Source organism: Rhipicephalus microplus, chromosome X (assembly GCF_043290135.1).
Source record: "Rhipicephalus microplus isolate Deutch F79 chromosome X, USDA_Rmic, whole genome shotgun sequence".
NCBI lineage: Eukaryota > Metazoa > Arthropoda > Arachnida > Ixodida > Ixodidae > Rhipicephalus > Rhipicephalus microplus.
In genome coordinates, this window is record NC_134710.1 from 395,874,461 (window position 1) to 396,018,639 (window position 144,179).

Here is a 144,179-nt window from a genome sequence, read left to right on the forward strand (position 1 = left end):
GGCGTCGTTCTTCCTGTGAGACGGTCTTCTCCAAAGGAAATACTTCTCACCGCTCCGAGCCAAGTGCCTTCTTGTGGTGCCTTCAGCTGTGTGGCCTGAACTCCTGCAGACCCTGCACCACGATCCCTCGGCAGGGCACCTCGGTGTTTCCCGCACGCTCGCGAGGATACAAGAAAGGTACTACTGGCCACGTCTTACTACCGATGTCACTCGTTATGTGAGGACATGCCGGGACTTTGAGCGACGCAAGACACCAGCGAAAACGCCAGCAGGACTTCTACAGCCAATTGAACCACCTCGCCGACCATTCCAGCAGGTTGGTATGGACCTACTGAGGCCGTTCCCGACGTTGGCTTTCGGAAACAAGTGGATCGTGGTAGCTACCGACTACCTCGCCCGCTAGGCCGAGACAAAAGCCCTGCCCAAAGGCAGTGCATCTGAGGTAGCTAAGTTCTTCGTCGAAAATATCGTCCTACGTCACGGCGCCCCGGAGGTCCTTCTCACCGACAGCAGAACGGCATTTAGTGCTGACCTCACTCAAGCAATCTTGGCATACAGCCAGACAAACCACTGTTGGATGACAGGGTACCACCCACAGACCAACGGCCTTACAAACCGCTAAACAAGACGATCGCAGACATGCTGTCAATGTACGTCGATGTCGAACACAAGACGTGGGACGCCATTCTTCCGTACGTGACCTTCGCATACAACATGGCAGTGCAGGAGACGACGCAGGTATCTCCATACAAATCGGTCTACGGAAGGAGCCCGGCAACGATGCTCGATGGCATGTTACCCAACGTCACCGACGAAGAAAACCTCGATGTGAGTGAGTACCTTCAACGCGCCGAAGAAGCCCGACAACTCGTGCGTTTTTGCATCAAGGATCAACAGAAGAACGACAGCCGCCGTTACAATCTTTGACGACACTTCGTGGAATACCAGCCTGGTGAACGTGTTTTGGTGTGGACGCCAATACGCCGACGTAGACTCAGTGCAAAGCTTCTGCGACGGTACTTCGGACCGTAAAGGGTGGTTCGACGTCTCAACCAATTTTATTACGAGGTTTTCCCCGACGGCATCACGAACTCTCAACGACGCCGATCGTGTCCTGAAGTCGTCCATGTCGGGTGCTTCAAGCCGTTTCATGCTCGTTATCAACTGAAACAGTGTTTTTTGTATTATTACTGTATCGTAATTTATTCATTTCACTTTCTTGCATAATTGTTGTACCTTCATCTTTAGTTAAAGCATCGGGACGATGTTTTTTTCTGTGGGGGGCAATGCCACGTGCCATCCTCAAGCTTTGTTATCGTCCCAATACACTACACGTATCTATCGCAAACCGCGCCTGCAGTTTTCGAGAAGCTTCGGAACTGTAGTAGATCATTTCGATAAGATCTTGCCCACTTCGCGAACTCTATAGATTATTCTGGAACACTCGCCACCGCCAGCGATAACGCTAGAACATTCGATGGCAAGAGTGTAATTGCCGACGCACTTCGCCGCTTGTCAGTAGTTGATCAACGGCCGACGCTCCGTTCACTACTATTTGTGCGAGACTGCTACTGTAATTGGACTTACCGTTTGCCAGGCATAGGTTCGCCCAAATAAACAGTTAAATCCCAACATAAAGTCTTCTGTCTCTTCGTCCACGTCACGACCCCGTGACAATATATATATATATATATATATATTGTCACAGGTAATGGGTATGAGCCATCAACTGTAGGTGAATCCTTGGAAAGTGAAGAAAGAAGAGGGCTTTTGCGTCGTGGTCTGAGGGCAAGCAAGACGTCGTTTCGTCGCTGTCTGTAATTACGTTCGTGGCACTGGTGGAGGTGCTGGGTAAATGCGCCTCGGCTGCAGATTTTCAGCCGACACACCGAGCTACTTGGAGACAGCTACAGCTCCCACGGCAAGAAGCAGTCGCCGCCTGCGAGAACTATCTCCCGAGTACGGTCCCCTCTCTCAAGACGAGATGGCACCTTCAACTAACAACCAGGCGAGTCAAACCAACGACGCCTATTCTTTTCTCCCGCATGTTTTTCATGCGCCACAAACACCACGCTCATTCCATGGAGACATTTATGAAGATGTTGACGACTGGCTTGACCACTTCAATCGAGTTGCCAACATCAACGAATGGGATGAAGCTCGCAAGCTGCGGAGAGTTAACTTTGCGTTAGAAGACTCGGCCAAAACGTGGTACGAGAATCACGAGGGTTCCTTTGCGACGTGGCATGAGTTCAGCCAACAGTTTCGTGATGCGTACCGCAGCACTGAAAGGAAAGAGAGAGCGGAGCAGGCAATCTCGTCTCGGAACCAACGACCCAACGAGAAAGTGTCGATGTTTGTCGAGGACATGGTTCGACTCTTCAAGCGTGCTGACCCTGCAATGTCTGAGGAAAAGAAGGTGCGGCATTTAATGCGTGGGGTAAAAGAGCAGCTCTTCGCTGGACTCGTGCGCAATCCACCGACGACTGTGGCAGAGTTCATAAATGAGGCAACCACAATGGAACGTACTCTCCAGTATAGGTCGTCACAGTATGGACGCCACGACGTGACCCCTGCTGCATGCTTTATCGGGGCTGACAGCGAGAGGCATGCCCTCGCTGAGTTCATAAGAAGCGTCGTGCGGGACGAGCTGCGCCAACTTCAAGCAGCGGGACCCCAACCACCCGTAAGTGATCTCACAGACTTAATCCGAAATGAGATCCGACAGGTGGTCACCCCACTCGCGCCAAAAAGGCCTGAGGCCCCTGTGCTGACTTATGCGGCGGCTCTGCGATCTCCTGCACCACATGGCCCTGATCTCACCATGGGGAGAATGGATCAGGCTAGCCATCGATTCCAGGGCACCTATTCGACTCCGCCACCCGCCTCAAGGTTTCCGAGTGCACCAACTTATCGTCCGTCTGGATCGCGGCAGAACGCCACGAAGGCCAGCGTGTGGCATACGTCCGATAACCGTCCACTCTGCTACCACTGTGGCGAAGCGGGTCACGTCTACCGTAACTGCCAGTACCGCCAACTTGGTCTCCGTGGCTTTCACCCTGATGCTCGGTGCCCGCGTTACGGTGAGCGTCCTCGCGACATCGAAGCGTACCTTACGGGCCAGCAAGCTCCTCGCCTTGGTCAACGCCTCCAATCACGATCACCATTACCTCGCCGCCCCACGTCACCTAGCATTCCCTCGTCATCTTATGCTCCTTTCAGAGGCCGGTCACCGAGTCCCCACACGGGAAACTAGAAACCGCGGCTCCTGGGGGTGAAGCCGCGTCCCAACGAACTGTCAAAGAGCCTCCTTCGGCGCAAAGACCCGACGAAGACCGTTCTGACTTTCCAGTCGTTTCCGAAAGTCATAAGACTGTTTCCGCCGACATCACCGTACACGTCGATAATCACGTCGTCACTGCCCTCGTCGACACCAGCGCCGATTATTCGGTTATGAGCAGCGCGCTAGCATCCCAACTGAGGAAGGCAACTACCCCTTGGCAAAGACCGCCGTTGCGCACGGCAGGGGGCCACCTCGTCACGCCGACTGGAATGTGCACAGCCCGTGTTCGAGTCCGTGCTTCGACGTTCATAGGGTCTTTCCTCGTGTTACCTGTGTGCTCCCGTCCACTCATTCTGGGGCTGGACTTTCTTCGCGAACATGGTGCAATTTTTGACCTACGAGACTTGCAGGTGTCGTTCGCGGACCCGTTTCATCCTGAACCGGAAAACGCCCGCTCATCGAAGGCTGCCTTACGTGTATCCTCCGAATCTGTTACTCTGCCTCCCCGCAGCAGCCTTTTTATCAACGTTGAATGTGACCAAGACGTCCCCGTTGCTGTCATTGCAGAAGGGAATTTGTCCCTGCTTTTTGCACTACAAATCTGCGTTGCCCGAGGTATTGTTCAGCCCAGTAGAAAGCAGGCTTGCCTATTAGTCACGAATTTTAGCGAGGAGTATCGCCATCCTACCAAACACACTGCGATCGCATACCTTGAGGATATTGCCAACGTCCCTGGTCCCTCAACATTATCTGCTCTTTCGTCGTGCGACGATTCCGCTATGACATTTGCAAGCACTATCGACATAAACCAGGGTCTACCGTCTGCACAACGGGAACGTCTTTTGAAGCTACTCGGATCATTTCGGGACTGCTTCGCTACGACTTCGAAAGTTAACCAAACACCGCTTGCCAAGCATCGTATCATCACCGAGCCTACCGAGAGACCCATTCGACAGCATGCCTACAGAGTCTCGCAAAAAGAACAAGACGTTATATGCCAACAGGTCCAGCAGAAGCTCAAGGACGATGTCATCCAGTCATCGACCAGTCCCTGGGCGTCCCCTGTTGTGTTAGTAAAGAAAAAAGATGGTACTCTGCGATTTTGCGTTGACTACCGAAAGTTGAATAAGATCACGAAGAAAGACGTGTATCCTTTACCACGAATAGACGACTCGCTGGACCGCATTCGCAATGCTCGTTACTTTTCTTCCATGGATCTACGCAGCGGCTATTGGCAAATATCTGTTGATGAGCGCGACCACGAAAAGACCGCCTTCATTACTCCTGACGGACTCTACGAGTTCAAGGTCCTTCCCTTCAGCTTATGCTCGGCACCAGCTACTTTTCAAAGAATGATGGACACGGTTCTTTCTGGGCTAAATTGGCAATCGTGTCTTGTCTACCTTGACGATGTGGTCATTTCTCGGACACGTTTGAGCAGCACGTCCAGCGCTTACAGGCAGTTCTTCAGGCTATTCGAACAGCTGGACTTTCTCTCAAACCTGAGAAATGCCACTTTGCATTCGAGGAACTGAAATTTCTCGGTCACGTCGTCAGCCACGCCGGTATACATCCAGACCCTGAAAAAACGAAAGCTGTTGCCGCATTTCCTGTCCCAACGAACAAGCGCGACCTCCGCCGATTTCTGGGACTCTGCGCACATTACAGACGCTTCGTCAAAGGCTTTTCTAAAATCGCTGAACCGCTAAATGAACTTACGAAAGACGGCGTACCGTTTGTTTGGGGTCATGATCAGCATCACGCCTTTGACAAGCTACGAAACCATCTCCAAGCCCCACCTGTACTCGGTCACATTGACGATAACGCTGCCACAGAGCTACACACGGATGCCAGCAACGTCGGACTTGGAGCTGTACTGGTTCAATGGCAAAATGGCGTAGAGCCCGTGATTGCCTATGCAAGTCGACCACTATCATCTGCAGAGAAAAACTACTCTGCAACAGAAAACGAATTCTTAGCCGTTGTTTAGGCTATAACAAAGTTTCGCCCTTATTTATACGGTCGACCATTCAGGGTAGTTAGCGACCACCATTCTTTATGCTGGCTCGCCAACCTCAAAGACCCTTCCGGTCGTCTAGCACGCTGGAGCCTTCGGCTGCAAGAATTTGACGTTACAGTCGTTCACAAGTCAGGACGCAAACACACTGATGCTGACTGTCTCTCACGTGCACCAATTGGAAGTATGAACGCGGACGTTGAAGAGGACGATACATTCCTTTCCTCTGTGTCAGCAACCGACTTGGCTCAACAACAACGCGACGACATGGAGCTAAGCCCGCTGATTGACTACCTCGAAGGCCGAAAACGCCGCCTTCCTCGAAACTTCGCACGTTCGCTGGCCTCGTTCTGCATCAGGGATGGAGTCCTCTATAAGAAAACTTTCGACCATACCCAGGCTACTTACCTACTGGTTGCGCCGACCTCGCTTCGGGACGATATTGTACATGCTTGTCACGACGAACCATCATCCGGACACCTTGGCTACACGCGCACATTGGAAAGAATTCGCCGCTCATACTACTGGCCCCGCCTCGCGAAGGCAGTCAAGCAGTACGTCCGCACATGCCGCGACTGCTAACGCCGTAAGACTCCACCTGTCCGACCAGCAGGACTACTACAGCCTATCGCCACGCCGAAGACACCATTCCATCAAATTGGCATTGACTTGCTCGGCTCATTTCCCACCTCTTCATCTGGAAACCGGTGGATTGTGGTTACCACCGATTATTTAACGCGTTACAGTGAAACAAAGGCCCTGCCCAAAGCTACCGCAGCCGAAATCGCGCAGTTTTTTGTCACCAGTATCGTACTTCGTCACGGAGCGCCAGCTGTAATAATTACTGATCGTGGTACAGCTTTCACCGCAGAGATGCTTCAAGAAGTGCTGAGACTAAGTGGTACAGAACATCGGAAAACCATGGGTTATCACCCCCAAACAAATGGACTCACTGAACGGTTGAACAAGACCATTGCAGATATGCTATCTATGTATGTGGCCGTTGATCACAAGAACTGGGATGATATACTCCCTTACGTAACTTTTGCTTACAATACAGCAGTCCAAGAGAGTACAGGTTTCACCCCATTTCGCTTAGTTCATGGTCGACAGGTCACTACAATGCTCGACGCAATGCTCCTTCCCAACAACTTGAGCATGTTCAACACGGACGCTGCATTGTTCGCTCAACGCGCCGAGGAGGCTCGTCAACTCGCCCGATGCCGTATTCAAGCTCGCCAAACTGCCGACGCACGCCGCTACAACCTTACACACCGAGAGGTTACCTTCAAACCAGGCGATGAAGTTTGGGTGTGGACTCCCATCCGACAGCGTGGTCACTCTGAGAAGTTGCTTCGGCGCTACTTCGGTCCTTACAAAGTTCTGCGCCGACTCAGTGACGTTACGTATGAAGTTGTCCCTGAGGGCGCCTCAAGACGTTCTCGTCAGTTTCCACAAAGTGGTGTGGTGCACGTGTCAAGACTCAAGCCATATTTCTCGCGTCATACATCGAACGTGGACTAACTTACCATGTAATGACTATTTTTTGTCACTTTGTTTTTTTTCTATTGTCTTGTGTACTTACTCCTTTCTTTATTGAGTACTTCCATGACGCCAGCCCATTTTTTTCCCCTTACGACGGAGTTGTTGGGTTCCATGGTGGCATCTTTTCTTTCTAATTTTTTCCTCAACGCTCATTACCAGCATCGAGCCGATGCTTTTCGAGGAGAGGGAGTAATGTCACAGGTAATGGGTATGAGCCATCAACTGTAGGTGAATCCTTGGGAAGTGAAGAAAGAAGAGGGCTTTTGCGTCGTGGTCTGAGGGCAAGCGAGACGTCGTTTCGTCGTCGCTGTCTGTAATTACGTTCGTGGCAATATATATATATATATATTTATATATGGAAGAAGGGTATACCTAAGGGCTTGTTTTCTATTGTTTTCACACAATATTAATAAGATCTAACAGACAATAATTTCAAGGAATATATAGGGGAAGTTAGTAGAACCAATGTAGTGTAAATAAAAAGAAAAGCAAAGTGCATGAAAAATAAGTTGCTGTAAGCACGAATCGAACCTTCGAACAACGTGTTCGATATATATGTATATATATATATATATATATATATATATATATATATATATATATATATATGACGCTATGATGACTGGGTGACGTGGACCGGCTCATACTCCATGTTTATTCTACTGTGACTTTATCTTCCTCATCTACTTCTCCTAACCATCGCTTCATACGTCACACGATTCCCCCTCCCCCCGAAATAAGGCATGGATTATGAACAAGAAAAAGTACACAAGGAGAGATTGAGAAGTCACAAATGTCAAAATGAACAATTGGTTTCATGGCCCCGTGGTGTTCCGTAACCTCGCAAAGCTTCAGGAAAGAGTGCAGCAGTCCGGTTAACGCAGGAGTTCTGGTGGGCGAGGCTGATGGTTGCGTCCTGGATAACACAAGAATGCTTTGGACGTGGAGATAGCGGAAATCGCAGCTGGAATTCTTGTGAAGAACAAACGAGGTTCGAACGCCTTGCAGAATGGACAGTTCGGATATCGTAGGCATGGAATTCTTCGTCTTGGCACAGGTCGTGCAGGCAGCTTGCGTGCGCGTTGATCGAGGTTGATTGGGTGCTGCCTGTGTTTCTGCCGAGTACAAGGGGTGCTTTTGTGGCTTTTGGAGATTTTCCTATGGCGATGTCGCAGATGGTTTGATGGAAGGCACATTCTTGATCTTTGGTGGAGAATGTATCCACGACGATGGGTCTTTTTGCAATGTTCTTTGAGCCTTAAAAGTGGTTTCGATGAGGTTTCCTTTCGTCATTGACAATGTTGAAGTATACGTTGACGTTGTAGTTTCTTGGTTTCGTCGACTTGCTTCTGGTGTCACATTGATCGTGCTGTGTCAGGATTCTTAGCAAGTTCTTCGCAGGCTTCTACGACGTGAACCAATGCAGATGTTTCCGGCACAAAAGAATGTGTGGGGTTTCGTGCACTTGAATCTTCTGTATTCATAAATCGTTCATTGTTGGTGGTTGCCTGAAGATTACTTGTGTCATCAGAAGTCGCACCTGTGCTTTTGTTTTCATTGTTTGCAGTGAGGTTGCATACTGGATTCACGTCACTTCGATCTTGTAATTGATTAACACTAGACGCTTCTGCAGAAGACTTTCCTTCACAAGATGCTGATTGTGAATGCTTCTGTCTGTGTGACACTGCTGAGCTGAATGCCAAGTCAGTTTGCAAAGTACGCATGCGGCATGAGGTATTAAATGCATCTCGGTCATCAATAGCGGATTCAATTCTTTTATGCAGCAGTGAGTTGAGCATTGGTGATATATCCGCGGATGAGGAACAAGGTGGAAGGTTGGGAACACGACCACGTGGTCTTTCCGTGAGCATGTGGCTAACTTCACCTGACGGGAATTGTACATTCATGCTCTGTACTCGAGTGCGTGAAGGCTGCTTATGACTGCGATGACTGAGTTTGAATGCACTGAGAGTGCGTGGGCTAATCGAATCTTTATTATAGTCTTGAAACCAGATGATCATTGCTTCTTTTATCTTTTGCCAAGACTCGTCGTTGTCGGATATGTGGGTGACGTAAAACTTGAATGCCTCACCTGAGATGTAGTCAGTGAAGTTTATGATCATCTCCCGTTCCAACTATGATGCAGAGGTGGCGTGGACCTCGAATAGGTTGAACCAGTCCTGTACGAGTCCGTCGTCCGCTGATCCGGTGTACTTGGGGATGTCGAGGTCAGCCGATGGTTCTGTCATGGTGCCGGTCGTTGTCCTTCTAGGCGATGATTCGGTAGACAATGTATGGTCAGGGTGTCTTCTGGGGAACTGCGTCGATGATGAGTGACTGATGAAGGGGCAGGCAGGTCTCCATCCTGTCGACACGTGTGACGCTACGATGAACGGGTGACGTGGCCTGGCTCCACAGAAAGCGCCGAGAAAGACGCAGAAGCACTGCTTGCAAACCGCAAGCACTCAGGCACTGCATCACAGTCTGTCGAGAAGCACGCAAGCAAGAAGCATCCGGATTGCACCATTCACGGCGAAAAATACAACCCCGACGACATCCGAGCTGTCGATGCAACAAGGCGTTCCAACCTTGGTCAGCCCGAACAAGAGTTCTAGCAGTACTGTCAGTATCCACGTGTATCCCGCTCTGTCCGGGACGCAACAGTCAGCCTCGCCCCCCAGAGTTGTTATAGAGTTCACCGGACTGCTCCCTCGGGCTTGAAGATTTAAAGCGACTGTGCAACTCTGTCGGAACGTGATACTGCAAATTTGGGCATTGTCTGTTTATTGGCTTCTTCAATTTTTCGTAGGTTATAAACCGTGCCATCTTTCGGGGGGAGGGGGAATCGTGTGACGTATGAAGTGATGGTAGATAGAAGCTGAGAAGGAAGAAGGCAGAACGGAAAAAACATGGCGTATGAGGCAGGCCACGTCACCCGTTCATCGTAGGCGTCATATATATATATATATATATATATATATATTTATATATATATATATATATATATATATATATCCACACACACACACACACACACACACATATATATATATATATATATATATATATATATATATATATATGGTGTAAAGGAAACATTATTCTTCTAACGCGGGGAGGCATTGAGATCGTTAGAGCGAGCGGATGCACATCATGTCGGCTCCGCATTTTTTTGCATGTTTGCGTGGCGAAAATCGCCAAGCGTCATCAAAAAGTCTACATTAGCAGAACGACCTCATCACCAGAACCAGTGGACACGAAGCTCCAGGTGAGCATTTCGATTGTCGCCAAGATACGGCTGTTTTCGTACCAGGAACGCGTAGCAAGAAGGCTGGTCCCACACCCGTTGGCGCGCCACCAGCGTTCCCGCTGATGCTGAGTCGGCAGCCCAGCCTCGCGTGTAGTGAGCAGCGACACACCTTGCTTGCAACTTTGCGGCCGTGACTGGTGTTCCGTGGAGCCAAGATTCTTAGCGTTTGCTGATCATTCACACAATCATGGAAGTCACTGTAGAGCGAAACAGCGTCACAGAGGAAGAATTGGATAAGAGCAAGGGATGGAAAGAGGCCTGGAACACAAGGTCAAGCCGGTAAGACTCCCAACATCACGAAAGCAACTCGGTGGCGACGTGGCCTGTCAAGCGCAACGATACATCCAAGAAAGGAAGACTAGTCCAAATACTCAAAGCAAGCAGAATGCCACGTTCGCCAAGAGGGGATTACAAGATTGTGATCAGACCGACTGGAGGAATAAAAATATCTGAGCACGGTGTGGTTAACCTAACAGTGGCGGTGCAAGATGCGGCGGGCATTTCTCTAGAAAAGCGGGAGGAGTTTATCAACTGCCTCAACAACTATCAAAATATTGTGATTGCCAGTACATGGGATCGGGAGCATACCAACAAATATCAGAATATAAGACGCATCAAAGTTCAAGACAAGTGTTACGATGAAAATTCTTATGAGACAGCGCTGGACATGACGGCCAAAGGGAGTCATCAAAGGAATATCCCACTCGTATAGTGTCCAAGAGACATACAGCAGCTATTGTTACTACTGAAATTGTAATGGCGATAGCAGCGGAGAGACTCAGTAACACTACCGCAGTGATTGTTCTCTTTTACGGACACAAAGATCCCACACTTTTCCGATACAGGGCAGCTCTGATCCGATGCTCAATGTACCCGAAACAAGTAGATTTCTGTCGCAATCGCAACAGAGTTGGACACCGGAGAGACGTGTATCCCAATCCTGACAGCAAGCTTTGTGCCGGTTGTGGAACGCCACATTCAGATGAAGATCGTCGGTGCGAACCCAAATTCCAGCTATGCAGTGCGGGTCATACCACCACAGACAGGACATGCAGGGCCAACTTCGAAAAAACCCTTTATTGTCAAGCAAAGACAATGACAAAGGCTGCAACAGAAGCGACAACAAAAATATGGAGACTATACATCAAGAGAAGAGAAGGCTAATTTTCGCGGAAAACCTGGTCTCCCAGAAGCAAAGGAACGACACTCTAAGCCCAGAAGAAGGTCGAGCACGAGATCAAGATCTCCATCGACCCGTCGATCTTCATCTATTTTTGACTCCGGAAAACCGGGGACACGACGCCTATCCCGATCCAAGTCTAGGTCCAAAACACGGCCACCCACTACATTAGACCCTAAATTCAAGGTGAGCTGGGCAGACGTGGTCGAAGGCACGCGTCCACGTGTTGACGAGGAGACTGCCATTACCAATTAGTTAAGGGAACTAAAGCACGAGAACGCGCAGCTGAGGATAATGCTAGCACGCATGAGTGATGAAATAAAAAGCCTCAAGGAGAAAAAAAATCCCAGTAAGCCAGGTAACTCCCGCTTCATATGCGAGCACAAAAGAAATAACTGAAATCCCTGAGAACAAGATGGAACAACAAAAGACCCTTGAGGAGATTCAAAAATGAAATGGTAAACGGGACGAAATGATGAACCAAATGGCTAAAGCAAGAGCAACGATTATGAATAGATTTAGACGTTCTAAAAACAAAGCAGTCACCAGGAAATTGACTTTCCTTCGACGCAGTAGAAGCGCCACAATTCATATCAATTTTCAATCACAGAATTATTTGAGAGCAGCCTCTCTACAACCTCACACTTCCATTCCGTGGTCACAACTACAATGACGCGACCTAAGAAAGCTTTTCGAATGTGGCAATGGCACTGTAGAAGTTACAAAAGCAAAAAGTCAGTTTTGCAGCAGTACTTAAAAGGAAAAGATAAACCGGACGTCATAACTTTGCGGAAAATACACGGTATTACAAAGCTAGCAGGATACAGATCTTTTGGTAATGCCGAAGGGGAGACCAGGCCATCAACCATGCTGGTAAAAAGAAGCATCACTTGAGTGCAACAGAGATAGTGCACATTGACAATATTTTATTGGAACACCTTCCGCAAAAGGAGACAGGGCGTAGCTTATTTATTCTGAACATTTATAGCAACCCTTCGCAACATAAGCATAAATTTAATAAAACACTTAGTCTGACTGGAGAAAATCTAGTAGTTATAGCAGGAGACTCTATTGCACCACATGCTGCCTGGGGATACCTGTATACAAGACCAGAAGGAAGGGCCTTATGGCATGACTCGCAAGAGTTAGGCCTAACACTCGTTACAGATCACCGCAGTCCAACTAGAATTGGCACGTCGCTAAACAGGGAAGCAACCCCAGGCATAACCTTCACCAAAATTAGTGAAATGACAGCGTGGTACAACAGAAGGAACGAAGAGATTTGGGCAGTGACCAACGTATACCAGAGTAACACTTCACTTATGGCCCAAGTAGCCCCAAAGAAAGAGAAATTAAGTTAATGGACTGGGAATTACTTCGTAGAACGCGAGAGGCGACAGAACAACGACCAATTACAGACATTGAAGAAAGGACTAAGCAGCTCAGGGAAGACGTAAAAACTGCAACTAAAATCGTGCCACCTGAACCTAACTAAACGATATGCGATAGCAAACTTCTCCACATGTGGGAAGCTAAGCAGTCACTTCAACATGAACTGAACGACAAAAATGATAACATGAAGTTGAGAAAGCACACAGCACTTCAAAGAAATAGAACATTGTGGTAAGCAACTCTGTGAACAACAATGGGACGAGATTTGTAATTCTATGGACGGGAATTAAGGCACCGGAAGAACCTGGCACTTCCTTAGGGTCTCGATGCGGAAAATAACAAGAAAAACAACAGCAACGCCATTACTAAGTTATTTCACGGCTATGATCGCACAGAAGAGGAATTACTAAAGGAATTGGAGAAGAAACACGTCACACAGGCATCTCCATGTAACCATTCTAGCTACAACGGTGATGCAAACTCAAAACTAGACGAGGAAATTACAGAGGCTGAAATTCGTGTGGCCCTAAAACATTTAAACACCAAATCAGCCACAGGATCTGACGGTATAAGTAACAAAACACTTGGAAACCTCGATGATGAATCAATCTCCAAACTTACAGAATACATGAATGACTGCAGGATAAAAGGAGAAGTCCCAGCTGAGTGGAAGAAAGTGACAATTACGCTCATTCCAAAGCCTGGTAAGAAGCTTGCCATCGACAACCTCAGACCAATTTTTCTAACATCCTGCGTCGGAAAATTACTAGAACATGTAATTTTAAACAGAGTCCACAACTTCTTAGAACACAACATCTGCACAGATACGATGATAGCGTTTCGCAAAAACCTTTTGACACAAGATGCGATGCTTCAACTTAAGCATCAGATAATCGACTATAAAACCCACTCTACAAGGGCCCTCTTGGGTCTTGATCATAAAAGGGCTTTCGATAATGCTAACCATAGAGCCATATTGAAAAAATTGAACTGATAGGACGGGGGCAGCGTATGTATAATTACGTTAAGAGTTTCCTGTCAGACCGAAAGGCAGTGATCTCCGTCGGAGGACTCAAATCAGCCGGGTTCGACATCGGCGGCGCTGGCAAGCCGCAAGGCTCTGTCCTATCTCCGGTGCTCTTGAATCTCGTCCTAATAGGGCTTCCTGGGAAACTAACTGAAATTAAATCTCTACACCAATTAATCTACGCGGATGAAATTAGTATCTGGGTTTGAGATGGGAGTGAAAGCTCTATAGAACAACGACTGCAGACCGCAATAAACATAGTAGAGCAACACCTGATAGAAACAGGTATCACCTGCTCCACATACAAATCAGAGCTTCTTTTGCAGAGTCCTACGCTTAGGGGTAGGCCTTCCACGGGTTATGACAGAAATGAGGCTTAAGGAGAAAGTGAGATGCACACTGGGAACGACCGAAATATCTCTATAGTCAACCGATTCAAGGTACTGGGCCTTGTAATTGAGGACAAAGGTACAAACGAAGAAACCATTAAAAATTAGAAGCGAAGGTAACAAACGCCTTAAGATTAATAAAACGAATGACTAACAAGCACCAGGGTAAAAAGGAAGCAAGTATCATACGGCTGATACAATATTTTGTAATCGTTCAGATCGCATACATACCAGCCTTCCATAATTATTTTCAAGATGAAAAGACCAAAATTAACAACGTGATAAAACAAGGTGCACAAACTAGCGCTAGGGATTGCCATCAGTACGCGCACCACAGACCTTTTTCATAAACCTATGACTCCACAACACACTGGAGGAACTCCTAGAAGCACAACAAATGTCTCAGGTGGAACGACTAACAAAAACCTCTACTGGACGGAATATACTACGCCAGCTAGGAATGAATTACCACAACCGAAACGAACTAAAGAGGACGATGACGAGAGAAATTCGTGCGAAACTTGTGGCACCTAATATACCCAAGAACATGCATCCATGTTACAACAAGGGTAGGCGCTCGAATAGAGCAGAAAAAATATCCAGAGCTACTGGTCGGATGACAGAGCCGCCTTAGTAGACGCGACATACCCAAACAGAAATAGCTACGTTGCGGTAGTCGTAGATCACAACCAAAAGCTCGTTACCAGCGTGTCAGTTGATACGCAATTTTCCGAGAGAGCATAGGAAGTAGCCATTGCACTAGCACTGGTCTCCACGAATGCTCCGTACAATATTTATTACAGATTCACAGGCGGCCATTTGAAATTACGCGATGGGCCGGATCTCCCCGGACGCATGGCGCATCATGAGTGTAAACGAAGCAAAATTTTCCACAGTAGAACAGAATGACAGACAACTGCTCTGGTTCCCAGCGCATACAGCTCCCCACATTCACACAGTCAACCCCAATGGGCAGCCCACTGCGAACCTCGACGTCTCACTCGCCGAGCTCAGCAAGGTGTGACCTCTACGGGCGAGGGGAACGTGGAGGGGGAGATGTGGAGAGAAAAAGAGTGAGTAACCACATTCAGTTATATAACCAAATACTACCAAATGCAGAGGCGAATTCATCTACCACCTCTCAATAAACTCAACAGAGCAAGTCCGTTGCTTGAAGGTGATTACACACAGAAAGCTGCCTCAATCCCGTGCAATTAAAGACTTTCTACGCTGCCATATACGAGAGCGACACATGCAAGCTATGCAAGTCTGGTAGAGCCACGCTTCAACACATGCAGTGGGGTTGTCGAATATGCCAAGATCAAATGGCGGTGTCTTCGGGAGATCTGCGGGCGCGGTGTTCGGCCACGCTGCAAACTCAAAACTCACGGACCAACTTTGGGTCATCCAGCGAGCCCTGGAGGCAGCGCGGAAGCAACAGCTTCAAGCTGCCATCTAGGTGGCCCCAGGCCCGGGCCTTCCAATCGCCGGATATTCAATAAAGTTATTTCATCATTCTTCTAACGCTATCTAAAAGAGGAGTATTTCTCAGGACCCAATAAAGTTCAGTGTCTGTCAGTCTTCTAACGCTGGCTTCTCATGTGCAAAATGCCGTTATGGACGCTATGCAATGCATTCGCATTTCCTCACTATTCCCTTCGGGGGGGGGGGGCATATATTTTTCAATTATTGTTCTTGTACTTCACTGAACGAAATAAGTGAAATGCAGCTACTTCACTGCTTATACAAAGCGCTAAATAACAACTCCGGAAAAGTTTTACAACTCTCATGATGCCTGACAGCCGGCATCGTCTAGACGAGCGTGCTGCTTTCGTAAAAGGTAGCAGCTTATTCCTTGTCGAATTGAAGCATCAAACGGGTAATAACGGTAAAGATTGTTAACTTTGCGGCAGAAAATGCGCAAAATCACACTGTTTCATTTGTTGTAGGTTAGGATCTAAAGACGGGCCATGGTTGACATGACAAGAATGCGCAAATTAACAATTTTGTTTAGCACACATAACCCACGAAGCATAACGAAAGCGGATTCCCCACTTTGTGCGAAGCAACACAACATTCTTACAGTTTCAGCCACAAACAACCTTTCTGGTATGATTGCGGGCAAACGTGAGTCACACACAAGCGTGCCTCATTCGAGTTGTAACGCGAGGTGAAATTTCACACGATGCAAGTGAGTGAGTGAGAATTTATGAGAAGGCAGAGAGGTCGGCCTGAGCTAGTTCGCTCTAGCCTGCTACTGTACACAGGGGATAAGGGAAAGGGGAAAGAAAGAGAGATGAAGGGTGATGATTGGGACAAGAAGAGGTGGTGCGTATGTACAGTAGCCACTTAGTATAGTACCCTACAGTCTAGTTTCTAGTCCATTGCTTTTTATAAAGTTTAGAACAGCCTTTGTAGCAGTTTTTGACCCTGTTTGGTCGTTAATTGCTGACAATATGTGGCTTTCACTTAATAGTGTTCGTCCAATGCTTGCCAACGTTGCAGTTAGCATTTCTCTTCGTGCCACGCATAATGCACAGTCACAAAATATGTGAGCTATTGTTTCGCGCACTTGGCAGCGTTCACAATTTGGGCTGTCCACACGGCCGATTAGGTGGGTGTAGTGACGAGTGAAGGCGACGCCCAGGCGAATTCGATGCAGTATATTAGCATGTCTTCGGCTGATTTTGTCTGGAAGGCGAAAAGTCATACTGGGGTCTGTTTCCCGCAGGCGCTTGTTCCGGTGATCTGGTAGCGACCAGTAAGTGGCAGCGCATTCGCGCATGAGTGATCTCAACAATGTGTTGACGTCACCTCGCGAGTAGGGTACTTTGACGTACATAGGAGCGTTGTATATTGCCGCTCTTGCTTCGCTATCGGCTGTTTCGTTGCCAACCAGGCCGCAGTGTCCAGGAATCCATTGGAGTGTAATCAAGTGACCACCCCTGTGTGTTAGGTCAAATGCTTGGACGATTCCTAACGTTAACTCGTAAAATTGGCCTCTTCTTGAGCAAGAATGAATAGCTTGAAGCGCTGATTTTGAATCAGACAAAATCGTCCATTTACGCGGTGCTTGGTCGTTCACAAATTTTATGGCTTCTTGTATAGCAACAAGTTCTGCAGCTGTCGAAGATGACCTATGATCTAATTTGTACTGTCGGGAAATACCGAGTTGAGAGATCACGAAGGCTGCAGCTGAGGCGGATGAAGTTACGGATCCATCGGTGTAAATGTGCACAGAGTCGCTGTACCGGTCATCTAAATGTGCCAAGTTGAGTTGCTTGAGGGCAATATAAGAAACATGCGACTTATACGAAATTCCACGTATGTGAAGGCACACCAGCGGATTAGTCAATGTCCATGGAGGCACTGCAGGGATCACGGCAGGTGCAAAGCCTGACGGGATCATGTGCCTATGCGTATCGAGGCATCGCGAATAGGTACAGCCTGGTCGGTCCACTTGTAGCGAAGACAACGGGTGCTGTGCATGTCGGGTCAGCAGACGAAGGTGCACTTGAAGAGGCTCACAGGCCGTGTAAACCTGTATAGTGTAGGTGCGTGACTCCTCTATAGTGCCAGAGGTAGATGTGCACCGTGGCAGTCTAAGGCATATTCTCAGTGCTCGTGCCTGAAGGCTCTATGAAGTACGAAGGCACGTTGCCCACATTCTGGAAAGCACAGGTGAGCTGTACCTTATATAGCCCACAAACAATGCCTTGTATAACTGCAGAAGAATTTTCTCCGAAGGGCTCCATCTCAGTCCTGCTATAACACGAAGAACATACACAAAACTGATTAGTTTGTTTCTCAGCACAGTCACATGCTTTGACCAGGACAGGTTGTGATCAATGACGACCCCTAAATAGCGGTGGTGCTTAACCACGGGAATCACTGCTCCGTGAGCGAAGATTGGGTACCGCGACATTGATTTCTTCGTAAATGACAATGCAGCACATTTTGCTATTGAAAGTTCCAGGCCCTGACGACGTAAGTACTTAGATGTTATTGATGTGCCTTGTTGTAGCCTTGCTCGCAGTTGTGTTCGCGTTGCTCCAGATGCCCATATGCATATGTCGTCCGCATACGCACTGATTCTGACAACGTCGGGAAGCTCAGCTTCAAGGCTAATGAGTGTTATGTTAAAAAGCATGGGGCTCAGGACGGCGCCTTGTGGAACTCCACGGCTTACGAGGTGCCTGGCCGTGTCACCGTCAGATGTCGACATAAAAATGGTACGTCCTCTGAGATAGCTTCCTATCCATGCATGTAGTCGGCCACCTACGCCGATGTCTCCAAGTGCGTCAAGAATGGCCTCATGGTAGACGCTATCGTACGCGCCCTTTATATATAAGAAAATGGCCCCTATCAATCTCCGACGTTGTCTTTCCTTTTCAACAGAAGAAACTAGATCTACAACACCATCTATAGATGATCGACCTCTACGGAAGCCATTTATAAAATTATAAAATCTGGTAGGCCGACATTATTCTCCAGCAGCCATTCCAATCTTGCCAGCACCATGCGTTCCATCACCTTACAGATGCAACTGGCTAGGGCAATGGGTCTATAAGAAGAAAACTCGTGCGAACACTTGCCTGGTTTCAGTAAGGCCACTATGCGGCTGCACTTCCAACTCTCTGGTACTGTCGCTGTTTCCCACGTAGAGTTGTAGAACGACAAGAGAGCCTGCCTTGCTTCCTGGCTGAGGTGATATAGAGCCGAATAAGTAATTCCGTCAGGCCCTGGTGCGGACGACCGTCGGGACGTAGAAATCGCAGTGTCGAGTTCGTGCATTGTGAATGACAAGTCGCGGCGATCGTCGCTGGATGGCGGTGAGGCTAAATACGAAGGTGATATTGATGAGGAGGACATACTTACGAGTAAGTGGCAGTAATCTTCTGCAACCTCTACTTCAGGTCGACCTTGCTTTAGAGCCAAAGATAGAAAAGGGAACAACTGTTGAGTGGGCGTCTGAAGGCTTCGGACAGTTTGCCATATTCGAGACAGGGGTTTTCTGGGATCATGGGAGCTACAAAATACCCTCCACCGTTGCCTATCGAGCTTATCGAGGCGTTGCAATACATGTCGTTGTGCTTGGCGTGCTGTAGATAGGTCAGTTGGTGATTTCGTCCTCCTGTATTTTCCCTCTGCCCGGCGACGAATTGCACGAAGGTATTCATATTGTGCGTCAAGTTGTGATCTTGGTAGCGACACATTCACAAGTTTCGTATGCGTTGTTAAGGCTGATGCAATTAGGCTTTCTATTTCAGATATAGATTGAATGTTCCCGCACTGAGCATTTACAGAAGCTTGGAATCCTGGCCAGTGTACACTTTTCACAGTCCGGGGAGACGAACGATGGAAACCTTTTAGCTGTATATATGTAGGAAGATGGTCACTTGCATGTGTTTCAACGTCTACAAACCAACAGGTGGTAGGCAAGAGACTTCTGCTCACAAAGCATACGTCTAGACAGCTGCTGTACGATGCGCCATGGAGGTAAGTAGGTGAGCCATCGTTAATGGACATAAGGCCTTGATTGAGCACAAAATCGGCAATGTCCCTGCCTCGGGTGTTCATTGAGGCAGAACCCCACATGGGATGATGTGCATTAAAATCCCCAACTAATACATGTGGTCCCTGGCAGGCTTGGAGAACAGACAAGAGATGGGGACAGTCCACGTGGCTTCTAGGAGGAATGTATCCGCCAATGATTGATATTGAACGTCGCTTGTGCTTTATAGATAGGCAAATATAGTCGTTAGAAGCATGAGGAGCCACGGAATGTCTCACGTACGTTAAAGCTTGACGTACGCATATAATTACTTTGCTCGCATTTCGATCATCACGTGACCATAAAGTGACGTATCCGGAAATACGAAACGACGACATCATATTCGGCTCACATATTACAACCAACGGAAATTTGTATTTAAACATCCTTTGTCGAAAGTCAGACAATCGGCTTCGCAAACCCCGTGCGTTCCACTGCATTATGGCAGAGGTGCGCACACGTTCATCGAAGAAATTCGCCATATTGTTTAGGGAAGGGTCAGCAGTAGCGGTTCTAGCACGTTGAGGATCTGCACTGCTGTTTTCGCTCCTGGTGTGTGTAGCTCGTTGAGAATCGCACGAATAGATTTTAATAGATGCTTCAGCATAGTTTGGCTCTTCTCAGTGTCTTCCCTATCATTTTCCGCCCTCTTTGAAGTTACAGCCCATGATGTGGTCTTTTTTACTGCTCCAGTCGGTAGCGAAGGCCACTCAGTATCTGAAGCATCGGCGTGCAACGCGGGCGTTGGTCCACTTTCTGCATCCCTGGGACGTGGTGCACACAACATGGGTGTAGCGGCCTGATAATGCGTACGCGTATGTTCATCTGTCGCTGATGGTGATGCATCACTCCTATGTCCACTATGCTTTCGCTGGTGCCTACGTTTTGGACGACGTCTGTGTCAGCGGATGGACGTGACTGCCTCTCTGTGTGTCGAGTTGTCTCTGACCATCTTCCGCAGGACGCGAATTTTTCTTTGATTTTCGGGCACTCCTTCGACGTTGCTTCATGTGCACCAGAGCAGTTTGGGCATTTCAATGGAACAGCAGTATCGCAGTTTTCCACCTTATGAGACCCGCCGCACCGCTGGCAAGTTGTCTCACTTTTGCACACTGCGCTGACGTGTCCCAACTTGCAGCACTTGTGACACTGCAAAGGCCGTGGCACGTAAGGGCGCACGGTATGTCTCACGTATCCAACCTTCACGCTAGGGGGCAGAGTCTCAGAATCAAATACTAGTTTGATGCAGCGAGACTGCCCGAAGCGGCGTATGGTCACGATTTTGACTGTCGACGTCACATGATTCTGCAGGTCAGCGTCTGTGATGTCAGCGTCGACGTCATTTATCACGCCAGTCGTTGTTACTTTCCCGTGAGCGAGAAACGCGCGAACTGAAATACTTCCGAGCTGTGTGACGGCCTTCAGTTTGTCAAGAATGGTTTTGTTTGTCACATCAACTGACAATATGTTTTTCCTGCTATTTATGCGAATTTCATTCACTTGAGCAGGTGCAACTCGCTCGAAATAATTAGTCAATGACTGCCTGTTTAGTGAGTTCAGGTTGTGTGATGTAGACATGGGTACATACGAGATGGTGAAACATCGCTTGCCTTTGTCTAGCGCTGGTTGTGGCTCCGCCGTTGATGACGTCCTGCGAAGCTTCCTTTTCAACCGGCGGGTATGGAATGTCCTGAAGTCGGCTTCCGATTCCATCTCTCCCACTGATGAGCTCTCGGTAGAATCATCACAAGGAGCAGATGCGCCAACGCGGTCACCCACATTCGGTCCATCCTTATGCAAACGGCTAGGGCCCGCTGTCTCGTTGGATGGATGGTCCCCCATCCCGGGGGGTGACGTCTTCCGTTCCGCTTGTTCAGAGAAAGTAAGGAATTCTGACAGTTTAAGAAAAAACGATAGTTGTTCAAGGCAGAATTATGCCCGAACGCACTTCTTCTTCCTCACACGATGCAAAGTTAAAAGCTGATAAAGTGTAAAGCTGATGCAAAGTGTAAAGCTGATAAACGTGAATGCACGAAGCGTTTTGAAAAAAACAGAAGAACTAGAATCGTTGACACTAATTTATGACCCTGACCTCGTGGCTGTAACAGAAACTTGGATAACAGAGGATGTTGCAGATACGGATGTTTTTCCCATTTCATTTCATGTACTGCGTAATGACAGACTAACCCGGGGCGGAGGCGTTGCTTTACTGATTAAGAAAACTCTTCGGTACGAATTATTGCCGCCCATTAAAGACTGTGAAAACGTGTGGTGCAAATTATTTATGGGAGATATCACGTTACTTATAGGGGTTCTCTATAGGCCCCCCGGAACTTCAGTTGATATTTTTGAGAAATTGGATGACTACTTGCTAACAATGACAAACAAACGAAGCAGAGTAATAATCACAGGCGATTTTAATTTACCAGGTGTTGACTGGAATGCACGAGTTGCTGGGCCGCTTAACAGGCCTCTTGCAGAAAATCTGCTTGACATCATGATCAAGTACGATTTGGTTCAGGTAGTTGACAAGCCCACTCGAGTTCAAGGAGAAACCGAGACATTGTTGGACTTACTATTTTTGTCACAGGAAGTGTTTGATTATGAAATAAGTATCGAGGATGGAATCTCGGATCATAAGGTGGTTGCAGCAACTCTTAAACCAAATAAAAAATTAGAAAAAATAACCAGAGTAAAGGTGTACAATTTTCAGGCCGCAGATGATACCTCAATTCTTGATTACTTAGAAATGGCTTTTGACGCTATCCCGCCTACAGATGAAGTAAATGACCTCTGGAAATACTTTAAGAAGGTAGTAAACGACTGTTTGTCACGTTTTGTTCCCCAAAGAGAAAAGAGAACTGCAAAAGCTAACCCATGGATTACCAGAAGCATCATTCACCTAAAACGACGACTATGTCGCGCCCGTCAGAAAATACCAAGAAACTCGTCTGTTATTGCTCACATTAGTGCTCAGGTACGAAGAGAAGTCAAGCAATCTAAAAGTAATTTTCTAACTAATATATTGTCTGAATACATATCCAACTCTCCCCAGACATTTTGGCGGTACCTGTCGAGTTCGCAGTCTGAAATAACTGGGCTTTCTATAGACGGGACCTCCTATAGCGAACCGATTCAGATTGCCGAAGCATTCAATCATTACTTCAGTACCGTTTTTTCTCCAAGTATTGATCATTCAAAAAAGGCTGCACGTTCGATGATACTAGTTCCAATCTTCTTACCGTATCTAAAGAGGGCGTAATGGCTTTACTGCTTGAATTGGATCATAAAAAATCACCTGGTCCGGATATGATTCCCAACGAATTTTTGAGGCGCTACTCTGATTGGGTTTCTAGTTTCTTAGTTAAAATTTTTAATTTATCTTTGTGTACTGCCGCTGTTCCGATTGATTGGTTATTAGCAAGAGTTGTGCCCATTTTCAAAGCTGGTGACCGCCTTAATGTTTGTAATTACCGTCCAATTTCTATCACATGCACGGCATGCAAAGTAATAGAACATATAATTTCAAAATATATATTTCAATATATAGAAAACAATAATCTGTTTTATAATAAGCAACACGGTTTTAGAAAAGGCCTTTCAACCGTCACTCAGCTTTTTGAATCTGTTCATGCTTTCGCTACAGCGATAAACTCAAAAGAACAAGTCGATGTCATAGCAATTGATTTCTCTAAGGCCTTTGATAGAGTATGTCATCAGAAACTTATTCAAAAAATGTTAATACTTGGTATTGATCCCGCAATTGTAAGATGGGTTGAAGCGTACTTGCGCAATAGGTTGCAGTTTGTTGAAATAAGTGGCGCACGTTCTTCTCTTTTACGCGTATCCTCAGGTGTGCCACAAGGCTCCGTGTTGGGACCTCTACTCTTTTTAATTTATGTGAATGATATTGCAACGGTTGTGCCTCCTTCTGTTGATTTAAGGTTATATGCAGATGATTGTTTCTTGTTTTGTCATGTGAAAAGTGTTTCTGATCAAATTCTCCTCAATGATACTCTTCGATGTATTGACAACTGGTTTGAAAAATGGGACATGAAAATTAATTTTGATTAAACTGTGTGCATGACAATTTCAAATAAAAAAAACCCCCTTAACTATAAATACACAATAAACAATAGAGAAATTAAGAGTTCTAGTGAGCTTAAATACTTAGGTGTTACTATATCCAGCAGTTTAAAGTGGGACAAGCATATTGACAATATTACAGGACTGGCGAAGCGAAAGCTGGGTTTTCTGAGAAGGAAACTCCGTAATGCACCGCCCTCTGTTAAATTGTTGGCGTATAAGACTATTGTTAGACCAACGCTGGAGTACGCAGCTATCATCTGGGATCCGCAAACTAAAACTGAAATTAACAAACTTGAACCAGTACAAAGATTGGCCGCGAGGTTTATTAATTCAAATTACATGAGAACACAGTCTGTATCACTTTTGCTTGCTAGGGCTGACCTTCAATCGTTAGCTACACGTAGAAAAATAGCTCGCTTAAAATTTATTTATGACCTGTATCATAAAAACTACAAGCTGGATCCCAGTGTATACCTGCGCCCCCCAGGACGAGTATCGGCTCGTACCAATCACTCATTTTCTGTCCAAGCTTATGTACCGCGGGTGGATCTATTTAAGTTTTCGTTTCTGGTGCGATCTATTGTTGACTGGAATTCGCTTCCTCCCGAGGTATTTACAGGATGTAGATCCTCACAGGATTTTCAACGACGGCTGGACTTGTTTTTTGCCTAACATTGTTTGTGTATTGTTAACCTGTTCACCTCCGACCCCTGCTACAGCCCGCAAGGGCTAGCAGTATTGTAAATAAATAAATAAATAAATAATTTCCTCAATCTGCGGCATGATCCTAATATTCATTGCACAAATTTTCTGCTGTTGTCACGCGGGGCACAATCGATCGCCATCGATCCACACATGGGTGGAAGTTATAAATGATTGGCTCAGCTTCACAGCCTCTTCAAAGCCGTAAATCGTGATACGAAAATTCGAACCCGACTGGGCTTAATTACGATGGCAAATACACTGCGTGCTTACAAGCCAGATGTGTTATTTCGCACCCTTGAATGAGCATGCTGCTAGGTTTCACGTACTAGGATCTAAACGGCAATTTCAAGTTTCAGTGTCCAGAGTTTTTTACAATTTCACTCATAGGCTGTGCGACACTTCACAGCAGTTAGAAGATGAATCAGTTTTCGAAGATTACCGTGTTTTTGTCTGCAGATGAAAACAACATTGAAAAAAACTGGCAGTGGCTGTGGGCCCATGATCTTGTGAGATGAAGTTGTGGACGGCAGGGGCCATGGGGAGGGGTGCAGGCACAATTCTTTTGTTCGGATGGGACACCACCTTGTCCAGAATTGGGGGCCGGCCGGGCCGGCTGATGTGGTCGGCCGTTATTTTGTGTGCTATATATAATCCATGAGAAAACATTATTTCGAGAGTGAGGGGGCGGGGAGTACAGGCTTGACGTGCGACCTCCTGGCTACGCCACTGGCGGACGGAACTTCGTGTGGTCGGGTATACACATGGGAACGTACACTCACGGAGGAGGGGGCAAGCGCAGACCGCGGTAAAAGTTATTTTGGCTGGCAAGAGAAGTATAAGCTAGTGTGATGCAAGAAAGAAGGTATCGTCGTATGCACTGACCAAATACGCAGGAGCAACTCGCCCGAAATAGGAATATAGTAAAATTAATGACAATTAAGAGAAAAAAAACTTGACTTCCTGGCTTTATTGGGAATGTCTGACAATTCAGACAACGCCGCACATTTTTAAATGATGTGACAGCAACTTCTCAACATGTACGCACGTACGTCGTAATTTAAATACGCAAAGCCTCTCATAATAGGACCCTGCTCATTCATTTTTCGTTGTGCGCGAGGCTCCCACACGGAAACCTAAACGCTCTGCTTTGATGTGAACATGCGTGGTCGGTGCTCATTTCAATTCCATGGGCTAGAAATAACAATCACAAAAACAAAGAATGAAAGAGGTGACAATGGCACTACCAGCGACAGTTACTATGGCACGCACCGGTAACTCTTACTGCGACTTTCCGGAGTGTGTAGTCTCCTGAAATCCGCACACATGAAGTGAGAGCAGGACAACTCTGTTTAAAAGTGAAAACATCACAAAGTCGTGGCTGAAAAGAACACATCCAATCGCCAACTTTCCTTCCCCAGATCGAGGTGAGATCACGTGATCCAACACTGCACGTCACATCGATTGCAGCGTGCGCTCTTCCAGTTGTGAGCTTAACGTGCAATATATACATTTATACAACGTCCTTTTTAGGGCCAGATAACCGGTTCCGAAACCGAAGCCCCGACGCCGCATATGTTAATAAACTGCAATAAATGAACTGTCACGTGCTACGTGGGTGTATAAACTGGACGCCCCTCGCTGTGTTCGGCTCATGGCTTCTTGGTCGCCGATCATTCGGGACAGCGTACCTATGGCGCGCTGATTTCCTCAGCGTGAGCCGGCGCATGCCATGACATGGCTGTCTGCTGCACCCACAGCACCCACAGCACTCCGGTAGTGGTCGCTCGGTAGCTCAGAAGCCACGAGGTAGTTCCAGCGACACACCGGGGTCATTCCAGCCATCTGGAACAGCAATCGAAACAGCGGCCCACGGCAGACCGGAACAGTGGCGCCTTGCCTGAACCCTGGGCCAGTCGCCCAACCTGACTGCAGGCCTTGTCTGTTGGTTGCCCAGCGGTCAGCGACGGCAACTAGATCGCCGGCTGTCAAGAAGTACGCAGCAGCTGGTAGCCAAGCAGGAACTGTTTTTATGTACAGAAGCATACTATTATATACATATGTACAATGCCCTCTAGGGGCCAGCCAACCGGTTCCAAAACCGGAACCGAGACTACGACACCACAAAGAGCACAACGCCTGGTCCCAGGGCCCTTCACCCAGTTGAATTCCGGGAATAGAACAGCGCCCCGATGACGTCAATGAGTTCTCCGGATCAGACGTCCAGCCGGCAACTTCCCCGAAAGCTGCTATGCCTCGAACAATGATGATAGTGATGATCATTTCCGGAACAATGGCACAACCCACCACAGGAGATCGGTCACGAGGTGCGTGGCAGTAAAATTTAGAAAACAAAAATAAATAAGTACTAAAAAGTGAAAAAAAAAGATGACGAAAAGATGGGGGAATCATACAAGAAATGAATAATCTCTAAAGAAACAACAATATCTTTGACAATTTTATTGTGTTTGAAGCAACGCTAATTAAACATATCAACTCAATATTTGATATAGTTTATTAAAGAGAGAAATGAAAAGTAATGTGAAAGAAATCTTTGCCTTAAGTTTTGATATCTTTTACGTTGTGTAAAGAAGGTCTCGATCGTTGCTGCTCCTTTACAACGGTTACATTGGGGGGAAATTACGAGTCCAGGCCTGTGTAAGTAAAAATTCAGTGATGGTAGTCTGAACTGCAATTTCGGTAACGTATTTTCTAATTGCCTTGTGCTGCACCATGAGCTATTCCATGGATACCTAATGTGCTGGAAATTTGTGACGCTTAGTACACAGGATTTAGTGTATTCCTCGGGCAGACAATGGTTTTTGAATCATGCGAACGTGTTATTGCGGGATGATTTTAGAATATTTAGGACAGGCTCATCAATAGATGCTGCCGCTATGGTGTCCGCCGATTCATTTATTTCTAATCGAGGGTGGCCTGGTGCCCAAACATGACGAACGTTGCGCACATTATTAGGCATATACGAGTAAAGTTCTGCGAGAACGCTCGACGAGTGAGATGCTGATAGAGCATCGCACACGGACAAGGGATCTGTTAGCACCACTACTGAAGAAATGTGTGCCGGGCGTTTACAAAATTAAAAAAAATAATTGCAATTTATTCTGCTTGGAATGTCGGTGTGTTGTCGGGCAAGTGAGAAGAAAAGGACCAACTGAGATCGGTTGAATAGGCTCGCACTCCGGCCTTCACGTCAGTTACAGAAGCATCTGTGGCTGCTACTGGATTTATCCACATGCCCTTGAGGTGCTCTTCCAACAACCCTTTTAAATATCTGGTGGGTAATAGCTTAGCGTTCGTTGGATATATATCCTCTAGTTCTACTACCGCTGAGAATTTAAATACGTTTGACTAAATTACATCATGAAGTGGTACTTGTAATGGTTCCAAAAGCTTTTCCGCAAAATTAGTTGAGGCCTATGTAGCCTAGACCACTAACATTGAAAACATCTGCACGGCTCACTAAGGGACATATATTGAGAGCGTCTGCGTGGGGAGGCAAAATATTTATGTTTTAACTGTTAACATTCAAAACCTAATTTGAGAAGATGGCAGGTACATTTCGGATTAAGTATATTGCTTTCTTCAAATTTTGGAAGGACTAGACATAAACATGGTGCCTCACGTTCTAAGGTTAAAAGAAGGCGTGAATTATAAGTGGCTCCCCAAGAGAACGATACACACACAAACTCTAATGTTGGACTGGCATAACATACAATAGATCATTAACAATGTTTACCTACGCATTCCAAACCGACTGCTGCTGATTCGTCTTAATATTCGAACTGCACGTGAACCTTTAGCTGCTATATACTTAATGTAAGAGCTCCAATTAAGCTTAGCTGTATGTATTATGCCTAGAGACTTTTATTATTGTTCCTGAGGAGCAAAGGCCGTGTAGCATGGCTGAGTCACTCTGACGTCACCGGCCATTTTGTTAAAATCACGTGACCTGTTACGTCACCATTCTTGCTTATATCTACTTCGTTTCAACGACAATAAACGTTGTTCATCACCCGACTGCAGGCCCGCTTACATGGTGGCAGCGGTGTCTAGCTGAAACGACCACGCCGCCAGCGATTTTGCTGTCAACAATCTTGCCGCCGCCAAAGCCGCTGAACACATCGGGCAACACCTGGCTTGCATGGAAAACTTGGAAGAGTGAGTTCACGCTATTTTCCACTCCTACCCAGTTGACAAGACAAGTGAAAGAAGTGCAAGCAGCCACATTGCTAGTGGTTATTTGCGAAGAGGCAACGAAGGTATACAGCACCTTCACGTTTGAGGCTGAAGAGGGCAAAAATAACGTAGACGTCTTAAATGCCAAGTTTGAAAAGTTCTACACGCCAGAGACGAACATGACCTATCATGAATTTCTATTTGGGTCCAGAAACCAAAGGGAATCCTATCGGAAAAATTGCCATGGTGGATACTGGAAAACATGGTGGGCGTAGTGGAAATATTAGTGGGCATGGTGGAAATTATGTTGGATATGGTGCGACGTAGTGGAAAATAAGGTGGATATGTCGGGACATACTGGGTGGTATGGTGTACAGATGTTGGGTAAAGTGGAAATGATGGTGGAAAGCAGAGGCTAGATAGTGGGCAATAATAGGACACTCTGCCCACCATTGTGATAATGCTGGAAAGCCCTAAGCATATGGTGGGTGGTGCTTATTATGGTGGGCCACATGGTGTATCAAGCTGAGAAACTCTTCCCACCATTGCGATAATGCTGGGAAGCACTGAGCAGATGATGGGGGCTGCTTGTTATGGTCGGCCACATGATGTACCAAGCTGAGAAGATCTGCCCACCATTGCAATGATGCAGGGAAGCAGTAAGCAGATGATGGGCGGGCTCATAATGGTGGGCAATTTATATAGTGTACCAAGCTGGGATCTGTACACATGTTCTACCACCATCATTTCCACCAAAGGTTAGGCCTACAGACAAAGCTCGGACAATTGTGTTATCCGTGCTTACGGGTTCCAGAATACACAATTTCGACGATTAAGAATGACAATACAGCGCAGCCATGGCATCAATTAAACTAAATGAAGTATTTTTCATTGTGTATGGTGTCCGCTCAAGAAGCAACAAACATCGATGCGACGCGATTCAAGCACTGCCAGAGAACGTACGTCTCTTCTCACCGACAGCAGCCGGTCGCACTCGCCGGCACTTCTATAGCTTTTGTGCGAGAACTCAGACATGGCAATTCGTATGCTTGGGGAACCAATATGATAGTGTAATGATTCCGGCACACTGCATTCGTTTTGGCCAAGCCGTTATGTAGTTGTTACTTTAGCGAAAAAGCTACAGCATTGCGCTGGCACGACCGCCCTCTACAATGCGCGAAAAGCATCTCAATACTCAATCAAATAAATTAAGCGGGCGTATATATAGAATAAGCCTAGAAGCGTCATATAGCGTTAGCAGAGGTCGCTATTTAGAAAGAGCGCGAAACGGATATTAATCTTGGCAGACCCCGCCGGTGAACTGTTGCTGCTCCCCAGTCCACTTGTTTTTTGCTCTTGCAGTTGTAAATTGGAAAAAGATAGCACTGGTGCCATTAACACAGTGGCAATCGGTACAGGCAGCATTTGCTTGTGTTTAATAAATGTGCAATGTTTAGTAGAAGGTGCAGATCTCGTCTATGTCGTGTACGCGACAAACATAACTGACGTGGAACCCTAAGTTTTTATGCCAACTAACCATTTAACACACAACCAACCTCATGTTGGTATGGTGCAGTCAGACGCGGGATGGCTCGCTCCTTGCGAGGTGAACGGACGGCCGACGCTGGCCGGGATGAAGGTTTTTTGTGCCCTCCACCGGGCTACCGCTTTTTACTGCCGACTTTGCCGACTGGTGAAGGAATGGAACTTTGTGTTTTTCTACACGGAGGCCCTTCAAAGAGGCCCTATTGAATCAAAGATTTCCGGGAACCCCTTGAAGAAGCCGGCGTGCTCAAGGCTGTCAGTGGTATAGGTGCGTGCGAGATGAGCCATGTCTGGCTTGTCAAGTTTCGCACGTGACAGGCAAAGAACGCTGTGGTTGGCAAAGGAGGCTTACGTGTGAGAGGTAGATATTGTGCAATTATTGATCCTTGTATGCAAGAAATTACGCTGAAGATTCACTAGGTGCCTTTCCACATCCCAGGAGAGGCTCTGCGAAATGCTCTGAGTGAGTTTGGTGAAGTGAAGGACGTTCGTCTTGACGAGTGGCGTGTTCCTGGATTTGAGTTCGCAGAACCGACAACGCGAGTTGTACGAATGGTCCTCAACGAAGGCGTGTCTGTCAAGGAACTACCACATCTGTTCAATTTCTACAACAGTTCTGTACTTGTCGTTGTGCCTGGACGAGCGCCAGTTTGCCTGAGGTGCCGAAGGCGTGGGCATATCAGACGTATTTGTCAGACGCCACGCTGCACGGGGTGTCGTGCTTTTGGGCACGTCAGGGAGGACTGTGCTAGAACATATGCCAACGTTAGTGGCGCGTCTCCTACTGTAGACGACAGCCACGAAAACAATATGGACGCCGAAGAGGCTGTGACTGCGGCACCAATGGCGGAAGACTGTTCTCCGCAACGCGGACCAAGCGGACAATCTGAGCGCTCTGAAAGTTCACTGACAGAGCCTGAGGTTACCGATGAGGAGATGATTGAAGACGAAAACGCAGTGGAGCAACAGGATTGCGGAGACCGCCGCGGATGTGACCTGTCGAAGGATAGCCCTGCGCCGACAAAGCGCCCGATACCGAACGCTAGCTTGCCAATAGAGAAGACATCCGACTGCAAGCAGCAACGCCACGAGCGTCCGTCGCCCAAGGCCGGTGGTCTAAAAGGCAATACATCTGCAATGTCTCGATCGGCGTCCATGTCGCCTGCGCGCGGCGAACGGCGCAGAAAGTGAGCGTTCTGGCCTTGAGCCTAGACGCGCACTGGTGGTGTTGAGCTAACCGTGTAAGTCTTTTCACACTTGTTGAAAATGATCCGTCTGACTGCACTGATTCGCGTAGGCCCGCTTAACGTGCGTGGATTGTCTGCAAGGCGTAAACAGTGTCAGGTTAGGCGTCTCATTGAAGGCATATTTGCTGTTTGAAGGCATATTTGCTGGCATTGAAGGCATATTTGCTGGCTTGGGCATATTTGCTGTTCAAGAGACAAAGGTCGAAAGCGAGAGTGGAAGCGAACATATGGTTGCTCCTTTCAGCACGCGTTATAAACGTGTGTGTCAGCCATGCAATAGGTACTTCTGAAGGGTGTGCAATATTTCTTAAGAAATGCTTAGGCATTGTAGAAGAAACCGTGGTTACATCTTTGTATGGAAGGTTTGTTTTGTGCAATTTCACCTATGAAGAGGCGAAATTCAGAATAATTTGCTAGTACGCACCAACAGACCACCGTGATCGCTTAGCTTTTTTTTAAGAACTGTGTCATTATTTTAAAACGAATAGGCTACTTGTTGTTCTAGGCAATTTTAACTGTGTGTTCAGTGCAGATGATTGATCTAGTTGCTTAGGTAGAAAAGATGACAGTGCTAATTACCTAAAAGAGAGTATTGACAAGTATTCCTTTCAGGATGTAGCTTTCTTTGCTAATGGTGGATTGAAGCGGCAATATACCCGCCTAAAGGGATCTAGTCACGCAAGATTGGACAGAGCTTACGTGGTATTATAGCTGGCAAACGTTTGTGATGGTTATGGTGTTGAACAATATTAAGTCTCATTCAGCGATCGCTCACTTGTTATGTTTCCTTAGACTAAAAAGAAGCGCATAAACGTGCATATATATGGGACCCCTGGAAGTTAAATGCCAAACTACTTAATGATGATAAGTTTTTCAATTGTATCAAAAAAGAAATACACAAACTAAACACCCTCGCATTTAGTAACTGGCACGAAAATGGGGAATCCTTTAATTCTACTGTGAAAATGTGCGCCGTGGAAAGGGCTGCAGAAATACGGTGTAAGGAACGTGTGGAAAAGAACAGTTTAAAGAAGTTGCTTGTGGAATACAGCAAGGCAGAAATAGAAAACCCTGGATTTTACGACGAAGTTATCAGAGATATTAAAAACAAATTTGAGGCCATCGACGTCGCTAAATTCTAATGTGCGGTTTTGAGGGCCCGAGCAGACAGGTTACTTGCAGATGAAATGCCTAATCAGCGATTTCTCACTACGGAAAAAAGTATGCGCGTGCTAAAGACATCACAGAAATTGAATATAACGGACAGTTAACGACTAAACCCGGAGATATAAAGAATGCATTTACAGAATATTATCGCGAATTATTTTCCAATCGTATACCTAAACAAGCCACTTTTGAAAAAGATTTTCTAAGCCTTTTGCCAACGCTAGATCACCGAGATACAGAAGATTTATCGGTTGATATAACTGCGGGAGAGGTAGAAATAGTTATAGACCAATTGCATAACGGGAAATCTCCTGGCCCAGACGGGATAACGGCAGTATTCTACAAGACTTTCAAGGCAGAGATAGCCAGAGTTTTACAAAAGGTTTTCGCCGAATCCTTTAACAAGGGTGGCCTACCGCCTTCATTTAAGAAAGCACACACTGTTCTGATCCCGAAAAGTAAAGACCCCGTAAAACAGAAATATGTGTCTGGTTATAGGCCGATAACATTGACGAATGTTGACTACAAAATACTAATGAAAGTTCTGGCGATGCGATTACAAACAGTCATAAGTACACTGGTTGGCCCACATCAAACCTGTGGAATAAGAAAAAGATCAATGTTCACGAACATACATGTAACACGAAGCATATTGGAGTGCTGTGACGCTGACTTCAGAAGAGTTGCAATGCTGCAAATCGATCTAGCGAAGGCTTTTGATCTAGTTTGTCATAGGATTTTGGTTAAATTGTCAGAACATGTTGGCGTTGGCTCTGTGATACTTAAGGGTGTTCAGATGGCTTACGACAATTGTTCAACCAAGTTGATTGTGAACCGTGAGTTAACTAGTAGAATTAATGTATGTTCATCTGTACGGCAAGGATGCCAACTTTCACCTTTATTATTTGCTTTGTACCTGGAACCTCTGTGTGTGGCCATTACAAAAAATTCAAATATACAGCGTTTTCATTTAGGAGCGTGTGAGGTGAAGATATTGGCATATGCTGATGATGTTGCAATATTTTGTACTAGTCAGGAGAGCATACCCACCTCCTTGAGCATTGTACGAAGGTATTGTGATGATACTATTAGCATTGTAAACATAGACAAGTGTGTTGGGCTGTGGCATGGAAATTCGGAAGAGTTCCAAGCGGTTTATGAACGGATCAAATGGTCAAGCGAGCCTAACACATACGTCGGTGTTCCGCTTGACCAGTATAAGAACAACGATGATCTGTGGGCCGAGAAAACCAAAGGGCTATCTGTTCTGACACAGAAACGGGGAGGCCGTGATCTGTCCATCTTCGCTCGCGCGAAAATATGCAACGTCTTCTTAGTTTTGCGGCTGCTTTACTTGCTGCAAGTACTGTCGTGTTCCAGGACCAATATCCAAAGGATTCATAGGCTTCTCGCTGTTTTCGTGTGGCAATCCCAGTACGAACGGACAAGCCGCAACAACCTCTTCTTAAGACTGAAGAGAGGTGGTTTAGCCTTGCCACATTTATTTTTGAGGCAGGTTGTATCAAGGTTTCTCTTTCTACGAGATCAACAAGATCCGTTTTTACGTACATTCCTTCAAATCAGGCTAGCATCGGCATTGCCGAACTTTATTGTTACCTCGAATGATGAATTCCGCTATGGTGTCAGCACCTTTCTACGAGAAGTTGTTGCAGCTTTTCGATATCTTAGTGCTAGATTTAGTTTAGAGTACTTATCTATTGTCACTCAGAAGCGTTTGTCGAAAGACTTGATTGAAACTGTTTTTCCTGTTCCTTTGTATCGTTCTAAGTATAGTGGAAGCCAAGGAGAAGACGTTTTGAAAAGAGTTAAAAAGTTGACCGTACCAGCTGGAGTTAAAACGTTCTTTTATAAGCTGCACACGAATACGCTGCTGGTTAAAACGTGGCTACAACAAAGAGGCAATTTTTTACCTTGGGGATATAACTGCTTATTGTGCCGAAAGCCTGAGTCGGTAGAGCATGTTTTTATCGATTGCTGGGACGCATTTTTGTTCTGGTATGTTCTACAGAGAACACTTAAGAAAGATTTGCCTCTTACTTCACATGGTATTCGACCTTCAGCGATAGAACTTGGCCTACTAAAATATGATATGTTCTTTCTCCTTGGTTTACACAGCATATGGCTAAGCCGCATGGCAGTCAGACATTGTGTTTTAGACGCGTGGCCAGTACGTATTCATTTTATTGAACATATGTGCAAGTTACGAGAAGTTTTTGCAAAACTTTGCTACAATGATGAACTGCTAAACGTTATGGGTGAATTATGTCATTTGAAACCATTCTAAGTATGTGTGGCAAATGGCTCATCTGCCTTGAAGCCAAGAAATTGAGCTAGAAGCTCAGTCCGAGTGTGTTTGCTGTTGTTTGAATGTCACATGCTGCAATAAAGAAAAAAAGGTTGGTATGGTGCAGTGGTTAGTGTCTCCGAATGGAAATCCGCAGGTTGCACGTTCGATCCTAAGTGGCACGTTTTTTTTATGGGACGGGTGTTTTTTCGTACCGTTTTTATAGAATTAATTTTTATTTTTTGTGGCAGCTCGTTACGGTGATTCTGACGTCATTTCGCGCTCAAGCATTGCCGGCACTGCAGCACCCACCATACCCCACCATTCGCCATGATGGGCGTTTCCCACCATTCACTCACTACATTAATCCACTATAATGGTGGGTGGTGGTTTACACCATGCCCACTATTCATTTTTTTTCGAAAGGAAAGGAAAACCTTTCAATGAGTGGCTGACGGAGCTACGAATGTTAGCCACAAACTGTTAATTTGAGGTAATGGAAGACCGGATGCTGCTCAGTCGTATTATTCTGGGTATTCGTGACAAGAACCTGCAGCAGAAGCTTATTGCGGAAAACCCTTCGTTCAAGAAGACTATTGATATCTGTCGCACGCAAGAGCAAGGAAAACAGCAGTATCATGAAATCAGTGAAGCCATGGAGCCAGCGCAGGACACGACAGTTAACGCAGTCGCAAAGAAAGAGGATGCCTGCGGCAGCTGCGGCTATCACGCACACCGCGGCCAAAGATGCCCCGCCACCGGTAAATCATGCAATAAGTGCGGAGGATTTAACCACTTTGCCCGAGCATGCAAATTGAGAAAGCCTTCGCGAACCGTTCCTTGCAAGAAGAAAGAACTACGAAAACTATGCGCAGAAGACAGCAATTTTTTTCTGCAAACATTAACGGTGAGCACGGTCAACACAGACCACTGGAGCGCGATGGTGGACATTGAAGGCCAACCAATGACTTGAAATTAGACACGGTGGCTAATTGTTGCGTCATTTTAAGGAGGGACGTTGCAAAGCTACTGCCATGGATCTACCAGAGCAGGCTTGCCGGGTCGCGCTAACAGCATTTTTCGGCCACAAGGCAACCGCCCAAGCAAAAGTGCACCTACGACTTTCAGCCAATGAGAGAGTGACTCAGCAATGCTACAATCGCCGCTGTAGGCACCTGCCACCTCTATCACCTGGCCAGAGGGTGACTACATACGATACCCATGAAAAGACCTGGACACCTGCTGTCGTACTAAGGCCAGCTGAGACGCCGCACTTCGTGGTGGTGTAGACGAAAAAGGGCCAAGAAATTAGACGCACACGCGAGCATCTGTGAGACGCACCTACACATCTCGAAGAGAGACCTCGTGACGAGTCCGAACTACTAGACGACGCGCAGCCGGCTCTTTGAGCTACGGAGAAGCACAAGGCCACGCCGGGAGCCCTGCCGCTACCCACAACCAGAAAGACCAGTGTAATTATTCGCTTCCCTATGAAAAGGGAGGTGTAGCATGGCTGAGTCACTCCGACGTCGCCGGCCATTTCGTCAAAATCACGTGACCTGTTACGTCACCATTCTTGCCTATATATACTTCGTTTCAACGACAATAAACTTTGTTCATCACCCGACTGCAGGCCCGCTTACAGGCCGGTCCATGCGTAAGTGAACTATTCACAGGAAAAGTCAATGGAAAAGCAAGAAAGGCACATTTGTTAGCATTCAGAAACATTTCATACCACTGAGCAATATTTCAATCTCATCCAAGCACGCCTGTAGAATGTTGTACAGCTAATGTATATCGCTGGAAGAAGAAAAAAATCGCATGTGAGGTAGCAAACCAGCTCTAATTGCACCATCAGCGTGGTATGTAAGCCACGCCCTGCATGGCATGCATATCATTATTTTTATGTTAGCATGTAGCATATTTGTTAGCCTAACAATTGACTCATGCAATGAAAATGTTGGTGCTTATCGAGCAAGCGAACTGGTCGCGAACCCTCCATGAGCATTCCATGTAAACTATGCTGTACGCTTATTGCATGCCATAATTTTCACGTACCACTGGTCATTTGTCTTCGTCACACTGCCATATCGCGCAATATCGTGTTCAGTGTATATGAGTCAAGCGAAGTGGCCACGAGTGCACCTTTGGCGTAGCATGCAAGTCATGCTTGTTTGACAGGATTGCAACGATTTTCATATAACCACTTGTCACTGTTCCTCGTAGAGTCATGTCAGCCAATGTGCAATTCGGTACACCTCTAGCAAGAGAAATGGGCGTAAGTCAACCATGAGAGTAACGTGAATGTCATGGTATACATGACATGCATATCACTATTTTCGTATTAGAAACTGTCATATAGGTAATTCATGCAGAAATGTCGCTCGTACCAATTACGGTACATATCTAATGAAATGGCCGCGGGTGCCTCGAAACATGAAATTTAAATCATCTTGTATATGTCAGGCTTCTCGTTATTTGCGCGTTGGGACCTCCCACGTATTATGTGCCTCATGCACTCCAATCATGCCATATAAAGCTTCGCATTTGTCTAGTGAACAAAATGGTCGCAAGAACACCAAGATCATGACACGTAAATCAGGCCACTCATGACGAGGACATCATTATTTTCGTGATATGTCCTGAATCTTTGTCATACTGCAGCCGTGAAAGAACACTGGTTTTGCTGTACATTCTATCAGAAGAGCACGAAGTGGTAGGCGGATGGATAGATAGATAGATTGATAAATAGATAGATAGATAGATAGATAGACAGACAGATAGATAGATAGATAGATAGATAGATAGATAGATAGATAGATAGATAGATAGATAGATAGATAGTGATTATCAATACGGGCAGTGCTGGAGGAACGACGATGAAGACGTTTGTTGTGGCGGAGGCTCGTGCTGCTTCTGCTTTAACCGCTGGCTGCTGTGTTCTTGCTGTTAGGCACATTAAATGGTTGCCTTATCAGGGCGTCTAAAAGTTTTCTCACATTCGATGGAGAGTGCTGGTTGTCTCAAACTGGAACTCCGTTCCTGAACTCTACCTCAACCCCTCGCCTCACTAATGCCTGACGGCATGAACGAGCCACCTGCAGTCCTAATCTCATCATTAAACTGTTGCGGAACACCACGACAGCGAGATCCGGTGATAAGCAAATGAAAATGTGCGATGAGTGCAAAATAACCTTAAAATCCAACAGTAAAAAAACATTTGTTGAGGAGTGATTGTACACTTCTACTCACACGCGTGCGCATGAATAGGTGCAGACAGTAACCTCAAAATGTATTCCACATAAAATGAGATAATAAAGATGTGGGGCACTTCGACGAGCTTTGGCACCCACTTGAAGAAGCCCCCTGCGCACGCTTATGCTTCTACAGAAACGCCGCGAGTACAAATAATTTTCTCTCTACCTCTCTTGCAGGGTTATTGCTCGCGCCAAACAGGAAACCTCGCCCTTTACTGTACGCTGTGTGCACGGTGGCACCCAACACATTTCGTGATTCTTCTACCTGTAGCTAACATTGAGTAAACAATAAATAGTAAATCATCACTACCACTACTCGCAGCACCTTTCCGATTTCGGTAGTTCACTACCGAATTCAGAATAAACGTAGTAAAAATTGCCAGCGACTAAATGTAAAGCGCCAGCGAACCACCAAAGTGAGGCCGACTGAACGCTCGCATGGGCTGCATGCGTGGCCATCCACCAAACGGCAGCTATGGCGGCTGCCGCATGGCGGCGCCACCATCTGTGAAAGTTACGAAAAGCTTCGCTCGACGCGACTTGGACAGCTATGCATGACAGGTGCTAAGATTCAAACCATCACATGCACGTGATATACGACGTGTATTACATGTCACGCTCATCATGTTCTCGCAGCCGTTTCTCTAGCTCGTTATACGGCACAGTGGTACTGGCTGACGTGACTATGAAAAACATAAGTGAGAAGCGGCAAGATGAAAAGCAAGATATGCGTGCCATGTACGACTTGTAATACACGGCACGCTTATGGTGCGCTCACGGCCAGTTCGCTAACCTAATATATACACAAAAATCGGTACTGCGCGACGTGATTGTATCACAAACGCAAATGACGGGCCCTAACAAGCACATCATGGCGTACATGCTATGTACGTCATGATTTGCTTCTTGCTGGCTGCTTCACGTTACATCGATTCCCATGGAGCATGGGAACTGCCGCGTTGTCCCTTCACCAGAGATTTCTCTCTGTACTTCTTCCACTTTATTTTTTTTCTTAAACTCGTTCTCTCGTGAATGGATTTATTGCAGCACGCATGACCAAACTGTCGCACATGTTCTGGCAGCAAAGAAAAAGAGGGCGAAGATAGAAAAGACGGTGAAGAGAGTGCATGCCCCTTCTTGATGACGACAACGCACCGTATACCCCCAGCACAGAGATGCTGCTGTAAAAGTTATTTCAGGATTTGTTCGCCTCGGATGCCTGTATAGACATCGGGTTTACACCAGTGAACATTGCACTATGTTGCGTGAGCGATCTCAACTAAGATTTCATGTCAATTCGTGGGCATGGTCCTTTCACGTCCTCGAGGGCGTTGTACATAGATCCTCTGGCTTCAGCCTCAGGAAGGGCGTCGCCTGAAACTCCAGATATGTCCAGAAATTCATCATATTGTGACTCGGTCACCATTCTTCCGCGTAAGGTTGAATGCTTGAATTGCTGGAGCTGGTATTGCATGTTAGGTTTGGGATGTTATAGAAATGCGAACATACAGTATTATGATGAGAAGTGCGTAAAATAATATGGGAAAATGAAAAATAGGCGTAGACAGGACAAGCGAGTGTACTACTTACGTATCTTTGTCTCCGTTTTAAGAACTGAGCTATTGAGGCTTGGCAAATCCAGGTGTCGCCTCGATAAGAAACTGCACATAGCTATGACTTCACCTCGAGTTGCGTAGAAACCGCCCGGCGAGCAGTACTTTCCTTGCTCAGCTTGGAGACCACCTATATGACCACGTAAAAACTAGTCATGGGCCCAAAAGTCACGTAGCTACCGTCCTGTTGATAAAATCTTGTGACATACCGTAACCACTAGTCATATGACATGTTCCCGCCGTAACCACGCCTTAACTACTCACGTGACATGGTCCCACCAAAACGAAGAATATAGCCGAAATACATGCTCCTCCCCAAAGCTATAACGAACCACGTAACTAGTTAATTGACGTGCTGACATTCTAACCAGGCAAGAACTCTGAGTGCGACATGTTCGCGCCAGAATCACGCGACTATATTCACGTAACATGTTCCCCCAAAATAATGTAACAACTATATAGAGGTGTGACTGCCTAGACATGTGACCAGTCACGTGACCAGCATGCACATCTCTAGCAAAAGCTTAGAATTACTATCAAAAACTTAGAAGCTGGATCAAAGCATTGCTGCTCTCTTAGTTCTCACTTTCTGCTGTTAGTGTAAGCTAATGTTTGTAAGCTAATGTTCAGTGTAAGCTAATGTCCCCATGTTCACGTTGGCGGTGCACCACATGTGTGGCTGATGCGCGCCTGCTGGACCGTGAGTTTAGCGAACCTTTGCCACCACGACGTGGGAATGAGCGAAAAAAGAAAAAAAGAGGCTAATTGAAATGTGCATATTATATATCATGCTCGTCTGGCTGCAAATAAAGCCGTATTCCAGTGCCTACGTAGTATTGGCAGGGGCTGCAACCACCTTGGAAATCTCCGTTCTGCAGTACGTCCGCGTCCATTTCACTGGGTTCCGCGTGGCTGCTTGCGACCGTCTTGTGCGCATCAATCACCTGATGCTGGGTCGTTGCGGTCCCCAGGGGGCCCGTAGTGGAAGGAAAGCCCGAGTTCGCTCCCTACCAGGACATCGGTAAGGTGAGACTACTACGTCTCCTATCCTTGTAAAGAAAAATTAACACATCAGTATACAGATAGATATTGTCACGATGAGTCAGAAGTACTGGGGGATTTATTAAACCACCGGGTAGCTATCTCTAGGACGATGCGTCAGTCATGGCTGGCTCCCGTTTAGAGAAGAAGCGCGCGATCTTCTTTTTCCTCCAGAGTGAGAGCCGCTCTTGCTGTCGACCCACTACGTGCTGGTGGCATTATCCCCCCTTCCGAAAAGAAAAAAAAATCCCAAAAAGAGGAAAGAAAAGTACATAGCAGCACCGCCATGCTACTACATAGGCACGTGAAAAAGAAATAAGTGAAAGTAGAAAGTGATGAGCGTGCCAATATAAGAAACGTCAATAAACGAGAAAGCAAGTTCACAAAAAGAAACAAAAAGCTCAAAGAACGTTGAACGGTAAAGTTACGAGCAACGCGTAATAAATCGTTTCATGCGCAGCACATGAACGACGTCCGGCCGCAATAGGGTCCTGCTCTATGCATGAGGTTTTGAGTGCGGAACCACTTCGTAGTTCACGTCACTGACGCGGCGTAACACTTTATATGGTCCAAAGTACCGGCTCAGTAACTTTTCACTAAGGCCACGGCGACGACACCTAAACTTTATCTCCGGGGTAGTAAAACACTTCTCTGTGGTGGGTGTTATAGCGTCATGCATCTGCCTGCTGTTGCTGGCCGATGTGCAGTCGTGCGAGCTGCCGGGCTTCCTCAGCACGCTCTGCGAATTCTTCGGCGTCAGTTGCCAACTCGTCTTCGTCTTGACACGGTAGCATAGAGTCTAGCATGGTCTGCACTTCGCGACTATGAAGAAGCCGAAATGGCGTGAATCGCGTGGTCTCTTGCACGGCAGTAATTTACGCGGAGGTGACGTAAGGTAAGATCCGGTCATATGTTTTGTGCTGTACGTCGATGTACATTGAGATCATGTATGCGAGGTTCTTATTCAGTCGCTCGGTAAGTCCGTTGGTTTGCGGGTGGTACGCAGTTGTCCTTCGTTGTCTGGTGTTGCTCAGTTTGAAAACTTCGTCCGTAAGCTGCGCCGTGAATGCCGTCCCTCTGTCCGTTATTACACTGGAAGGAGCACCGTATCGTAACACGATGTGGCGCATGTAAAATTGTGCTACCTCAGAAGCCGTGCCTCGTGGGATCGCCTGCGTCTCAGCGTAGCGTGTCTAATAGTCGGTCGCGACGATCACCCATTTATTGCGGTCCGCAGACAGGGGAAATGACCCAAAAATGTCCATGCCGTGCAGGGCGCGCACGGCATGGACATTTCGTTCGGACATGTCCGAACGGCGTGCAGGGTGCTCCGATAGGCTGAAGCAAACCATCTGGCTTAACAGATGGTTGCTTTCGGCGCTGACATTCCCGACAGCTCTTGACGTACTTCTTGACGCTTGCTGAAAGTCCTGGCCAATAGTACCTCTCGCTCACTCTGGCAATTGTCCTTGAGTAGCCCAGATGACCGGATGTGGGTTCGTCATGGGAAGCGAAGAGGACGTCGTCTCGCATGTCTCGAGGAACCACCAGGAGGTAAGCACGGTTGTTCGAACGAGCGTTGTTTTTGTACAGCACACGCTCTCGCAGGCAGAACGACGTCAACGAGCAGGATAAATGACGTGGTATGATAGCGCCCTGGCCCTCTAAATGATCAATGATTGGACGAATCTCTGCGTCATCTCGCTGCCGTTTGCTCAAGTCTGATGCGCTAACGGCGCACAGGAAGCCTTCGTCTTACTCTGCTTCCTGACTGACGACTTGACGGGGTGCGCGTGACAGTGTGTCAGTGTCTTCATGCTTACGGCCGGTGATATCAAATTCTTGCAGCCGCAAGCTCCACTGTGCTAGCCGTCCTGAAGGGTCGCGCAGGCTTGCCAACCAACACAGCGCGTGATGGTCCGTCACTATCTTGAAGGGACGACCATAAAGGTACGGGCGAAACTTGGTGATTGCCCACATGACTGCGAGGCACTCTTTCTCCGTAGTGGAATAATTCGCCTCGGCACGGGATAAAGAGCGGCTGGCGTAGGCTATCACTCTTTCGGTGTCCTCACGACGCTGAACGAGCACTGCACCGAGCCCAATGCTACATGCGTTGGTATGGTCGCTCGTGTCAATATACAACCAAGCACCAAAATTTAACTGTGCCCGCTGTGGTGGTGCAGCGGTTATGGCGCTTGGATGCTGACCCGAAGATTGCGGATTCGCTCCCTGTCATCATGGTCGCATTTCGATCTAGGCGAAATGCAGGAGGCCTGTGTACTATGTGGCGACGGTGCACGGTAAGGAGTGCCAGGTGGTGGAAACTTCCGGATATCTTCACTACAGTATCTTCTATACACATATCTTTGTTGTGGAACGTCAAACTCGAGATATTGTTACTATTTAGAATTACTGCACTATAGCTGTCACACGGGAAGCATTATTTTTAAATTCTGACGGTAAAAAAGCACCGCAGTAGCAATAGGAAGACACACACAAAAAGGGAAGTACGGAGGACAGGTGCTGAACCAAGAACTGTCTGGTTTATTGCAGTCGAGAAAGCAAAGTTACGTTTTCAATGATAGCGCTGAAGCACAATCACTCTTGAGAAACTGGAGAAGACGGGACGGGAGCTCCCCTGTGTTGTGCTTTTCCTCGCGCGAATAATACCTAAATTTAATAATAATGCCAACTTAAGTGTGGGATATCATTAGAAGTCATTGTAATGTAAATGTTAAGAAAGGAAAGTCAATGCACAGATACGATCGTGCGCAGAGACCGTACCAGTAACCTTCTAATAACAAGTTGGCTGCTCTACCAACTAAGGTACCACGGCGGCTTCAAGAAGGTATTCAAGATCCGTAAATTATTACGTTCTGTGAACTCTACTAATAACTCCCCTCGGGAATTTGTAAAGCTGATGCCATATTTTCCCACTGCATGGTCTCCGGCCTTTTTCTTGCCCATCAGAATAAGATATTGTGTCTTTGCTTTATTAATGGCTGACTCTACGTCTTCGTAAAAGCTTGTAGCCAAATGATCGTCACGGCTCAATGAGACGTGTAGGCTTGTACCACCTTCATCTTGTACCTTTTGTTAAGTTTATTTATGATTCTCTACACTCTTTCACAGATGCTATAGTATTCTTCTATGTTGCTAGCGATATTCTTGAGTATAAGAAACGTCACTCCTGGTTCTTTTCTGTCAACTAATCCACGGTAGCATAGGACGTGTCTGTTCTTCAGCACTGTAAAAAGCTTCATTTGTCTTCCTAATTTCGCTGAGCCATACAAGATCCCATGTAACACCATCTTATTCCTCGAATAGCACAGCTATACTAGCCTCACTAGATAGTGTTCTCAACTTGAACGTTGCCAAGTTCAGACTCTAATGGCATCTTGTCAGGCCCAAAAATTATAAGCACCTTCTGCTGCGTTGCAGGTCTGACCGCCACTATCAACAGTTGCTTCGCAACCGGTGGGGACTGAGGGCCAAGCATTGATTGGCACTTTCATACTGGAAGTATGGGACAAATACTGCACCAGGGCGACCAATCCTGCTCTGGTGAGAAAGTGCATTACCGGAAGGTGGTCACCAATGAGGCCGCACTTGAGACCTCTTTATTTATTTTAACGATTGCTTTACCTCCTTTTTCCTCCTTTATTTCATTTACCTAAAGGGACGAATTACTACTCATTATTACTGAAGTGGACATGGAAAGCATAAATGTAGGTCGGAAGACTAATATGCACAAAACTAAAGTAATGTGCAGCAGTCTCGGCAGAAAAAGCACTTTGGAATATGTGCAGACACGCTGGATAAGTTGTAGAAGAATATGTCTACTTATGACAGGTAGCAACCACGGAGGCCAACCACGAGATTGAAGTAACTAGAAGAATAGGAATGCGGTGGAGTACATTCGGCAAGCATTCTCAAGTCATGAATGGTAGATTGCCACTGTCGCTCAAGGGGAAGATATATAACAGCTGCATCTTGCCAGTACTTATCTACGGAGCAGAAACGTGGAGTCTTACAAACAAGGTTCAGCCCTAATTGAAAACGACGCAGTGAGCGACGAAAAGAAAAATGGTAGAAGTAACCTTGAGAGACAAGAAGAGAGCAGAGTGAGTAAGGGAACAAGCTGATGATGCGGATTTCATAGTTGAAATCAAGAAGAAATGGACAAGGGCATAGAATGTAGCATGTAGGCAATATAACAGCTGGTCAATAAGGGTAACTGACTGAATTTCCAGACAAGGCAAGCGCACAAAGGGGAGACAGAAAGTTAGGCGGGACGATGAGATTAGAAAGTTTGCAGGTACTACGTGGCAGTAGAAAACACAAGACCGGGTCGATTGGCGAATCGTGGGACAGGCCTTTGCCCTGCAGTATTGCGTAGTCATAGAGTTCCCTAAACATACGCTAGAGGGAACTCTGGTGCTAGTGTCAGTGTTGCTCTGACGTACTGGACTTGCTCTACGCCATCTTCTGACGCCGACAACAGCACTCGCAAGTGGTGTCCCGTCCTCCTGTGACCCTGACTCCTGTGACCGGACTCCTGTGAACACGGTCACGGACTCCTGTGACCGTGTTTCCATCTTTCCTATCTCTTCTATCCCCTCATATGTCCTCGCTTTCTGGCTTACCACCTGACGCCTCTTTCTCTCTTTCTACAACTTCATTCCTATCCTTATAACTGTAGGCGTCAACAACACTGCTTTTCTCAGTGAAAAGAATGCGTTGAACCTCATAGACATCAACGCGTTTGTTCCGTATACAAAGCTTCACGCTGGTAATTCACGCTGGTGTTGCAACACCGGACCGAGATGCTCACCATTCTGGTGTTGCAGGACGTGATCTTCAGCATCGTTGTACCAGCTTTGCTTTAAAACAGCTGGCCCTGGTGAAAACTAACAGGACTGTCAGGGTTAGGTGCGCTGTCCCTGACAGTAGCTCTAGCGGGCCAACGTGGTTTCGCACAGTTACGGTCTCTCCAAACGTGCGTGCACTACACTTTAAACGAAAATAAGCCAAGATGGGAGTAAATAATTTGTCCTCTAGCGCACGCCCAGATGGGGAGTTTAAAAACACCATCCATAGGGAGTAAAACATTTACTCTCCTGTAGGAGGGTTTTTCAAGGGATTGAGGGGAATTTTTGTTTACATCCATCGGGAAGTTTTTTTGGGCAGCTATGGGAGTATATATTTACATCCATCAAGGAGGTTTCTAAGGCAGCTATGGGAGTAAATGTTTCCTTCCATCGGGAGGTTTTTCAGGCAGCTATGTGAGTTTATATTTACATCCATCAGAGAGGTTTCTCAGGCCGCTGAGAGGTTTCTCAGGCTTATGGACACAGTACTTTCGGGATTGAAGTGCAAGACGTGCCTAGTCTATCTGGACGACGTTATAGTGTTTTCGACCACTTTTGACGAGCATCTCAAAAGGCTGGAAGTTGTTTTACGTGCCATATGATTTGCGAGCCTGACAGTGAAACCAAAAAAGTGTCATTTCTGTTTTCGCGAACTTCAGTTCATCGGTCACGTCGTCAGCAACGCAGGCGTCCGGCGCGATCCTGGAAAAATTGCCGCCGTCGCAGAGTTCCCAGTATCCTTCAATAAGAAGGCTGTCAGACGCTTCCTGGGTCTTTGTGCCTATTATCGCTGGTTTATCGCAGATTTCGCCCGCATTGCGTTCCACTAACTCGTCTCACAAGAGATGATGTTGCCTTTGAGTGGAAAGAAGAACAGTAGGCTGCATTTAATGACCTGCGTCAACGTCTTCAAACGCCCCCAGTGCTTGCCCAATTCGATGAAGAAGCCCCGACGATGCTTCACACAGACGCTAGCAATGTAGGTCTTGGGGCTGTGCTTGTGCAATGGCAAAAGGACACAGAAACACTGATCGCCTACGCAAGCCGAACGCTAACACGTGCAGAGGCTAACTATTCAACAACAGAGAAAAAATGCTTCGCCATAGTATGGGCAGTGATGAAATTTCGCCCGTACTTGTATGGCCGGCACTTCAACGTTATTAGTGACCATGACTCCCTTTGCTGGTTAACTAATCTAAAAGATCCCACCAGCCGATTAGCGCGTTGCAGTCTAAAACTGCAAGAGTTTGACATGACGGCCGTGCACAAGTCAGGCAAGCGACATATGGACGCGGACTGTCTGTCTCGTTCACCCATTGAGTCGGCAACCCTACCGGAGGAGGAGGAAACGGCATTTCTCGGTGTCCTCGACACGACCGCCATTGCGCAGCAACAACGTGACTACACTAAGTTGCTTGGCTTAATTAACTACTTGGAAGGCAGATCTCAGAAGGCGCCAATAGTTTTCTCAAGAGTGTTGTCATCGTTTTGTTTACGGGGCGGAGTACTCTACAAAAGAAACTTTTCGTCGACAGGATCCGCCTATCTGCTCGTCATACCAGCAGCCTTTCGTACCGAAGTACTCAAAGCATGCTTCAACGAGGTGACCTCTGACCCTTTGCGTTACATGAGAACGTTGGCCAGAGTACAGCAAAGGTATTACTGGCCGAGACTAACCAGAGCCGTGAAGCACCACGTTCGTACCTGTCTCGACTGCCAGCGACGCAAGTCACCACGACTAAACCAGCTGGCCTCCTGCAGCCCGTGCAGGTCCCAACAGCTCCATTCTACTAGATAGGAATGGACATTTTGGGCCTATTACCTACTTCTACTGCAGGGAACCGCTGGGTTATCGTCGCGACGGATTATCTGACCCGTTATGCCGAGACAAAGGGTATCCAGAGAGGTACAGCAGCGGAAGTGGCAAGAATTTTCATCGAAAATATTGTACTGAGGCATGGTGCACCAACCATTGTGATCCCAGACAGAGGAACCGCGTTTACGGCAGCTCTTTTGGATCACGTCCTGATGCTGAGTGGAACAACGCATCGTAAGACCACCGCCTACCACCCACAAACAAACGGGCTGACGGAGCGTCTGAACAAAACCATTGAAGACATGCTTTCGATGTACGTAGACATTGAGCACGAAAATTGGGATGAAATCTTTCCATACTTAACGTTTACGTACAACAAGGCCAAGCAAGAAACGACCCGCATGACCCTGTTCAGCCTCGTTCATGGACGAGAAGTACGAACTATGTTAGATGCTATGCTGCCGCACAAAATTGACGACATCGACCCAGACGCCAACACGTTTACGGAACGCGCGGAAGAAGCTAGACAACTGGCACGTTTACGTGATCCGCCATCAGCAAGAGTACGATGCAGACCGCTACAATGCTCACCGCAGAGCAGTTGTCTATCAAACAGGCGACAAAGTATGGATTTGGACAACTGTACGGAAACGAGGACTATCAGAAAAGCTCTTAAGAAAATACTTTGGGCCATACCGAGTGCTGCGACAACTGAGTGACGTCCCCTACGAAGTCGTCCCTGACAATTCGTGTAGTACCAAGCGTAGCCAGCACCATCCTGAACTCGTTCACGTAGTGCGCATGAAGCCTTAAGTCAGCGAGTTATTGCGTGAGACTTTTCTCTAAAAAAACTGCACTGTTGACTTGGCACCGGGTTGATGCTCTTTGAGAGGGTGGCAAATGACCCGTGTGTACATGTGGACAAAAACGATGACGGGGGGATTTGGCGGACACCAGATGATGGGCCTCTGGCTCGACTGGAGAACGAAGAAAAAAATCTTGCGGCTCAGCTGTTGAGAACACGCTGCTTTCGCTGCCTCAAGGAGAACTTGTGCTTTGTTTGCGTTGTACTGCGACAATATACTTCATCGATGCCCTGATTTCGCAGTGTCTGCATGACGCCTGATATTTCTACTGAATCAAACGCCTTCTCGTAATCTATGAAGGCTATGTATAGTGGTTCGTTATATTCATAGAATTTCTCTATTACCTGATTGATAGTATAAGTGTGTTCAATTGTTGAGTAGCCTGTTCGAAATCCTACTTGTTCCTTTGGTTGATTGGATTCTATTGTTTTCGTCACTCTGTTAGCAATTACCTTTGTAAATAGCTTGTACACCACAGAGAGCAAGCTAATCGGCCTGTAATTCTTCATGTCCTTGTCATGTCCTTTCTTATGTATTAATATGATAGCGTTCTTCGAAGACTCTGGTACTCTTCCAGTCAGGAGACACTTCGTAAAAAGTGTGGCTAGTTTTTCTAACGCAACCTGTCCTCCATCTTTCAGCAGATCTGATGTTACCGATCCTCACCAGCAGCTTTGCCTCTTTGCATGCTCTCCAAAGCTTTTCTGACTTCTTCTATCATTACTGGGGGGGGGGGGGGGTGTCATCTGTGTTACTGCTAGTTCTTACAGTATTAAAGTCGTGGTTGTCCCGGCTACTCTACAGATCTCTGTAAAACTCCTCCGCTGTTTTAACTATCCTATCCATATTGGTAGTTATTTAACCTTCTTTTTTCCTTGTTGCATACATCCGATATTTGCCTATCTCAAGTTTCCTCTCCACTGCTTTAACGCTTCCTTCGTCTTTCATAGTGTGTTCAATTCTCTCCATGTTATACCTTCTTACATCGGATACCTTACGCCTAATAATCAACTTCGGAAGCTCTGCTAGTCTTATTTTGTTATTTGTACTTGAGACTTTTATGATTTCACGCTTCCTAATGAGATTCTTTGTTTCCTGGGTAAGCTTGCCAGGGGCCTGTCTAACTATCCTGCCTCTAACTTCCACTGCACACTCCGTAATGATACTCGTCAGATTATCATTCATTGTATCTATGCTACGGATGGTTTCCTCACTAAGAACCGAGTACCTGTTCTGAAGCGAGACTCTGGATTCCTGTACTTTCCCTCTCAGTGCTAGCTCATTGATTGGCTTCTTGCGTATCAGTTTCTGTCGTTCCTTTCTCAACTCTAGGCGAATTCGAGACCTTACCATTCTATGGTCACTGCATCGTACCTTGCCAACCATTTCCACATCCTGCACAATGCCTGAGTGTGCACTCATTATAAAGTTTAGTTCGTTCTTAATTTCGCCATTAGGGCTCCTCCATGTCCACTTGCGGTTTCCTCGTTTTCGGTAGAAGGTATTCAAAATCCGTAAATTATTGCGTTCTGCGAATTCTACTAGTAGCTCTCCTCTGGCGTTTCTAGTACCGATGCCATAATCTTCTACTGCCTGGTCTCCAGCCTGCTTCTTCCCTACCTTTGCAATAACGTCTCCCATCAGTATTGTATACTGTGTTTTTACCTTACTCATTGCCGATTCCACGTCTTCATAGAAGCTTTCAACTGAAGCGTCATCAAGGCTGGATGTAGGCGCGTAAGCCTGTACCACCTTCATATTGTATCTCTTATTCAGTTTAATTACAATACCTACTAGCCTTTCGTTAATGTTATAGTATTCCTCTATGTTGCCAGCTAAGTTTCTGTGAATTAGGAGCCCCACTCCCAGTTCTCTTCTGTCAGCCAAGCACCAATAGAAAAGGACGTGCCCATTCTGTAGCACTGTATAGGCCTCATCTGTCCTCCTAACCTCACTGAGCCTATTATATCCCATATAACACCCTCTAGCTCCTCAAATAGTACCGCTAGACTTCCATCACTAGATAAGGTTCTAGCGTTAAACGTTGCCAAGTTCACGTTCTATTGGCGGCCTCTCCGAATACAGAGATTCTTAGCTCCCTCTGCTGCGTTGCAGACCTGACCGCTGCCGTGGTCAGTTGCTTCGCAGCTGCTGGGAAATGAGGGCCGTGAGTTATTCGGCGTATGCATGTGGGAGGTAGTGGCCAGATACTGCACCAGGATGGAAAATTCTTCTCTGGTGAGGGAGTGCGTTCCCGGTTGTGGTTACCGGTGAGGCCGTACCCCAGGCCTCGTAATACAGTTCCATCACCACGCGCATTTTTTTATCCGGTTGGGAACGGCGTGGCTCCGGGATTTGAACAACGGACCCTATACATGTGAGGCGGATGCTCTAACCACTACGCCATTGCTTCTTTACTCAACGTTCCGTAATCCGGTGGCATGGCGAACACATGGTGACAAGCCGATCTTCTTCTAGTGTCAATGAATCGGGCACGTTTCTCGCCATTGCAGAAATCGCTGGAGTCCTCCTGCACAAGCTTCCTCTCGTCACTTCCATGCACGTTCTGCCTATCACCATGAGACCAGCCGCGACCATTTTGCCTAAGAACATTCTACTGAACACCGCTACTTCCGCTCTCCATCCCCCCCAACGTCTCCAGTCTCGTTCTCCCCGGCCCAACCGACCATCTTCCCCCGCCTTCCCACGAGGTTCTTCGACGGCAAACTAAGTGTTGCAGCCCCCGGAGGTGGCACTACATCGCTCAGGCTGACAGAAAATCCTCTCTTGAATATATGGAGAAAACAGGACCTTATAGACTATAAGTAGACGGCGTACATGTTTTGCTCTTGTCGACACTGGCACAAAACTTTCCGTGATGACGAGTGATTTTCGCCACAAGCTCAAGAAGGTTCTCACACCTGTTACGACTCAGTTAGTCCGTGTCGGATGGCGGAATAGCATCTATCATTAGAATGGGCTCCGCTAGTGTGAGCATTGCAGATTGACACACAGTTGTTCTCTTCACGATCCTTGATGAATGCCCCCACGAAGTAATCTTGGGCTTCGACTTCCTGTCCGCGCATTCTGCCCTCATAGACTGTTTGACTAGTACGCTCCATCTACAATTGCCCGCAACAGAACCACTTGTACAACGGCGGAGTCGCCTCTGCACAACGGGACACGCGCACCTGCCTCCACAGACAGTGACCTACGTAGAGCTCGTCTCAATACCATCAGTTACCGACGGTGACTATGTTCTGACCCCTATTGCCAATGTCCTCATAAACCGCGGCATTAGATTACCGCACACCATTCTGTCCGTCGCAGGAAATTCTACGCGCCTCCCAGTTGTCAAGTTTAGCTTGACACCTCAAGTGCTGCCACAAGGGATCTCTTTGGCGTTGCTCTGCACCTTAGAAGACAATGCGGTAGATGTTTTCACGATGGCCGCTCCTTCTGACCTTCACACTCAACATCAATCTGACACTTGATGCGACAGCGCTATTACGTCTATGATCTCTTCCAACTTAACGCTGCAGCAGACTGACGAGCTTCACCAGGTTCTGCTGTCCTACATCGACGTTTTTGACCTCAATGGCCGTCCGTTGGGGAAAGCTACTGGTACGACTCACCGCATAAACACTGGTATTGAGCACCCTATTCATAGGCGTGAATATCGGGTGTCGGCGGACAAGCGTCACATTATCCAAAGTGAGGTCGACAAAATGCTCGCCAAGGACATCATCGAGCCATCCCGCAGTCCTTGGGCTTCTCCTTTAGTGCTAGTCTGCAAGAAAGACGGCACATGACCTTTCTGCGTCGATTACCGACACCTCAACAAGATTACCAAAAAAGACGTGTACCCTCTGCTATGAATAGATGATGCGCTTGATTGCCTCTATGGGTCCCACTATTTTTTCCCTTAGACCTTCGTTCCTGCTACTGGCAGGTAGAGGTAGAAGAAATGGACCGTGTAAAGATGGCATTCATCACTCCCGATGGCCTATATCAGTTCAAAGTCATGCCTTTTGACCTTTGTAACGCTCCAGCCACCTTCGAACGAATGATGGACTCCCTGCTCAGAGGATTCAAATGGTCCACCTGTTTGTGCTACTTGGACGACGTCATCGTCTTTTCACCAACATTTGAAACTTATGTAGAGCTCCTATCAGCCATCTTAGGCATCTTCCGTCGCACTGGCCTGCAGCTCAACTCGTCGAAATGCCACTTTGGACTTCATCAAATCACAGTACTTGTCCATTTAGTAGACGCCAACGGTGTACAACCAGACCCGGCAAAAATCAGCGCCGTCAAAAACATTCCTTCACCACGATCTGCAAAGGATGTAACCAGCTTAATAGGACTATGTTCCTACTTCGGACGCTTCGTGAAAAATTTTGCGCACATAGCGAGGCCGCTTACGTAGCTCCTCAAAAAAGACGTCCTGTTTTCATGGGGATCCGAAGAGGTTTCTGCGTTTTCGACCCTCATCGCTCTTCTCACTACTCCTCCGATTCTGGCACACTTCAACCCTGCTGCCCCTACGGAAATCCGTACAGGTGCAAGTGGACATGGCATTGGTGCAGTGCTGGCTCTGACACAACATGACCATGATTGTGTTATTGCATATGCCAGCCGCCTCCTATTCGCACCTGAACGTAACTATTAGATCACAGAGCGTGAGTGCTTGGCTCTTGTATGGGCGGTGGCGAAATTCCGACTTTATCTATACGGACGCCCATTTGCGGTAGTTTCCGACCACCACGCGCTCTGCTGGCTCAACTCTCTGAAAGATCCATCAGGCCACCTTGGTCGCTGGGCTTTACGATTGCAAGAGTTTTCCTATTCGGTCGTCTACAAATCTGGTCGTCTACACCATGATCCCGATTGCCTCTCCCGGTATCCTGTAGACGATCCTGAGGACACTGACGAGCCCACGGAGAACTCTATCTTCTCTGTGCGTTGTGAACCACCTTCAGTTCGTTGTGCCTAACTGCAGTGGATCTCAACCTGATGTGACGGCTGTCTTGTAGGAGGACATATGTAATGTCTATAAAATTGGATTGTTATCACTGCATACCCTGTTGATGTTTTATAAACATTACGACCTATATGAAAAGCAGTTGCGAGACCTGGCGTGGCTCTGTGGTAGAATACTGGGTTGCCGCACAGAATATTGGGGCTCAATATCAGCTGGGACCCTTACATTTTTTCTTTACATTCGCTGGGTCACCGCTGCTGATGTCAGCTCTGTCTTAATGCTCACGCATTAAAATTACCGATGTGTGTTCTCGCCATTCCTGGGTAGATATGAAGTGTCCATCACCACTGGCACATACCTGCATAGCAGTGGCACATACCCGCCCAAGAGTATGTGCCATTGTCTGGCAGAAAGTGTTTGACGGAGTACCATGATGAGATGGTGGCATTATTCTTGTCATTACCAGCGAATTGTATTCATCCAACTATCTTGCTTTCCCATACTAATTTTGGTTTACTTCAAGTTATCGATCTGATCACCCGAGCACCCAGGCGTAGGAGGCTAGATAGATAGATAGATACGTAGATAGACGCCAAAAAGTACATGCAGCACTCGAAGAAACGCTTCACAATTATTAACAATTTATGTCAGAGTGAAAGCTCAATGTATGCTCAATGTATGTCCTGTAAGTCTGCTTTAGCGTGAAACTTTCGTCAAGCTGTGGTGAGCGTAGTTGAGGTGCAGTGTGAGCGATGGTGCCGGTTTTCCATGAACATGAGAGACGCCGCAAAGCAAGATTGAAAAATTAAATTAAGACACCAACCATTACTTTTATTTTACATACTATATATATTATTTTGTTTTCCTCTGTCCTCTACCCTATGGCCTTTTTTACCTCCACTCTTCACCTTCCTTGCAGAGCAGCGTGCTAGATAAATAATTGTACACTGGCAAATTTCTGGGTTCACATCGACCAGTGGTCACAAACTGACCTTAGGTAATGGCCTACTGTTACTGGAGCGTGTGACGAATTCCTGTAACCCCGCTCATTCATGCTTGACGTATTCTAAAGTTTGTTGCAGCAGTAGATATGCAAGGCAATAAGCTCTCTTAGAAAGCTACACAATTACTTAGAAAAGTGTTTCAGCACCCCTCTAAAGAAAATTTTTGTAGTTGCGTTGCAGTAGTGACACTTTACTACTGGAGCTGTATACTTTTGGTATGTAAAACAAAATTTAGACGCAGGTTGTCACCTTCATTTTAGTGAAGTGGCTTCTCTTTTAATAACGGTAGTTTAGTCGGAAACTACTGTGTACAGCTTACCGGCTATCCATACTTGGCAAATATCTGCAGGAAGGATATGTTTGGTCACTTGTAGTCGTGATGCTCCTTGTTTGACAAGTTTTTCTTGTACTATATGTGAGTATTGTCTGCCAGCATTATTTAGCAATTGCATCAGTCAGTCCGCCATAGTGCTTTAGCATTGACAGGGCTTGGCTGCTGACCCGAATGTGGTCGATTCGATTCCGGCCATGGTGATCGCACATCCACGTAGGTCCATCTTTTGTGCGATGTCAATGCACGTGACAACAGAGTTATTCGACCGTACGAGTTGCGGAACTTCCCATAGGCTCTGTGTATCGAAATCCAGACACGCCATTAGCCCTGCTGTCGGGAGGGAGCAGAGATACTCTATATGCAACCTTTAGACAACAGAGTTGAGCATACCTTTTCCTTCTGCCGCTCGCACCGCTGTACAGCGAACGCTGTAACGTGGTGCAAATGGATGTCAAATGTTCAGTTTCACGTGGCGAAGCCAACTTTACGTGCACGATAGCGTGACACTCGCGCGTTCTCTGCCCGCACCGAGTTCAATCTCATCGTGACCGTCATTAGGGCCTTTTAGCTTGTAAGTACTATATGATTTGTGTTACCATGTTACCATATAGAATCTGCACGTGCGCGGGTCTTTACAGAACGTAAACCTTTACGTAACGTAATCTACCCGCCGGATAGGCTTAATGTTGTGGCTCTATTCTGTAAACTACCTGCGTTTGTAGAAAGTTGCAAAAGCCACATTGTGGAGACTACAGACATCGTGTCTAAATAAGCTGAAAGGCGAGCGCCAATAGCGATTACATTGTTTCAGCAGAATTACCAAAGCTAATCTAGCTTTGGTAATCGAGGCTTCACACGTCCGAGGCTTCACACGTTCGAGCCCTTGGGAAGACCCAGAATAGGAGCCAGTGGGCCAGTTGGCTGTACATAGTTTAAACAATTAGCGCGCTACAAGGAGGTAAAATCGAATGAGAACTCGCAAGAAAAAGAAATCAGCGAAGACTACGCAGTGCACTGTGCCGGCGCTGTTTCCTGTGTTAGCGCTCTTTCGCTATCCCTAACAGTAGCGGAAGTGTCATTCCTTCATGGCAAAGAACCTACGGTAACAGCTGTCAAGATACATGGGCACCGAATTGAGGATAGTATCTCTCTTGAGGTAATTCTTGCGCATGTGTGAGTGTTTTTTGTTCTGTTTGTTTCCCTGTAACACAAGAGTTTCTTGGAACAGTGGTGTGCAGCCGCACGAAGCACAATGTAATTGCAGGTGTGAACCCATGCCAATCTTAATTTATATTAGCTCGTGTGTTAGGACCAAGCAGGAAAACGTTAGCCCATGAAGTACTTGAGGCATATGAGATAAAAAGAAAGGGGAACGAATGCGTCAGTGTCCCGTCGATCGCGTTGTACAAGAAGAAATACCTGTTTCTAGATAGCACTGTGTGATAGCTTTCTTCTGTTTGTGTTTTTGGGTGTTCAATGTCATAGTCGCTTGTGCTGCATGCCCCTCTCTTTGTGCTCAATCTGGAAGCATATATATTTGGAAGATGTGAGAAAAATAAACAAGTTGAAAGTCTGGTGCCCAATCCTGTCTCGTTCTTTTTTTCTTGCTTGTATCAGTTGCGCCACAAATACTTCATTAAGCTGGTAGAAGCGTACAGGTAAAGGTTTGGTGCTGAGTTGTGTATGCAGGTGCTTTGTAGCCAACGTTTTTGCAAAGGTATGAGAACACATTCTGTCTGTAATAGTTTATATAAATATTAACAAAGCGAATTCGGGTGCACTACTCTGAAAGAAGATCTTCGTAATGGGTATGCTTAAAACAACAGCGTCTTTTTTTAATGACGTTGGCTGTGCAGCTGAAAGGTGAATCTACGCCGAAGCTGTGAGCACTTCTAGCAAACATAGTTTTTCTAATTGAATGATTGCAACAAGTCTTGTGCAGCCAGTGCTAAGCAGCAAATGTTGGCTAATGCTTTTCGGGAATCGCACGTTGCCAGGCACAGATAATTAGCCGTGTTACACCGATTGTTCGTTGATTGTTATGAACGTAGTGTTTCTTTTGCTTTGAATACCATAGTCCTCCTAAACTCAAACTTTTTAGGCATTGGCTTAGTGTTAGTGGCTGCAGGTACAGCATACTCATGACAACAAAACAAAAGTAATTGTGCGGTTGCGAAAAGCTTTCGTGGGTACCACATGAACTCTGATAAGCATTGATCGCGTGCTACATTATGTCCTTTGGCAAGAAGTGCTCTGTGCATTATTCTTGGCCTAATTGTCTTTTGCACTTCTTTGGTTGTGCCCTCTATACAAGGCACTGCTGTGAAGTGGTTAATGTTTACACTCAATGTGACGGCTGGGAAATTGCCAAGTAATAGGAAAAACAGACAGAAAAAAATTATTCCACGAATATTAGAAGCAATATTTTATTGTAGTGACATTCAGCAACCACTATTCGATGGTGCAGCTTCGTGCATTATGGATAGCGGGAGGAAATGCAGGCTCAATTATTGTGAATGCCACAAAGCCAGAATGACTCAGAAAAGCTGTGCAATCTTTTATGCAAGGCTCTTTTTTGTGAAATCTGCGAAGTGCGTGCTTCCTATCCAAGGAGTTTTGTTTGGGGCTCCTTGCAGGATCTCATTCTTCTCAGCCGATGCCAGCTTTGACCGAGTGGTGGCCTTCATCGGGACGCACAGCAATGAGGTGATGGAGTGTCATGCATTCCTCTGTGCTAAGCGAAGAGTTGCCCATGCGGCCGCTCTCACCATCTCGGAAGCCTTTCAGGTGAATGCCCGATCGCAGTCGGAGTGACATCTTTGTACATGTGCGCTCATCTTAAAGCCTCTTGGGGGAGTGAATGAGACGTGCCAATAAGAATGGTAGTTTTGGTCAAAATGTACAATTTATTTTTGACTTTTTCTGCAACCATGAGACCATTTTTTACGTAATGGCAAAATATTAGGTGGAAATTAGTAGAAGTTATGACAAATGCTTTTTTACTGGTGGGCTCTCATCAAAAGCTATGAGGAAATTGGGGAGGGGGGGGAAGACATTTATTTGATGTTCTGCGCAAGAAAATCGATGAATGGTATTCTGGAGGCGCTGCGTTAGATTGCCTCGAGTGTGCAGCGGAGGCGAACGAGTGCATGATGTCACGCCACACGTGAGACATGAGCGCCATTTGGCAGTTTTCTTAGAAAACGAAGCGCGTGGCTCTGAGACAGGTGTGGACGCCCGTCTCAGAGGTGGTAAAGTGTAGAACGCAAGGCGACGGGTAGGTGCCACCACCATCTTGTTTTAGTGAAGCGTTGAAAACAATCACCTTTTTATGCAAGCGTTGCATGGTCAGCGCAGTGTGATAAGCGCAACGGTCCTTAAAACTACTCATGTATGCCTGTTCTAGTAAAATATGAACATGCAGAATATATACGTGTTGTTATGGTGCCCCGGACACGCGCAATAATTGCTTTTTAATTGACAATTGCACAAGTGTGAACGCTGAATTTTGAGCAACATTGGTGGGCGCTGCGAATGGGGTCGGCCGTTTCAAGTACCCGGTGCAGTTAAGAGTGCACAGACAATAGTACAGACAGGCAAATCAAACTTTTTGCGTCAAAAGTCCCCAAGAAAGACTATCGTCTTTAAAAAGCCGTATTCACTAGGCACGCAGCTTGGTCATGATGCGCCGACACGCGCTTATCCCCCACGCGTACTTTGCCCCACGAATGAAAGGGGGGGGGGTCTATAGATGCTTGTGCGTGCGTGCTTATCTTTCGGGAGGGAGAATCGCGGGCCTTCCACTTTTACCGAAACGATTGTGTTTAGGTACCGGGCGCACAAAGATCCCTTTGCTCGCTGGACAGGCGCCGTTTGCGCAAAGAGGGCGCTTTTCAAACACAGCGAAGTAACAACTGGAGCGCTTTTTACTTCTTAATGCGCACTCATATAAAAACCTGTGATTATGCTTAATGCGTAGTTTTTGTTTGAACAGTGCGCTACGTGTCGAGCCATAAACGTTAGTTAGCGCTCGTCCTGTGTGTGTTGTTTTGTGCGTCATGTGTGCATGAACAGCGTGTTGCACGTTTCGATCTGCTAGCCGTCCTCAGCGTTACATTCTAAGTTGTTTCTATCGTATTCATTGCTTCGCTTTTGCGGCAAAACTGCCACTTCTTTGTTGTCGGGTTTCTCATTTTGAACTTAGTTGGGACACCTGCTTCGTGGGGCTCGTTCGGCCGGTACGTAAGCTACACGGCTGGTTACAAACAGCAAGCGCTGGAGCATTCGAAGCGAGCGGCACGACGACACTTCGGCGTTGATCTGTGCGCTTTCGTTACGAGAGGAAACAAAAAGAGCTTCGGGCTACAAAAAAGATTTGTCGCGCATTTCACGGGCCCAAACAAGCAAAGCCGTCACGCGTAATTCTCGCTGTTGTGACACCCGTAGCTTGTTTTCCTCACGTGAAGAACCCTCCCCCCAAATTGGCATGAACTTTTCTGAAAAAAGGTGGGTTCATTACGCCAGTGAGTACTCTATTTTTATGCAAAATAAAGTGCGGTAATTCGCAGTTCACACCTTGTTCTTCATCATACTGTAAGCTAATGGTTATGTTAGCGCTGGTAACAATTTCTGAGGTCTGAAATGCTTCAATTTAGGTCTGCAACGCGCGGACGAGAACCGGCGCCTTCAGCATGGTATGACCGATGGCTGAAACGCGCATATTTTGTGTTTTGAATTATCGATACATCAAACCATAGCATGATCGTCTTCAAGTTTGATATATCTAGGATCTACTGTAGTAGGTCAAACATTTGTAACAAAAAAAACAGCGCGAAGGAGGCGTAACACAAGCGAACAAACATACAGGACAAGCCCTGCCCGCAGCGTTGAACTCTGCGAATGTTAGACAGTGAAGGTGTGATAAATGTTGCACCAGTGCCGTCCTGTGTGTTTCCCAAGCAATGTAACGCACAAGACGAGCACTGCCCACAGTGTTGAACACTGTGAGTGTTACGCAGTTAATTAGTTATATGACAGTGTCAACGTGTACATTCCACAAACGAAGGAATATACAGGACAAGCACTGCCAACAGTGGTGAACACTGAAAATGTTACACAGTGAATTAATTATGAATGTTCCACCAGTGTTGACCTGTGTCTTTCTTTGCGCTGCCCTTTTACAAGTTTGAACTGATTTCCTGTAAGGAATGAAGGAGGTAGCGTGCTGTGCCTTGTTATTTCTTTCTTCCTTGTGTCTCATTAGCTCTCCATCCTTCTTAGTTTATTGGCTGACCCTAATTTTTATCCTATTGCTCTTTGTAGCTTTTGGTGGGCAGTGATGAATGTCTCGCCATTATAATGTTAGTGCAACTGTTTATCAAACTAGCAGGAGTTAGATTGATTGAAAATAGCGGGTATATTATATATCTCAATTGATTCTAAAAAATCCCCCCTAAGAACACATGAAAGGGCCCATTAGCGCTTTTCAAATTCCTATTTATTTTATTTGTGTGTATTGTTGACTCAAGGATCGACAGATAAATACTGCGCTAATAGCACTTCAAAAGATGCTCAGTTCAGTTGAGTGTCTCTTATGCAAGTAAAAGCTGGTGGTTCTAGACATGCTCCCCTTCATTTCATCAACATCTGTAGCCTTTTTGTTAGCACCTTCGTTGCCTTGAATTTAATCAAATTCAAGCTCGTCGAGCATTCTTTTTGAATAAGATTGAATGAGCTCATATCGTATCAAATTAATTTGTGATCTCTTTCTGATTCAATACTCGTGTTCGACTGCATAAACGGGAGGAGAAATGAGCAGGTCGCCAGAACGTTTAAAGATGTGTTCAGGACTACAGTAGGGATCTTGAGAGAGCCCTTGTTGGCAGCAGATGTTTTGTGTGACTGACTCGGTTACTTTGCTTAACAGCTAGGACACTGCCCCTCTATTTTCGCAGGATGCAGATAGTCAGCAGGACAACCAGGTCGAGGCCAATGGCAAAAAGGAGGTCAAAAGGAAGGAGGTAGGTCGTGTGACACCACTCATCGACCTCTCCTCTGACACGGTGGGTATAATGTGTTGCTGTGCCCTTTCTAGCCACCTTTTTCTACGATGGTGTTCTGTGTGATACTTTGACGGCCATCTTTGTCACGTCGAATGAAGACAGCTTTGTAGGAGGTTAAAAGGGGCTGGCTTGCTTTCTTCACCATTGCTTCATCATTTCTTCACCATGGCTAGGACGCTTCCAGTGCTAGAGGTGGCATGCCAGAAGCATGCATACACTGGTGGCCGAATATATGGTGCATCGGGCTGCTGAGTTCGAGGAGAGCGATATTGCAGGTCTGATTTTTGATTGATCAGGGATCATTTGGGGACCTATTGGGCTTTGAAGTAGCGGCAGCCGTGGCAATCATCATGTGCCCTTGTAAAATGTTCTGCTGAACCACATCGAAAAACCTTTGTAGAACTGCTTCGTGTCCATACTGCTTTGTATTTTTTGTAGTTTTGGTAGCTGGTAATCATCCTCGACTTCTGGACAGTTTTGCTCATTGAAACACTTGTTGGCGTGTTGCATGTCTAAAGGCCACACAATGTTTAGCGATGGTGATTGCATACTCTAACGTCAAAGCATGCACGATTTGGCTACATTCATTATTTTAGGTTCAACATTGCAACCTAATTAGGCATGTGCAAATATTCAAGTATTTCAAACATTGAGACGAACGTTATGGTATTTTAAAGTAATTTTGACTAATGTGTAAATTTGTCAAAATTTCTAAGTATTTGAAATGAACTAATGCATATATTAGATCACTTGTTCAACTGAAAGCTCTCTATGCTTAGGATAAATGTAGAAACAACCCTCACCAGTAAATTCAGGCCTAGAAACAATCTAGAAGCAACCAGATTAGTCTTTAGAATTGTCCAGTTTTGCTGTTTCAAGCCTTGCGCGGCTTAGGGCTCTGTTATACCCCGCGGTTCAGAATGTGCGCGTGGTGGCATTCATTTAGTTGAATCATGTTGGCAATACCTTGCTGGGCGCAAATCCACCTGCCCGATATTCCTCTGCATGCCCCGTGATTAGTTGCCTTGACGCATGCACGTTTGAGCAAGCTCGGCGTTCCTTCGTTACGAAGAGACGCAGGCGCAGTGGAGTCTGAGGTTACGTTCCTGGCGCGAATTGTAACATTTTGCGCAGGCTGCCGTCGGGGCGCGCCGACAGACTATGGAGTGTTCATGCTTTGCTAGCATAGTGCTGCTGAGCCAAGTGTGTATGTGCGTCAACGTTACGTCGAACTATATTGGGCCCTTTAGTGCAAGCTGCAGCAATTTTTTTCGTAGAACTTTACAATTCGTTGCTTTCGCATTCATTACTTGGCCCTTTTGGCAAAACTTTGAGGAGAAGAAGGAAATAACTGTATTAGAGAAAAAAAACTGCAAGATGTGGGAGAATGATCTCCTTCCCCTAGGTGGCAGCCATGAGTCCTTGCGCTCTGGCGGCATCCTCACCTTGCCGAAGAACGTCGAGTTGCACTTCTGGGTCTGCGCTTGGCAGTGCGGCCTCCCACTGCTCTCCATTGCTGTATCTTTTATATTGCCCTGTTACTGAGGGGCAAGCCCACAGTATATGATTGAGATCCACCCTTTGATTGCAGAACTTACACAAATCTGAGTATATATCTCTGGGTTCATTTAGTGAAAAGTTACCGGGTTCGGGAAAGTGTTGGTTTTTAAGAGGCGCCATGCTGACGCTTGCTTCTTGTTGAGCGATTTATGTGCCGGAGGGAATTGAACTCTTCCTAGCCTGTAGTGTTTTGTGATCTCTATTTATAACTAATCATGCCATCTCTCTCCCTCACCAGACTTCGCGCTGCGCTGTTTGGAGGCTAGTTCTCGAGCCAGATCATGCATGATTTCGTTCCCGGGGAGAGAGAAGTGAGCAGGTGCTCGTATAATATGAACTCCCGCTCGTTGCAGAGGTTAGCCAGAATTCTTAGCGCTTCCCGTGAGATTCTTCCCTTGGTCTAATTTTTAACAGCGGTTTGGAATCTCTGATCATGATTTCGGCTTTTGTGGAGGCTAATGCTAGTGCTAGTGCTATCGCAGCCTCCTCCGCCACTTTTACCTTATCTGTACGTACACTGCCACTGATGTTGGAATCCCTTTGAATGTTCGTAGGTACAATTGCCATGCTTCGGCCATTCTCGTATTCTGCGGCATCTACATAGACGCCGTCCCGGGCGTTGCTGAACTTTTATGTAAGCTTTTCGCCTTTTATATCCTTCTGGCGTGGTGATGCTCAGGATGCATATTTCTAGGTAATTAAGGCACCGCGATATGCCCCCTTGCCTCCCACGGAACGTATTTTTTACCCCATGTTGCACGTTGTACGTGACGCCGATTGTGTCCAAAATATGCCTGCCCGTAGGGCTCTGGATTAACCTATCATACTGTGCCATCGTGTGGGCCTCTATTATCTCTGCGAGTGTGTTATGTAGCCCTAGAGGTAAGAACTTGTCGTGTGACGTATTTCATGGTAGACCTACTTCTTGTTTATATGCTTTCCTAATGATGCAATCTATTTTGCTCTGTTCGGCTGCGTGCAGTTTAAGATATGGGGTGACGTACACGATGCGGCTGACTACAAAAGCCTGGAATAAACGAACTAAGTTATGTTCCTTCATACCCTAGTTTTTGTTGGCTATTCGTTTGATCAGGCCGCTTGTTTGGTGGACGCTGTTCTCTAATAGCCTAATAGTTTCTCTGTTGTGCCGATTCTCAGATATACGGAGGCCGAGAACTCGTATGTTTGCTACCGTGGGTATTTTACTTCTCCCTGCAAAAATCGTGATGACTGGCCTTTCCTGGAGGCTTTTGCGTCCCCTACTTGTGTGCCTATAAATTAGCAATTCCACTTTTTTTGGGAGAGCATTTTAGCCCCTTACCTTCAACATTTCTTTCTACAGTGTCAGCAGCCTCTTGTAATATGTTTTCAATGTCGCCGTCACTCCCACTCGTCACCCATAGGAAGATGTCGTCTGCATATATGCTATGTCTAAGACCCTCGATCTGGTTGAGTTTTGCGGATAGGTCAATCATCGCCACAATAAATAACAGGGGAGACAGCACCGAACCCTGTGGCGTCCCCCTACTGCCCAATTCAATCCCTTCAGATCTTGCCTCTCCAATCGCAATTCTTACAGTGCGGTTGGATAGGAAGTCTCTCACATACGCGTAGGTGTGCTGTCCTATCTCCAGTCACTGAAGATTCTCTAATATGGCTCTGTGTGTGATGATATCGAGGGCGTTAGTCAGATCAAGGCCAAGGATAGCCTTAGAGTCTAAATATTGGGTCTTCACGTCGAGTATTTGATGCTTATTCTTTAACATGTTGTCCTGCGTTGATAATTTAGGTATGAAACCGATCATGGTATGTGGGAAGAGTCCGTTCTCCTCCATGTAGGTAGTGAGGCGTGCAAGGATGACGTGCTCCATGAGTTTGCCCATACATGAAGTCAGTGAAATTGGTCTAAGGTTATCTAACTGTGCTTTATTTCCAGGCTTTATTCTTCATAATGACCTAAGCAGTCTTCCATTGACATGGAAAGGTCGCTTTCTCCCAACACATATTCATGTACTCAGGGAGGGCCTTCATGTATTCGTTGCGCAAGTTTCTGAGCGTCTTATTAGTTATTTCATCTGGTTCCGGAGCAGACCTAGGGTCTAGTCCAGAGAGCTCAAATCTAATATCGGCCTCCATTATATCAGCATTGTGTATAACGTTGTCCTACCCCTTGTAATCGGGAAGTGGTTCTTTTGTTGCGTCGGCGAAGTACTTTTTCGTAGCTCGTGGAAAAGCTCCTCCTTTGTTCCTGCATAGTTATGTATTACTTGTTGCAGCTTATGCCTCTGTGCAAATTTTGTACTTTGCGGGTCTAGAAGACTTCGGGGAATGTTCCAAGTCTTTGACATCTTCATTTATTTATGAATCAAGTTACACGTGGCTTCCCACTGTTGTTTGGTCAACCGATTCGCATGGAGATTTATCTCGTTTGGTAATGCAGCTACTCTCTTTCCTAAATTACGATTGTATTTTTGTCTTTTCCAGCGCTTTTTGATGCTAGTCCTTGCCTCCCACAGACGCAACAGTTTGCTGTCCATCTCCGCCATTCCCGCTTCTTTGGGAACAATTTTAGTGGATTTCTTCACACTCTGTTGGGAGCTTCTTTACCCATCTTGTATATCTGCTATGGTATCATCCGAATTCTCCTCTCGAATGTTGCGGAAATTGTTCCATTCTACAAGTGCCAGTTTTCTACCTTTTTTTGAGGGCCTGCATGCACTGTTGTTACTACAATATAATGATTGCTGCCAAAATTCTCCTGCGTAATTACCCATCACGAGTCTGCTTTGTCCTTCGTAAAAGTTAAGTCCTGTGTTGTGTCATTGCTAATGCAGTTGCCTATTCTTGTGAGCTCCTCGGGATTCATTATCAGCGTAAGGCCCTCGTGTGAGCGTCTGTCCATAAGTTGCGTCCTTCTATATTCTCAGCAGTGTATCCGCAAGGTGCGTTAAAGTCACCGACTATGACGAGAGCCTATCTCTTTGCTAAGCTCAAGGCTTTGCAGAAAAATGGACCAAACTTGGGCTTCTGTCAGGGTGGGCTTTAAATGTTAAGCATGAAGAGGCTTCCTCTCTCTTACGGGAGGGTATTATTTCTATAAGGACGTGGTCTATGCTGTGCATTCTGGTATCATGCTCTACAGCCTTGAGGTTTCTATGTACCAGAGTTGTGACTGTCGCCTTCTCACCATAAGTACTAGACGACTTGTACCGCGATAACTTTGCCGTCCCCCGTTCTCCTGCAGGGCGATGACATCTGGTGCCTTACTGTTTATCACGAACTGCTGCAGGTTCCCTCGTTTCCTACGATTCCCGCAGCACTGCCGAATAATGTACTGGTTACGTGATGCCGTGTTTAATTATGGGATCCTACCCGCTTACCTTTCTGATTTCTACTGTGGGTGTACTGCTGTACGGTTCTGATTTAACGGTTCTGCACTAGACGACCTAACGTCCTTTGGCGTGCTCACTATCGCTAATACCCTGTGCTCGAGTCCATCAAATCGTTGCTTTATTTTCATGTACATGCATGTAATTTGGTTTTATAGTTTATCAAACATTTCTTTATACAGTCCCTTAACCTCGCTAATCGAAAAATTTCCGGCTTTTTCTGCTTCTTCCTGCGCCCTCCTTTTGAGTGGCGGTGACTCCCCGCTCACTAGCGAGAGAACAGATGTTGGGGCTCGATTAAGCGTTGATATTTTACTAACAGAGGGGCCGTTAGTCATCATACCCACGTTCCCCACCTTTTGAAGCTTCGCATTTTCCACTTTCAGTTGCTTAATCTCTTCTTCAAGCATTAGGTTCTCTCTAGTAATCTGTTTTAACATTTTTTATCTGCATTATTTCCTTTTCCGAGGCGGACCCTATAACATTACTTGAAGAGGCAGTGTCGGGAACCACACTTGCAAAGCTCACCTGTGTGCTGCCGCTTCCTCGAGTGCCTCTTGAGTGGGACCTTGGCCTTGATCTTGATCTGGTTTTGGAGCAGGACCTGTACTGTCTTCTTCTCCTTCCCTCAGTAAGCTTTGGGGAGGGTGCGGAGTGGTCTCGTGCGAGGCCGTTCCCATTGTTTCGCCTGTCAGTGTCCTTGTCCGACTGCTGGCTGTTTGTTGTGTTGGGGTCGTAATGGCATACGCCGACTTCCTTGTACTGGTAGCCGGCTTAAGCGCTCGCTGCCCGTGCTTCCTCCTCGTCTCGCCTCGTCCGTTCCCAGCGATTTCTTCTAACTAGGTACGCTATCTTGTATCTTGCCATACATCTCTTGTCTCCAGTGGGGTGATCTTCGCCACATAACTTGCATTCCACTTGACAACTGTACTCTTGCACTGGATTCTGCTTCCACATCCCCTGCACACCTTGTCGTTGGGGTAGGGACACACGTCTGCTCTATGTCCAAGTCTCCCACAACCGTAGCAGGCATCGAAGTGTTTCCTGTAGAGTGTGCACTTAACAAGCATTGCTTCACACCTCACATATCTCGGTATGCGAAATCCCTCAAACAGCGCAATAATATTGTTACGAGAACGAGACCGACTCGGAGGGGTAGTCACTGATGTATTTACAGCCGGTTAAGCGAGCAGCTCCAGCCACACAGATTAGCTCGCGCCAGTCTATCTGCTTTGTCTTCTTCAACTTCAAACACTGGCACGTAGCATGACCCCCGGTGGCGGAGGCACCGTCCCGGTGCTTTAAAGGTTGTTATCTGATGCATTCTTGTACGGCTTGATCCGCGAGACATGCACAATATTACTGGATTGCATAGCAGATCATGATGTATAGATGGGGCAGATCTCGTAGGTGACAGGTGTTACTTGACGCAGTATACGGTAGGGTCCCGTGTAATGAGACAGAAGTTCTTCTGATAGGCCCAGCTGACGATGGGGAGACCAGAGTAAAACGAGGGTACCGGGAGCAAAATGTACGTCTCTATGTTCCGCATCGTACCGACGGCATTGGTTGGTTTACGACGCCATTAGCCGAGCGCAAGCGAGCTGACGGGCATGATCAGTTCGCGCAATCGCGTTGCGGGCGTACTAATTAGTCGACGAGGTGTGAGCTGAGATGATTGTGTTCAGTGGTAAAGTCGGCTCTCTTCTGTACAATAGGTAGAACGGTGAGAAGCCCACTGCGTCATGAAGGGATGAATTGTATGCGAAAGTTGCGTAGGGTAAGGCAAGGTCCCAGTCTCGGTGGTTGGGCGATACGTACATAGCGAGATATTTGTTAGAGTGCGGGTAAATCGTTCCACGAGGCCATTTGTTTGAGGGTGGTAAGCGGTTGTCAGTGTGTGTTGCGTGGAACAAGAATGCACAATGTCCGCGATGACTTGGGTTAGAAATGTACGGCCATGGTCTGTGAGAAGCTGTCTCGGAGCACTATGAATCAATTCAACGACCCGTAACAAGAAGTCAGCCACGTCGGTTGCACAGCTGGTCGGTAGAGCTCGCGTAATAGCCTAGCGTTTAGCGTAGTATAACGGCTAGCTATTTGTTTCACAATGTTGATGTTGGAAAAGGACCAAGCAAGTCTAACCCAACACGGTAAATTGGTTCCGTGGGTATGTCAATTGGTTGAAGATTGCCAGCGGGTAGCAGCGACAGTGGTTTACGACGTTGGCATAGGTCACACGTGGCGACGTATCGGCGTACCGAGCGAGCAAGGCCTGGCCAGAAGAAATGGCGCCGGACGCGCTCGTACGTGCGGGATACGCCAAGGTGTCTAGCCGTCGGAGCGTCGTGAAGTTTGGTGAGAACACAGCGGTGCAAATGCTTAGGCACAACAATGAGAAGGTCGGGCTCGTCTGGTCGGAAATTGCGACGGTATAGCACACCCTTTTCTGAATGAGAACGTAGCGGACAGAAGCATCATTTGTGGAGGATTCCATACAGCTGATGATGGCAAGCAGCACTGGATCGTGCTTCTGTTCTTCCCCAATATTAAGGAAGTCGCGCACTGAGAAGATAGAGTTCTTCGTGGGCTTGTCAGTGTCCTCAGGATCGTCGACAGGGTACCGGGAGAGGCAATCGGTATCATGGTGTAGGCGGCCAGATTTGTAGGCCACCAAATAGGAAACCTCTTGCAGGCGCAAAGCCCAGCGACCAAGGCAGCCTGATGGATCTTTCAGAGAGTTGAGCCAGCAGAGCGCGTGGTGGTCAGTAACTACCGAAAACGGGCGTCCGTATCTATGAGGTCGAAGTTTTGCCACCACCCACACAAGAGCCAAGCACTCACGCTCTGTGATAGAATAGTTACATTCAGGGGCGGATAGGAGCTGGCTTGCATATGCAATAACGTAATCGTGGCCATGTTGTTTTTGAGCCAGCACTGCACCAATGCCATGTCCACTTGCATCTGTACGGATTTCCGTAGGGGCAGCAGGGCTGAAGTGTGCCAGAATCAGGGGAGTAGAGAGAAGAGCGATGAGCGTCGAGAACGCAGAAGCCCTTTCAGAGCCTCATGAAAACCGGACATCTTTCTTGAGGAGCTGCGTAAGCGGCATCGCTATGTGCCCAAATTTTACACGAAGCGTCGGAAGTATGAACATAGTTCGATAAAGCTGCGTACATTCTTCGCAAATTGTGGTACAGGAAAGTTTTTGAACGCGCTGATTTTTGCCTTGTCTGGTTGTACACCGTTGGTGTCTACTAAATGGCCAAGTACTGTGATTTGATGGCGTACAAATTGACATTAGGATGAGTTGAGTTGCAGGCCAGAACGACGGAAGATTCCTAAGGTGGCTGAGAGGCGCTCTATATGAGTTTCAAATGTTGGTGAAAAGACGATGACGTCGTCAAAGTAGCACAGACAAGTGGACCATTTCAATCCCCCCAGCAGGGAGTCCATCATTCGTTCGAAGGTGGGTATAGCGTTACAAAGGCCGAAGGGCATGGCCTTGAATTAATATAGGCCATCGGGGGTGATGAATGCCGTCCTTTCACGGTCGATTTCATCTACCTCTATCTGCCAGTAGCCGGTACGAAGGTCTATGGAGGAAAAATAGTGGGACCCATAGAGGCAATCAAGCACATCAGCTATTCGTGGCAGAGGGTAAATGTCTTTTTTTGGTAATTTTGTTGAGGTGTCGATAATCAACGCAGAAACGCCAAGCACCGTCTTTCTTGTGGACTAGCACTACAGGAGAAGCCCAAGGACTGCAGAATGGCTCAATGATGTCCTTGGAGAGCATTTTGTCGACCTCACTTTGGATAATGTGACGCTCGGCCGCCGACACCCGATATGAACGCCTATGAATAGGATGCTCATTACCAGTGTTTATGCGGTAGTCATACCAGTAGCTTTCCCCAATGGATGGCCACTGAGGTCAAAAACGTAGATGTAGGACAGCAGAACCCGTTGGAGCTCGTCAGTCTGCTGCGGCGTTAAGTTGAAAGCGATCATCGACGTAATAGCGCTGTCGGAGCACGTGGCAGATTGATGTTGAGTGTGGGGATCATAAGGAGCGGTCATCGTGAAAACATCTACCACATTGTCTTCTAAGATGCAGAGCAACGCCAAAGAGATCCCTTGTGGCAGCACTTGAGGTGTCAAGCTAAAGTTGACAACTGCGAGGCGCGTAGAATTTCCTGCGACGGACAGAATGGTGTGCGTTAATGTAATGCCGCGGTTTATGAGGACATCGGTGATAGGGGTCAAGAAAAAGTCACCGTCGGGAAATGGTGGTATAGACCGCTACCAGGGTACGTCACAGCGTGACGTCACTGGTGCACGTGCAAGGCACCGGTGACGTCATGCACCCTTTCAGTGGTTGGCAAAACATTCCCGCCATTGGTTGAAGGGGGTGCAGTCGCTCGGTTCTTGGCCCAAGTTTTTTTTCTTTTTGAAAGCTGAATCTTCATCTCACAGTGGCCGCACTAGGTGTGGTATGTGTCAGAGAACATCGAGGTATGTGGTAAAGTGCGTGATGAAATAATTGCCACGCTGGCTGGCCTTTTATTACGGAGAAGTGAACACACGTGGCGGTCTGTGCGAGGAACAGCGGCATCATCCTCGAAAATGCGCAGTGTTGACTGTTGCTTGTAGTGTGTGTTTAAAGGCATCGAAAATATTGGTTCACCATTACGGACGGTGAAACTGGAAATATTGTGCGTGCTGTGTGCTGTGTGAATAACGCGGTGCGTCCTGTGTGCGAAAACACTGGTATTCATTGTGGGCCGGTTGCAGTAACTGGTTATCGACGGAACTTTCCGATCTTACATTTTAGTCAAGGTAAATATGCATATGACGCGATTATCTAAGAGTGGGTACATCTCAACGTATGCACGGTGTTCAGAAAATTGAAAGTGCATGATCTCCGGGTGATGTATGTGACTACACATGAGGTAGGTATAAGCATGGGGCAGCATTGCCAAATCTGCATATACGCTTTACCACGGCTGTAATTGGTAATATTGGATACCTAGTACGTGCTAATAGAAACAGCGGAGATTTTCAGTTCTTATCTACTTTGTACTTTTACTGCTCGATCTTTAATAAGTGACAATAAGCATTAGAAGTTCGTGTGTCAGGCCTAAACAAGCAATATAGACACGACAAGACGTTATACGTGTCAAATGCAGCAAGGTAACTGTGCCAGATAATATTGTTGGAAATGTTGTATATTATTAAGTTGTCGGGTTTTACATTACATAGATAGTTTTCACTGGGTTATCGAGAAACGCAGCGGCAAAATTTCACTTTAAATTTCACAAGGATATGTTAACCTGAGCCTTACACACGGCAAGAAGTAATTTTCTTTTTTTCATTTGTCTTCCATCAGAGTTTTGCGCAATGAGCGAGAATCTTATCCCTGACATCGCACACAGCAGCTCAAAACCATGCTGCCGCCAATGCTGTACCTCGTTTAAAACTGCAGTGTACATGCCACGATGGAAATTGAACGAGTTCACATTCATGCCATGCGAATATTTCTCGAAGTGCCAGTCACCGTTTACATTCAAAACGTTCGCTTTCCAAGAAGATCAATTTTTTATGGTTGCCTTTACGTGGGTGAAGCCTACTGCGTGCTAGTCACGTCTCTCAGTACTCCAAATAAAGTTTCTCTATTCATACATCCATCTGCGATGAGGTATTTCCACACTATGAGCAGTGACCCTTGCGCAACCCCCTTCTTTTAAAAGCTGTGACTTGGGACATAGCAAGGTAGAAATTACTGTTGAAGGAATGCAGATACTTAGCTCTGCTATGCAGAAAAATGCCGTTGGCGGAACTTTCTTGTCAACCAGCACCTGCTCCGAGAGAAGGTATGGTGGGTGAAGTGCCCGCATTGACGTCACATTGTTTACAAACAGGGAGAGGTCTATTGAGACGAGCTCTATGTAGGTCAGTGTCTGTGGAGAGAGGCACGCGTGTCCCGTTGTGCAGAGAATCTGTTGCGGGCAAGTGTAGACGGAGCGTACTGGTCGAACAGTCTGTGAGAGCAGAATGCGCGGAAGGGAAGTCGAGGTGTAAGATTACCTCGTGGGGGCGTTTATCAAGGACGGTGAAGAGAACAACTGTGTGTCGATCCGCAATGCTCACACGTGTGGAGAACATTCCAACGATAGATGCTATTCCACCATCTGCAACACGGACGAACTGAGCGGTCGCAGGTGTGAGAACCTTCTTGAGCTTGCGGCGAAAATCACTCATCATCACGGAAAGTCTAGTGCCGGTGTCGACAAGAGCAGTGATATGTACGCCGTGTACTTGTTCGTATATAAGGTTTCGTTTTGTCGGTATCGTCAAGAGAGGATTTTTGGTCAGCCTGAGCGATGTAGTGCCACCTCCGGGGGCTGCAACACTTAGTTTTCCATCGGGGAACTTGTGGGAAGGCGGTGGAAGACGGTCGGCGGGGCTGTGGAGAAAGAGACTTGCGACGTTGGGGGGATGGGGAGCAGGAGTAGCATTGTCAGTAGCAGGTTCTTGGGCAAAATGGTCGCGGCTGGTCTTATGGCGATAGGCAAGACGTGCATAGAAGCGACGAGAGGACTGTCGGGCAGTAGGACCCCAGGCACTTCTGCAATGGCGAGAAATGTGCCCGATTCTGTGACACGAGAAGCAGATCGGCTAGTCATCGTGTGTTCACTATGCGAACGGATTACGGAACGTTGAGGGAGAGCCAGTTGGGAAGGGACGTGCAGGCGTGTATTGGGGCTGGTAGTCGGTGCGGGGAGGCGGTGAGATAGAGTGAATTCCCTAGCTGGCGATATCCTGCCGGACAATTGCTTGCAAGAGAGGCAACGTAATTGGAGGAGAGTGGTCAGGGGACGTTGGTCCCACCTTAGCTCGAGCAGCCGCTTCAAGTTCCTGCCTCACCGGTCGCGTCAAGTTGTAACAGGTGTCTGGTGGATGATATGTGTCGAAACTCAAGGACGTCGCAGTGGTGTTCGCAAGGCACTGGAACTGATGGGAGATGCGCCTGCTTTTAGCTTGTTGGAACCGGCGGCGTTCTTGAATGATCGCATCAACAGATGACACATTGTTGAATACTAACAGGTTGAACACATCGTCGGTGATACCCTTTAGGATATGCGCAACTTTTTCAGGCTCGGACATGTTTTCGTCAGCTTGGCGGCGTAGTTAGAGGAAAGCCTGAATGTAACCAATGTAGGGCTCTGTGGAAGATTGTGCGCGAGTTGACAACTCATTTTTCGCAGCTTCACGACGACCAGAGGTGTTGCCAAAAAGCTCATGGATCTTTTCTTTGAAGCTGTCCCAGCTTGTTATGTCATGCTCGTATTTGTCAAAGCAAACACGAGGGCTTCCGTCGAGATAAAAGACGACGTTTGCGAGCATAGGAGTGGGATCCCACCTGTAAGTGGCACTGACGCGTTCGTAGAGGCGTAGCTACTGGTAGACGTCGAAACCCTCGTGGCCCGAGAACACGCCGGGGTATTTGAGCGCGAGAAGCGTCACGAAACTTGTTGCGGGCACTGGGTTGACAGGCTGGGCAAAAGGGTGGGCGACCAGAGAGGATGTAGCCGAGTCTTGAGTGGTCTTGTTGAAAGCCGCGAGGGAGCGTCCGCTTCGGAGTTCCGTGGCGAGGATGGGGATTGCACAACTCCTGCAATTATGTTACGAGAAGGAGACCGACTCGGAGGGGTAGTCACCGATGTATTTACAGCCGGTTAAGTGAGCAGCGCCAGCCGCACAGATTAGCTTGCGCCAGTCTATCTGCTTTGTCTTCTTGAACTCCATGCACCGGCAAGTAGACATATCGTCCGCGTTTCCCATCAATTTCGCATGAAGGACTCCTGGGTTACATGGAGTGACCAAGTTGCTAAAGATGTCTTCTGGGCTCTCTTTCTTGGACACCTCTTGTTTCAGTCCCCTTGACATGTTCTTCGGGGCTGCCCTGTGCGCACAGGTCTCAAATTCCTGCTGACCTATTCGTAGTTTGGTATTGGCTCCAAACTCTCGGGCTCTATCCTCGGATAGTGTACTGATGACGAGTATGTTCTGCGTGTTGTTGATGCACTTACCGTCTTCCACAACCGCCTCCCGGCCGACCCCCGCAGCATTGCGCAAGCAGCTAAAGACGTCTTCTGGGCTCTCTTTCTTGGACACCTCTTGTTTCAGTCCTTTTGACATGTTCTTCGGGGCTGCCCTGTGCGCACAGGTCTCAAATTCCTGCTGACCTATTCGTAGTTTGGTAATGGCTCCACACTGTCGGTCTCGATCCTCGGATGGTGTACTGATGACGAGTATATTTGTTGTTGATGCACTTACTGTCTTCCACAGCCGCCTCCCGGCCAACCCCCGCAGCGTTGCACAGGCAGCAATATATGCAATCTCTCCTGTAATCCGAAACGTTCAGCCCACCACGCGGATGCAAAATGACCTTATAATCTTCCGTCAGCAGATGGGGCAGTCGACTCGCCTTGATGATTTGTCGAGCGTTCCGCTCATTCTTCCATTTGTTTCCTGGCGCCTTTTCTACAAAGGCATATTTCTCGCTGAGTCGGGCTCCCAGTCGACCTGCGTCTTGGTGCCTTTTTGCATTTCGCACCAGCCTGACCCTTTTCCAAACTCTTCCGGTGGTACATCTTCTCTGTCCACAGGTACGACCTCTATTTCGGCATCAATCGAGCCTTCGAAGAGGAACGGGGGGCCCGGAAAAGCTCCAACGGCATGTTCGGCCGAGCTCTCCACACCGCCCCGACGGTGGAGACACAAGCGTCCAGTTCGCATTCGCTGAGCTTAGCTGCTGCGTTGACATGACGACTCAAAAACCACGGTTGTTGCCCCAAAAAGATGCAGCCCATCTGTGAAAACGTGGTGTCCAGAAGATCTCCAGGACTTCCGTCGTCCACTGGGGTAAAAAATAGAGCTAAGAACTTCGATATTGTGTAAATAATAATTAAAAAACTGCGGAGCCAGTACGACGTGCGTCCACACTCCATGGCCCCCAAGCGGCGATCCTGCAGAACTTTGACTTCTTTTTTTCTTTTGTGCCCGCTGGAAATGGAGGCTGCCTTTGGACGCCTAGCTGCCAGCCCGCCCCTCTTCTCAAGTGGCCTGAAGCCTTAGGAGGAAGAGGAGCTGGGCAGTTCGTGGCTTCTGGCGCGTGCAGTCGCGATGCTGGTCTGCTCGACCGCGAGGACAACCTCTTGGCACTCTGAATGGGAGCACCGTGACAGTGCAATACTGGTGCAACACTGGTGCGACAATAACACACAGCAGGTTTGACATCTGCATTTGCCGATGCCTCGCGCGGTGGATTTGGCGTCTGGATAAGTCAACAGCAAGTGGTGGCATATCTGATAGAGACTGCAGGATTGTGAATTGTTGTCTGTATAATTTGTGCAGTGTGGTGGCCTTATTGTGGTCTGTTTCAAGTGAAGTTAACGGACGCACTTGCACGAGGCTGGGAAAAAAATAAGTACGATACCCCACTGTGGGTGGGTGACACCATGTGTAACCCACACTATTGCAAGTAATGAGAAATGTGCCACAACTGACCAGTTTACCAGAGCTTTGTTTCTGTGAGTACAACCCTACATTGATTAACGTGTGCCAGTCTTCTGCCCATCATAATCACCTTGACATGTCCTCGTGTCTCTTCAGTGACGGTACAGGGCACTGACTCTAACCTTGCTGAAGGAATAATTGCACAAAAGACGTGCTGTCGACATCACCTGTCTCTCGTGTTACACCACATCAAAGGGAGGCCAGTAATGAGCGTTGTGTTAACCAATAAAGCGACCGCTCGTTCTTTTTGCTGCATAATCGTAACTCGCTTCTTTGTGCGTCGTTTCCTTTCAGCATTTGGTTCGCTCCTGTCTGCGCGTGTTTTCAACCATAGATAAGAAAAAGTATATTGCTTGGAAGGTCATCTGGATGCCACATTATAAGTTTCAGTGTAAAGCAAATATTTCTTTTTGTGGCCTTTTCTTCACAGCTGTACAATATATTTTAGGGATGTGTCAATAGTGTTACTAGAGGTTCAGTGAGAGCAGAATAGCATGCAAAGAAAATTGAACTGTGTTTTATGTAGAACACCAGCAAACAGTGTTCCAAATTATAGAAGGCCATTTCTACCCCTAATATAAAATGTTCACATCGTGCTGTTCATATATTACATTAAAACCACGAATCAGGCGTTAGGCTTGAGTAAGTAGGTTTTCTGTACAAAAACCTTCTGAGTTCATATTGCTGTTTATTTCTGTGCAATCAACGTTCTGAAATGTTAGGACTATTAGAAGCATATTTTTGCTTACGGGTAGCATACATTCAATATCTTTGAATATTTGCACCCTTCCACACCTCTTGTTTTATTGTTCCAAATGACGTTAACAGCTCTGTAGAGTGCAGTTGGTTTGAACTTGCCAACAAGCACCAAAAGGTAAACGTGGCCAGCTGGTCAATTCGGCACAATTCGGGCATGTATGGGTGCTCCTGTTTGTTCTTTAAGCCGAGATTAATACTATAGCAAGGGTGCAGTACTGTCCCGAGTTGGCCTTTCCAACAGGTCATGCCACCACAGTCAGTCTTATGCCCTATGAACGGTGTCTAAAAGTGCCTAATTTTTTTTCGGCATAGCAAGCCCAGGTTTCATGTGTGTTTTACATAGCACATGGTTTTGAATAAGTCCGGAGATGTTTATATACGCTGGCTGCTCTAGGTAGCAGTTATTATGAAAGTAGTTTAGTCTTGAACGCAAGTAACGCTGTTGTATAAACACAGCAGAGGATGACATCCTCCATTATCGTTAAGCATAGGAAAATTGCTGAGGTATCAAAACCAATTTTTTAAACTCTTTGTACTCTCCTCGCATGCCTCATGCGTAGCAATTTTTTTGCCTGTCTTGGAGGCGGTGGTTTGCAGTGACTGCCGAAGCTGCACATCCGACTGATTGTTCTGCCATTAGTTAAAACTGAGAGTTATGACTTGATGGGCTGAGAACAATTGTTTCGTGTGGAAATACCAATCTCATCGACTGATTTTCTCATTAGCTCTTATTTTTTCAAGGATCAAAAAAGTGTTGCGGTTATCCTAGCAAGATTGCCTGCTAGGTATTCTTCCTAAATTGCGCTGTGCTGTACATGCATTAATACATCATGGCAGAGCTTTGTTAGTGCTAGCATTTTGGCAGTGTCAGCACTAGTTTTACGACATTTTCGCCATTGTGCATAATACTGTTGGTGATAATTGATGCAAGGATTATGAGGTGTCCCTTGTGACTTCGGCAAGGTGCCTCAGGTTTCCTGGGGCAAAGTTAGATGCACAACTGAACAAGATCTATGCGAATATTTTAGATAGCATTTGAGTGGGGAAGTCTGTGGTATCTGATATTGGGAGCACAGGGTGCCCAAGTTGTACTTAACTCGGGTAGGCCTCATAGCCCCCACTGGTATCAGCTCTGCTTAACTGTGGCTTGCCCCGTCACTGCCTATCCTGGTAAACTCTCTCTGGAAGTAACGCGCGGCTGTTGAGAAAGCAAATTGTCCTCTGCCACTCTAAAATCCTGAAAGCACAGCATCTATGGATGGCCTTGCTTGGCATCTGTCGTACATTCTTTCTTGTCAGGCGAAAGCTCTATGTTGATCAAAGGGTGGCAGTGGAAGCAATAATCTAAACAAAATGTCTTTCACTTACTGACCTTTTGTGTTCTTACATGCTTAAAGGCAATTTGGTTTTTCTTCGTGCATTTGGTTTTTCTTCGTGTTGTATTTTCTTTGTATTCAAGGCGTGTGACTGTTGCATAGTTATTGATGCACCCCGCATGTTTTTCACTCCCGGTTGTTTTTAAGGTTGTGTTGTTTTGTTTTTTACCATGCGATATAGGTAATTCTATGACTGTCAACATTGTGCATTGTTTGCCTATCCGACTTCATTATCAATCATTGCTGCCCCGCAACGGTTGACGTTCTAGCAGCGTGTTAGCGAAGTTAAGAAGTGCTCATACCTCCGGAACAGTAACGCAAGCTCGCAACGTCTGTTGCTGGCCACCAGAACTGACGTCTGTTGTTGACATAGTGCTGATAACGCAGAGGGGCACATACCTGAGCTGTAATTTCTGGTTTAGTCTTGTTCAGACAGCATCTCTGTTGCGAATAAGAGTTAGGACTGCGATTTCCAAGCAAACACTGAATCCTTGGGCATGCCAGTGCTAGACAATGCATGTTTGCCCACACACTGGAATAGAGGTGCCATTTTTAAACCGCTGCACTGTGTCCTCTACGGGGACGGTGTTTCGAAGGTTATGCGTGCTTTCTTTAGGATAGCGCTAACTGTTGGGGGGATGAGGATGGCAGTGCACTTAGGTCGTGGTGTTTGTAAAAAACCGGAGCTTTGAGTGTTCGGTCTCCACCGCGTCACTAATGCGGGGAGCCAGTGTGGCTCGCTGATGGCGTTTAGTGCACATCTTTCATTTGATTCTACTGCTGATACTGAATGCGCTTTGCATTCGTCATTGATGGCGTATGGGGAACAAGTACTATAATGTGATGCTGCTCACAGTGATGTCGGTGTTTTGAATATACGCAACACTTAGTTTTGATTTCACGCCAGAGATTTTAACTCGTTCTAGCGTCACAGCTGGTTGGAAGTGTGCCTCATGTGAAGAGGCTTTCAAAGTCTGGGATCCATTAGGCCTCTAGACGTTTGTTCGAGAAAGAAAGCTTTTATTCAATGTTGGATGGACTGTACGTTGCTCAAAAGACTGTTTTCTTGCGGCTGTCTGTAAAAATATTGTATTGCATGCGCTGAACGGTATACGACTTTTTTTTACTGTGACTTTTATATTTGTCTATATGTGCTTTCTTTAAGAATGACATGACTTTTGCAATCTGGCTGTGATGTTCTGTAGTGTTTGGCCAGTTAGCGATGAATGTTGAAAGTTGTCGTGCGGAGTGAAAAGATGCTGTTTTGTTTGGTTTTACATATAAATGTAAAACAAATGTATATATTCTATGCACTGACAGTTTGAATTGTTGGGAAGGTTGTGTACCTCAAAGGCATTGCTGTTGTTAGTCAAGCCTACGTATAATTTACCACTCAGTCGTGCGCGGCCTGTTGCAATTTTCGGAAAGAGACGATCTATTGTCAGTTGCAGAGGAGAGTGTGCGATTGCTTTTACATTTAACCAAACCAGATATATAGTGACAATCAGGATATTGCTAATGCATAATGTACGCAGCTTGCCATGTGAGGTACTTTTGGATCAGGCAGTAACGTCTCCATTTTTCATGTTTGTGTTGACTAAGAGTGGACAATTGCAGCACCAATTTTGATGATATTTTCTATAGCCCCATGAGGGAAAAGCAATGAAACGTTTCTATTATAATGAACGCTTCATCTGGATCTAACGTTGCTGCTTTCTTTCTCACTTGGAATTAAAATTTTTATTCTCGCAATCAATGTTTCTGTTGTGTTACTGTTGTGTACGATTCTGTATGTTTGTTCCTGTGGAAAAAGCTGTTGTGATGTGATGAAAGAGAAACTCTTTATCCTTATTCATGTTGTAAAAACCAGCCCCATTGTTTTTGTATTATGGTTAACATTTCAACTGGTCTATAAACTCTGTTTTGAAGCTTCTTTCGTTTTATCTGCAATGGGCACCTTCCTGAAGCGTTTGCTTTTGTTAAAGGAGGTTTCTTAAACATGATTTGTTTCGCGAGCAGGGCTGAGAGTTTTCGGTAATGGTATGAACTAACTGTCGAGAGCGATGTTTTGCTGTACATTGCATGAACCATTTTCACCATACACCAGTTCGTGAATGCGCCTGTACGTGCATGTATGGTATAATCTTTGCTTTGCTGCCAAATCACGTGTATGTGGACATGATGCATCTTAGCCAATTGTACCTTTGCATATGTATGCCATATTGAGAAAGCAAAAGATATGGCTTTGCTGCAGTTGGCAAGCTTGTGCTTATCTGGTCTGCGACATTGAATGTATGAATCTATGTACAAAGTGGTAGTACTGTAATAATTACTCTGCGCTCGGAAAGCCTTCGTATGCATGTCTACTGTTGCTTCAGCCCAGGCTGTTGGCACCCAGCGAACATTGTTTTAAAGATAAACAGTATGCGTGTTTTTCAGTGTTAGCAACACTTCAAGCAGCTAATTTGTATAGGGGCTTAATCTTTGAAATCACTAATTATACACATTATCCGATTTCTGAAAATGAGGTGTGTTGTAAATCTGAATTTCACGGTATAGGGCATAACGTAGTGTTCACACCTTTGTGCTGCAAAAAAAAGGTGCCTGCTTTGTTTTTTCAGAGTCATACTGACCCGTAAATGGGACATTGTGTGCATGTATCGGCAGTTGCAAAAATTGTTTTATCACACGCTCGGTGTCGTCACATTGGGTCACAGCTATGTACATGCTGTACCTTTTTGAATCTCACTTTCAACTTACTGCTCATTCATTGCTACTTGCTGTCTGCAAACTGAAAGTTAAGTGCATCTGGTTGCTCGGTTGTGAGAATTGCATCGACTCATCCCAGCAAGAGGAGGTGAAGTCGGCGCTAGTTTGAACAAGGGAAAAGGATAGATGTACGGCCCACTTCTAAACGTGGAGAATGCACATTCAAATTTCTCTCTAGTGATGTTATGAATGGTCTTCGCCATTCAGGTTTACAAGTCATGCATTTTGACAGTAACTTCACCCCCCGTTTCTATAGCTCAGTGTTATAATAGCCACTCTTGTTGTTTTTTGCACATTGTTTAATGCTGTGTTTGTGTAGCCATCAAGCGTTCAGTGTTACCATGCCGGCATGCATTAGAACTAGAAAGTGCTTTCTCCTCGGCTTTTGCTGAAAAAAAAACGACATGAAGCTCATATGATAATATCGCGAAAGAGCACCCAATGCCTGTGTAAATAACACATGTAACATGCTCTAAATTGTGGTAGTTGTGTTGCTTGGTGACGATGGGTAGCATTGCCATAGGACCTTTAGAAAACAGCATTTTACACTTTTTCTGCACGCAATCGGCCGTGCTACAAAAGATTGTTTAATTCTGGTGCGATGTTGATGTAATATTACCAGTAGTGTCGCAGACTCGCCTCACCCCCTAAAAATAAGTCGCTCACGTCTACCATATCTGAAATTCTGCACTGCAGCACTCTCTTGAGACGGTATTGATATTGCTTTTCATGCCCCTGTGTTAAACATTTGTCAGAACTCTATTAGTTCCTTAAATTTAGTGCTTTTCTTTTACCAATGTTTGATGTTTGTCCTCGTTATTACTCTTTATGCCCGAGTGAGTTGCGTGCTATTTGCAGAAGCAGTGCGGGTGGTGCACCCCGGTTACTGGGGGTTGTTTCGCACGATTTATTTTGCCGTTGAGGTGTAAGAAACTGAAGATCTGTTTCTTATTATTTTTTTGAATAAAGGTTGAAAAGTTTCATGCGAACTGTGGACTTTCTGCTGATTTCTTCACAACGCCATAATTTTTGTATGGTTACAGATTTACTCATATGTGAGTACAGCCTTTGTATTAAGGCTGTTTAACCGGTTAAGACACAAATGTGTACTCTGGAAGAACGTTATTGCGGGGAAACTGGAGGCTCAAAAGGTCATTGAGGGGGGATGAAGGGTATTCTCAACGTAACATCAACCGCGTTCAAGTGTCACTTGCAACGTGCTCAAACTCACCACAGTCGCAGAATGCTGACGTCGATGAGTTTCACGCGGAACACGGACACAGCGGCCAGATGCTGCGTCGGCCGCGAGGCGGAATGCAACCGTAGAAGGCGCACGACCGCTTGTGTTGTCATTACAGTTGCTGAATTAATGACGTGAAAACACTCGCTGTTGTCAGTGCATCTAGCGCACATTCTCTTGTACTTGCTTCGTTGTCGGTGAGCTGTTACTCGCCGGTAATACTCGCGCGAAATGATTTCGCTGAAAGTGACGCGCTGGGCCACTGTTGAGCCCTGTTCCATTAGTTTCGGATCGTCACGACACGCGCGCGGAGCAGCTCACGTGCTTTTCGAGCCGGAGAGAGAGTCGTGCCTTATGTGGTGCAATTATATACAAATTCCAAATCCGGACGGAGTCGGTCTGCTTTACATTCAGATGTAAACAAAAGAAGAAAATTCGCTTAGTCAAAATGGCCGACTTCCGGCTACATCGCGGCTTCACAACAAGTGACATCAGGGCCTCTCCTACCTTTCTTTCCTCCGTGCTTCCCGCAGTCTATATTTCTCGGCGGCTGGTTGCGAGTGCGTGGCCGTGGCGCATGCTTAAAAAGTTATGTGTTTGGTGACATTCCAGTCCCGTTTCCTATTCAAAAATAATTTTTTAATGTAAACCGCGTGAAAGTGCGTCACAGTTTTGTGTGTTGACGTGGTCAAGAACTGCACACGCTAATTGGCGACAGATGCACCCAATTTTTTAAACTCTCTGAAACCGAAACTGAAACTGATTAATAATGAGGGGCCTATCAATATTTATTTGTCGCATGCTTAAGCCAACGATGTGTCTTGTCATGACTAACAGGCCTCCAGCAACACATTGCAGCAAAAAATGCGAGGCCAACGTTTTTGTGTCAGTACCCCTTTAAGGATGAACTCTGAAGGTGTTGACAACTCAATGAGTACAATTGGAATGACCAGAGGAGGGCATGCTAGAAGGAACACATTCTCGATCACAATTGGCTCTATTCAAGAAAAAGATATGCAATGGGTGCGACAAATTTGATTCTCCTCGCTGCTACGTTGCCTAACCTGAACGGGATGTAGTTAAGCGCAGATGTCGATCAAACTGCGATCTCTTGGCCAGATTATGATGCACATACAACAATATTCTTGATCTCGATCGGACCTGATCGCGATCAAGAGTGACCGCCTAGCCGCACCAGATCCGGATCTGCCCTGATCATAATCAAAGCTTCCCGTTTGACGATGTGCTGCCCATCACACGATACTAAACAGGTAGAGTGGCACTACAGGCACGGCGCATGTTCTATCGCGATCTAGTCTAATTGTGATTACATTTCTTAGTCGCGATTGCGTTATTAGTGAAAACACATGAGAGAGGGGAAAGAGAGCCAATCAGTCTAATCACAGACGTACAAGTACCGAAAAAAAACTTGCATCAAGCCAGAACTTATTTTTACCTATGCAGTTTATTTGAACTATTACATGTTGTTTGTATTGTTTTAGTTATTAATAAATTATGTCCGAAGCGTTATGCTTAATTAATGGTACAAACTCGGTGGTACCGACTGGTGCGTCCCCAAGCGTCGACATTGTGTTCATGGGCGCGGGTGCAGCGGACAGCGGCAGCCGGAAAATTCGATCTCTCTGCGAACTTATATATAACACAAGAAGATTACCTTGCTGAGTCAGCGATCAGCTCACGAATTTTACTAGTCACACTACCACTTATTATTTATCTGATACACTGCAATGATTCAACTTTCAGGAGAATTTCATATAACAATTCCACCACAGATATTCAACAAATTCTATTATTTCTTCCCCCCCTTCTTTCTTTTCTTTCTGACATTGCGCCAAATTAATCTCACAGTCAAAACACAGTAATCATAATCCCCTAATCTAGAAAATCTATAGGTATTTACTTGCATTAACCACCGGCTTCTCTGCCAATCCCCCTTAGTGGGTGAGAGCCACAAAAGAAAGGAACAAGCAAGCAAGCAAGCAAAATTCGATCGAATTGGTTGCTCGGTGTTCTATGGTGGGTCTGCGGCGCATAGCAGTCTTGCTTCACTTGCCCTGCTTACTCGTGACGCCTGCTGTTGCGTCTCGTCGTCTCTCTGCACGTCGTCCTTGTGCCGAAAACGTTCCCACCGTCATGTGGGTATCATTTCGAAGCACTCGGCGAGCTCGCGCTTTCTTGCCCGATGTCATCACGAGTTCCGTCGTGATGTCCTCGTTTGAAAAGCTTTCCGAAATTCAGCTGTCTTACAGAGAGAGCCGCGACATTGCGTGGTCAAGGAATTGACAAGAGCAGTGTCTTACATAGAAGAAATTTAACGGCGTTTCAAGAACAGCGCGTCCTTACGCCTCGTTCGCGATCTTTGGCATTAGCTTGGTGCCACTTTTTTGCGAGCTACGTGAATTGCTTGAATTGCATCTGAATACGGCTGCGAGCCCAGACGAGATATTGCTTTTTCCAATGTCGACGGTATTCAGAAGTCTTATGTGCTTTGACTCTGCCGAAGCTCTCTCTCTCGCAGCAAGTGGCGCAGTCTGGTGGCGTGCGTTTCCCATTTGATCAATTTGCCGGGTGTAGCTGTCACACCCCAAAACTTCACTTGTTCTACTGACGCCTCTGCATGGTTCAGTAGCGCAAAACGTCTGCTAGCTGCTTAGGTCACAATAACTATCGATATGTGGCTGTTCTGTACGACTTGAACTTGTTCAGATTTCTTCGCTGATGTTGAGGCAGTTTGTCGGGAGATTTATGGCTACACGCGTACAATCGCAAGGTGAGGCTACGTGCAAGGTGAGGAATCTGGGGATTCGGTACGTGCGCATAATTCATCGTGTCGCTTTCGGCATATGAAATCTGATCATCGCTGTCATTCGACTTTGTTCATCAATGTCCTGCCCCCATCAACTGTACTCACCATTCTGTTATCATTGCAGGTTGGCCAAGAAGTGGTGTCTCCAGGACTGAGATTTGTTGGCCACTTGGCAAAGGCAAGTTTGGCAATGTGTACCTCGCACGCGAGAAGACAACCAAGTACGTCGTGGCACTTAAGGTAAATTTGAAGCTTGTCTGCAGCCGTGTTTTGGCACTGACAAGCATGCCAGCTCAGGCAAGTAATACTTCCTGCATTATAAACATGTAGCTGCTAACGAACATGGTCGTCCCAGTTTATTCGCGCACTGCAGGTAATGTAATGATAAAATTGCTCACTAACAAATGTATTTGTTTACTGTGCATGTGTTTATTCCTAAATAGCACCTTGCATGGTCAATGCAGCACGAGCAAAGTAGTATGGTGCATAGATAACACCATAGCTAGAGTGTTTATAACAGCATCAAAGGAGTGCTGACACAAATTTTATATACTTTCGGATTCTTTTTGTAAGTAATAACACTGGTGTCGAATGCCTTAAAAGTAGTATTGTGGTGTTTAAATAGGCGTTGAATAAATAGGCACTGCTGGTTGTGGAATCTTGGGGGTGACTTCCCAGTAACATGTCATTGCAGTGTGACGTCACAAGGAGACAATAATTCACGAGGCTAGCAGTGGCAGATCTTTCATGTGCTGGAGGTGCATAAAAACAGAGATAAGTGAATTGTCATGCAGCAACATCAACAGCATGCAAGGCACTCAGGCATAGAAAATGGCATTCGGTAGCGAAGGCATTGATTTCCTGAATGAAGTTTTTTTTCGGCGGCGCTGCTACACGTCCAAAGCGAATGACATTTGACTTGATGATGTCGATCGCAGCACCTTCCTCGTGAGCATTGGGTAAGTAGCAATAAAAATAAACAAGCTTTTTCTAGCTTCATACACATTAGATAATAATTTAAGGTATAAATAAGTATATCACGCCGTTATCAGATTTCGTTTGTTACTTTGTTTAACCACATTGCAACTGACCGTGTAGCAACCTAGGCCAAAGCTTGTCAGATTCACAGCTTAAAGGAAAATGGTGCCTGTCGCATTTATTTTACAGTATCTTCTAGCTGAAGATCTTACAGTATCTTCAGGCTATTGCCAAAACGCAGTTGAATGAGTTTTGGCAATAGCATTAGGTGACGAATGGCATTTGGGCGAATGCCATTTCATTCATCCGTGTGGCACCGCGCGATTGACATTCAATATTAAGGCATTAGGAGGTAAATGCCATTTTCTCTGCCCGTGTGGCACGGGTATAAGTTCCCAAACTAAGTGAGAATGTGTTGATGGTGATATAGTCATATCGTCTGGATCGGGTTGCCTGTACTCATTGTGTAGGGTAGTCTCAAACAATATTTGAGAAAATAGCAATGCTATAATGTCAAACAAGAACATCTGACGATTTTTCACATGATCAATTTTATCTTGCTGATGTTGGCACCATTACCTGCCCATCCTTGTTTCAGCAATGTGTAAATAACCATTGTGAAACTATTTAGTTTGCAAATCACGTGAAAGATTGTTAACCCACCCCTCATGTAATATCTGCGTCGGGAGACCCTTAAGGTGAATAAACTGAGTTGAATTGATTCGTTGAGGTAATGTTCATTGTGGTGGACTGGCTTGCAGAAGCTCAGCGACAAAAACTTGAAGGTCAAAGTAAAATATTTCATTAGTGTTGACTGACTTCGGTGTGTGGAGAGCAAGAATTCTGCTTTGTGAGAAAACGAAAAACGGCCCTTTTGCAATGCCTCAAAATCGCATCTGTGCGGCTTCATGCAAACAGCTGTGTCATATAGAAAATGTTGAAATGTCAAATTGAATAGCGTGCACCCTTCCAGAGAAAGTTGCAGTTTGAATGAGAGCCGAGATGGTAAGCTCAATTTCCCTATGCAACGCTCACTGCTTGCATACAACAAAACAAACTCTGACCTTGACATGGCTTCATCTTATCTGGGACACACAACTGCTTTCCCTGTAAAGGTACCTCAATGATAAAACGCCAGGCCTGCGCGGAAAGTGCAGCACAGTTACAGCGAAAGCTAGAAAGCGACCTTTCAGAGCCTTTTCTAAACACTCATTGGATAACTGCTGCAAGCACTCCTGCTGGGTACCCACTACATCATTAATGATAATAATTTCTGGGCAGTAGGCCGGCATTTGCTTTGCTATCCTTCGTCATTCTTCTTAGAAGTTTGGTATCTGCTACACACTTGCAAGGAAATTTGTGCCTCTTGTTCATGCAGTGGCTGACGATGACAAGGAATCATGGCTGAAGTGGGTATGCGCCACAGTGAATAGGTGATCAAGAAAAAGATATTGTAGTGGGTTAGAGCATTGGAGGACCCAGTCGTTACACTATTGGCATTGTCGGACTCCTGGTTGTTCCTTTGCTGTTATAAAACACTTCTTTACTCATTTTAATGCGATTCCTTTGCCGGCGTCAAGACTGCCAAAGGAAAGTTAGTGAACAAGTCTCAAGCACCGGCACGAATGCATGGTAGAACTATGGGCAGCTACGCAACGGACCCTGGTTCAAGCCCCACTGTGTCATTGGTGCTAGATTTTTTAGGGGCGAAGCTCCTTAGGGCGTGGGTCTGTACATCCAATGGGGTTTGTTGTTGGTGAAGTATATGGGCACCGATGGCGGTACTTGTAGTTGATTATGCTTGTATTTGATAAAGTTTAAACTAGATCGCGATACTTGTGGTTTATAAACTTAAAACATAATAAATTTGAAACTACATGGCGGTTCTTGTAGTTGATGATGAAAGGTGTGAGATGTTGTATTATGAATTCTGTCACATAAGGAACGTATCATTGGTGGAATGCATTTGTTCGGCGACGTACGCTAGGGGGAGCTTTTTAATGAAATTCCCTCGCTGTTGGCACGCGCTCAGAGTCGTTCAGTGATTCTAGAAGAAGGAAGAAGGCAACTAATTTCTGTCTGCATCATGAGCCACAAGGCGCAGTGCCTACATGATCGGAGTCATTGGATGGACAAGGCTGCGGAGCGTAAATCGCTCAAGGTTGCTGCGGCGCTTGCTCGCAGGTAGAATTCTAATGTGTGAACTCGCGAGGCAGGTGAGCAGTTCCTATACAGGAACCAGTCACTCTTCATTTCAAGGACCATAAAGCCATCATAATGAAGGGACATCGCAAGCCATTCATCGCCTCTAAGAACAAATAAAAGTTGATTTCTATACATATACACACAGTGTTTCTCACCATGTACTTATATCATGATCGACTGGGCGAATTGCAAACGGAAAATTCACGGCTTTACTGATGATTCTCTCCGGAGCTTTGCCCACTCGTCATCATTCACCCGTGGATATGCTGAGATTTTTTTGGTCTTTTTTCCTGCGAAGTGGTTACGGACACCGGCGGGAGAGGCGAACAAAGAACTACGGCACCACCCGTGACCCGAGTTGTGATCTCATAACAGCTTCCGCTTTAAATGAAAGTGGTGGTCCGCTGGGGTGGTATGGTGGTTGCACTGCTCAGCTGCCGACTCGAAAGTCGGTGGTTCTATGTTGGCTGCAGTGGTTGCATTTCTACGGAGGCGAAATGCTAAAGACTCGTGCAACGTGTGACATCTATGCACATTAAGGTTGAGCAAGACTTCGTTTTGTCGGAAAACTTGATTTTGAGATTTCTCAATCGTCTGACGCAGAATTTTTTTATCTCTCAGAAAACTTGTCACCCTTGGGTGCTCGCGGTTCCAAAAATCATTTTTGGGCCTTCTTCTTTGAAAGTGTGACAGAAAATGTGGGTGTACCTCTACGTTGTCTCCCAGTTTGAGTACCTTTTTCTGGGGAGCTTCATGACATAAACAAAGATTCTCCCACATGTTTCTTAGCGGTACTTACATAACTAAAACTGAAGCCTAGGCACTGCATTTATATATTTTTTAGTATAAAAGATAACCTTCATATGTGGCAACTGTGATACAGTGACAAGTCTAAAAAAGCAGTTTTCGTTGTCTGCTCGCAATTTTAGTTCCACTTCAATAAACCTTCGATGCTGCCCTTGTGCGAAATTGCAGTGATCTGCAGGTAGTGTATATTAACAAGAAGAACAAAAAAAAAACTAAAAAAGTATACAGAACACCATCTACAATTTAAAAATATTTTTGAGTTGTAATGCAACCCGCGTGTATTTTAAAACTTTTTTGCAGAATTTATAGCCATAGCTTTTTAAAAACTGCTTTACAGTCAAATAATAAAACTCTCTAAGTCTCGCTACATGTTAAGAGGAACATTAGATGGTCTAAATTTGTGGGGCCCTCGTCTGTGGAGTCACCCATAATGGGGCGGGGGGGGGGGGGGCTTTATGCTACACATCGTGAATGAATGAGAAACCATCACAGACGACGTAGGCGATCACGCTTGTGTTGTTGTGGTCGCTTCGGCAGGAGCGGGCCCCTGGCTTGCCATGGTGGAAAAAACCAAACCTTGGCCACTTCGAAGTTTACTCATGTCATGTTGTTGCCCACATCTCCGCCAAATGTCGCGGGGTTGAGAGTATGAATGAAAGATATATATATATTTACAAAATATAAAGGTAGAATTTCGGGAAGCTGCAGGCGAAATGGCGGGACAACAACACAAGTGAGATCACCTTCTTTGTCTCAATCGTCCGTCTGACGGTTCCTCATTCGTTCCTAATGTCACACAACAGTATTGTGGTTTTGGTGCGAAACCGTACAAATGATCTATTATTAAAGGGACCCTGCAACACTTTTTGACCATGCTCATAAAACACTGCCGATCAGTAGTAGAGGCTCCTGACAACACTTGAGCCAAATATTTTGGCGCAACATGTGGCCTGGAATTCACAGTGAATTATCAAGGTCAGCTAAAAATTGCTTTCTTTTCTGTCGTCAATTGACGGAAGATGCCCAAAAATCACTCGTAGTAAGCCCACCTATCAGCCATTAGCTGATTTGAACGTGGGACACTCGGTTGTTACAGAGATCGTCGCGATATGCTGCGCGATCACACTGACAAAGCCGCAAATTCAAAAATGAAATTAAAAAATTCCTCAAGGTCACGAGGCGTCGCGTGACATATTTTGTTTGCCTTGGCCATCCCTCTCTGCTTAGCTTGTAGCGCTTTTGTCGGGACGAGAGGAGAGATACTGTAATTGTAGCATACAGCAAATTTTTGTAACTCCACTCGCACTGGACGGATTCTTAAAAATTTTCTGGCGTTGAATTTGTGAGGCAATAAACATTTTCTGTGAATTCGTTCCATGGTTACTTTAAAAAGTGTTTCAGGGCCCCTTTAAAAGCAAGTGGTGTGGTTCGGTGCGGGAATGTGTCATGAGTGCTAGGCTCTGGCGCATGGGAAAATGCTGAGAATGACCAGCGCTTCAGGGCACTGATCGTTGAGAAGTCTGTAAAGAGTAAAACTAGTCTCTGTGTGATGTGCCTACATTTGATACTTCATGGATATTTTGAAAACTGCTGATTTACACTGCAGGATCTGCTAGGTTGCTAAAGAAAGCTAAAAATGGATGACAGTGGCCTTGACAGGCTTTCATTAGGGCTATGCTACCACGTTTAAATGAGCAGTGGTAACGTACGGTTATTTTGTGTAAAAGTACAGTGCAAGCTGCATAAAAACTCATTTGCATATATTATAATGCTCAAGTGACCGTGACAGCTTTTGCAATGAACAATACGATTTACTAACATAATTTAGTAAGATAGCATGCTATGTGATGCCAACAGGCAAAAAATATTCCACGCTTGCTGTAATACCTGCAGACTGCGCTCACTGACACTCTCGTGTTTAAATGCACGCATACACCCCATAAAGTAGACGGAGGGATGACCGCTGGTGTAGCTCATTAGGTAGAGCATCAGATGCATTATTCTAAAGTCACAGGTTTGGTCCCTGCTCGTGGCGAGTTATCTCTTCATCTGCTTTTCTTTCTCCACATCCACACTTCAATTATTTCTAATAACATCTCATGTTAGGCTTGTGCGAGTAGTAAATTCTAGGTTCAAAGTGAATAGTGATCTTAGTAGAATAATTTTGAAGAGAATTCGAATAGTATATATGATATACAAAGAAAAATGGACATATTTATCGTCACCTAACTAACCTGTACATTATTTCTTCAAAATTGAAATAGGACCTCTATTCAAATGCAATATTTCTTTTGTTCAAAGAAATTCAAAATAACTTTGAGTAGTAGCAGGATTTAACTTTCAGTAGGGTGTGAGTGATGACCTGTAAAATACGTAAGATTTCAAAATTTATTTACTTACGAGCATATAAGCAGTCATAACAAGCTTTTAAGCTTAATAAAATGATAAATTGATTTGAGGGTAATATGCTCATTGAAAAGTGCCTTGCAACACTTGTCCAAGTAGCCATGGAATAGATTCAGTAACGAAGCCTATTGCCTCGTGAGTTCACCACAGGAAAAATTTTTAGAATTTGTCCAGTACAAGCGGAGTTGCAAAGATTTGTTTCCCACTGCAGCTGCATTCTCTTCTCTCGTCCTGACAAAAGAGGAGGAAGCTAAGCAAGGAGGGATGGCACTGGGAAAGAAGATCACGCTCTTTTTTTCTTTTCTTCGATTACGCAACTTTTCAATGTTATCGCGCACGTTCATGTAGACAAAAGGCGGCTGTCTGCAGCAGCCCCTAGTAATGACTGAGCGCGCCATGCTCAAATCAGCAAGTGGCTGATACAATGGTTGTGACGAGTGATTGTTGAGCTTGTGGTATCATTTGCTGATAGAAGAGAGCAGTTTTTAGCCGACTTTGAGAATTTATTGTGAATTCAAGGCCGTGTACTGCGCTTTAATATTTGGCTTGCGTGTTCTCGTTAGCCTCGAGTACTGATTGGCAGCATTTTCTGACCATGCTCAAGAAATGTTGCGGGCCACTTTAAATTTGAGGGGGAGGGGGGCTTCGCGGCAGAGCGCATTTCTCCTGGACTGGTACTTTTTTGGCTTAGCAGTACTACACTACAGAAAAGTTGCTTTTACAGGCAGTTGCGTGCGGATTAATATTGCCACGTTCCATTTCCCAAGTTCTCGTTATCGTCCCAGAACACCACACGATTCTCAGCGCAAACCGCGCCTGCAGTTTTCCAGAAGGTTCCGGACTGTAGTAAATCATTTCGATAAGATCACGCCCACTGTGCGAACGGTACAGATTGTTCTGGAACCTACGCCACCGCCAGCGATAACGCTAGAACATTCGATGGCAAGAGTATAAATGCCGACGCGCTTCGCCGCTTGCTAGTTGTTGTTGATCGAAGGCCGACGCTCCGTTCGCCGCTATTAGTCCGAGACTGCTATCTGTGCGAGACTGCTGCTGTAATTGGACTTTCCGTTTACCGGGCACAGGTTCGCCCAAATAAACAGTTAAATCCCAACACGAAGTCTCCTGTCTTCGGCCACGTCACGACCCCGTGACATCTGGTGGAGGTGCTGCTTCGTTCATGTACCGGACGCCCCCGTCAAGCCGTGAACCTAGCCCACGTCGCGGAGAAGACACCGACGCCAACCAGGAGCAGCGAACAAGCCGCCGACAGCAAGGGCTACCACCGGAGTACGGGATTCTAGAAGACAAGGCGCGGAAGACCAAGGCCATGACCGCGACTACAGCGACAATGACAACCGCCGCATCCCAGCCCACGATGGTCATGCATCAACCCCGGGAACCACCAATTTTCCATGGGTCATCGTTCGAAGGCCCGGAGTCCTGGCTAGAAACATACGACCGTGTGGCCGCCCTCAACCACTGGGACAACGAAGAAAAGCTCCGTCGTGTGTACTTCTACCTGGAAGACACCGCAAGGACCTGGATAGAGAATCGTGAGTCCACGCTCCGAACGTGGGATGTCTTCTGCGGCGCATTTCTGCAAACGTTCGCGAGCGTCGCTCGCAAAGAAAGGGCCGCTGCTCAACTAGAGACCCGGGTTCCGCTACCAAATGAGAAGGTTGGAATTTTCACAGAGGAGATGACCCGCCTATTTCGTCACGCTGACCCAGACATGCCTGAGGAGAAGAAAGTTCGTTTTCTCATGCGAGGGGTCAAACAGGAGCTCTTCGCGGGACTAATGAGGAATCCACCGAACACCGTCCAAGAATTTGTATCCGAGGCGACCACCATCGAAAAAACCCTTGACATGCGCACCAGACAGTATAATCGTCGCTGCCTCCAAAATGCGCTGCTGCTCAAGCCAGTGACTCCGACGACCTGCGTGAAACGATCCGAGCGATCGTGCGGGAAGAGCTGCGCAAACTGTTGCCTTCGGCGCAGCCTCAAGTGGATTCGATCGCCGACATTGTGCGAGAAGAAGTCCGGCAATCGCTTCAAATTCCCCACGCACCGCTGCCCGAGCCGGAAGCTATGAGCTACGCCGCTGCACTGCGCCACAACGCTCCTCCCCGTCCACGCCAAAACACCGCCCCATCGCACTACCGTCGACAGACGTCACCGCCGCCACCACCCCCACCGACGTCATACCGTTCGCCAGCAGCCCAGCGCAGTGCACCGAGGAAGACTGACGTCTGGCGCACCCCTGACCATCGCCCGCTCTGCTACCACTGCGGCGAGGCCGGACACACATACCGCCGTTGCCAGTACCGACAGATGGGACTGCGTGGCTTCGCCGTCAATGCACCGCGTCCACAGCCAGGAGAACGACCACGTGACATCGCCGACTACCTGACAGGAACTCGGTGGACACCACGAAGCCCATCGCGTTCGCCGTCGCCCAGCCGTGCACGTCACCGCATCACCGGCAGTACTCTGGCCCAACGCGGGGCCGCTCTCCTAGCCCGTATCCGGGAAACTAAGGGCAGCAACCGGTGGAGGTGCGGTTGCTGTGCGACGAACTACCGATGATCGTCCGACGACGACGACGCCGCGACGGAGCTTTCCGAACAAAATGCCAAACAGGCAAAGCCCTGACGGCGAAAGCTCACTTACCGAAGGTGGCCTGACGACGCAACATGGAAGCAGCGGAACAAGCCGACGCAGCCGTGACCCGACGTCACGCCCTAACTGTAATGCGAGACGGCGAACTAGCGACATCGACGTTCTTATTGATGGCCACAGTGTGACCGCTCTCGTCGATACTGGAGCCGACTATTCTGTCATCAGTGGGTCGTTCGCCGCGAAGTTAAAGAAAGTTAGGACAGCTTGGAAAGGCCCTGAAATCCGCACAGCTGGAGGTCATCTTGTAACGCCTGCAGGAATCTGCACAGCGAGAGTCACCATTAACGGCCGTATTTATCCTACAGACTTCGTAGTCCTACAGCGTTGCTCGAGAGATGTCATCCTTCGCATGGACTTCTTATGCCTCCACGGTGCTGTCATCAACCTAAAAACAAAGTCGATAACGTTATCCACAGAAGAAGCACTACCGCTGCGCACGCCGTCAGGACACCATGCCTTGAATGTCCTGGAAGAACAAGTCACCGTTCCGCCTCGCTCAAGCGTCATTATTTCAGTCGGCGCTCCTAAATCACCTGACTTGGAAGGCGTCGTTGAAGGCAGTCAGCATCTGTTGGTCACCCGAAATATTTGCGTCGCAAGAGGAATTGCAGAGCTGCGGGGAGGCAAAGCAACGGTTATGCTCACGAACTTCAGCAATGAGTACAAACATGTGAACAATGGAACAACGGTCGCATACATTGAAGAAATTGTCGAAGCCACCAGTGCTTTCGCCCTCGCCGATTCAGCGGAACCTGCTCAGAGGAACCAAGCCCCTCCCATAGCTTTCGACGTCAATCCCAGACTTCCGAACGATAAGCAAGAACAGCTCAAGGCCCTGCTCCTGCAATACGAAGATTTCTTTTCGTCGTCATCGAAAATTCGGCAGACCCCAATCACGAAACATCGCATCATAACCGAAGAAAATGCGAAACCACTCCGTCAGAGTCCGTACAGGGTTTCGACGCGAGAACTTGAGGCCATGAAGAGACAAGTTGATGAAATGCTGCGGGATGACATTATCCAGCCGTCCAAGAGCCCATGGGCATCCCCCGTGGTGTTAGTGAAGAAAAAGGATGGGACCCTACGTTTCTGCGTCGATTATCGCCGCCTGAACAAAAATACAAGAAAGGACGTGTATCCTCTCCCACGAATAGACGACGCACTTGATCGGCTCCATAACGCCAAGTACTTTTCGTCAATGGACGTCAAGACTGGCTATTGGCAAATCGAAGTCGACGAAAGAGACCGAGAGAAGACGGCATTTATAACACCGGACGGCCTCTTCGAGTTTAAGGTGATGCCATTCGGCCTTTGCTCAGCGCCTGCAACTTTTCAACGCGTTATGGATACAGTGCTGGCAGGATTGAAGTGGCAGACTTGCCTTGTGTACTTGGACGTCGTCGTCGTGTTTTCCTCGAGTTTCGACGAGCATCTTCGGCGCCTTGAAGCTGTACTTCAAGCCATCAAGACGTCCGGACTCACACTGAAGCCGGAAAAGTGCAGATTTGCGTATGAAGAGCTCTTGTTTCTGGGGCACGTTATCAGCAAGTCTGGAGTTCGTCCCGATCCGCGGAAAACAGCCGCCATCGCTAACTTCCCGCCGCGCACTGACAAGAAAGCCGTGCGCCGATTTCTCGGCCTGTGCGCCTATTATAAGCGGTTCGTGAAAAACTTCGCCCGCATCGCCGGTCCTCTCACTAACCTTACCAAGGCCGACATGGAGTTCAAGTGGGAAACGCCACCGGAACACGCTTTCCAGGAGCTTAAACATCGCCTCCAGACGCCTCCGTTACTTGCCCATTTCGACGAATTCGCCGAGACAGAAATACATACTGACGCAAGCAGCGTAGGTCTTGGCGTCGTTCTTGTGCAGAAGGCTGACGGACTTGAAAGGGTTATTAGTTACGCCAGCCAATCACTATCCAAATCAGAAGCAAATTATTCCACAACAGAAAAGGAGTGCCTCGCCGTCATCTGGGCTACGTCGAAATTTCGCCCCTACCTCTACGGCCGGCCCTTCAAAGTTGTGAGCGACCACCACGCCTTGTGTTGGCTAGCCACCTTGAAGGACCCTTGAGGTCGCCTCGCACGATGGAGCCTGAGACTTCAAGAATATGACATTACTGTCATATACAAGTCCGGCAAAAACACTCCAACGCCGACTGTCTCTCTCGTGCGCCTGTCGACCAACCGCTACCCGACGACCCGGATGACGACTACTTCTTGGGAACGATAACTACAGACGACTTCGCTGAACGACAGCGGGCCGACCCGGAACTTAAGGCCCTAATAGAATACCTTGAAGGCAGGACCGCCGAAGTCCCGAAGGTATTCAAGCGTGCACTTGCGTCGTTCTTCCTACGAAACGGTCTTCTACAAAAGAAAAACTTTTCACCGCTTCGAGCTAAGTACCTCCTTGTGGTGCCTGCAGCTCTGCGACCAGAACTCCTGCAGGCCCTGCACGACGATCCGACGGCAGGGCACCTCGGTGTTTCTCGCACGCTCGCGAGGATACAAGAAAGGTACTACTGGCCACGTCTTACCACTGACGTCACTCGTTATGTGAGGACATGCCGGGACTGTCAGTGACGCAAGACACCGCCGACAAGGCCAGTGGGACTTCTGCAGCCAATTGATCCACCTTGTCGACCTTTCCAGCAGATTGGTATGGACCTACTAGGGCCGTTCCCGACGTCGGCTTTCGGAAACAAGTGGATCGTGGTAGCTACCGACTACCTCACCCGCTACGCCGAGACGAAAGCCCTGCCAAAAGGCAGTGCATCCGAGGTAGCCAAGTTCTTCGTCGAAAATATCGTCCTACGTCACGGCGCTCCGGAGGTCCTTATCACCGACAGAGGAACGGCATTCACTGCCGACTTAACTCAAGCGATCTTGGCATACAGCCACACAAACCACCGCCGGACGATAGCGTACCACCCACAGACCAACGGCCTCACCGAGCGGCTTAACAAGACGATCGCCGACATGCTGTCAATGTACGTCAATGTCGAACACAAGACGTGGGACGCCATTCTTCCGTATGTGACCTTCGCATACAACACGGCGGTGCAGGAGACGACGCAGATATCTCCATACCAATTGGTCTACGGAAGGAGCCCGGCAAGGACGCTCAATGCCGTGTTACCCAACGTCACCGACGAAGAAAGTCTCGATGTGAGCGAGTACCTTCAACGTGCCGAAGAAGCCCGACAACTTGCGCGTCTCCGTATCAAGAATGAACAGACGACAGACAGCCACCGTTACAACCTTCGACGACGTTTCGTAGAATACCAGCCCGGTGAACGTGTTTGGGTGTGGACGCCGATACGCCGGCGTGGACTAAGTGAAAAGCTTCTGCGACGCTACTTCGGACCGTACAGGGTGATTCGACGTCTCGGCCCACTTCATTATGAGGTTGTCCCCGACGGCATCACGAACTCTCAACGACGCCGATCGCGACCTGAAGTCGTGCATGTCACGCGCCTCAAGCCGTTTCATGCGCGTTAACAAACTGAAACAGTGTTTTTTTTGTATTATTGTTTCATCGTAATTTATTCATTGTGCTTTCTTGCATTATTATTGTACCTTCATCTTTAGTTAAAGCATCGGGACAATGCTTTTTTTTCAGAGGGGGGCAATGCCACGTTCTATTTCCCAAGTTCTCGTTATCGTCCCAGAACACCACATGATTCTCAGCGCAAACCGCGCCTGCAGTTTTCCAGAAGGTTCCGGACTGTAGTAGATCATTTCGATAAGATCACGCCCACTGTGCGAACGGTACAGATTGTTCTGGAACCTACGCCACTGCCAGCGATAACGCTAGAACATTCGATGGCAAGAGTATAAATGCCGACGCGCTTCGCCGCTTGCCAGTTGTTGTTGATCGAAGGCCGACGCTCAATTCGCCGCTATCAGTCTGAGACTGCTATCTGTGCGAGACTGCTGCTGTAATTGGACTTTCCGTTTACCGGGCATAGGTTCGCCCAAATAAACAGTTAAATCCCAACACGAAGTCTCCTGTCTTCGGCCACGTCACGACCCCATGACAATATACTATACATTTATTGGTTCATTGCAAATACGTTGAAATGTTCAATAATTTGAATTTGAATACACTACTATCATTCACACAAGCCTATCTCATTTGCTTTCTTTGGCATCGTTATCTATTACCTTGTAATATTATAATTATAACGTCAAGCAGTAAACACTGACATAATGGAATAAAGCTTCTTTGATGCCCCGCTACGGTGGTCTAGTGGCTAAAGTACTCGGCTGCAGACCCGCAGGTCGCGAGTTCAAATCACGGTTGAAGTGGCTGCATTTCCGATGGAGGCGGAAATGTTGTAGGCCCGTGTACTCAGATTTGGGTGCACGTTAAAGAATCCCAGGTGGTCAAAATTTCCGGAGCCCTCTACTACGGCGTCTCTCATAATCAAATAGTTGTTTTGAGACGTTAAAACCCACAAATCAATCAAATCAATCAAAGCTTCTTTGATGTTTTCTCCTATTCTAGATATAGTGAAAGAAGCACATTTGATCTCATAAGATGAACACCACAAAATGGAGTTGTAAAACCTGTGAACATAGAAATGATTGCTGGCGCTTCGGTATTCTCGAAGGTGCATGAGCAGCGGCAATCGCTATTACATGGTGACACTAGTGTAAATGACAGATCGGCTCATCTCCAGACGTACAGTATTGTGAAATTTTACTGCACTGTTGTGTGCATATGACCACTGTTGTTTCGTAAAGTCCATCGAATGAGGACCAAACTGAGCGTGATGCTCTTTGCACAGGTCATGTTCAAGTCTCAGCTTCAGAAGAGCGGAATGGAGCATCAACTTCGACGGGAGATTGAGATCCAGTCTCATCTCAGGTGAGCTTAATTTTTGACGCTGAATGTAGTGCGGCTATCATACACAATGAGACATTGGCAGGCTTGCTACGCCATCCCATGTACGTTCTTCCGTAACAGCGATGACCGCGCCACTGTTTTTCTTTTTATCTCTAAATATGACACCTTACGGCAGATATCTGTTTTCCTCTCCTGCGTTGTTAAGGTACGAGGCCAAGTGTCAAAACATTCTTTTTTAAGGCAATAATCACTACAGAATATTAGTCTGCAATATAAAGCACACCATTTTAGGCACATGTGAGCATTATAAACAATCCCATTTTTTGTTACCTTTTCATAATTAAAAAGATTTGTTAAAGGTAGGCCTTACACCAATACTTCTAACTCAAGTTTTACTTGTAACTCAGAATATTATTTTTGTAGGGACATAAAAAAGCTTTAGCCTGTGCAGTGAACCAAAACAAATGAGATCTGGTGAATATTTTGAAAAATTCTTAATAAATGAATACCCAGAAATTATCCACTATTACTAAAGGCACATAAGTATAACAGGCAGCCATATTTAAGGGGGAGGTGGCATTGAAAAAAACTTTTGATTTGTTTACCTACAGCAATGAAATTTGGCATGCATACTCATAAGTGTCTCGAATTGGGAAATATGCAGTTTCATCATGATAGCTTCCGCAGATCTCAAGTTACATAATGCTGCACGATACAAATACATGGTCTGCTCGTGGAAAGGCCAGGAAGCTGCTGGCCTTTCCTGGCATGAAACATGCCAGGAAGCTGCGAATGGTGTTGATCTTTATTCAAAAGAAAGCTACAGGGTATGACACTCTCAGAAGTTTTTATTAAGTTCTCTTCTTTTAGAGATCATCATGGCTGCCGACACACATTGTCAGAAACAGTGGCAGGAACAAATCATCGTCTAGAAAAATAACAGGTCTATAAAACAGAAAGTCAAGATTGCTGTACCCACAAGCAGTGTTAAGGAATTCAGGGGAAAAAACAGAATCAAAATCGGTCCGATCGTTCCCGTGCTACTTTTTTCACGAGCAATGCACAATGTCCAAATTACACTTGTGAGAAAAAGCCTGTCGAAGTTTTCGACAGGCGTTTTTCAATGAACTTTTTTGTTTCTCGTTGAATATTGATGAAAATTGGCACCGACACTAACAATGACCTCACAATGCTTCCAAAAAGTTTTGAAGTGATACCACAAATACTTTACGATAAACAAATTATTTCTTCATTGAACCATGTGGAGGGGCTGAGCATAATTTAAAAAAAAAACAGTATTGAGAAAGCTGCGCTTAAAGTTTCAACTTTCTTTACGTCTCTAAGACACCTAAAAATTGTGATCTCAGGTTTGTCTTGTGATAATTGACTTCTTTTCACGATTTACTCCTTTTCATGATTTACAAAGAACAAGTATGGATTTCAAACCAAGTATTTGTATGAAGCAGTGGTGTGATAGGTATGACACAAAAGATTGTAATTGAATAAAACCATATACTGAAATAATTACACATAATTTTTGTGCTGAAATTGTAATTAGTGTAATTAGGTACTTGATTACAAATATTCACTGAACTTTTCTTTATTTGGAGAGAGGCTTATTGCATCAGAAATATGGATCACATCATGACGGCCTATGCCTTCTTTCTCAATAACAAAGTTATGGGCAGAAGACTGGTGGCACGGGAATTTCTAGCACTATAATTAATGACACGAAACGGGCATATAAAAATTCGTGCCCCTGATTCATACATGCTCTTTCGCCGCTCTTGCTGTAAAACGCATCATCATACAGCCGGTCGCGGAAACTGTAATCTACAGCAATTCATTAACCTCGGGACATTCATGGACGTTCATGGCGATATCATGCACGCCTCCAAGCACGTCTGAACCGCATCACAAAAGCTTATTGACAGCACTCCATATGACCGTGGGGTGCGCGGCTGCGTGGACAGTGCAGCCGGCACGTGATGCACTCGCCGGCGGCGTTCGATGATGATGCGCGAAATGTGTAACTACGAAGACAAAAAAGTCGGCACGCACTGCACTTGGCATCGCATTTTCGAATGACGACGCGAGAAACTGCTAGCCGCTGTTCCGAGCGATCCTTGGCAGTGAAGGGTTGGGGGGGGGGGGGGTGACGAGCTTGACTGCGTTGTCCGCGGCCGATGCGCAAAATGCCCGTACGTGATTCAGAGGAGCTAGCGAGTGATGTGGTACATTCCTTGCGAAAAAGCAGTTCGCCAAGAGTGCGCTTGGGCGTCGTTTCTGCCCGCAGTCTCGCTGTCAGCGGATTTAGGCCTATAGCCGACTCAGATGACGCGCCGCACTCGTAGACCGCCGCGCGCCCGCTCGTAGTAATCTGATTGTGCATCCGGTGCGGCCACTCGTAGTAATCAAATCGTGCCGCCGCTTTCAGCTTCGTTGCTTGCGAAGAAGCACGTCGCCGCGAATGCGCTAGCGCGCCGTTCCTGCCCGCAGCTTCGCTGTCGGCGGAGTCAGGGCTAAAGAAGACAACGATGACGCGCGGCGCTCGTAAACTGCGCTCCCGCTCGTAGTAACCTGATCGCGCATCCGCTTACTACTCGTAACTAAAGCGTGGTTATATCTCAAGTGATTATCAAGCCGTTAACACGTCACAAAGTGGCGATTTTCGAGAGTCATGTCCTCGCGACGCACAAGCAGCAGACGACGATCTCCCGGAGCGAGCATCGGGCATGGCGAGGCGAGCTGAGGCAACACGGCGGCCACGGCCAATCAAGGGCCTCAAAACGACCTTCAAACATTTGCTTTTTGCTCGCTTGTTGTTAAAGGGAGGAGTCAGCTGAGGCGGGAAAGTTAAACACAGAGTAATGCTCTTTCCGATGAGCACAAGAAGCCGGCTCCCGGCCCAAGCATCGCGAAGCTAAAATGTTTTGAAAAACGCCGTTTTCTCGCCATTTCCAAAAAAAATTTCCCTACCTAGGTGGGTAAACGAATTTTCCGAAGTACTTTTGCGTGGTTTTCAGTGTAGATATTCTGGAACCAGATAGAAAAAAGGTTCCGGAAACTGAAAATTTCAGTTTCAAACAATCAATTTTTTTTGGAAATTTCGCGATCCCAAAGCTGCGTCCCCACTTAATATTGTAGCACGGTGTTTGCTCATTGAGGTTCATTGCGTTGCGGGAATCGAGGCTAGCCCGCCGCCTCTTTGTGCGTTCTCATGTCCCGGCATTACTCTCTGCTCCTACGCTGTGTGCCGCGTTGGGAGAGTGGGGAGGGACGTTTAACCCCTCTCACACGGTTGCGGAAGTTGACTGTGACACCGTGCGCGGAGTCTCTCGGGACGTTTCGCGCACGTGCGTCGGGAGTGAGAGAGAACCTCTCCGGGACGACATAAGGTAAGCTCGCATTTCTTTTTCGTCCGTCGACTGTTTTTGTTTGGGGCTCATTCGGACTTCGCCAACAGCGCCTTGCGCCTGCAGAGGACGCTCACCTTTATCTGAAGTCAATGCGCACGGAGTTTTTGCCCTCGTTTGAGCTACCGGGCCCTTTGTCCTGGTGTCACCGTGAACCACATTTGCCTACGGAGACGAGCTCGTGGCACCCCTGTGTAGTACTTCTCGCTTGTGGCATGGATAAGCCCATTTGCTTTCCCGCTGCACCTTTGCAACGGGCTCTGTACGGTGTTTTGATGTTGCTGCAGACAATAAAGTGTTTCGACCTTCAGCAGTACCGTGTTTTCGCCACAGCGACGGTTATCGCGTGCCCGGCGGCTTGATAAGACCAAACCCCCGCTAGTGGCCGTACTCCTTTGGGATACTTGTACAATACACGGGTGCCCAACGTGCAATCAAGCGATGGGGCACTAAAGCATGCATACTAGTTTGATAAAGAATTGTGTCAAATTTTACTGAAAACGATTTATTAGCAAAAGAGTTATGACTGTTCCCGTACGGAAAAATAGCAGGAATGTAAGTTCTGAGAAAGTCGACAAAATAGACGGGAACAAGCAGATTGCTTTCACCAGATAATAATCATTATTATCATAATCAGCCTGACTACGTCCACTGCAAGACAAAGGCCTCTCCAATGTTCCGCCACTCAACTCGGTCCTCTGCTTGCTGCTGCCAATATATATCCGCAAATTTCTTAATCACATCTGCCCACCTAATCTTCTGTCTCCCCCTAACCTACTTGCCTTTTCTGGGAATCTAGTTAGTTACCCTAATGACCAGCGGTTATCCTGTCTACGTGCTATGTGCCCGGCCCATGTCTATTTCCTCTTCTTGATTTCAACTATAATATCCTTAACGCCGGTTTGTTTCCTGATCCAATCTGCTCTCTTCTTGTCTCTTAAGGTTACACCTACCATTTTCCTTTCCAATTGCTCGCTGCGTCATCCTCGATTTAGGCTTAACTCTTTTTGTAAGTCTCCAGGTTTCTGCTCTGTAGCTAAGTGCCGGCAAGGTGCAGATGTTATATACCTTCCTCTTGAGGTATAGTGGCAAACTACCTGTCATGATTTGAGAGTGCTTGCCAAACGGGCTCCATACCATTTTTATTCTTCTAGTTACTTCAATCTCGTGGTTCTTCTCCGCTGTTACTACCTGTCCTCAGTAGACATAGTCTTTTACAAGTTCAAGTGCACTATTACCTATCTCGAAGAGCTGCACTCTGGCTAGATTGTTGTACATTACTTTCATTTTCTGCAGATAAATTTAGGACCTACTTTTCTGCTCTCCGTGTCTCACTCCGTAATCATGAATTGGGATTCGTCCCCTGATTTACTGAGCAATGCAATGTCATCGGCAAAGGGCAGGCTACTAAGGTACTCTCCATTAACACTTATGCCTAACTGTTCCCATTCTAGGCCTCTGAAAACCTCCCTTAAGCCCGTGTTAAACATCATTGGGGAGATTGTGTCCCCCTGCCTCACACACTTGTTAATTGTTATTTTGTTGCTTTCTTTATGAAGCACTATGGTAGCAGTTGATCCCATGTAGATTTCTTCCAGGATGTTTATATATGCTTCGTCGATGCCCTGATTCCGCAGTGTCTGCATAACTGCTGATATTTCTACTAAATCGAACGCCCTCTCGTAATCTATGAAAGCTATGTGTAGTGGCTGGCTGTATTTCGAACATTTCTCTCTTAGCAGATTGATAGCATGAATGTGTTTGATTGTTGATTAGCCTGTTCTTAATCCTGCTTGTTCTTTTGGGTAACTGAATTCCAATGTTTTCTTAATTCTGTTAGAAGTTACCTTTGTAAATAGCTTGTATACTATGAAGAGCAAGCTGATCAGCCTGTATTCTTCAAGTCCTTGTTATCTCCTTTCTTATGTATTAAGATGATGTTAGCATTCTTCCAAGATGATCAGGAGTCCTGAAATTTTTAATATTTGCAGCCACTTCTGTCGCGGACTTTACTGCTGTGCGACCTTGCTCGAGTGGCAACTCTACGTTTTTGTTTTGTAGCTGACATTGCAGGGTCAGTACCAGGACCATGGTGTTTTCAGGCTGAGGTGCTAATTAATATTGAGGCAAGCTTTTGCAGTGCAGAGACCAGGCTTGATTCAAATTTGCTTATAATATCAAATGTTCTTCTCCTGTCATTATTGAAATGACACGCAGCGTCAATCAGAGCAAATTTGATGGTTGACAAGCTCACATATCAGTGCTTGAGCACGAACAACACATGTACCATGTTATGTGTTTATTTAGTTAGACGTTTATGACTTTTATAATAAAAAATGAGGTGTTGACAATGCTTTTAGAGCACTGTTACGTTAGCACTTGATATCATAGCTAAATAACGAAGAAAATACTACATATCAAGCTAATCTTATGATGCAGACGAAGCTCGCAGTTTCAGTTTCGTGGGTGATCGGTGGTCTAACATTTTTGCCTGTAACTCTTCATAAAAAAAGAAAAAACTAGGCAGAAGCTTTCTGCAGCTAAATGTTGGGCGAAAAAGTGCACATTTCCCATAATCAAAAACCAAAAAACTGACATTGAGAAAAAAAATCAGTTTTTTTTTCACTTGAAGTATAATGCACTTACAAAAACATTTCACAAAACATTGCCTTATGAATCGACCGCCGTTAGAGTTTTTGAAATCTGTGAAGTATCAGCAAAGTCGAAGATTTCTCGCACAATAAATTGCTTTCTCTCTTCTCTTGTCTCGACAAGGAAAGTGGAAGCAAAGCAGGCAGGGATGGCACGGTAGAAACAAGTTACGTCACGCATATCAGGACCTTGAGCACATTTTCTTTTTTCTCTTCGAACACGCAACTTACCTTCAATGTGATCACGCACACGGCCGCGTGTCTGTCTTCTACGGTGACCTCCGTAACTGTGCAGCTAACAACGCTCAAACCGGCCAGTGACTATAAATTTGGGCATACAGCATCATTTGTAGAAAGAAAAGGGAACGATTTCTAGCCTACGTTGTGAGTTAGTTCTAAATTTCTGGCTGCATGCCGTGCAATATCGTTTGCCTCACGTGTTCATCATAGTCTTGATTACTGGATAGCAGCGTTTTCTAACCCTGCTGATAAGGTGTTGCAGGTCCTCTTTTAATTCCCACTGAGGCATGTGCCGCAACTGTGCAGCTAGCAGTTCTCCAATCAGCCAGTGAACATAAATTTGGGTATGTGGCATAATTTGTAGAAAAAGTAGGGAACGAATTCTAGCTAAAGTTTCGAGTGAATATGCTGCGATTTTTGTTTCCTTCCCCAGCTGTTAGCCCACTGTGGTAGCTTATCAGTCCGGCGCATAGCCAGAAATTTTTTTCAGGGGGTGAAAGGGGTGGCACCAACTTGATTTCGGGAGGGGCACCCTCTTGCAAGGGTTATTTTTCACTTTCTGTGCCTTGGTGGAAAAAACAATTTGGGGGGGGGGGCAGTGGTCTTGTGTGCCACCCCCTGTGTAGGTCTCTGGGTCATGTTGGTGATATTTTGAACACAGATGTGACTTTCGGCCATGGTTGTCTAGTTTCAGAAAGGATGGAACTTGAAAGGGGTGAGGGCCATAGATATGTAAATGGCATGTATGTGAACTTAAATTTAGGAGTATTTTGGATAATCTCACGAAAATGATTTGCTCTCCCTGTTATGGCGTATCTCGGTTTCGACATGGAAAACCCCTAATTTCATCTAAAGCCTGTGACCGTGCCTGTGTAGTTGGGAACATTTTGCTAAAGACTGTCAATAGTGTCATAATGCAAAGACAACTGGCATTTTTACAAAGACCTGTGAAGTTACTCTTCATGCCTTTGTGGAACTTAGCCTGATGGCTTATGAATTTGAAGCTTGCTGAACGTGTGCTTTTTTGTATCTCTCAAAAGGTTTTGATCTGCTGGTTTATTGACATTTGCTCCTCATTTTTGCTGCCATATGCTCCTGCTCCTGTATTCGACTAATAAGCAAAATCATTGTAATAATATGCATTCGAACCTGTGGCCCCATGTTCCTTAGTTTTCTCGCCATGGTAGCCCAACAGGCTGAGGCATCTTGCTGCTACACTCATGAACGGCAATGTGATTTCTGGACACTGGCTAGGTTTCAGTGGAGGTGCAATGGAAGAATACCAACATACTTAGCATGCAGCTTGACCACCATTAGCGCGCATGCGCCAACTATCTCCTTACGCGTGCGCGAGGAAAGGGGGAGAGTTGGCGCATAAACAGTGTGGAAGAGAACAATCGCCAAGGGCCCCCTCTTCATGTGACTGCAACGTAGGAGAAGGTGGCTCAGTGCTGCTTCCGCTTTGTTTTTCTTCTCCCGTTTATCTCTCTGCCACAGCTGTGCGCTCATATACTGCTGCACATGCTCGCCCCGTTGCCCTCTCCTAGAAGCGCTGGGTGTTCACTTCGCGGCACTCACACACACACATTTATTCACACTAATGGGGGGGGGGGCAACATAAGCGGTACACAACATGTACACTACTCCACACACAAATGAAACTTACACGGACACATACAAATGGAAACGCAAGTGAACACCAGTGCTGCTTCGCATACCCACATGGTTCCCTTTAGTGGGTGACGATGTGATTATTTTTCTGTAGTTTATTTAATGAAATGCAATAGAGGGGTTTTACAGTCTGTAAAGAATTATGCCGTGAAATGTCACGTCTGCGTAAACTTGGAGCGATAGCAGAGTTAAAAAGCTTGAGCTGGCAGATCCGTGGGCACTCGTCATTTCAGCAGCATGTCTTGTCTGTTGTTGCAAAATATTTTTCAGGCACCCGAACATCCTGTGCCTGTTCAACTGGTTCCACGATGAGACGAGGGCCTATCTGATCCTGGAGTATGCGCCTCAGGGTGAACTCTACAGCCAGCTTACTTCGGCCAGGCGTTTCACTCACAAGAGAGCTGCCACTGTAAGAACATAGCCAAGCCTTTCGGTTGTGAAGTTGCAGGCGGGTGTGTCACGTGTCATTTCATGCTGTGGTAGGCAGAACTTTTGGGAGGGTGATATGCCAGAGTCTCTTATCACTGGGCTGATAGTTACTGGAAGATAATGAAGTAAAATACTAAAGACTTCAAACAGTCTCTGGAAAAAGCCAGTTTGTACATGGGTCCTGGTTCAGCTTATTTATTGTCAATTAAAATTGACACAAGAAATTCCGATCTAAAGTGTGCACCTTGTGATGTGGTTTCTCTTTTCTGACTATTCTTGTGTGCAGTAAATCTACCAGCTCTTCAATGCGCTCAAGGTCTGCCATGCACAAAAAGTCATCCACCGCGACATCAAGCCGGTAAATCTTCTCGTCGGCATTAATGGCGAGATTAAGATTGCAGACTTCGGCTGGTCCGTGCATGCACCTTCATCCAGGTGCGTTCGTCTGACTGTTAAATTCTTTTACACTGTGATCGGCTGTACAGCAGTCTGTCGAGAATTGCCTGGTGGCAATTTATCGCAGAAATGGCGTCAGTAAAAATGTGCACAAACTGGTCAAAAAAGGAAAACTGTGCTTAAGCGCTTGACCAGGTAATCAAAGCTACAGTGCGTTGCTCTGTGGAGACAGACGCCAGGCACTCCAACCACTATGCCGTCAGCACACGCACACAGTGTGATGGGAATGTGTTTAGTCATGTTCCTCATATTGGTATCGACTCATTGAGTGGAAACGCTAGAAAAAAGACGAAGGAGAGAACAAATGTGCGGCTGCGTTAGCCTAAATGTGAAAGCATGCGTTTATGTCGCAGGCGAGCCACAATGTGCGGCACGCTGGATTACCTGCCACCTGAGATGATTTAAGGTGCCCCCTACAACGAGAAGGTGGACCACTGGGCCCTCGGCATTCTCATCTACGAGTTCTTGGTTTGCAAGCCCCCCTATGAGTCGCCCACGATGCAGGAGACGTACCGGCGCATACGCGAGTTCAGGGTGCAGTGCCCTCCGTACGTAAGCGCCGAGGCACGGGACCTAATTGACAAAGTGAGCACCATTCAGTGTGAATAAACAGTGGTCATTCTCATATTCAAGTAAGAGCATTGCAAGGCCAGTCAGTTGAGAAGAAATAATGTTTGACGTTATGAACACGAATGTCTAGGGACATTAACAAAGGATGCCGCCCGTGAAAGCCAGAAATCTACCCAAAAACTGTTTTCGAACCTGTGCCTCAGAACGGGTTTGCGAATTGTTGCTTTGTCTATTTTATACATTATAACTGTTCAGAATGGCAACTACGTGTTCTTGAACATTATAGTAGTTTTCATGTTCTAACCACTATCTTGAGGATTTCTGTTCGGATGGTAATTTCCCTTTGAACAAGAAAGCAAACTTAGACAGTGACGTTAGAGCATGCTATAAATTATTTTTTCCGCCATAAAAGTAGTCCCTTTTTGGAATCAACAGGTGAGAATACAAACGCTGTTAAAATATTGTTCACATCTGTTCAGGAATCAGTTCTATTGAGCATAGTTTCCCCTCTTAATGAGTGGCACCATAGAGATGCCGTAGTACCTTGAGGGATAATTAATGTGAATTCAGTGAATCGAAACTCAGCCGATGTGTGCTAAAATGAATTGAGACACTGACTTTTAATTCACGTAGGTCGAAACGAATCAAATGCATAAATTTAAATCAATGTACGTTGAAGTGAATAACGCCTTCAGGCATGAATTACTGTATTTACTCGCCTAATGAACGCACTCGCACAATAAACCCACCCGCATCTTCAGTCGTCAAAATTTAGAATTTTTCCCCACGTAATAAACGCACACCCTAAATTCATCCGCTGCAGTTTCACTAACCACACCTGGCGCCTCCTTACCTTTTGCTTCCCTCCGCTTTTTATTATTATGCCAATCTCCCTCGGCCACCTCGGCTCGCTGCCTCCTCCCCATCGCCCGTTGCTGCGCACCGTATTGTTTTTTCTTTCTATCTGTGTGCGGCACGTCCCCTGTCCTTTTTATCTGTGCACCACAGCGGGGTTCACGAACGGTGTGAGTGTAGAGACGTCGCAGCTGATAAGCAGACGGCAATCGACGGTCATGAAACTTCCCGCGCCAACCGACGGTCGCTTCGTGCAAGTATGAAACTTTAAGGCCCAACGACGTGCACGCGATTTTATAGCGACGGCAACAGGATTTATTGTCGCCATCGCGTCGCAGGTTTTCGGAAAACCTGAAAAAATTGTTTGTCGCTCAAATAAGATCTTGACAATTTCCACAACATGGTAGCACCCTCAATTCTCACTTCGCTTGTTCTCTGCACGTACAGGAACTTCTCAAGTAGAAGCGAGGTGGCAGCTGTATTTTGTCATTATTATTGTTATGAACTGTTTGTTTTGATGCTTTGGGGTAGTTTCTTGCAATGTTGGTTACTTGCTACTATGTGAACGGCATCATTGTGGTTGTCGTGCGAGGCTGCCATGATGGCTTCCAAGTGCGCGTCGTAGCGCACGCTTCTGGGTGCCCCTTGAGATCAAAGCAGATACAACTGTTGTGGTTAAATGATTGCAAAATAAGATGGTCGCAAAACGCTTTTATGGCATGCGTGGGCGATGCGGGGACAGCTTGCATAAGATGGCATCGTCAACCACAGAAGATGAGTAAAATGCAACAAAGAGGCTGTTTCGAAACAGTGTATGTGTACATCAATTGCCAAAGGCTCAGTGGCCTAATTTTTATTGCATGACTGGATTCTTTGCTCATCCCCAAAAAGTTTTAATAAAAGTAGCCCCGCATAATACACGCATCGCCAACTTTGCTTCGATTTCTCGAGGAAAAAAGTGCGTTAATTACGCGAGTAAATACGGTACGATGCTCTGTCTACGTATGTGTCAAACTATCATAGCATAATTCTAAGGCACTCAATCTTACAATCCAAGAAAGAAAATGAAGCAATGTGTTGTTTTGCGTGAGTTTGTCTTTTACTGTTATTAGTGTGTAATTAAATATTTAATTATTTTTTCTGCAGTAACTTGCTTTCTAACGTTACATGAAAATAACGAATTATCATGTTCCAATTGTGTGTGTAAGATGTTTTTGGTTGTGCAAACTCATTTTGAGGAAAGGAAAGTAGTAGTTTCGCTTGGGTCCTGAAGTGTGGTGTGCTGAACGACAAGTCGCAGTACCTTCACCAAAATGATGGATCAGTCATACGCAGCACACTGTAGTACAAGACGTCCTGAATCAAAGGTAAACATTTGGCAGAAGCGCTCTAGGTTGGCATAAAATGTTGAAAAGAAAACTCCAACCAAAATTACATCATTCAAGTCAAGACATACTGGATATGAATAAGGTTCAGTTCATTCAATGAGACGTGCATCTAGCTCTCTTTTCCCTACAAGTTGACACAACTAGCATAAACGAGTTGCGTACACAAACATAGTCACCACCGCTGAATGTGATGAAGGAAAGTTAGTGCTTTGAAGAGCAATAACCTTTGCTTGTGATTTGCTTAGAGTTAGCTTAAATTTGCCAAGACACCAAATTTTCAATCATAATCTTTGTCATGTGGGTAAGTCTCTAGGTATTCCCTTATAAGCTGGTTTAGCTTTAGTGCATTTCTTCAGGTACTCAATTTAAAATTTGATATTATAAGCACGCGAGCTGCCTGTGAGTCGGGCTACACTGGGGCACACGCCAGCTTTGATGTAAGGAGCAGTTGACTAAGCGAGTGCCTGCATTCGGCAGCTGATGTTGTTCCATGGTAAGCTGCGCGTCAAATCAAGATATTTTATCTTTCTTCAGTTTGGTGCTGAAATTGAAAAATTCGTAACGGTTGAAACTTCGATAAAAGGCGACGGCTCTGCTCCTTCCAACTTGTAACGTCACAGGTGCCATAGAGCAGTCACTGGCGGTGGGCGGGGTTTAGAGCTGGCCTAATCTCGGACTTGTTTTGCCCTGAAATATTCTTTTACAGCCCACTTTTTAGACCTGTATATGTATAATAGGCTCTCTACCAATAGTTTTTGCTGAAAAACACAAATCCTTGAATGACCATGCAATGGCCTCTTAAGGAACCTCGTTGCTTTTCTTACCAGAAGCTGGAGATGGGGGAAGGCAGGCTGTACAGTTGAAGAGTAGTATAGTACAATTCCAATGGCTGTCTTATGTGGTGAACTCGCCAGGGTACAATAAACTTGACAATTGGACTACCAGCCGCAGTAGCTCTTTGGCTATGGCACTGCGCTACTGAGCTCACTTGTGGGTTCAATACTGAGTGTTGTAGCTGCATTCTGATGTGCTTGAGCATATCAGAAGGAGCGTATAGTTGGCAAGATAGTGCTTAGCAATGTACCAAGGCAATGGCAAGCAGTCTTAAAAGTTGCACCAAGTTAAAAATACATCACTTATCAGTCTTTGTTGTTAGCACTACATGTTATCCCGATTGTTTCCTTGTTTGAGGATAAATAAAATTAGAGACCCTAAAGCTTCCCCTTTAGGAGTTGGACGATAGCAACTACCTGTTCCTAGTGTGCATTTCATACACTTAGTTCATGAAATATTTTTGAATTTGCTATGCACCCACTATACATGGCCTTAAGGGAATAGGTGCAGTAGCATGTGTGCCTTTTGTAGTGGCGTACCGGCTTTCAACCACGGAGCCATTTTGGTAACCACATATTCTGATGCCCTGATGCCCGTGGCTTATACCACGCATTATTACTGCAATAATACATGTTGTATTGTGAAGCATGTAACAAGGACGCGTGTGTTTGCGGAGCATGTAAACTACTTTCACTGCATTTCCAAGCAGAGGAAGTTCTCACTGTTTTCAGAAGCAGAAGTTTGGCTGTGTGGTTGAACATCCGCTTGCCACACAAACGACCCGAGTTCAATTTCAACTCGGACCCAAAGGGCTCTGGTTTGGGCCCCGCTCTGCTCCACGAATATTTATTATATTTATTTTATTTCTGTCGTTTTATATTTTTTTGTCATGCATAAGATGATGATTTTTCGCTCACAACCAACGATGCCGACACTGGAATTTCTGTGAAACGATCTCTTTAACGCTATCACATTAGTTTGTTAGTGTATGTAGATCCCGCAAAAGACACTTTAGCCGGGGCAAGTGTTCAAGACATAATGGCTGAATACCTTTTTATGTACCTATTATTTTCTAGATGCGAAGTAGCTCTTCGACTAGCCTGTGTAACGCTGTCCCTCCGTACGAACGCGCTGTACGTCCCAGGTGCTGGCAAGGTGCCAAGTAGGTCCCGCCGCTGCTGCGCGTTGATTCACGCTCCCCTCACAGTGTGAACTGACAACACTTTCTTTCTCGCCTGCCGTGCGCTCGCCCCGGCGCCCGGAGCTGCCATCTCGTCCATTTGCTTGTGACTGCCGCTTGCTACGCCGCGAACTCATCGGTTCAAGCTCAATAAAGCTGACAAACGCCTAACGTACGCGTTGAAACATTTCTGTACGTGTCACCTACAAGACGTACGCTAGCCATCGCTGCAAACGAATCTTCCAGTGCCCACCGGAGCACGCGCATTCGCGCAATTCAAGCCGTTACGTCACCCGTGTGCAACGCTGCTGCTTTGTATCCCATCAGGGTTTTCATCGAGGAGATTGTTCAAGCTTTTTTTGTGTGGGTAAAGTGAAAACACTTCCCCTCTAAACTCTAGAAACATACTGCTACAAAAGGCCCTAGCTGTTGCATTTTCGATTGGAGTCTAAAATGTGTGAGGTCCATGTACTTAAATTTCGGTGCATGGTAAAGAACCCATGGTGTTCGAAATTAGGCAGTTGCGGCAGTGGGGAATTCCCAGAAAAGTACTGTTATGTGGGAGCACGATATAAAGTTTTACCGCCATGCCCTTGTTCTTTTAATTGCCCCTTATGATGCTATTTGTTGTAACAAGTGATGTTGCAGAAAAACCGGTAGAGCAGTTAGAGCATGCCTCAGAAATAAAATAAAAAGTGACTGTGGCAAGGTTCTAGCATATTGTTTAGGGTGCTCTATGACTTTAGATGTGCTAAACTACCATGTAACGCAGTAGACGGAGAGAAAAAGGGTATCATTAGTATGCACGCCTTCTGAAAAAAAAGTTGATGCGCCCTTTCTATAGATAGAGATCACTCAACATTTAAGAATCTTTGATTTTGTCACATGTGCCAGTGATATATAAGTATAATCTTAGCTCTCTCAATGAACTGTCTGTGAACTGTGCTTGTTTTTGATCACAACAGCTTCTGAGAAGATGCCCGTCTGAGCGCATATCCCTGGACGAAGTCAAGGTCCACCCGTGGGTTGTGAACAACGCAGACCTACAGTCGTGTGCAAGAACTAGTAGAAACGGGCGACTGTGGCAAATGCATGTATATAAACATGTACAGGCACACCCGGGGCTTCTTGTCACTCTACTCCTGTAAAAGTGCTTCAGACATTAGGTACATTTCACCATGTGTGACTTGCACCTCATCAATGTGGAGCTAACTTCAAGGCGTAGTAACACTTCAAGAACTAGATGTACTGCACATTAGAGTGTGCGTCTCACTTTTTTAGCCACATTTATTCTACACATTTTGACCATTCGAACTTTGCAAGCTTTTATTTGATATACATTGTTTCAGCATGTATAAATGTTTTGAAAGTTTTTAACTTTGTTTCTTCATTGACACGTGCATGACACTACAGGTATGAATGTGAAATATAACTAATACACCGACATTGAGTCACACTTCGGGAGTGGAAGAAATATTACGAACGTAGCTGCAGTAAACAACCCAGGGTAGAATATTTGTGTCACAATATTTGCATATTGTGTAATCTGAGGAAGCTGCCGCTTGCATTGTACAAATAAGTGCTGCGGCATGGAAGTTGCAGGCTATAGAACACATATCGGCTAATTTGGATTTCTCACTCTGCCTTCTTACCCTTCTAATTTGCGAAAGAAGGTAGGTTTAGGCTGTTGTTGTGACAACTGTTTTTTTGGCTGCGCGATGTCAACAATGTCGTGGGTGCGCCCTCAATAGCCGAACGAGGCATCCTCTTTGTATTGAGAGTGACATGGGGAAGAGTCATGGTGCAAGGCTTTGGCAAACCAGGTGGTGCCCATCAATTATTGGTGGTGAAAGTTTTCTTTAGGTTGCTTTTAGATTGTTGTTAGCCTTCAGCTAGGTGATGCTAGGTTGTTTTTGTGTTTATTTTCAGCACAAAGAGGTTTGAGTGAAAGAGCAGACAGTTGAATTCAACACTGATGTCAAACTGCAGAAATAGAAGCTTGCGATGAAACGGAGCATTTGCAAATCTCTTGCATTTTATGGGCACATCATCATTGCTGTAGACCGTCTATTGCGTCGGGGTCTCGTCGCGGCCATCGTTGCCTGTCTCAGCCCCCCAGTACGTTTGATGGCTATAGTTCATTCTTTGTGGACCATCGGTCAGGCGCAGAAATAATTTAATTTCTTTGGCATATACCCCATTATGATGATGGCTTTCTGTTAGATTACAGAATGGGACATAATTGTTTGATGACAGTAGTTCAATTTTAGTGAACCACAGGCGAGTTGTGGGATATAGCCAACTTCTGTGGCACATATTTGTTTACGAAGTAACCAGGAAATCACTAACATGGAAGAGTTGAAACTACAAGTTTAGTGGTGCCCCGCCGAGGTGGTCTAGTGGCTAAGGTACTCGCTCGGCGGCTGCATTTTGATGGAGGTGAAAATGTTGTAGGCCTGTGAGCTCAGATTTGGGTGTACGTTAAAGAACCCCAGGTGGGCAAAATTTCCAAAGCCCTCCACTATGGCGTCTCTCGTAATAATATGGTGGTTTTTGGACGTTAAACACCACATATCAATCAACCAATCAAGCTTTCAGCTTAGCTGAGCTACAAACATCACTAAACTCCTGCAGTAGTTTTGCTCTGGTTCTGATCGTGTGGTGCATAAAATGTTAAAACACCTACCAATGAAAACACAAAAAACCTTACTTGGTTTGTACAATGCTATCTGGTTCTCTGGTGCTATCCCTACTTCCTGGAAAGAGGCTATTGTTGTTCCAATTTTGAAACAGGGCAAGTGCCCTTCTTCAGTTTCGAGTTATAGGCCTTTTGCATTTGCAAGCTGCCTGTGCAAAGTTTTAGACAGAAATAATAAAATGCCAACTTGTACATTTCCTTGAAACAAACCATTTGCTCGACCAATTTCAAAGCGGGTTGCAAGAGGGTAGATCCACCACCGACCACCTTGTTTTTGTCGAGGCACAGATCAGAAACACTTTCTCTCCGTGTTCCTCGATATCGAAAAGGCTTATGATAGAACATGGCGCTTTGGAATATTTGGAGACTTGCCCCATCTTGACACGCTTGGCAGATTGTTTACTATAATCGAAAGTTACTTGCCAAACCAGACATCCCGTGTTCGAGTGGTCAGCGTTCTTTCTCAAACATTTGTCCAAGAAACAGGCGTGCCACCTGGTGGTTTACTTATTTGCACACTTTTTCTTATCAAAATGAACTATTTGCGTTTGTCTATCTCTTGCATTATGTTTTATTGTACATATGTCAACGGCATCCAGCTTGGCTTTAGATCTTGCATGCTGGCCATGTGTGAGTGGCAGGTTCAGCTTGGTTTGAACAAAGTCTCCGAATCAGCAGAAGAAAACGGGTTCTGACTGAATACACAGAAAAGCACGTGCGTTTTTTTCTCCAGGAAGAGAGGCATTCATCTTGAACCCGGTATTAAACTGCATGGGCAACGTTTTCTGTTAATACCGAACACAAATTCCTAGGTCTAATCTTTGACATCAAGCTAACCTTCATACCACACATCCAGTATTTAAAAAACAAGTGCAACAAAGCCATGAACATTCTAAAAGTGTTGTCAAGCACTAAGTGGGGAATTGACAAGAACTGTCTAATAAATTTATATAAAAGCCTCATGCGTACCCACCTACACTATGGGGCAAGAGCATATCAGTCTGCGACACCTACTGCCCTTAAAATGCTTCATGCTGTTCATAATATACACATCCACCTCTCGACAGGTGCTTTTCCCACTAGCCCTGTGGAAAGCCTGTACGTGGAATCGAAGGGATGGTCGCTTCACCTACAGAGATGTTACATGTCTTTTAGATATTATCTTGTGAATGCAGACAAGGATCGTACATCACATTCGAGAATTAATGACACGTCAAGTTTCGCTGTCTGAAAAACGGTCTTCTATGAGACAGCCCTATTCACTCCTTGCAAGGGGCCTAGCGAAAGAAACCGGTGTGGCACTTGAACACCGTTTGATGGCTCCCACAGCATGCCTGCCATCGTGGCAGTGGCAGGTGATAGATTGCGACGTGTCTTTCTTGAAGGTTAGGAAGCACACACCGATTGCACATATTCAGACATACTTTCAAGAACTACAACAGAAATACTCAAGTTCTTAGTTCTTTACGAATGCCTCAAAGACCAACACTTTTCTCTCGTATGCAGCCGTTGGCCCATCCTTTTCGAAAGCCGGCGTTGTGCACCCTGATACACAGGGTGCACAACGCCGGCTGTTAAACACAATAAACAAGTAAAACTACAGAAGGCAATAATATATACAGATTCCCTAAGCGTAGTAAAAACTCTGGAAACTCTTTAAAAGCACCGAAACCCCGTCCTTGTCTCACTTTACTCACTTTTATGCCAAGTCTACTAATCCAAACAGCATGTTGCAGTCTGCTGGGTGCCAGGGTACCGCAAAATACAAGGTAACGTTTTGGTATACCAGCTAGCTGGAAATTCCAACGAAGCCGCTACCACTACATAGATACCAATTCCTGCACTTGACTTGAAACATTTTCTAAAATGAAAGCTGAGGAGTTATTGGCAGAGCACATGGCACACACACACAGGTAATAAACTGCATGTTATCAAGCCGCATCTTGGACACTGGCCACCAGTATCAAAATCACGCCACAGAGAAGTAATACTTGCAAGGTTAAAAACAGGACATACATACACTACACATTCATTTCTTTGGTATGGTGGTGATCCACCTTTGTGTGACAGATGTGGAGACGTACTCACCGTAATTCACATAATCCAGTGTAAAGAATAAGACATGATTAGAAGACAACACTTTCCATAACCCTACTGACAACAGATACCATTTCACCTTACAATGTTCAACGGTAGGGAAGCATTTTTTACACATAAAACGTTAGCTTTTTTGAGAGACGTACGTACCTTTCACGTCATATACCCGGGAATTCTGTATAACGACCTCTCCAGAGAGGTTTCCGCTGCGATGACTACACTGAACAACGCACTTGCCTCGCGGCCCTTGGACGCAAGGGTGTGAATGATCAAGGTATTTGCACAGCGCAAGCCTAGGAGTAGTTACGACGTAACCACAGAAGAAGAGACAAGGACAGAAAGACCACTACAGAAGATGAGACAAGGACAGAAAGACCGCTCTTTCTGTCCTTGTCTCTTCGCTCTTTCTGTCCTTGTCTCTTCGTCTGTAGTTACGTCGTAAGTACTCGTAGTCTTGCGCTGTGCAAATATGTTGCTTCCCTATCACCAACCAGCCCAAGCATCTGTATTGTCAACGATGAATGCACTTGTGCTAATGCCATACATGCCCACCATGGTTTTTATTAACATAAACTTTCGCCATCCATTGACACCACACATACTTTCAAACATAGTCATGATTTTATTACTTCTATGTTTTTACCTGCCTTAGTGTGAGAAATTTTAAGGCCATTATACAGCCGCTTATCACAATCATTGTGCACATTTCTAGTCCCATGAACTGGCGCCCTATGCCCCATGAAACGGCCCTTGCGCCACAAAACACCAAACGTCATCATCATCATCATAATCATGAGATAACTTATGGGATATACTTGTATGTGCACACGTATTATCTACGAAATGCCAACACGTAAAATAGCCTAGATTTGGTGGTTGCCAACCGTTTAAAACAGAAGGCATAGCTGCATGAAGCCGACACACGGTGGCGGTGCGAAGAATTGGGATGGGGGAGGTTAAATCAAGAAACTTCAGCACAGCGCCAAGCGAAAGTGTCGCGTTGCCCTGTTAAGCGCGGCCATCTTGTTATTTGCAAAGAAAGCTGTTATTACATCAGAACACAGGTCACGTGCGGTGCCGTGTTCAGACACCACCGCCAGTGTCTGTAACCTTTAACGCAGAAAACAAGAGAAAAAGTCTCAGAATATCTACAGACTGAATGATGAAGATAATGAGTGGGGCGAAGTGCTGGAGAGTTTCATCGCTAAACCATGAGCAATTCACGAATATCGCCCACTAAATCATGAAAGACGTCACAAACACTGTATATATTTATTCAATAAATTTTATTTTTCGTAAGTGGTAGCTATATGTTGCTTCCGTTTCCCTTTAATTATAACAGCTTTATGGCTAGCGAAGTGGTGGATCAGTGATGGGGCGTAGTGGGATGTTTGCAAAGGTGGAACTATAGGTGGTCACGTACTAACAAAGGATAGACACAGTGGAGCAACCTAAGGTTCTTTAACGCGCACCTGGATACAAGTAAATGACCATAATGCATTTCATATTGGCAAATTCTTAATAGTATTTACTTTATGGTCTGTGAAGTGGTGGATCGGTAATGAGGCATAATGGAATGTTTTAAAGGACGTAGTAGTAGGCAGTTGGAAAAGGTGGAACTATAGGTGGTCACGTGCATACCTACAAAGAATGGACAGACCCACGCCAATAGGAGCTTCGTCCCTAAAAAACTCGGCAGAAAAATAACATTTATGTTCACAATGGGACTCGAACCCGAGTTCACTGCGTGCCAGTCAAGTATCTTACCGCTGAGACACGCCGCCGCTGGGATCTGATTTTAAAACAAGCCGTAGGCACGCTTAATGTTTAAGAACATCAGAGGTACAACCAGGTGTCACAGATTGCGAATTGCATAAAGAGTGGGTCGCCCAGTGATCCAACCCATTACAAAAGCTTGTTCACCTATTAACTTCGGCGCATACCCACTTCAGGCATAATTCGTCGTCGGCCACTGAATAAAATTTTTGCACAATATTTCTAGAAGGTGTGTTGTGGATACCACGCTTCTCTGGCATAGTGAATGCCAGAATATTACACAATTATTTATGACATAGTGGGTACCCAGCAAGTATGCTTGTAGTAGTTACTCAGATAGTTGAGAAAAGGCTCTGAAAAGCTGCTCTTCGAGATTTCGCTGTGACAATGTTGCGCGTTCCACTCAGACCTGGAGTTTTTTTGTCCATGGTTACCAGCACGCCGGCAAGCAGGCCGGCAAGGAGAGAGGTTTTACGTTACGAAAAGAGGCTGGCGCTGGGGTGGGGTGTGGAGAGTGGCGTGATGAAAGAGTCGCCAAACTCTACCGAAAAATATCCATGGCTCTGGGTCACCCCTAACGGTGGCGGCGCGGCGGCCTCCTGGTGCACTATGCTCGTTACGCCGTGTCCATTCCATGCAGAAAGCCTCACCACGAGTTTTCATCGAGTGGACATAACAAGTGGTGGTAAGAAAAGTAAGAGGGAAAAGGTGGAGAGAGGGCAGTACAGAAGTAAAGAAACTAGAGATAGGTGAACTGAATGTGCTTTTGCCTGGCAATGTCGCTTGCTTGCCAGCTCCGTGGCTTACGCAAATTGCACAAGCGCGAAACGGCTTTTGATTGTTTGTTTTTTATCATTGTGCGTGAGAGCTGCGATAGATGCCAGCAATGGCTACAACTAAGCCATCATAATCTGCTCCTGTGGATAACTCATATCAGATGTCTCTCTATAAGGCTTCGGTGCAAGAAAAGAATTACATTCACAGAGTACAACCTTTGCTTCTACGTCGATCAGAAAGAAAACTATCCTTGCACTAACAAAAAAAGATGTCTTGCGCCTAAAATGCACCAAACTCATTGCACAGGAATACGATTAACACACGTAAACTTACCAAAAACGTATTAACCATAACAAGAACATTCGCCGTTTATGCCTCGTGTAAGAGGCAACCACGGGTCAAGCGGCAAGAAGTGGCATTCCTTGTGCACTATTAACAGTCAACTCCCGTCACACTTGAAGGCTCGTGAAAACTTTCGGGAGTGTTGCAGGAGTCTGTTGCAACTTTCCAAAGACCAAAGACTGCCTTTCTTCGCGCACAGCACGCGACAAAGCGTGATGAAGAACACCTTCTCTTCGGTGACTTCGCTAGTCAGATTAAATTGGAAAGTGTTTTGGAGGTGCTCCACGAAGACCAAGTGGATGATGTGTAGACCCACTACGGCTAACACGCGAGCAGGGGTGGCGCAGTATTTCTTTTGTTTGAGGGCCTCTGCCGACTGCTCAGACAGCCAAGATCCGGCCACGTCGAAGCTTCCGTTGGGATGCACGTATTGCTTATGTTCGTCCAGCGAACTCAGCAGGAACGCCACGAAGAACCAGTCGAGACCACCGTAGAGCATGCTGGGAGTGCCGCTCATCCAGTACAAGGGTCTGGTGAGGGCCGCCATGGCGATTCCGATGGCTTCTTCGAACGAGTCGTAGCTGGCGAGGTAAGCGATGAAGTTGGGCTGCATTGAGAACGCGTCTTCCCGGCGCTTTCCGCGCAGAAGATCGCTAAGGCATCGAGGAGCGCTTATCTAAAAACTCACAAAGGACCGCTCGCTCTGAGGGCAGCCGGGGTAGAGTACCTCGAAATTGAGTAAGTTATTCACATTCACCGGCGGCCAGACGCGTACGACAGTTGACGCGAGCTGCCGCTTGAAGAACTGCCTGGCGGCGTCGTCCAGCCAAGGCATCCTGCTCACACCGTCGATGGCCTTCTGTTTGAGAGTCCCTAACAATGAGGCCGCTAGCGCCTCTCCCTTCTGCGTGATCTGAGAAGACATGTAGAGCTTTGCTAAGACCGGGTTGAGACATCCTCGACCTGAGCCGCGCACAGCAGAACCAAGTAGCTCGCCGCGTAAGTGCCGCTTCACAGGACGTCTTCGAGCAGCTTCTTGTCGAGGGCATGCACGTACTACTGAACGAATTCCCAGGAAAGAAGCATGAGGGCTGCGACGTCACCGAGGTGCTCGACGTAGCCTGTGGTGACGAACAGGGCCGCCGAATTGGCGACTAGCACGTCGTCGCCGGCGGCCACCGACTGGTCATTTTCTCTGAGCGCCTCCAACCACATGTCGACGCTTCCGTAGGAGGACGCGTTGGTTTTGCGGATCAGTGAGGCATTCGTGTAAGACCTCAGCATGGCCATCGGTATGAGTATGGCGACCACGTCGCCTTGGGATTCGGCGCTTTTTTTGATGACCATCTCGTACTCGGGACCAGGTTGCTGACCCATAAAGAAATGGTAGATGAGACCCCAGTACCTGGCCATACATAACTTCCACAGCAAAAGCGTGAAGTGCAATCAGAGCGTGTATATAGCGAATAACCCGAGCTATGTATCTATTTACTTATATCGCCCGTTTGCAATGTCAAGTCGGCAGGCCCTTTGGAAGATTGAAATGAATAAATAAAGCTAATTTTTGGAAGGCGTTGGGTAAGTTGCTCGCATCAAAATAACAAGGGAAGCCTGAGGCTGAAGCCAATGTTTCAAGAAATGTTTCGACCAAATAACCAAAAGTAGAAATCTAGCGTGGGTCGTTAGCCACACAGCACATACGCAGCGTGGCTATTAACATGACACGGCCTGCGTCTAGCCCAATCCTAATTCGGCGACGTGTGACGTATTGTGCATTTGCGACTAGTGTGAAATGCTGTTGGTCTTTCGAACACGCACACTCAAAGTGACTTGAGAAACCAGTGTTCTGAGCTCCCAATTCCAGAACCCTCGAAGCGCGGAGTGACGACCTTTAAAACATGCCCTTCTAGTAATCTCTAGGGTTTTACTGAGGCCTATCAGGCTTTTCGTATCACCTGCGGTAAATGGTGCATATGATTAGCTCGTCGTTAGTACGCTAAAGGCTGTAGGCTGCGTGGTCGAATTGTCTAACGCGGGGCTCTGTCTGCGGAGCAAGTGTTTGTAGGCGCGCTTCGCTAAATACTTATTTTGAAATATTTTGTTTATGATATATATATATATTTATATATATATATATATATATATATATATATATATATATATATATATATATATATATATATATAGGAGATATGGGATATATATGAGACATTACGGAATTGATATAGCATAGTAAAAGAAGCGCAAACACAACAGATGGAAATCTCAGAACTCTTTAAAACGGGTAGTTGCAGGATTCAACGTTTTGTCATAAGTGTGATTCCAGGTAAGGTCCAACAAAGCATTGTTGCTTTATTAGTGGAAAGAAGAGATCCGCAATTGGTTTTACCGAAAGAAAAAACGTTGAGGCACAGGCAATCAATAATTTCAAAGAGGTGGGGTGCCACGTTTACCTGCTCTGCTGTTTTTCGACCGTGGCGAATAATTACACAAAATATATTAAAGCGACATACCTCGAATTCGATTAGCTTAATATAGGTGGATTTGCGCTTATGTTCAAATATATTTCGCTTCTATGGGTATACAGTGTAGATGTTTTTATTAAAAAATATCAAAATTGAGCCTGCAAACATTTCTTTGCTATTTTGCAGACCTTTATTTCAAAAAGGGGCTTCGACAGAGTGGTCAAAGTTCCCTTTTTCTTTCTAAGATGCTTATTTGTAAAACAGCGAAAGTTTATATTATTAACACTTTTCAATAAACAGATACAATTGCGCCAACTTCAAGAAAACAGCATGCAAAATAAATTTCCAACGATGATAAAAACAATTTTGATATTTTTAAAACGTTCCCCCCTTATTATATAGCACGTCAGCTTTCACAATCAATAAACACATGCTGCATAATATATGGTTTCACATGCAGTTACGCCACGTCAAATAATGCCTTTGTGGAAAGATAGGAAATCGTGGAATGAGGGCCTATACTTCAGTTTCTCAAAAAGAAAGCAGCACTGTAATGGCTGTCGACTCCACTGAGGACCCCAATTTTGAAATAATTTTGTCACTGGAGCGGCTATTACCGCAGAAAGAATTAACAAGCAAGCAAGCAAGCGCAGTCCGGCGCATTCCGGTGTAAAGAGGGCTCGTTTTCGTGTACTCAGACGGATAGATTGCGACACTGCCGGGCGTAAATTCCATGAATGTGCGTAGGAGTGTCGCGATTGTATCCGCCCTTTGCTCGCATCACAGCCATGCGCTGTTAACACGTCATATCAGAAATGCAGACGTAGCAGAGATCGATTTGTTTTTAAAGACTATAGTCTTTCTCGGGGACCTTTGGCGCAAAAACTTTGGTCTGTCTGTCTGTCTGTCTGTCTGTACATTTGTCTGTCCACCGTTACCGCGAACCGGTTATTCTAAACAGCACCTGCCGATACCTCGAACGGCCAACCCCGTCCCCAGCGCCCACTAATGTTGCTCAAGGATGAGTGTTCATACGTGTGTGATTGTCAATTAAAAAGCAACTATTGCGCATATCTGAGGTACTATAACAACACGTACATAGTCTGCATGTTTGTATTTTACTAGAAAAGGCATACATAGGTAATTTTAAGGACCGTAGCACTCGTCACGCTGCGGTGACATTGCAACGCTTGCACGGAAAGGCGAGCGCTTCAAACGCTTTGCTAAGACGACATGGTGGTGGCCCCTGCCCGTCGCCTTGCGTTCTACACCTTATCACCTCTGAGACGGACGCGCACGCCCGTCTCTCTAACGCAGTGCCTCCAGAATAGCATTCACGTATTTTCTTGCCCAGAACATCAAATAAACGTTTTGTTCAATCTCTCGATACGCAACACTATCGTCTTTCGACGACATTTGCATTCCAACATGCAGATACGGGGCCAATTTTTGTGTGTGTGTATGTGTTTAAAGGAAACACACACACAAAAAACGCGTCTACAATGCGTATACTTATATATTCAAACAAAAGCTTCCCAAGGTGCCTGATGTGGCATGGTGGAATTTCAGCGCACGTTCTCGGCGCGTAAACAGAGGCAGTCGGCTATGGTCAGATTCGCCGTCTGTAGCTCAAGTTCCCCGACCGCATCCGGCGTCCTCACAAGAAACGCTTCAAGGCGTCGACGGAGAAGTTGAAATTTGCCTGTGTTCCCTCAATAGGAGGTACCATGAAAATTCTCGTCGGGAAGCTGCGAGCGCTCGCTTCTCACAAGCGGGTGACACCGCTTTCGCCAAAGAAACTGCGCTGCGTTAATTGATCTCACTGAAATGCCGTGAAAGTGACGCCCCAGGAGACAAATACAAATGGAACAAACGAAAAAAATATAGACAACCGAATCCGCCTGCTCATCTAAGATCACGACGGAATGACTTTTGCTGGCCGTGCTAAAGTGACCTAAGGTAACTCTAGCCGTGCGCACAGTCCGCTGCTCACACTTCATCTGATTCCGACAGTGCTCTTGGTTTTCTCTGCTCCTGTGCGTTTCATGGCGATAAATTATGCCCCTTAACAAAATTATTGTTCAGACTACCATTCGAAGCACAAGAAACTCATTTCAAAGAAACGATATTTTCGAAAAGTTGCCAACTCATACGTCACAGCTTGATGTCACAGTGCCTCAAGGAACGCCACGAGTACAACAATCATTTCTAATCATTCACTATACCATGTTTATAACTGCTAATTTGCAGTGGCAAGAAGTAATTACTCAATACGATATCATGCCAAATTTCGGAGTCCTACGCACTCACAAACAATCTTCAGACCCAGATGTTAATTGTGCACAGTCTTGCACAAGATGGCTCTCTTCACACCGGAACACGCCGGACTATGCGCACTTGTTCGGTAATTCCGCACTCATGACCGCTTCCGTGACCGAAAAATCTCAGAATTGGCATCCTCAGTGCAGTCAAGATCTATTTCAGTGCTGCGCTTTTTTTAACTGAAATATTGGCCTCGAGATCGGAGTGGCGTGCTCTCGCGTGTGACGTCAGTTTGTGGACTCCCCTCTCAGCCGCGCTGCAGCAGCCGCTGCTCTTGTGCGCGGGTCATCTGGTTCGGGAAAAAACTTTGTCGAACGAACAGCCTCGCGAAGGTGAACTAACGCCCTAAACAAATATTTTTGAGTGCAATTATCCATTTGTTCAATTGTAGCCCAATCTACAGCGCCAAGCTCCTCCCAGATGGCCGATAAGCGTGCCAATGCCGCCAACCACATTGCTGGTCGGAAAGTGAAACTGTGTATGTCTTCGCTCGTCATCTGTAGTTTCCGCGGTGTGATACTCGTTAGTTCGGGTGTTCAGCATCTCTTCTTTGCGCTCAAAACTAAGCTGCGCTTAAAGCAATATTTTAACATGGCTCGCCCAGTAAGCAGTACTTGTGGATTTCTTCCTTAGCTTCGGGTCCCTAAGATAATTGTGAAAGCTAACGTCACGGGTGGGTGATCACATAAAGGCACATAGCAGTACTCCATCTTTGCGCAGCCCACGTCGAGACAAGCGGCCGCACTTTTAAGCAATAAAGCACTGCGCTTTTGAAATGACCGTTGAAAGCGGACATCCACGGTTGTCGGAACAGCGTCAGTAGACACCACTCACAAGATAACCAGTTGAACTGCGTCTCTGCCGAGTTTTACCACGACGGTGCCTCGAGAGCACGCGAACACTCGAACTGACGTAATACTACAGTGTCTAGAAATATACTGCCTAGTGTGCTGAGCGCGGGCTAGGAGACGGCCCCGCAGCTGATGACTGCCCGCAGCGCCCGCATGGCGCGCTGGTGTGCGAGTGGGTGCATTTGCGTTCGATCCCTGCGCTCTGAAAGCGCTGCGAAGCTTTCAGGAGGCAGAGCCGCGTGAGGCCAACTATTTTCCTGCCTTTTCTGAGTGTTTTTTACACAAGGCTTTATTGTATAACAACTCCTCGATTGCTTTCACAGTTTTGGCGCTTTGCAATACCAAATGAAGATCATTTCGTGGCGTACATTTCGCCATCCTCTACGGCCAGCAAAAAAAAAGAGGCAGATCCCACGTAACTTGGGAATTAATGCTATGCAAAGCATGCTGATTGAAGGCGACTCTGTTGTAATTTTTTATTAAGCGAAACATTACGAAGTGGCGCTAAATATATCCGAAAAATTGGAGATTCAACCCTGAAACCAGCATTAGTGTTTCTCGATTATTTGGCTCTTCTTGCAAAGTATTTCGAAGACCTGGCGTGGCTCTGCAACAGAATACTTGGTTTCCATGCAGATTGCTTGGCTTCGAATCCTGTAGTATGACACCAACGTCTGTTATTTGCCTTCGTAGGGTCAATGTTGCCAATGCCAGCTCAACGCTCCGGCATAAAACAACATGTGGCGAGAAAGGTTTGAGGGCGTACGTGACGGTATTGTGAATTATTCATGTCAGGACCAGCGAGTAATATTCATTGAGTCATCTTATCCACCCGCACTAATTTTGGTTTACCCTAAGTTTAGGGGGTGATCGTGAGGGCCCCCAGGAACATATATATCTATATATTTGATATATAGATTGAATATATATAGATAGCTAAATAGATAGATAGACGGACGGACAGAGGGAAGAACGAACGGACAGACAAACAGATGGACCGACAGACGGACGGACAGACGGAAGGACGGACGAAAAGACAGACAGAGGGACAGACGGACGGATGGATGGATTGGCAGACAGAGGACGGACGAACGGATAAACAGACGCACGGATAGACGGACAGACAGCTAGACGGACGGACAGACAGACAGATAGATAGATAGATAGATAGATAGACAGACAGTATAGATAGACAGACAGACAGATAGATAGACAGAAAGACAGACACAGATAGATAGATAGATAGATAGATAGATAGATAGATAGATAGATAGATAGATAGATAGATAGACAGGTGCTAAAAGTGGTGCAAAGAAATTAATTTTAAAAATCATTGACAGGATAACCACCAGAGTCATTTTTAAAAATGTGCTTTGTTCTTGAAAGCAGGAATTATCACAGAAGATTCCAAAACCTTTACCTCTTACATACATAACTTCTTTGCGCAAACACGTACACGGACACAAGGAAGAGGCAAACAATACGGGCGCAAACTCACAACTGGTTTATTTTGAAACACGAACTGTACTTATATCTTCACGTAGCCCACACGCCCCCCCATCGGTGGATCCACGAACAAACGAGATAACCTAAAGAAAGCTTATTCAGCGCTACGTCATAATAAGAACCACAAAACAACAAAAAGTTGAAGAGTTCACGCATCTGCAGACGGATTGTAGCACGTGCCTTTCAAAAAGTCAAATTCTTTATCGGACATGGTGACGGAAGCTTGGCCAACACATTTATCTCCCATGTTTCTAATATGGAATTCTTCAATCAACTTCCTGGTAATTTTTCTCTTGTGAGTTGACAGAATCTTTGTGTCTGTAAAAATTGGTACGCACCCACAAGACTTGCAGTGATCCACCAGATGTGTTCGTCCTGAACTACGTAATGCCGAGTCATGCTCCCTCAACCGTGTGTTTACACACCTTCCAGTTTGCCCGACATAAGATCTTCCACAGCTGAACAGAACCTGGTATACCTTTGCTGTTCTGCAAGACCGGATAAGGAAGGCCATTTGTGGTGCTGTCAGAAAGCCTGTTCGCAGAAAAGGCTAGCGCAGCTGTTAAGAAAAATTTTAAAAAAGCGCCGGACAAGACGGCCAACGTAAAGAAGATTGCACTTCAGTTATTAACGAGTCTGGGACTCGACGCAGTCGCAGCAAATGTCAAGAAAGCACAAGGAATGCAGCTTGACATGTTTTTCGTTGCCAAAACGCACAAGAATGACGTTCCTTTTCGAGCGATCGTATCAGAAAGACACACGTGGCTCGAAGTGGTCTCCCGCTTTCTACAAGGACAGTTGTCTGCTCTAAAAATTAATGACCCCTACCGAATCCGCAACTCGCTAGCCCTGGTTGACTTCCTTCGCAAAGATGACCCGTCACGCCTGAGCGCAGCGAGTATTGATGTAGAAGACCTCTACTATTCGCTTCCACACAGTGAATAAGTAGAGAGCGTAAAAGTTTGCATCACGCAACACAACGACAAGTTGGAGTTCCGGTCAAGGTGCGGGTTAACAGTGCAGGCATTTCTGGAACTGCTCACGGTGTATTTACAGCCCACTGTTGTTGGTGTTGGCAAGGACATATATGTGCAGAAGGCTGGTGTATGTATGGGGTCGACTGTAGCACCCATCCTAAGTGACATGTTCCTCAGTCGCGTTGATAGAAAAGTGTCAGATAGTCTTGCAGGGACTGCGGAACACATTTTCCGGTACGTGGACGACTATCTTGTACTCGTACGTAAAGATAACTATAACCAGAACGTCATCAATGTTCTCAAGGTGTTTAAAGAGAATTCCTGTGGGCTGAAGTTCACAATAGAGTTTGTACAAGACAAGTCTCTACAGTTTCTGGACATCAAGTTGCTCTTCAAGGCAGATCACGTGTGTTGGCGGTATAGTCCACGAGCCAAAAAGCCACTGCTAAATTTTGCATCTAGTCACTCAAAAGTAATAAAAAATGCGATAGCATCTTCATGCTTTAGATCTTCGTTGCTTCGGTCATGTGTCCACGAGATTGCTTCCAGCTTTCAGGACCAGCTAGGCAGACTCAGGGCAGCTGGGTATCCCAGCCATTTGCTGAACACTATTTGCAAAAAACTCATCCCAGTGATAAAAGGTACGGAAAGAAGTCCCAGAAGAATAAAAAGTTAAAAAAGAAAGCTTGCAGTTCTCCCATATGTTCATAGGTTGTCCCATGGCTTGAAGAACGTAGCAGCGAGATACGGAATAACCTCGGTTTTTACAGCACCCAACAAGCTGTCAAAGTTGTGTCCACGACTTCGGAACATAGTGGAGGCCGGCACTACGCAGAGTAAGATCAGCTGCCAGATGAAACACAGCCAGCAATACCGGTCTTGCAGAAAAGCAGTGGTATACCAGGTTCCGTTCAGCTGTGGCAGATCTTATGTCGGGCAAACTGGAAGGTGTGTAAACACATGGTTGAGGGAGCATGACTCGGCATTACGTAGTTCAGGACGAACACATCTGGTGGATCACTGCAAGTCTTGTGGGTGCGTACCAATTTTTACAGACACAAAGATTCTGTCAACTCACAAGAGAAAAATTACCAGGGAGTTGATTGAAGCATTCCATATTAGAAACATGGGAGATAAATGTGTTGGCCAAGCTTCCGTCACCATGTCCGATAAAGAATTTGACTTTTTGAAAGGCACGTGCTACAATCCGTCTGCAGATGCGTGAACTCTTAAATTTTTTGTTGTTTTGTGGTTCTTATCATGACGTAGCGCTGAAAAAGCTTTCTTTAGGTTATCTCGTTTGTTCCTGGATCCACCGATGGGGGGCGTGTGGGCTACGTGAAGATATAAGTACAGTTCGTTGTTCAAAATAAACCAGTTGTGAGTTTGCGCCCGTGTGGTTTGCCTCTTTTCCTTGTGTCCGTGTACGTGTTTGCGCAGAGAAGTTATGAAGGAGTACCAACTCGCCCAACTTTCAGTACTGTTTTCGTTACCTCTTAGCCTGCATTCCATTAGGATTCAAGCGAAAACAAAGAATGATAACATGCTAATGAAGAATCTGACACTTGCAGCATATATAATAATACGTCGTTGGAAAGGGAGTCTGACGTTGAAATCGGGGAATGGGGGGAGAGGAAGTGTGTGAAAGAAATTTGAAAGGGCATTTTTAATTTTTAGGATAAATACTGATATTTGAAATTATGCCTATAAGGCGAATTCGTTCCCAACACCATTCACCCTAACCCTAAAAGATAGTTCAATGGAGTCACTCTCAAAATGCTTTTCACACACGACAGCCTTTTGCTTCGGCCTTCTGTCTGCCCTCTTGATCCTACTTTTTCATTCAGGAAACCGTGCTGGATCCGTTAGTGCGGGGAAAAAGACAACTTTTCCTTGTTCGACCGATAACTTCTTTGACACAGCGGCACAATACACGTCCGTTATTTGCATTGTCGCTTAGCTTTTAACACCTCAGGAAGTTGCAGTGCACATTAGGCGCCGTCTAACTTCAAAGTAAATCAGATGGGAGCTCTCACTCTCTGATTTTAAACGTGGCGAGGCTCCGGCAGCAACAGGACAAAAGGAATTTCACGCGTTCGTGCACCCTCTCGACACGCAGCGCCGATGGTGGCATCTGAGTGCCGTCATCACGCTCAGCACACTAGGCAGTATATTTCTAGACAATGTAGTTACAGTGTGTAGAAATATACTGCCTAATATGCTGAGCGCCCGCATTCCGTACGAGAGAGGGTGGCCCCGCATGTGATGACTGCATTCAGATGCCACAAGCGGCGCTGCGTGTCGAGAGGGTGCACGCACGTGCGAAATTCCTCTCGTCCTGTTGCTGCCGGAGCCTCGCGACATTTGAAATCAGTGTGTGACAGCTGCCATCTGATTTACTGTGAAGTTCGACGGCTCCTATTGTGCACTGCAACACTGTGAGGTGTTGAAACCTAAGCGGCAACGCAAATAAAGGACGTGTATTGTGCCGCTGTGTCAAAGAAGTTATCGGTCGACAAGGAAAAGGTGTCCTGTTCCTCGCACTAACAGATACAGCACGGTTTCTTGAATGAAAAAGTAGGATCAAGAGAGAAGAATCCGAAAGTTGTCGTGTGAGAAAAGCATTCTGAGAGTGACCCCACCAAGCTATCTTTTCGGGTTAGGGTGAACGGTGTCGGGAATAAAATCGCTGTTTTGGCGAAATTTCAAATATTCATATTTATCTCAAAAATTGAAAACACGCTTTCGAATTTCATTCACACAGTTTTTCTCCCATGTCAACGTCGGACTCTCTTTCCGACAACATTTTGAGTATCATATGCGGCGAGTGCAAGATTATTAATTAGCATGTTATCATTTTTTGTTTTCACTCGAATCGTAATGGAATGCAGGCTAAGAGGTAAAGGTTTAAAGGTCTTCTGTGATAATTGTTGCTCTCAAGAACAAAGCACATTAAAAAAATAACTCTGGTTGCTATTCTGTCAATGGTTTTTAAAATTAATTGCTTTGCGCGCTGTAACCACTTTGAGCATCTATCTATCTATCTGCCTGTTCGTCTATCCATCCGTCTGTCCGTCCGTCTGTCCATCTGTCCGCCTGTCTGTCCATCTGCCTGTCTATCCGTCCGTCCATCCGTCTGTCCGTCCGTCCGTCTGAGTGTCCGTACGTCTATCTATCTATCTATCTATCTATCTATCTATCTATCTATCTATCTATCTATCTATCTATCTATCTATCTATCTAATCATCTACGTCTACTTATGGTCTTCGAAATACTTTGCAAGAAGAGTCAAATGTTCGTGAAACGCCAATGCTGGCTCCTGTGTTGACTATGCAATTTCTTGCATATATTTAGCGCCACTTCATAATGTTTGACTTAATAAAAAATTACAACAGAGTCACCTTTCTTAGCATTGATTCCCAAATTACGTGGCATCTGCGTCTTTTTTTTGCGGGAAGTAGAGGATGGCGAAATGTATGCCACGAAATGATCTTAATTTGGTATTGCGAAGCGCCAGTACTGTGAAAACAATCGAGTAGTTCCTATACAATAAAGCATTATGCAAAAAAACACTCCGAAATTGCAGGAAAATAATAGTTGGCATCGCGCAGCTCGTCCCCCTGCAGGGTTCGCAGCGCTTGCGGAGCGCAACGTTTCAAATCAAGCCCCGCAGCGGTGGTCTAGTGCAGGGCTAAGGTACTCGGCTGCTGACCCGCAGGTCGCGGGATCGAATCCCGGCTATGACGGCTGCATTTTCGATGGAGGCGGAAAGGTTGTAGGCCCGTGTGCTCAGATTTGGGTGCACTTTAAATACCCCAGGTGGACTAAATATCCGGAGCTCTCCACTACGGCGTCTCTTATAATCATATGGTGGTTTTTGGGACGTTAAACCCCACATATCAATGAACGATTGAACGCAAATGCACCCACCCGCACAGCAGCGCACCATGCGGACGCTGCCGGCAGTCATCAGCTGCGGGGCCATCTCCTAGCCGGCGCTCAGCACACTAGGCAGTATATTTCAATACACTGTACTGCCTACAGTGTACACTGTACACTGTAGGCAGTATATTTCAATACACTGCAAGCGTGCACATGGTTTGCAGCGCGACGCCATCGGTCGCGCACTTTGACGGGTCGTAACTGCAAGCGAAACCACATTATGTAACATTTTTTATTGATTGGGAAAGCTGATGTGCAAGAAAATAAGTGTAGAAAGTTTAAGAAATATCAAAAAAGTTTTTTAATTGTTGCCTTAGGTTTTCTTTGCATGCTGGTTTCTTGAAGTTGGCGTGTTCGTGCCTTTTGTTGGAAGCTGTTGTCAATATAACCTTTGGCAGTTTCATGAATAAGCATGCTGAGAAAGTAATGCGGAATTTTCACCATTTTGTCGTCGGCCCTCTTTGACAGTTTTGTAATGTAGGCAAAGGACGTTTTCTGGGTGAATTTTGAGAATAAAAGAAATATCTGCGCTATCCAGATAAGCGAAAAATAATTTAACATCAGCACTAATACGCCTATATTTACCTAATTGAGATTGAGATAGGTAGATTTTTATATTTTGTGTAATTCAACACCAAAGTCGAATAAAAAAAAACAGCAGGTAAGCGTGGCACTCCATTTCTTCGTCATTATAGATTTACTGTGCTCCAAAGAAATTTTTTTTTGGCAAAACCAATTGCGGATCTCTTCTTTCCACTAATCGGGCAGTAATATATATAAAGGTGTGAGAAAAATTTAAGGGGTCGACTGGGCATGCATTGTTCAATCTTACGTGGAATCACCCATACTTCGCTTTTTTTTCAAGACGGCCACGTCATGTTGCAGTCTTGATGAAGACAAGCGCGCTTGCCAAAATGCTGCTCCAGTGGCTCTCCGCATTTAACAATTTTCTATCTTATCGAGCTTACATGTTTCCATCGGTTTCTGTATGCACGCCGTAGGTCGGAACAAATCGTGAATTGATGCAGACTCACTCATGAAATATATTTTACACTTTGGACTCAATCGTATTCAGACTCACTAAAATTTGCCTGAGCCCCACCCACTCAGACTCAAATTCACGAAAGTCTTACTCATTGGAGTCAGATTTGGAGCTCAAACTGAGTTCGAGTTCCAGAGATCGACTCACGAGTCCGTTAGCCTATAATTAGCTTGTCTGACTGTGGTGTCAATACGCTTTAGTCAGTCTGTCATTTACAATTCTTACACAAAAAATGTTGTTATAGAAAAATATACAAGCTCCCATAGCCGAACACTGCAGCGGGACCCTGCAGTGGAACACAGATATTTAACGTAATCGATTCTCTTCTGGGTGCCTTTTGATATAGTTGCTTGGAATACGAGTTCGGTGTGGTCGCATGGAATTATAAAGACATTTTTTACCAAGATGACAACATCTCATATGTTTATCAAGAACTTCCCTAAAGAGTTGGCGGGGGGGGGGGTGTCAAGGAACCCCTTCAACGTAATTCACGCATCTGACGAGTAAATGTCGAAATGGTGTATGAACGATGTTGCTCTTTAATGCGTGAGAATAGGTATGAGTACAAATGTGTATTCACGTATGGCTTATAATAATGCTGAAGATAAGTAGGAGCGACAATAGGTCGATAAAAAATGCGGAACTCATTCGGACTCACTTAAGAATTGCATCTTGCTTTTTGGGCTCACTCGGAGTTAGACTCGCCAAACTTTTCTTCAGCCAAACTCACTCAGACCCGCCAAAATATTAGTCATCCGGACCCTCTCAGACTCAGGCTCATGGTTTGATCCAACATTTTTAGATACTAAAACGTTGGTTTGATCTGAGTGTGTCCGATTGAGTCGACTCAAGAATGAGTTCGCCAACCTATGACGTCGCACGCATAACGTTATGATACAAATAAAATGAAAATATATGTACCTTGCGTAGTCGCCTGTAGACATGACGTACTCGTGCAATGCTGGGAAAAGCCGCACGTCGCTCCTCCGACCAGGTAGTAGGAGGAACCGCCGTGCACCGGGCGTGAACGGATGCTTCAACACGCGGACGCGCATCCACAACGTCATCTCCGAATTCATGGCTAAGTCGACGAACACAGTAGGCGCACGAACGCCACCACGTGCTTTGTCGGGCCAGGCCAATTTGCGATCCCTGAGAAACTCGAGAAACAAACCCTTGTCCGCCTCGCTGGCGCCACGCTTCCCCACGCACGAGGAGTACAAGGCCAGCGGTTTAGCGACCGGCGACGCAACCTTGGCTCCCTCGTCGAGCAGCTCAGGCAAGCCGTCCAGCCAGGAGATGCTGAGGTCATCCAGTGATGTCTGGGACACCCGGGGAAACCGGTCGTCAGGCTTCCACGTGGAGCCGACGTACGCGTCGAAGTCCTGGCACGGGTCGACGCTGCGGTTAAGCTCGCGCGCGAGCAACGTTACATCTAGCGACCGTCGCTGGTATCGCACCAGCGTGACACGTCTCCCTGCGGCCTGGTTGACGGTAGCAGAAGCGACAGGATTGTGAAGGCGCACACCACGGCCAGTACCAGCGTGGTGATCGTGATGAGCCTCTTGGTGTCGTCGGGCCGTATGAGGTCGGGGCCGTGCGGGCAGAGCCGTCGTGCGCATGCTGCGTGAACAATCCGACGGCCGCACGACGAAACAGAACATCATGGCTCAAATCAACACCAACGGCAACAGTTTTTTACTTGCGAAGTCCTGTTGCACGCTCCTGAAGTAGCAGAGTAGTAGCGAGAGGGGAATATTCGAAATGGAATGAGGTTGTTTTTAGCACAAATACGCCTTAACCGGTAAACTTGCGCTGCACGACCGATGCACACGCAGAACTCTTCTATGCGCAGTTTTTTTTTTGCAGTACATATGATGAAATATATATTGCGAAAATGGCACTATTTGCGTTACACAGCGGTCATTTATGCTCTTAAATGATTATTTCAACATGAAACAGTTTTATAATTCCGTTATGGAAACGACGTTTGTGAAATGACACTAACGAATTAGAAAGAATGAAAACTAGAAGAAAAATTTCTGCCGCTGGGAATCAAACCCGCATCTCTCGGTCAGTGATGATAGGCGCACGGCGCTCTGTCAACTACGTCACCGAAGTATAAGCGCGAAGTTCCGCAAGATGCGTTTTATATCTCTCATATTTTTTCTCCCGCATGAGCCGAATTTCCGAGCACGAGCCCGGCCCGATCCATGCTATCTGCTTTGAAGAACCGCCAGACCTCGAGACTAGAGCTGCGGGCCCGCCCGGTCCGACGTGCAAACAGCCCGAGCCCAGCACATAGTCTGGTCCGATAATATGAAGGTTTGATGCGGAAAAGGGTTATCGGTTTCAATAATGTGGCATCGTATTAAATCTATAAAAGTGAGACAAACAAGGGACCCACGACAGCCGCATATTAGAAGTTGTCGTGTACCAATCACAAGCTGTCTACAATCATCCGGGCTTCAGTGAAATGCAGTGCTCCCGCGTAACATGTCCCGTCGAACTGAAGTTCTGTTCGCTGCTCGCACAGTCGCAATGGTATAGCCGCAACTGCCAACATCTCTTTGTTAACGTATAGCTATAGCTTGGAATATTGAGATCTGCTTGTTCCATCAGGAGTTTAGAACCTGAGATACAGGACAGGAGCCTGGTTCTATGGGTCAATGGTAGGCAACAGCCTTTTGAAGCGGAGGGCCAAATTTGCATTAAGCCGACACAGTGAGGGTCGCATGGCAAATCGGTGGGAGGGGGAGTCTTGCAGACAAGGGGCGAAAATTTAAGGCATTGAGAATCTACAAAATCGAAATGAATATTATGCTTATTTTGTGGATGCAGGGGCAAGTGTGCAATTTTACTAATATAGATTGCAAAAGAAAACACCATTCGAGGTCAAAGCTGCCATGTCGGCCTTCAGATACGTATATATGACAAGGTAAGGGGGCGGGATGTTCTCATATATTGTGTTTGAAACTGAAATGTGGCCCGCTGGCCGCAGGTTGCCAGTCTTTGCCATGGATTATCCCAACACCCATCTTGTATGCTATCGCTGCATTCTGGAAAACAATTCTGGTGAAATGCTTACATCCAGGGGATGATTCGGGCTTTGTACTTAGTTAGGCCCTCACGATAACGAACAAAGCAGCCCGGACCAGCCCGGGCCCGAGGTGAGAATACGTCAGCCTACCCGAGCTTGATTTACCGGCTTGATTGGACTCGGGCTTTTTGGCTACCCAAAGCCCTGGTACACCTGTCTCCGTCTCTTGACGGAGCGGAGTGGTGACCCCGTCTATGAGCAGAAGAGTGAGACTCATGAAACTACGTAATGAGTTCCGTGGGGGCTATTTGGGGACGATGCAGGTAGGGTGTCTCGGTGTCAGCGAGAGACGCTGGCCACAGCGTGGATATGCTTCCCGTGTTGCTCTGGCTCCCGTGTTTCTCGGTCTCCATGGTGTTGCGAAAGCGCAGTGCGGTAGCGTAGAGCAGAGGCTGTGTTTACCGTATTACTCGGATTTGACGCGCACAACATTCCGTGCCTCTACTTAATTAACGGTGCTTTGAAGAAGTGCATATCGAGTACCAGTTACATAACGTGCTTTGTTGGGCGCGATGGTTCATACTGGAATCAATTTGAGTGCAAACGGACAACACACAGAAGGGAGGACGATATATGAGCGCTCACTGCCAACTGGGTTTATTCCGAATAAAACCAGTTGGCAGTGAGTGGTCATAGTCGTCCCGTCTTCTTCTGTGTTGTCCGTTTGCGATCAAATCTATTCGAGTACTAGTGTTTATTATATGCTTGTTTTTTATTTTTCCGCTGGAGTCAAGGTATATGCTGTGTCCAGGCATATTATTAAGATCTTCAGCTGCCACAGCGCTTAAAACATGATCATGAGCGTTAATCGTTGCGATGTAGATGTGCCACTAGACGTCAACGTAGGCGCATTCATGCGAAATGATGCTGTAGCTGTTGCATACCCATAAAAATTGTACAAGCTCTGAAAATGTACAAGCTCTGAATTCTAACGCTTACGGTCTGAGAAAACTACACTCAGCGAAACTTGCTTCTCTTCGTGGCATGTTCTGTATTCTGTTTACTCTTACTCTAGGTGCAGCCGATTTGAAGCACACCAAGAGAGTATGGTTTGTTACGCTTACCGATTCACATTAAGATAGTCAAATGGGGTATATACGTGATTGAGCCGCTTTTCATAGTTTTCGTCATCATCATTACCCTGACTGGGCCCAACGCAAGGCGAAGGCGTTTCCCATGTTTCTCAATTAACCCGGAACCTACCCTTGCTATGGCTACGTTGCGCCCACAAACTTCCTAATTGTATATACCCACTTAACAATCAGGTTCTCCTGTGACGCTTGCTTTCTTTTGGAATACGATCTCAGTATTAATGCGATAGCATTGATATGAACAGTCGCCGCCGCCGCCCTGAACCGTTTGTGTATACGTATCTATATTTAGGAAAACTTAAGAGAAAAAAAAGCCGCGCGCACTCGGCACCCAGCTCGTCGCAATGCGCCAACGCGCGCTTATCTGCCAACGCGTTTGCCCACAGCTTGGGGGGGGGGGGGGGGGTAGGCACTTGTGTGCGCGCGCTTATCCTTCGGTGGGCCCAATCATGTACTTTGGCCTTTCACCGGAACGATCGCGTTAGTTGTCTGAGCCACAAAGATCACTTCGCTCGCTGGGCAGGCCCAGTTTGCGAAAAGAGCGCGCTTTCAAGAACAGTGAAGTAACAAGTGGGGCACACGTTAGTTCACACTCATATCAGTACCTGTGAATATGTTTCGTGCGCCGTTTTTGTTTAAATAGCGCGTTAAGCGTTGAGCTGTAAGCGTTGATAGATAGCTCTCGTCCTGTGTGTGTTCTTTTTGTGCTTCATTTGTCCGTGAGCAGCGCGTTGAACGTTTCAATCTGCTAGCCGTTCTTAGCAATAATTTCTAAGCTGCTATCGAATTCATTGCTTCGCCCCTGCGGCGAAACTGTGACTTTTTATTAACCAGCAGTTAGCTTTGTTTTCCGCTGCAAGCCTGTGTATGTGCCCATTTTACTTGATTCCTTACAAGCATTTGTTCTTTCACCCACGTGGTTCTCGTCTTTTCCCTCAACGCTGTGCGTACCATTTTCTCCTCCATGGCTCGGTGCCTGATTTCCACTGTTGAGTGTTCCCCTGTTAGGCGTGGAACTCATAACGGTGAGACAGGTAGCGATGCGGAACTGATGCACCACAGAACACTGTTCACCTAACGAAACTCGAAATCAACAGCATACGCGAGAAAGTTGATCGTAGCTAGTGTGTCACGTCACGCTGACTGCGTATCACAGCCTATTGAGTTCCCACGCCTTCTTAGTCAGACTCTGAAAGAAATGGTCTACTCAGCACGACAGCCTACTTAGACTACTTAGACCGGGCCTACTTAGGCCTACTCAGCAAGGCTGTGCAAGTAAGAGTAATTCAAGCAGGATCACCAAACTGCGAGTCATACTACCACCTGCGGAAATTGCTTCAGCGACGATACATTTGTCACTGTCTGCCAAAGGCATTTCTGGCAGCTCGCCATATCAAGTCGCGCGTATCAGTGACGTAGCTATAAGACGTGGCACACAAGGCCCGTTGCCTCTCCCCCCAAATTGGTTTCGCCCTGGCATACAGATTACAAAAATACCATTTTCCTGCTGAGCCCCACTTCAGACCAAGGAGGTGCCCCTCCCCTCGCTCCTAAAAAACTTTCTGCCTACGCTGCTGTTATGCATGACCCACGACGACCATCACGACACAGTCTCGCCGCCTACCGTAGCAATTTGGGTGCTTCAAATAGCTTTGCAACATCAAATACCACTTATGTCAATTTTACAGCTGGGACGGAACAACTGTCAGTGAGTAGTTCGACTACAGCGAGACATCTGTCGGCGAATCCTTATTACTCAAAAAGTATGTCCGAGTGGAGGAAAAAGAGAGGCACTGGGTTTCGGAAGCTCGCACGCATGAGCGTGAGGACAGAAGAAAACGATGAAGGAGAGACCAGCTGGCCAATAGAACAGGCGTAATCGGGTGAATGTGGGATTTTCAGCATCCGAGATACATCGCTTGGTGACATCTCTGAGTTGACGCAGTCCACGCAGCTGAATATTTAGGCAATGACCAAAAGAGTGGCGTTTTACAATTGCAGAGAAATGTACTTAACGACATCTATTGCCAGAGTACCGGACAAGTTCTAGAAACAGTCGAATAGGTCTGCCAGGAACGTCTGGCATGTGGAGAATGCGGACAGCGCGGTGAAATATTAGTGATTGAAGGATAGCCAGCGGCATTGTTCGCGCAGCGTGCATTCGGGCAAAACATGGCAAGAGATATAGCTTACCGAGTATCGCACCAGCGTTGGGATGTTTGCCGTCCCCGTTGGAGCGTAGGATGCGTCGGCATGCTCCAGGCCCTGCTTGCACCCGAAGTCTGGCAGGGCTGGCGGCGGGTCTTCCGAATCGTCCACCCGAGGTGCATCCGAAAGACGCGACTGCTGCTGGGTGAGGTCGCGTTCGACGAGCGTCCGCACTTCGGTGGATGAGGGTTTGTGCATTGGCACTGTCCTGATTGATTTGCCCTGCTCCAAGGCGGCCACCTGGCAAAGCCCACTTTGAGGGATCGACATGCATCTGATGACGATGATGCCTCTGCAATGCCTCTGCTTCTGGGATGTCAAGGGCATTGACCAGGAGTCGAGCCTGATGATGATGATATCTGCTGCGTGATGGCGCTTATGCCCGCAACAGAAAATAGAATTTTATGATAAAAAGAAAAATAAATCACCTTGAATATCGCGGTAAAGTGGCTTGGGGATTGAAAGAATGCGCGTTTGTCGTTTGAATGTTTTCTTACTAAAATGGCATATACCCACTCTGAAGGGCTAAGCTAAAGACGCACTCATACCCAAACACCCACTCTGGAGGACTCAGCTAAACACACACACACACACACACACACACACACACACACACACACACACACACACACACACACACACACACACACACACACACACACACGCACACACACGGAGGATGCTTCAACTTATCTTTCAACAGTAGAACGTTACAGTGTACACACACACACACAGACACACCGACACACGCGGAGGATGCTTCAACCTATCTTTCAACAGAAGAACGTTACAGTGTACTATCGGGCTACGTTTGCATTCAGGTTTACGCTAGCCAGCTTTCGCTTCTCGGTGGACAGTTTAAATGGACTGCTAGAAAAAGAAAGTCCGCGTGCGCAACATGGGCTCTTTAAAACAATTCTACATTGCCTACCACGAGTACTTCGCCATGTGCCCATTCAGACACAGCTTTTCCTTCTGTCAACTGCCAGAGTACCCACTAGCCATCCGTAAGGCTATACAAGCCCATGTGCAGCTGCACACTGTGTAGATGTTGCTGCTGATAATGTTGATTAATTGTGCCTGTTTGCTTTGTACGGGTGGACCAACAACTCGTTGCGCATTACACGTTTTGACGCCTCATGTGATTCCACGCTTCTGCGACGCGATACTGCACGCCTTAAAGGGGCTACTCGCACTAAATGGGAATGTATTTCTTTGTGGGGCTATGTCCAACTGGATCCGTCTGGATCTGTCTGGATCCGTCCTCCGCCCTCTCGCATAGCAATAGCTGTGGGCGCGCCCGCCTCAAGAAACCCGAGCCACCACCATGTTACGCTTCGGCATCGGCAGCTGTCAGCAGCAGCTGCGGGCGCGCTCGGTTGTCCTCGCCCAACGGGAGTCCCCACCTCTTTGACTTGAACGTTACTTGCCACAGCTTCAATGCAGTGCTTTTAAAACGCGTTTGTGTGGCGTTTTTAGCCAGCGTTTGTGTAGCGTTTTTTTTTGTTAAAACACTGACAGCATGTCTGTCAAGAATGACAGGTGCAGTGCTTCACCGCTCTTTCTCTCGCCATTCGCTCTCTCTCCTTCCTGTGCCCCACTTTCTCGTCCACTCGCGCCTCACTGTCGACCGTTCGCTGGCTGGGTGCCTCTCAAGAACATTCGAAAATGTGTGCCCGAGACGGTGCTGTGAAACGCCAACGTCGAGCCGAGAACGCTGTTTGTGTTTGTTTCGTTCACTCCATAGTGCTGCTAGGGCCTTCGCTCCTGGTTCCGTGCGCAAAGAAGTTTTTAGAACTTTCCCTCACACGGAACTCACCCACCACACTATTATTTCGACCCTTCTAACCTTGGCTTGAAGGTCGGGCGCCTTCCCAATGTCAACGAGCTAGCCCACTCTAAGGCACGAGGCTTCACTTACCGCGCCGGGACTTTTGCTTCCCTGACAGAGTAATCAGCCCCCAACCATCATTATAGAGACGTTTTGACTACCTTCAACGAGATCACGAAACACTATCAATGAGGCCGTAGGTCCTTTCCGTTGCCGGTCGAAAAATTGTCTAGGCCACAGGCAATCTCTCTTCGCATGCTTCAGACGGGAACATACCGTAGCCTCGTAACTTATAGCAATTATTCCGATATTTCAGAACTTTGTCCGGACTGCCGCAATCGCAGTGATTTTAACCACATGCTCTAAAGGTGCCCCTTATTACAAAGAAAAGATGAAGAATTTCCTCAAAACTCCTTTCCTTTAACTCTCACGAGTCCAGTTCTCATACAACAACTATAGGCTGTCCAGAATGCTTACGATGTGACGATGAGGCTGGGCTTCCCCGTCCCTGCGTGGGAGCGGCCCACGATCCTACCCCTATAAAACGGGGGTGGAATCCTTCAGGACCCCAATAAAAGTTTTCAGCCATCATCCAACCAACTTCATAGTAGTTTTTAACCGTGCACGCTAGCTACGATAAATGTACACACACACACACGCACACACACACACACACACACACACACATATATATATATATATATATATATATATATAAATATAAAGATTTATATATGTATATATAATGATATATATATATATATGTGTATATAAATATATATATATATATATATATTGCAACGAGCGAGTTCACGCAAAAAACACTTGTTATTAACCAAGAAGCGTTAGCCGCAAGAAGCTGGTACAGGCAGGAACCCGGCAAGCACGAGCCACACACGGACGTCAACGTCTTCTTTCAGGCTGGCACAGAGCTGGCGCCACTATGCTCCGGTACAATTACTCCCCGCGCAGAAAAGTGCCAACCTGGCGATCTAAGGAAATGACACGACAGGGGGGTCATAGCACGGTTTGAGTCGTGATACGTGAACCGTTTCACGCCCACGGCAGCGTTGGTCTGAAGTTGGATCACTGGGCTCAACTTCATAGTTGACGGGAGATGTTTTTTGCACCACACGGTAGGGGCCATGGTATTTCGACGAAAACTTTGGGGAAAGACCGGGAGGAGTAGATGGGGCCCAGAGCCAAACCAACATTCCTGGGTTATAGTGGGCACTAGATGCAGATGCATCGTGGTCAGTTTTCTGGCGCCACTGGTCTTGCGCGGTAAACGAGCGAGCGAGTTGACGACACTCTTCGGCAAAAGTAGCTGCTTCGGAAACGGGCGTCGCTTCAGAAACGTCAGGTCTGTACGGGAGAATGGTGTCCATGGAGCATGATGGTTCACGTCCGTACAGCAAGAAGAAAGGAGGGAAGCCGGTGGTTGTTTGTGGCGCAGAGTTGTACGCGTACGTGACAAAAGGAAGCACTTGGTCCCAATTAGTGTGGTCGTCAGAGGCGTACATGGCATGCATATCTCCAAGGGTACGGTTAAAGCGTTCCGTCATGCCGTTGGTTTGAGGATGGTATGCCGATGTTTTCCGATGAACAGTGCGACATTCCTTGAGCAGCTCGTCGACGGCGTTCGAGAGAAACACGCATCCATGGTCACTCAGTAATTCACGAGGTGCACCGTGCCGCGAAATCAGATGGTGAAGGAGAAAGGACGCAACGTATTTCGCAGTGGTAGCAGGCAGCGCAGATGTTTCAGCGTAGCGTGTCAAATGATCGACGGCGACGATAATCCACCGGTTGCCTCGAGGAGTGATGGGTAGAGGACCATAAATATCGATTCCGACGCGGTCGAATGATCTCCCTGGGCAGGTTAAGGCTTGCAAAGGGTCAGAAGTACTGCGAGAGGGCGTCTTGCGGCGTTGACACGTGGCACATGACCGAACGTACTGGCGAACGTGCCCATACATGCCGCGCCAGAAGTATCTTAGACGAAGGCGAGAGTAGGCCTTGAATACTTCAGCGTGGCCACACTGGGGGTGATCGTGAAAGGCAGCGATGCCCGAGCGCCAATGACAGGGGATGACAAGGAACCACTCACGGCTATCAGTCTCGTAATTGCGGCGATGCAACAAGCCTTCACGGACAGCAAAGTGTCTTGCTTGACGAGAGAGGGACCGTGAAGTCGATTCTACCGAACCCTGAGAGAAGAATTCGAGCAGAGAATTGATACAGGGATCCTTGCGCTGCCCGGCTGGCATGTCGGTGATGCTCAGCGATGAAGAGTTGCAGATGGCAGATGGTAAGCAGGCAAGATCAGGAGGCGGCGGAGAACGGGATAGGGCATCGACGTCTGAATGTCTGCGTCCTGAGCGATGAACAACATGGATGTCGTATTCCTGAAGGCGTAAAGCTCAATGAGAGAGACGGCCAGTAGGGTCTTTCATGGACGCTAGCCAGCATAAGGAATGGTGATCTGTGACAACATCAAACTGGCGTCCGTAAAGATAAGTGCGAAATTTTCCTATAGCCAAAATGATAGCTAAGCACTACTTTTTCGTGATGGAATAGTGGGACTCTGCCTTTGTTAGGGTACGGCTGGCAAAGGCGACAACGTACTCTTCGCAGCCATCCTTGCGTTGAGCGAGAATGGCACCGAGGCCGACACCGCTAGCATTTATGTGAAGTTCAGTAGGTGCATTGGGATCAAAGTGGCGGAGAACTGGTGGAGATGTGAGTATCCGGCGCAGCGTCGTGAATGCCACATCGCAATAGGAATTCCAGCCCGAGAGGTCGCGCTACTGGAAAAAGTTGAGTTAGAAGGGCGATTATAGAAGCGAAATTGCGGATGAAACGCCGAAAATACGAGCGCAAGCTTACGAAGCTAAGGAGCTCCTTTAGGGTGGTAGGCTTGGGGTACTCGGCAACAGCAGAAAGTTTGGCAGGGTCTGGCGATATTCCTTATTTTGAGACGACGTGGCCGAGATTTGTTAGTTTGCGGGCACCAAAACGACATTTTTTGAAGTTCAGTTGCAACCCGGCTGCTGTGAGGCACTGGAGAACTTGTTCCAGACGGGAAAGATCTGTTTCAAAATTTGTAGAGAAGACAACTATGTCATCTAAATAGCAAAGACAGATATGCCATTTAAGTCTCCTGAGGACACTGTCCATCATCCTTTCAAAAGTTGCTGGCGCATTGCAAAGACCGAAGGG

The 144,179-nt window shown here is 46.4% G+C and overlaps 1 protein-coding gene across 1 annotated transcript; it reads left to right on the forward strand.

The window, feature by feature from the left end:
- The first annotated feature begins 31,040 nt into the window (after positions 1 to 31,040).
- Positions 31,041 to 113,308, forward strand: LOC119173702 (uncharacterized). The gene is given in 11 exon segments (XM_075876829.1): positions 31,041 to 31,417; positions 57,375 to 57,525; positions 60,693 to 60,800; positions 66,219 to 66,355; positions 84,427 to 84,453; positions 84,455 to 84,542; positions 98,183 to 98,262; positions 106,490 to 106,628; positions 106,935 to 107,083; positions 107,458 to 107,689; positions 112,897 to 113,308. Coding segments are annotated over 11 exon segments (1,671 nt in total). The 3' UTR covers positions 113,080 to 113,308.
- The last annotated feature ends 30,871 nt before the right edge of the window (positions 113,309 to 144,179 follow it).